The sequence below is a fragment of the Hemibagrus wyckioides genome, linkage group LG06, assembly GCF_019097595.1.
Source record: "Hemibagrus wyckioides isolate EC202008001 linkage group LG06, SWU_Hwy_1.0, whole genome shotgun sequence".
Taxonomy (NCBI): domain Eukaryota; kingdom Metazoa; phylum Chordata; class Actinopteri; order Siluriformes; family Bagridae; genus Hemibagrus; species Hemibagrus wyckioides.
Genome location: NC_080715.1, coordinates 9,601,741 through 9,745,052, shown reverse-complemented (window position 1 = coordinate 9,745,052; position 143,312 = coordinate 9,601,741). Strand labels below are relative to the sequence as shown.

At 37.8% G+C, this 143,312-nt stretch overlaps 10 protein-coding genes and 1 long non-coding RNA gene across 16 annotated transcripts in view; 6 read left to right on the top strand and 5 right to left on the bottom strand.

Annotated features, from left to right (window-relative positions):
- The window catches only part of wdr4 (WD repeat domain 4), a 5,554-nt gene extending 4,335 nt beyond the window's left edge, over positions 1-1,219 (bottom strand). Inside the window, exons 1-4 of the mRNA XM_058391142.1 lie at positions 1,091-1,219; positions 610-675; positions 92-238; positions 1-12 (exon numbers count right to left, since the gene is read on the bottom strand). The exon at positions 1-12 is cut by the window's left edge and continues 145 nt beyond it. Coding sequence (XP_058247125.1) covers positions 1-12; positions 92-238; positions 610-675; positions 1,091-1,173 — 308 coding nt within the window. The 5' untranslated portion in view covers positions 1,174-1,219. The remainder of the gene's footprint in view (positions 13-91; positions 239-609; positions 676-1,090) is intronic.
- Positions 1,220-3,032: 1,813 nt separating this feature from the next.
- On the top strand, positions 3,033-12,816 carry si:ch211-140m22.7 (uncharacterized protein LOC570370 homolog). 2 transcript variants are annotated; one of them, XM_058391533.1, is made up of 7 exons: positions 3,033-3,307; positions 3,491-3,557; positions 5,275-5,374; positions 7,310-8,395; positions 11,052-11,115; positions 11,288-11,412; positions 12,546-12,816. In XM_058391533.1, exons 2-7 carry the CDS (start codon positions 3,513-3,515, stop codon positions 12,575-12,577), a joined length of 1,452 nt encoding a protein of 483 aa, XP_058247516.1. In that variant the 5' UTR covers positions 3,033-3,307; positions 3,491-3,512; the 3' UTR covers positions 12,578-12,816. The 2 variants fall into 2 exon arrangements, with proteins under 2 accessions (XP_058247516.1, XP_058247517.1); XM_058391534.1 differs by having other exon boundaries at positions 3,033-3,337.
- A 1,478-nt stretch (positions 12,817-14,294) lies between these two features.
- On the top strand, positions 14,295-21,106 carry ndufv3 (NADH:ubiquinone oxidoreductase subunit V3). The gene is made up of 4 exons (XM_058391532.1): positions 14,295-14,409; positions 15,739-15,838; positions 17,210-18,469; positions 20,788-21,106. The coding sequence occupies exons 1-4, from the start codon at positions 14,365-14,367 to the stop codon at positions 20,946-20,948; spliced, it is 1,566 nt and encodes a 521-aa protein (XP_058247515.1). The 5' UTR covers positions 14,295-14,364; the 3' UTR covers positions 20,949-21,106.
- A 1,378-nt stretch (positions 21,107-22,484) lies between these two features.
- Positions 22,485-31,858, top strand: pknox1.1 (pbx/knotted 1 homeobox 1.1). Its single transcript, XM_058391536.1, has 11 exons — positions 22,485-22,623; positions 25,472-25,569; positions 26,449-26,555; positions 26,890-27,061; positions 28,072-28,242; positions 28,722-28,800; positions 29,407-29,504; positions 29,615-29,746; positions 29,835-29,911; positions 30,133-30,296; positions 30,542-31,858. The coding sequence occupies exons 2-11, from the start codon at positions 25,519-25,521 to the stop codon at positions 30,730-30,732; spliced, it is 1,242 nt and encodes a 413-aa protein (XP_058247519.1). The 5' UTR covers positions 22,485-22,623; positions 25,472-25,518; the 3' UTR covers positions 30,733-31,858.
- Positions 31,859-35,000: 3,142 nt separating this feature from the next.
- Positions 35,001-48,677, bottom strand: tmprss3a (transmembrane serine protease 3a). The gene is made up of 13 exons (XM_058393325.1): positions 48,579-48,677; positions 48,255-48,501; positions 47,419-47,535; positions 46,842-46,955; positions 46,621-46,744; positions 45,967-46,095; positions 44,054-44,100; positions 40,784-40,949; positions 40,398-40,567; positions 40,160-40,255; positions 39,234-39,376; positions 38,222-38,374; positions 35,001-35,478 (listed from the first exon to the last, which is right to left on the bottom strand). The coding sequence occupies exons 1-13, from the start codon at positions 48,675-48,677 to the stop codon at positions 35,425-35,427; spliced, it is 1,659 nt and encodes a 552-aa protein (XP_058249308.1). The 3' UTR covers positions 35,001-35,424.
- A 3,343-nt stretch (positions 48,678-52,020) lies between these two features.
- Positions 52,021-55,045, bottom strand: fgf9 (fibroblast growth factor 9). The gene is made up of 4 exons (XM_058393317.1): positions 54,964-55,045; positions 53,246-53,368; positions 52,969-53,072; positions 52,021-52,220 (listed from the first exon to the last, which is right to left on the bottom strand). The coding sequence occupies exons 1-4, from the start codon at positions 55,043-55,045 to the stop codon at positions 52,032-52,034; spliced, it is 498 nt and encodes a 165-aa protein (XP_058249300.1). The 3' UTR covers positions 52,021-52,031.
- Positions 55,046-57,587: 2,542 nt separating this feature from the next.
- On the top strand, positions 57,588-73,028 carry LOC131354471 (pyridoxal kinase-like). 3 transcript variants are annotated; one of them, XM_058392174.1, is made up of 11 exons: positions 57,588-57,866; positions 58,076-58,130; positions 61,850-61,954; positions 62,174-62,257; positions 63,180-63,214; positions 64,561-64,646; positions 66,327-66,372; positions 67,451-67,562; positions 68,035-68,171; positions 71,545-71,611; positions 71,755-73,028. In XM_058392174.1, the coding sequence occupies exons 1-11, from the start codon at positions 57,786-57,788 to the stop codon at positions 71,865-71,867; spliced, it is 921 nt and encodes a 306-aa protein (XP_058248157.1). In that variant the 5' UTR covers positions 57,588-57,785; the 3' UTR covers positions 71,868-73,028. The 3 variants fall into 3 exon arrangements, with proteins under 3 accessions (XP_058248157.1, XP_058248158.1, XP_058248159.1); XM_058392175.1 differs by having other exon boundaries at positions 58,030-58,130; XM_058392176.1 differs by having other exon boundaries at positions 58,027-58,130.
- A 7,790-nt stretch (positions 73,029-80,818) lies between these two features.
- LOC131354470 (nectin-4-like) lies at positions 80,819-92,619 on the bottom strand. Of its 3 annotated transcripts, XM_058392170.1 has the most exons (8): positions 92,340-92,613; positions 86,971-87,312; positions 84,655-84,960; positions 84,192-84,300; positions 83,205-83,347; positions 82,657-82,768; positions 82,512-82,560; positions 80,819-82,436 (listed from the first exon to the last, which is right to left on the bottom strand). In XM_058392170.1, exons 1-7 carry the CDS (start codon positions 92,404-92,406, stop codon positions 82,518-82,520), a joined length of 1,122 nt encoding a protein of 373 aa, XP_058248153.1. In that variant the 5' UTR covers positions 92,407-92,613; the 3' UTR covers positions 80,819-82,436; positions 82,512-82,517. The 3 variants fall into 3 exon arrangements, with proteins under 3 accessions (XP_058248153.1, XP_058248154.1, XP_058248156.1); XM_058392171.1 differs by lacking the exon at positions 82,657-82,768 and having other exon boundaries at positions 92,340-92,617; XM_058392173.1 differs by lacking the exons at positions 82,657-82,768; positions 83,205-83,347 and having other exon boundaries at positions 92,340-92,619.
- Positions 84,933-96,993, top strand: LOC131354472 (uncharacterized). Its single transcript, XR_009204758.1, has 3 exons — positions 84,933-85,192; positions 92,027-92,201; positions 96,184-96,993. It is a non-coding gene; the product is annotated as an uncharacterized LOC131354472 (long non-coding RNA).
- Positions 96,994-100,081: 3,088 nt separating this feature from the next.
- On the top strand, positions 100,082-112,467 carry LOC131355088 (pyridoxal kinase-like). Its single transcript, XM_058393309.1, has 10 exons — positions 100,082-100,337; positions 101,690-101,794; positions 102,015-102,098; positions 103,064-103,101; positions 104,759-104,844; positions 107,131-107,176; positions 108,096-108,207; positions 108,628-108,773; positions 110,838-110,904; positions 111,057-112,467. Exons 1-10 carry the CDS (start codon positions 100,082-100,084, stop codon positions 111,167-111,169), a joined length of 1,053 nt encoding a protein of 350 aa, XP_058249292.1. The 3' UTR covers positions 111,170-112,467.
- A 7,228-nt stretch (positions 112,468-119,695) lies between these two features.
- Positions 119,696-130,495, bottom strand: LOC131354469 (nectin-3-like protein). Its single transcript, XM_058392169.1, has 8 exons — positions 130,364-130,495; positions 124,588-124,932; positions 123,508-123,813; positions 123,048-123,156; positions 122,050-122,192; positions 121,502-121,613; positions 121,357-121,405; positions 119,696-121,281 (listed from the first exon to the last, which is right to left on the bottom strand). The coding sequence occupies exons 1-7, from the start codon at positions 130,428-130,430 to the stop codon at positions 121,363-121,365; spliced, it is 1,125 nt and encodes a 374-aa protein (XP_058248152.1). The 5' UTR covers positions 130,431-130,495; the 3' UTR covers positions 119,696-121,281; positions 121,357-121,362.
- Positions 130,496-143,312: the final 12,817 nt, after the last annotated feature.

Below are 143,312 nucleotides of genomic sequence, written 5' to 3'. Positions count from 1 at the left end.
CGCACTACCCACCTGAAGAGCAGAAAGATCAGTATTCACTTCAATCAAATCTTCAGATCACGTGACTCTGATACAGAACAGCTGCAGATACCTTGTGCTGATGCACTGCCACGATGGTTGGGTGCGAAATAGAATCAGCCTTTTGTTGTCATCCGTCAGAGCAGCGTAACATCCTGACGCTGACAAGCCGAGAGCGAGAATCTGGTCACTTCCTTTCTCCTGAGATCCTCCACCGTCACTGTACAGAGTGAAGCACTAAACATGAGCAACGACTGTATTCAGCAAAATCACCTCAAGTTCAAGTGTGCTGGTTTATATAATTGTTTCTATAGAGAGTAAGGAAAAGATTTAATTCTACAGTAGAAAATAAACTTTCGATACTTACAGACATAATATTTATCGTGATATGTAACACTGCTGTTCATTTGCATTAACAAAAAATAAAAAGAGATGTTTTCCAGATCATGGAAAAACAAACTTTACATTATTTAAATCAGGCAAATCAGGGGAAAAAATGAATTATTTCTTCTTAGTGATTTACAGCAGAGCTCAAACGTATTGACACTTCGATATCAAGACCATATTAGAAACACAAGCATGGTTGGTTACCTTTTGTCAGTTTCAGCTTCCTTTGGTTTCTGCTCTGCTTTAGTGCAGTCAAACACAAACGGTTCCCTTTATTAAAAGGACACAATATCATCTTTATATATGAGATCCATCATATTTCATCTATAAGAACATATGTACTACTTTGACATCCTGTTTTCTACTTGGGATTTTGGTCACTGAGCTGAAACATCTGATTCAACACTGATCAGCTGATTACCCAATACTTTTCTAGAGGAGTTCAACATGTTTTATGTAGAATACCTACAAACTGTTGACCTACAACCAAGAACTGCTGTACTTTCCGCCAATTAATAAAATATCTCGTATTCATGACAAATAGGAAGATGAAATCAAATTCATTTTCACTTGCACGAACAGATTTTACTCTCATTTTAACACTGACTCCACCAACAACGAGTATCTACACTAACACACACATTACGCCGTTTTTACACGGTTACATCGAAATACAACTTCAGACCTGCTCTCTTTGATATTCACAGCTATTAAATGATGCGAGCTGCTCATCACCAGCCATTCTCCCGCACAACACACAGCAGCCATGATAGCTACTACTCACGTGTGAAAACCCGGGTCGCATTATTATTACGTCATCCATATGAATCGCCCGACTTACGCTGTGATAATAGTCACCGAAAGGTCTCAGATTTACACTGATTCATTGGAGTCTGTGAAGATTTTAACATTTTTTTAAATATAAAAATTAAACACTAATAAATACTTAAAAAAAACAATAATTTTGCGTACAGAATTTAAAATTACTGAATGGTGGAAAAGATTAAAAAACAAACAAACAAACAAACAAACATTAAAACCTTTGCAGAGAAATGCTACAGTGGGATAAACCACTTTCATTTACTTTTATATAACTTTTTTTGATCACCCAACAAATGAACGAACTAACGTCCCACCGACCAATCAGAGTGCAGCGGGATGAAGAAGTGGGCGTGGTTTTGACGAAAAAGCAGTGAAGTAAACAACGCTGCTGACTCCCATGTTGCCAGGTTTAAGAAAAAGGGGTTTCCAACGTTTTGCAGCCAGGAACCTATTTAAAATAAATTAAGTGAACCCCTCAGTACTGATTTATGAACATTATTTAACAATGTCATATAATATTTTCAATTCCTCAAAAAAGAACATGTTAGGTCTGTGCTTTTTATGCTTATCCCAATAAATAATAACTAATAATTTCACCACTATAACAGAGAACTCTATTCTTATATCTATATACTTTAAACTACTATTTACAGACCCCTGGAGGTCCCTGGATCTCAATTCAAAAATCAGTGTTAGCATTTTAGAAATTCTGTTATAGGAAAATACACTATATTGCTAAAAGTTTGGCAATATAGTGACAATTTCATGCTCCCAACTTTGTGGGAACAGTTTGGGGATGACCCCTTCCTGTTCCAACATGACTGCATGCCAGTGCACAAAGCAAGGTCCATAGACCAAGACATAGATGAGTGAGTTTGTTAGGGAGGAACTTGAGTCCTGACCTCAACCTGATAGAACACCTTTGGGATGAATTAGAGTGGAGACCCTGAGCCATTCCAAAACTGGGACATCTGCCTTTACATGCACATGAATGTAATATGGGGATTGCCTGCACTTTGCAGCTATAACAGCTTCAACTCTTCTGGGAAGGTTTTCCACAAGGTTTAGGAATGTGTTTATGGGAATTTTTGACCATTCCTCTAGAAGCGCATTTGTGAGGTCAGGCACTGATGTTGGAGGTGAAGGCCTGGCTCACAGTCTCTGCTCTAAGAGGCCATCACCAAACTGTTCCCACAAAGTTGGGAGCATGAAATTGTCCAAAATGTCTTGGTACACTGAAGCATTAAGAGTTCATTTTACTGGAACTAAGGGCCCAAGCCCAACCCTTGAAAAACAACACCTGAATGTAAGGATTTGGAGGGGTGTCCCAAAACCTTCGGGAAAATAGTGTACCTTTTCAGTAATTAGACAAATCAAATTGAGAATTTAACAGCGCTGTAGCTGGAAGACACTATATGAAACTTCTCCATGTCAATTAAAGTAAGCAAAGTAAACTTGCACTAAACTAAGTTACTTAATTGTTAAAGAAGCAATGATATTAAATGTCAATCTTGCAAATTACTTTACAACAAATATATGATTTTTTATTTAAAAAAAAAGACTTGTATAATTCTTATAGACTATACTGTAGTCTATGTTATTAGGCATGCATGAGAGATTAAATACTTGATGCCAAAAATGATTTATATTAAGTGCGTTCTAATACAGCGATGCATTTGTAATCTGTAGCGCTGCATAGTATTTTGTGAATTTTCTGTTTTCATACAGATCTGGCAACCCCTGTACGTCATCCTTTGGGTTGTACTGAACGTCATAAATAAACTATTTATCCACGCATATATTAATATGCTTTTCTTTACAATAAAACGTGGATTGTTAGTGTGCATTGTAGAGTATTGATTATGATCGTTACTGATGCATTGCATGACAGTTTTAATACTTAAAAAGAATGAAAGAACAAAGAAGTAAAATGAGAGAAGATGGGTGGAGTAATGTAGGATGGGGGCGTTTTCCCTGTTTATGAAACTCAAGGCTCAGAGACTTGGTCGAGCTTTGGTCTGAATTTACCTGCCTTTGATTGCAGCATTTCGAAGGGACTTTAAGCTGGACATTTAACCTGGTTTGATTTTTTACCTTTTCTGTTTGCAAGGTTAAAACTTTTTTCTTGACAATAAAACTTCATTAGTGCAGTTGTATAAAAAAAACATACACAGTTTAGCTGAAGAAAGTGCAGATTGTGATCATGCAGTCAACTTTATGACAGGGTTAAGTGTTTAAGGGTTATTCTTATACTTTTCTATAGGAAGAGCTTGAAAAGCGAACACATGGCAGCTTCCTTGCTCAGATTTGGGCGATTGGGATCTCTAAAGGTAACAGAAGTACTTTGTTGTTGTTTTTATTGTTGTTGCAGTTCATCCGAACGCATGCATAACAAGAAAAATAATCACTAATAAAAAATAATCATTAATAGTATGGGTTTGACCCATATGTGTGTATATATATATATATATATATTATACTTGAATTAGGTACTTAATTCTGTTATATGTGAAGTACAGTCTTATTAATAAAACAAAAATACGTCTTTGAATATTTGTGTATTTGAATATAACTGACTTCAGCTGATGTTTATCAAATTAACATCTCGAAATTATGACTTATAACTACAAGTTTTACTAAATAAAGAGATTTCTATCGTTATTGTTTATATTGATCCATAACTGCTACATAATGTCCAAACCCAGATCACGTGACCACGTGTTTCTCTGCTTTATGTCAATTTCACTCAAGGGGTGCTGTGAAATGTGTGTATGCAGTTAGCAAATAATTTTATTTCAGCTAATATATGTAGTGTGGTGGGTTGCATGTACCAGTTTACACTGACCAGCCATAACATTATGACCACCTGGCTAATATTGTCTTGGCCCCCCTTTTGCTGCCAAAGCAGCCCTGTCCCATCATGCACTGTGTATTCTGACACCTTTCTATCAGAACCAACATTAACTTCTTCAGCAATCTGAGCAACAGTAGCTCGTCTGTTGGATCGGATCACACGGTCCAGCCTTCGCGCCGCATGTGCATCAGTGAGCCTTGGCCACCCATGACCCTGTCTCCGGTTCACCACTGTTCCTTCCTTGGACCACTTTTGATAGATACTGACCACTGCAGACCGGGAACACCCCACAAGAGCTGCAGTTTTGAAGATGCTCTTATCCAGTCGTCTAGCCATCGCAATTTGGTCCTTGTCAAACTCACTCAAATCCTTACGTTTGCCCATTTTTTCTGCTTCTAACACATCAAATTTGAGGACAAAATGTTCACGTGCTGCCTAATATATCCCATCCACTAACAGGTGCCATGATGAGGAGATCATCAGTCTTATTTGCTTCTTCTGTCACTGCTCATAATGTTATGTCTGATTGGTGTATTTTCTTATCATTATAGATAATAACTGTCAAGTATTGTATGTACAGATATTAATATTGATATAATCACAGTTAAATAAAATCCAATTTTACACCAGTATTATCCCTGATAATCATCATAGAGCATGTCTCGATTTTTTTTTGTTTTTGGTTCCTTTTTAAACTGTTGTTCTGTTGAAATGTAAATAGAGATACACCAATCTGATACCAGATTGAGAGACTATATACTGACCTGAAACACTGGATCAGTATCAGAGCAGGTCTAATAAGACATTAATGTGTTATGTTGACTAACACTGTACATCTGAATGCATTGCATATCTCGTGTTCTCACACTTTACATTGTTTGGTTGCACTATTTGAAGCTTGTTGCATGTTGTTATCACTATTGTTTTAACATCGTGGAATACTTGCAAATAAATTGTGAAATAGAGGTCAATTTACCCCGTTTCCTGTCCAAAAACCAGCTGAATATGCACACATTTTCACTAAAGTGTGAAATAAATGTAATTCACAAAAAGCTGAATTTCTTCACTTTATTTGCTCAGATGTTATTTCATTTCAGATATGACAAGCTTTGATACAGATCAAAACCAACGAAAAATGTGCAGAATTATGAACTGGAACACAGTACAGAGACTAATTTCCTTTCTTTTATTAGGCCCTGCAGGCAGAGAGCTTGAGTGCATTACCAAAAGCCCCAGCAGTCGCTCTCAGTTCAAAATCTGGGGAAGGCAAGAAATCCAAAAAGTCCAACAAAGGTACGAAAGAATAGAATACAGTGAATGAATACAAAGAATGCATTGTTTTCTTCTTTATGTCTTGAGATTAATACAGGTGTATCACACATACACTAGTGATACAAAAATATGATAGTAGATTTGTACACTATAGACTGTAAGGCAAACCTTATCTGCAAAGGGCTGGGGTGGGTGCAGGTTTTTCATCCAACTGAGCAGAAGCCACACCTGAGTCTACTGAAAGCCAAAATCAGTTGATTTAACAGGTGGAATCAGGTGTGGCTCCTGCTTGATTGGAATGAAAACTTGCACCCACCCCAGCCCTTCCACACCCAGTTCTAGATTTAGTCTCCTCTGTTTTGTTGTAATAAACTCCACTGTTCTGGGAAGGCTTTCAACTAGATTTTTGAGCATGGCTGTCATGATTTGTGCTCATTCATTAGTGAGAGATCATTAGGCACCATAGCTGGGAGAGAAGTGCTGGTGGGACTGTCTGCATTCCAGTTCCCAATGTTGTTCACTGGAGTTGAGGTCAGGGCTCTGTGCAGGACAGCCAAGTTCATCTTTTCCAGCATTGTATTGCATTTTTTGAACAGGTGCCTTGTCATGCTGGAACAGGTTTGTGCCTCTTAGTTCCAGTGAAGGAAAATTGTAATCCTATAGCGTAAAAAGTCATCCCATATAATTGTGTGCTTCCACATATGGGCACATATGGGTGAGATGGTCAGATGTCCACACACCATTGGCATGTTAACAGCAAAAAGTGTGGTAGCAACATTTTTAATTAACCAGGTAAATAAAATAGCAATTGTGTCTAAACAAGTAGCTGAACAATGTGAAATGCATTATAGTGGGACATTTTTTTAAAAGATTACAAAGGGTAAATTTCTATCCATATAATTAAATGTTTAAATACATTCTGAAATATGGTCCAAGATATAATTTTTAAGATAACATATCATAGAAATAAAATAAATAAATAAATAAAGACAGAAAATCAAAGCAGTTTTATTCCCCACTATAGAAAAATAGTGCATGGAGCTTGCCGAAAATAAATGTGTGTATGCGTCTTATGTTATGAAGATGGCATACCACATCCACAAACTTGTCTTTTGTACATACCGTCCATAGGCAACTCCTGTGAATAGCTCAACAAGTGTTAGGTTGCGTTGTTTGTTTCTAAGAGTGGATAGCACGTCCATCTGACATCACCAGAATGATCTATAACCACCACCAGGACTAAGAATTGCCACAGTTTTATCTGAAAAGCTGATAAAGAATATCTGAATCAAGACAGAAATGGTAATGCAGGACAAATCTGGTTTATTCACTCAGATCTTCACTCACAGAAAAAGATCTTCAAAATAGAGTTTAGCACCATAGTGTTTATTTGTTTCAGCAATCTGTCCATAAGGTGACACTTTGAAGCCTCTGAAGCTAACACAAGACCCAAATTAAGGCAACTGGAGCTAATGTAAAGGTCAATACCACATTCCTATGGTTTGCAGTGCTTTTAAGATCGATGCAAAATCAAGCCTCTGTATAATTTTCTTGGAAGATCAAGAGCTACAGGAATTTCTATAATATCACAGGATGGGTATGAATGTATTATCCTTACTGAATAATAATAATATCAGTTAAAGATGCATGGTTATAGAGTATATTGAATAGTTCAGATGCAAATCTGATTGTTTTCTAGGTTAATGCATTTTCACTACCATTCACTTGAAGTAGGCCAGTCTACCAATCACATTATTTGCTACCCAGCCTCAAGTCTGCACAAAGTTACTGGAGTTTTTGTACCTCTACACTCGACCAAGATTACTGAACTCTTAATCAAAACAGACCCAGCTTGAAAAACATGAATATTACTTCATACTTGCACCACATTGTCAGAGCTAGGGTTGGCTGATTTAATAATCTTTATATCTTTGCCCTCCTTTCTTTTTGTCACAGAAAAGTCCAAATCGAAAACATACTTTGATATAGAAAAGCTTGTCCAACACAAATCCTACCCAGAAGTCACCAAGGAAGTTGTAACACCTGCTGCTGCTGCAGCTGCCACCACTGCTGCTGGAGCTGTTTCTGCCATAGCTACAGCCATTCCCAAGCAAGCTGCAGCACCCCAAACTGCTGAAGCCATTACTGTACCTCCAGCAAGCAAAATCACTGCAGCTCAACCTGCTATAGAAACTGCTGCACCAGTTGCAGAGGTCACAGCTGAAGCTACACCTATTGCTGAAACGACATCAGAAGTCACCTCCCCCGTTACTGAAGCTGTGTTTGAAACTGTACCTGCAGAAGAAACTTCACCAAGTGCTGAAACAACTGCTCCTGCTGCATGTATTACTGAAGCTGCACCCACTGCTGAGGCTGCTGCTGCTGTAGCCATACCCATTTCAGAAGTTACCCCAGAAGCAGTTTTCCCTGTTGCCACTGATGCAGCTCCAGCAGAAATTGTTGCAGAAGTCACAGCTCAAGCAGCTCCAGCAGAATTTTCTCCCGAACCTACAGTTGATGCTGCTACTACAGGGGTTGCTGCAGGAGTTACATCTGGAGCAACCACTGCTGTAGTTGCTTCCGAAGCAACCCCAGAAATTATGGCAGAAACAACCACCACGGCAATTACCCCAGAGTCTACAGATGAAGCAGCCCCCACAGACGTTATCCCAGAAGTTACAGCTGAAGCAGCCACCACCGAAACCGATCCTGAAGTTATGACAGAAGTGACCCCAACAGAAGCTGCAGCAGAAGCTCCCCCCACAGACGTTGCAACTGAAGCTCCATCTTCTCTTGAAGCTGATGCTTCCCCAGTAACAGAAGTTGTTGAGGCTGTACTAGAAGCTGCTGCCGAAGCAGTAACTGAAGTCATTGCAGAAACTGTCCCTGTTAAAGCTGTTGCTGAAGTAGTGGAAGCAATTGCTGAAACTGTAGCTGAAGTTGCTGATGTTAGTGAAGCTGTCCCGGCAGAAAAGCCCGATGACATTGCCACTGTGATCACAGATGCAGCAGAACCTCCTGTCGTAGTGGATGCGCCTGATGGTATACACCTCCACCACCTCCCTTACCTACTGCTCTTTATACTCTAATACTATTATACTGGATTTTATAGTAAATAAATAGGCATAGGCTTACGTCTTTATTTAAGGCATTGCTTCACAGAACTCAGACACTTAAATTTGTTAAACAAAAATTATTTTCATTATGTAAAGCTTTTAGTTGTGTATTGCCAGTGCTGCCACAGCTTAGTAGTGTTACTGCGGCCAAGTAGACTTAAATCACTCAAATTGGGCTGTGTTCACGTGGACAGCAGCAACTTCTACTCAAGGTTTAATCGAACATAAAGGGTCTGACCCTTTGTGCCAAGGGTGTTATGGTCAGAAATCGTCACAGTATGATGACCTAGTCTGAAAATATTATCATTTCATGGCTGCACAGTACTAACTAACCATTTAAAAGTACATTTATTATAAAAAATCTTTGTACAAAAGTCGTGTGGAGCACCATTTGGTCAAATTATAACTACATGCATGTATGTAGGCTTTAAATCTTTTATCATTTATATATTTTAAACTCGGCCAGTACTTCATTTTGCTTTGAATTCTATGGGAAACGAAAGAAAAGAGCACTTCCTGGAGTGTTTTTATACTAAAGAAAAGAGACAAAACCTCTTTCCCCAGAATGTAGTCTTTAGCCAAAGCTATTTTTGTGGAATGATAGTTCCACTGAATATCTTACATTGGGCCATATGCATCAATCTTTCCATAAATTGGACTAAACATTTCCTCTGGATAGACAAAAGATTCAGATTTTACTTTCACTCTAAAACGTATGTCGATGTATGCAAATCACCCGTGTGCACAGCAAGGCTGATTTTGCATTTAGTATTGCCTACAATTCTCCACAAAAGTGAAAGATATTATGACTCACATTTATACCAATAAAAAAAGAGCATATTATTTTCCAGCTTACATTTTCACACCCACTCAGGAGCATGAGTAGTATATTAATGATCTTAATTACAAGATTTTCATGAAAGTTTATTGCGTCAATCCTCCAATGAACAAAGAAAATCCAGTCTTATCCAGCTTGATAAATTTGGCTTGCTGTTTTTAGCATTTTATTATAAGATGAAATGGACTAGAGAGTGGATGTGAGGAAAAGAGGCATGCTGGCCATGAAAGAGGGAGTTGCATTTTAAATAGTGTATTGTATAGTGTATATAGCGTGAGGTAACTAACTCATCATTCACTGTGACTAACCTAGACACTGACACTGTAACAACTCTAGCTTGTACTTGCAGACATTTTTTGCATTTTGGGCTTTTGCCCATGTTCTGGCTTGGATGATGAACATATCTAGTCTATCCTAGTTATATTATCCCCATGCAATGTGTCCATCATGCATCATGTGCACTTTTACTTTATTGGCTTGTAACTCAATATTTCTCACTACAGGGTTGCAAGTGGATCATTGACTTTCAGCAAATCTTGTACATATCTGCTGTACTTGAATTTTGATTTCTCTTCTATTATGTTTAATGACATGTGGTACATGTTAACCTTCCTAACCTTTTTTTTTCTCTCTCTTTCTTTCTATGCCTTGCTTTCATTTTTGTCTTCTCCAGTGCTTGAAAATGCAGTTGTGAATTGGTCTTTCACACATTATTGCAACAGTTTTTAAAAACTGTAGTTAGTAAAGCTTTTGTTAAGATTAGGATGGCAATGATTTCATGTATTTGAAAAATATTGCATATTGCTTATATCATATTGAATTGAAACAAAAATGTTCAATATGGTGGTTTTCTTTTCATTTAGATTTGTAGAACAGACTGGACCTCTTTCATCTTTGCTTGCTCTTTGACACTCTGTGACTTACTGTTCCTTCTGGGGAGATGTGCATGGTATTAGTCATTTAATAATTTTTCCTCTTTCAGTCTGCATGGTGGTACACACACACACACACAATGGTGTGTTTATTTATTTATACAAAATTATACTTTGTATACTAGTATACAAAATTTATTTATCAGAAGAATATAATCTAGGCATATGTAACATCCTTTATGTAACACTCGCAGGCAAAAAGATTTGAACTCTTGAGCTTCCTGCCAATAGCACACAACTTATACATATCAATGTAAAGTGGGTTAATTTCAATCATTTGACTTGGAAAAACTTTAGAAATTCAGAAATTATTAAAAAAAAATATGGAGGGTCTGTGATAATAATATATACCAGGTCGCTAAGGTTCAAAGTCCATTAAGTTTTCCTTATTTTTTGCAATAAAGCAGAAATATTTATAGAAATAATATATAGAAAGCAGTCAGTGGGCTTTAAAATATAGCAAAAAGAAAGTAGGGAAAAAATATGAAGAAAAAAGCTTGAAAGATCTTGAAAATCAGTCTCTAACTATATAGTATTGGCTTTTGGGGAAATCAGTCTGGAAGTCTTCACTAATTTTGTTTTGAAATTCAGAAGCACGACCCTATATTCTATCTATCTATCTATCTATCTATCTATCTATCTATCTATCTATCTATCTATCTATCTATCTATCTATCGATCTATCGATCTATCTATCTATCGATCTATCGATCTATCGATCAGTCAGTTAATATACAGTATGTTTATGCAAGAAATATCCTGTGTATGTAAGAAGATGTGCTAAACACTTTGCTTCTTTCTTTGCCTGTTAGCTGGCTTGGACCCTATTCAGAAGCTCTTCTTGGATTCCATTCGCAGCTATTCCTCAATGAGCACGTAAGTGTTTCTCATCCTGATGTGACAGCTTCATACAGTATGTGGCATTTTGGCCATATAAACTCATTACCACATTATTTCTGAATTTAAATAAATTAACTTTTCACTGCTTTTTGGTAATAATTGTTCAGTCAGTGTGTGTTTACATAACTGCTTCCTCCTGTATTACCAGGAGAACTAGTGGTCTAGTTGACGCAGGTCCTGAATACCACAAGGCCCTGGCTGAGGAAATCGCCAAACTACAAAGACTATATGGTGGTGGAGACCTGGAATCATTCCCAGAGTTTAATTTCCCTGGTGGGTCAATGGTTTATTTTAATTACCATAACTGAGCTTTGAAGCAATGCTACAAGGCAATGCTATTAGATATGGTTTGTACATACCAAGTACAAATACACTGTGTTATTGTGTTGTTTACTTCATCAGAATTTCCCCCTTTTATTATAACGTAGGCAAATCTATTCCTGGGTAAACCTTACGTAAGACTTACCTTCGTAGCCCGAAGCTAATTGCTCATCCCATTCATGCCTCTGTTATTAAAACTATGTTCACGCTTGAATGAGCTCATACAGTCTGATCAACCATGCGAGTAAACTAGTGAGCAAAAGCTGAACGATTAAGCACAAGCAAACCTAGCAACCATATTAGAACTCTCATAATAGTATAACATAAAATTCTAACCTTTTTGTTCTGTAAATACAAACTTGTGTTGTTGCCCATTTCTATGAGGGAATTGTTTGCATATGTTGTGTCTGTATTTTTATTTGAAACAAAGCTTGGGGCCTTCACACAGAGCTGCAAAGGCAGACTTGAGTCATATCAGGGATGTGGAAACATGATTTTAAACTAGAAGCAAATGTCAGCAGTCATTTTAATGACCATGTTATGTGTTAAACCTACACTTAAGGTGATGTGGGCTTGTGTTACTGATCACCAGTGGTGAAAAAAAATACAGAAATCTTGTTCTTACAAAGGAGAGGAGACACCTTAGGTAACGTGCTTCTTGATTAGAAGTAGAACCCTTCTATTTATATTTCTGCTTCAGGTAAAGTACATGTTATTTATCGTACATAAAGGTTTTAGGTGAGGCTTAGTGGTTAGTACTTTTGCCTCCTGGGGCGTGGGGGGAGAATGTAATGAGCATAAATATAATGTAATGGGATGTCTAAAATTTATACAGAACTATGCAGGGTGCAAAGATTTCTCATGTGTATCTGTGTAGTTTCATTTATATAGGCTTTTATGTAGCCTTTAACTTAAACTTTTTTTGCATCCTTACTAAATTATACATTTATATTGGTTGTAATTAGGAGGATCAGTTAAGCATGAAATAAATATGAACACAAAGCTAGCAATCTAGTGATAATCTGTTTCTACATTTAGTAGTAAGCCTGAGGCTTTAATTAAAATGACTTTTTTATTTATTACAGAACCAAAGCTGGATGAAGTGTCCACCAAGTAAACAACCTTTTCACACCATTACACCACCTTGTGCCTCAGCCTGGGATGAGGCCTCTGTTGCTCTTTTTTGCCATATATTTTTATTAGACTGTGAAGCCTTATCAGCATTCACATGAAAACCTGTCTTTGTATATGTATCCAATTACAGTACAGGTGGCATTGTTTCTAGGCTTCTGCATTGTTTCTCAGTTTCTATGAGTGAAGAATGAACTTAATAAATATATAGATGTGTGTACTGTTTTTCTGTGTCTAACCTGGTTATGGACCTTTACAAAAAATTTGTGAAAAATCATTTTTTTTAATGTTCTTCAAAGTTTTTTTTCTTCATTGTCATTACCATTACATTCCAATCAAGCGGGAGCCACATCTGATTCCACCTGTTTATTCAGTTGTTCTTGGCTTTCTATAGACTCAGGTTTGGCTTATGCTTGGTTGGAATGAAAACCCGCACTCGCACCGGGTGAGATTGGACACCGCCATATGCATTGACAAGGTCAGATTTTCAGATTTGCTTCATATTAAAAAGCAATAATTTATCCCTTTAACATTACAACACAATGAAATCCTCTTTTTTTTGCATACCCATGCTTGTTAGGAATTTGGTTTCAAGGGCTTTCTTGCTTGTTTAGGAAGAGAGAGTTAAGGGCCTTGCTCGGGCATGAACCTTGACCTTCTGCTTAGTAACCCAGAGTCATAACCGTTTCTAGAGTAATTTATTTTGAAGCAACCAAAATGTTCTAATTTATATATTTAGTAGCTTATACAATTCTATAATAAATTAATAATCTTATCAGTGTCCATATTTTGTAGACTTTTTGGTTAGATTCAGTTACTGACTGTAGATCTTCTGTTGCAATGATGTACGCACACTTGACCCTTTCCATCAAAGAATAAGGCCCACAGCTGGCCAGATATTATTTGGTTGCTGGACTATTAAAGTGACACTGAAGTAGTGTGTGCAGCTTACTTGCCACTTTAAGGTAAAATTGACCCTGACATATTATTTGATATGAATTCTTATAATTATTATTTTCCATGTTTGGTTAACTACAAGCTAGCTATCTAACTGTGATGATTGAACGTTTCCTCAAATAACAAACTATATATTCAAGCAAATATGTCTGTATGATGATTCTTCAGTCCTTCTGAGTTCTACATATACCCATTTTACACAATGAACTGTATTTGCAGTGATGTCAGCAAGGCACACAACTGCTAAGCTGCATCAAATATACACCCACAACCAGCTTGGACTGTGTTTTGTCAACTTGGGAGCTGGTCAGACTGAGCTGGATTGTTCAGTTACAGTCAGTGTACAATTAGAGACCAGCTCATGCACAGTATGTGTAAATTGGTCTGTGTCTGACCACAGGACATGTGTTAGCTGAATAAATTAGGTGAACAACTGTTTATCTGACATTAAGGCATCTGGTACTTAATTCACCTGCAGGTATCTGGCTACAGTTAATAAATGTGTATAAAGATGTATTACATTATACTTTCATTTAATAAACGGTATCATAGTGCAGATATAATATAAAGCCTATCTTATAGGGGCTACTGAGTGTATATTTACATTACTAATATTCTGTTTCATTATAGTCATATTTGCAAGTGTATCTGGATTGTCGCAACAGTATTAACCTTTGTGATATTGTAAACCATTATATATTGATAGATAGAAAAAAAAATAATGTCTGAAATAAGGAATAAATCATCTTTTCAATTCCCGGAACGCTTCAATTAAAGTCGCTTTTCTGCACGTACAATAATATAAGGAGCACAAAGATGGCGACCTCCCTGCTAAGGCTAGGACGACTCGGAACGTTGAAGGTAAAATTAAAAACTAAAAGATTAAAGTGTGACATAAATACCGCAAGTGCAAGGACAGTTTTATCCACAACTTTGTTGGTTGTTTTGTATTTAATTTTGATATAAAACTAAATGCCAATTATAAACCGTCCTTAATAACCTCATAACGCGACTTACATAATTCGTTACACGATAAATTGTAGCATAAACAAACTACAGTTAAACTACAGTTCTGGCGTTAACCGTTATGGAAAATAATGCTGAATATCACTCTTGCTTTTGTAATCGGTATATTATATGAATTTTGTATGAGTTTTAACTGGATCTAATTAAGACCCTACAGCAAACAATGCTGACATTGTGAATCAATCAACGTGCTATATTGGGAATCTATCTGTCTATCTATCTGTCTGTCTATCTGTTTGTCTATTTCTGTCTATCTCTTTGTCTATTTCTGTCTATCTATCTATCTGTCTATTTCTGTCTGTCTATTTGTCTATTTCTGTCTGTCTGTCTCTCTATGTATCTGTATCTATCTATCTATCTATCTATCTATCTATCTATCTATCTATCTATCTATCTATCTATCTATCTATGTCGAGTTGTCTAGTTGTGCATAGGTAGTAGTTTTTTTTTTATTGTTTGAAATGCACTTTGTGTTGTTACAGAGGAAGCAAGGAATATATATGCAAGGAAAGGAGCCTTATAGCTACCAATTTAGTGCATCTAAATCATTACCCAGTTCCCAATACAGTGGCCTGTGTGAGCTTTAGTAATGAGATATTAGATCAGGGTCAAACCCATCCACAAACGGTCGGTTTGGTTGCTACTTTTCACTTTTTGCTACTTGTCTATTCAAGCAGGAGCCGCACCTGATTCCATCTGTTTAATCAGGTGAGTTTGGCTTTCAGTAGTCTCAGGTGTGGCTTCCTGACTCCACCCAAGACCTTTCTGGATAAGACTGGACAGCCCTGTTTTAGACTTTGCTCTCCAGCACTATCATCAAAACGCCAGCTGAGAGAAAATCTTTAGGAAGAATGTTCATCTCTTCAATACACTTTTAGACATTTGCAGAATCTATGCCAAGGCTGTTCTAGTGGCCCATGGTGGCTACTAAGACACGGTTGCTTTAATTATCACTTGTCATTATATAGTGAGCTAGAACAATGTCTTTTGGGGCTGGTTTATGATAATTGCGGTATAAATTGAGCTAAATTGGTGATCAGAATATAATTGTGTGTGTTTTGTTTCTGGTTCATCTTTTCTTACAAATCCTGAAAGAAAGCTTTAAATGATGCACTCCTATAATAATTTACTCTACATTAAATACTATTCCTTGTTTATATTCAGTGCCTCCGACAGGATGGCTGGGGCTCAGTGAGAACTCCACTCTCTGCAGCTTTCTGCACTAAAACTGAGGCACCCAAGAAACCAACAAAGAAAGCTTCAAGTAAGAGTAATAGCATGCCTTTTTCATTCAATGCTTTGACTTGATTAACAGTTAATCAGTTTCACATATTTTTTACAGCATTTTGTCATCTTTAATTCAGCGCTTCAGCTGCCTAACATCAACACACAGCTATGGTTTTGTTTTTTGGCTTGGCCTGCATAAGGATTTATGGCATAAGTACATGTCTTCATTATATTTACTTGTATTGAGTGTGCAGAGAAAGGTAATATGATCGAATTATATTATTTATTTTTAGGGGAATAATGTATTTAGGCTAATGGTACAAAAGGACATATAAATGTCTGATTTTCTTTATTTTTGTTCACACTGGAAATTGCTTTCATGGCACAAAAGACATTAATGTATTTTCAGTAACATTTTCTGCTTACTCACCCACACAAGTGCTATTTTACTGCAAATCACATATAACTGGGTAAATTTCAAAACTTAAAGGAGCAGTTTGTGATTTGAAAGAAAAATGTTTTTTGAACCCTTTAGCAATCACATAATTGCAAAGGTCTATTAGAAAAAGTGTGACTTGCAATTTTGCCATCTATCAGATATGCATTATTTTTTTACTCAATTTTAATTCAGATTTTATACACAGTATGATGTAGTGGAATGCATTTTAACTCTGTGTCATAAAAGTAGAATAAAAATAAAGTTATTATAGAATTAGAAACAAAAGCAGAATAAGTTTTTGGAATATTTTCTTTTAAAATGTTTTTATCAAATTAAAATTTTCTTTATCACTTAAAGAATCGATAAGAGTATAAAATAAAGAATTATATTTAAATATATGATAAAAAATATACAAAAACAAAAATATACTAAGAATAGAGTTTTAATAAAATTCCAATCAAATAGAAATAATTGCGGGTGGAAAAGTGAAGAAAGTATAAGGGAAAATATAAAAGTGTGTATGTAAAAAGAAAACAGATCAGTGGCAGTATGACTATTTGAATCAAGTGCTGATGTGTGCATTTATGGTGCAGAAAGTTTTGTTTTAAGTTTCTTTTAAAGCATTTGGACAGAAATGCTCAATTTTTTTTACTTTACAATTTACAACATTCAACCCATGAGGCAGAATTAGTTGTCAGCAGAAAGGATGGGGTCAGTCTGTGTTTTCATTTCAATTGTAATTCACCTCTCAGGCAGCAGAGGGCTCATATAGTTACAAACTGCTTCTTTAAAACAAGACCACAGTATATTTGAGAGTGCAGCATGCATGTTTTTTGTCATATGGCATAAATAGAACAGTAGATTTTTTTTTTGCTGTCAACTTTGGTCACAAGGATGTTGCTTCCTGGAGTCAGGATTGTGTGAAAGATAAACAGCTCACAATATGTATCCCATTTGCCGTTTTCTCAGCCTTAGAGGCTCCTGACGAGAGGGCTGCTCTGCTAGCCTACAAGACCACTGTTGCCTTCCCTACTAGAGTTTCCACTCCAGGATCTCTCAGTCAAGGTGTTGCAATAGGCGAATATGAACAAAGCGGGGATCCCGTGCCAGGTGAAAGCACAGTGGCTACAGTTGCCTCAACACCTCAGGTTTCATGTGAAGCTTTGAGTGAAAAAACTATCACTACTGTCGATGCCAAACAAGCTGAACCGGTAACTGATGCTTCTGTCAAAGCCGAAACGGAAAGCTGCGGCGTTGGTGCAGCAGCAGAAACTCCTCCAGTTGCAGAGACATCTAGGAACAAAGATGCAACAAGTCCAACTAGTGCTGATGAGGCACCAAAAGATGATGATGATACATCTTCTTCGTCATCTTCCAGCGATTCTGATTCTGACTCCGATTCTGATGATGAAAAACCAAAGACTGAAATGACCAAACCAGAGGTCCAGACTGAAGATAAAGCCGGACAAGAAGAAATGCCATCAGCTACGATGGAGGAGCCCACTTCAGGTGTGAAGACCGGAGATGTTCCTAAACATGTACAACCTTCTGTTCCTGAAGATTCACCTAAAGGTTCACCTGTAGGAGAAACTGAGGGTTCACCTGTAGGAGAAACTGAGGGTTCACCTGTAGGAGAAACTGAGGGTTCACCTGTAGGAGAAACTGAGGGTTCACCTGTAGGAGAAACTGAGGGTTCACCTGTAAGAGCTACTGAGGGTTCACCTGTAAGAGCTACTGAGGGTTCACCTGTAAGAGCTACTGAGGGTTCACCTGTAAGAGCTACTGAGGGTTCACCTGTAAGAGCACCAGAAGTCAGGGAAGAGGTGACTGAACCTACATCTAATAAAGTACCTGCTTCGAGCACAGCAGCAGCCTCATCAGAAGAGATAGTTGACCCTGCTCCTGTTTTATGCACAGCTGAAAGCGTTAAAACTCAAGCGGAAATTATACCGGAAAAAAAAGCAGGTGTTGAGGTGAAGTCTTCAAAAGTATCTGATGGCATCCCTGAACCTGTCACCGATTCAGCCCCTAGCGTAGCTGCTAAACCCACACCAGAAATCGTCCTTGAGTCTGCTACCAAAGTGGCATCAGAACCAAAAGTCGAAATCAAACCTGCACCAGAGACGACAGAAGCTGTAGCTGCAGCTGAAGAGTTAGTGGACACCGCTCCTGTAATTACTGACGCAGAAGAAGTCCGAGCCGAACCTGAAGCAGCGACTGCACCAGAGGGTACACACCACATCTCCCTTAAAATCCTTTTCACTCCTCCTGAGCGGCCACATAGACACATTATTGACTTTGAAAATACTAATTTGGAAAATACAAAAAGTCCTGATAACAGCCAAAATAGGTGTTTATATTCCTGGTCTAATTCAGTTGTCTTTGATTTACAACACAAATTCAGTCTATATCGAATGAGACTCCGCCTCTTTAACTCCAGCATGTCCGCCTTTTGCCTTTCAGGACACAAGCTTGTGTTCACTTTCCATGCATGAATGAGTAAATGAATAAGTGTTGGGTTGAAAGTCTTAGAAATGACCTCCTCCATTCAAATCTGAAGGTTCAGATTGGTTTTCCTCTCTTTAGTCTGTATTCTTTTACTGTAGAGTTTTGGTCTAAAATCCATACACGCTATTTTCCCTCCATACTTGCTTATTCGAGGCTATCTTGTTTACGTTTACTGGATTTTTAATACATATTATTTACGAAAGTTGCCTCAAGACTAATAGTCCTTTTACATAGCTTGGGTCCTTCTCTTTTTGGATATTTTCACTGTAAACACTGCCTTTTGAAGTAGCAGTTTGTAACTGAAGGCTTTTTTAAAATCCTTTTTTTAGTTTTATTATTATATTTTAATAGATTTATTGTTATACACTGAAATTATACACTGTTAATATACCTTTATTTATACCTTTAATATAACTTTTATCTGTGTTAGAATGACCAAAAATGTAAAAGGACTGTTCTTACACTTCTTACCCAAGCTTCCTTTAGTTTCATTTTCTTTCTTTCTTTCTTTGTTTCTTTCTTTCTTATTACTTCTTGACTGAATGCTTTATGTAGTTGAGTGCAAATGTTTGTGTACTCTTTAGACAAGTCAAGATGTGCTGATTTAGAAAAATAGTTGAACACAGGGGTGGTGGTGTTGTCGCTTGAAGTGAAGCCTCTCTTGAAGTTGATAAAGCAAGACAAAAACAGCCAAGTTCTCCATCAGGAAGACCTTCAGCTTTTGACTGTTAAAAAAAAAAAGTGATGACACTGGAGACTCCTTCCAAAAAAATGCCAAAAGCCATTCTTTTCAAGAAAAAAAACCTTCAACATATCAGAAATGACACACTTTTTAGATCGGTTTCCCTGCTAAACTCTGTGTTTAACATTTGTTTTAAGCTACCGTGAGAGCTGCTGCTGTTGTAGAACATTAATCAACATCTTTTGGCTAAACAGTGTTTCCCGGACAAACACGATTAATATTTCACATTTGCATTTCGTTTTCTCATTCTGGAGCATATAAACTTTGCCCTCAACCCCCCTTTTTTATATTGTTTCTTTTTAAAACACATCTTTTAAGCTATTTTACTGCAACTTGTGCCAGCTGATGTTAAGTGTAGATAATGTTGTTATTAAGATGTTAATTAGTGTCACAGTGTTAGACATCACAAGTGGATGGTGCTGGTTGAAGTCACCTCTTTAAATCGCCTCTTGCTGATTTGTCACCTTTTCTTTTCCTGTGTCTAATTATCATATGATGCCTTCAGATCTAAGTGTTACCTGCAGCCCCACCCTTCACCAACCACGTCGCCTTCTGTTTCCTTTTCAATCTGTTCTTTTTTTTCCCTTAATGTTTATGACCAATTATTTTATACTTGTCACTTCTTAACCCACATATAGCTATGAAATTTACATTTTAGTGATTAAAATGTAAAAAGAGAGGCTGAAATGTGTGCTATTTAAAAAGAAACCACAATTTATTTTCATATAAAACAAATTTCGTTCATACACTACAGCACGTAGATGGGAAAACTGATTTATGTAATTGAGAATTAAATGGAAAATCACCCAGTTAAGCTTAAATGAAAGAAGCTGTGAGTTGTCTGTAGATCAGACATGAGGCCTTGGGCCGTTCACACTCCTTTCAGCTTGATGTTCGTGACAAAGAGAGGCATTTGAGGTTGAGTGACATGGAAAAGAGTAAGAAGTAACTACTGTAAAACAATGCTGGCAGAAGTGTGAATATTCCCATCAAACGTTCCTTTCAAGCCAGGAAGTAAAAAGTGTTAAGACAAACGTTGGATGCATTTTGTTTCTAACAAGCTGGAGGTCTGACACTATAAGGATAGTTTGTTTGCCATCATGTAATATAGTTTTACATTTCCCAAAATCTTAAAGATGGATAAAGATAAAAACAGTTGTATAAAATTTTATGCATTAAGTTTTATCAGTGGTGATTTTTTTGAATAAGAAAGTTAATTATGTGTGGTTGTGTTTTTGTTTTGTTAGTATCAGTTTTGTATATGTAATTTTTGCTATTTTATGCCTGCCTTTTACAGAAGCGGCCCCGGCCCCCGAACCGGAGCCATTCGACAACACCACATACAAGAACCTGCAACATCACAATTACAACATTTACACATTCGTGGACATGGATGTGGAGATGGCCAAGCAACGTCTGCCCCAGCCCTCAACGGGAAGACCCTCACCTAGGCACTGATCTCTCCCTCAGGGGGCCTGTGATCTCCTTCCTGTTCTCCATAGTGATTAACATCCTACTGCTTTTCCTTTGCTCTGATTTGTCTTTCAGAAGGCTAGCCACATTGCAACTTGGTGGTGAAATGCTTGTAATTCCATTAAAGTATATAAATTAATGAATTATTTCCATATGACTCGGAGTTTGTTAGTGATGGCGATGTAAGTTGCTGATGTATCCAAAGGATTTTAGCTTTTTACTAGTTGTCTTTCCAGTCTGGATATATTCATTTCAGTTAAATTCAATTTTATTTGTATAGTGGTTTTAACAGTAGACAAAGCAGCTTTACAGAAATGCAATATATAAAAGCTATGGCATATCGAACTCTAACAAGAGTGTAAAAATGATGTTTCTTTTGTAAACTGATTTTTTTAAGAAGCAATATGAAAGGACTTTCCGTATTTCCAGGTAAAATTTTTATTTTAACCAGCAGCTTTTAGTTTTAGAATATGGTCAGAGATGGGCAAATGTCATTGTGGTTTAAAGAAAGAATTTCATATTTTAATTGATCCTGATGAGTTTGTTTTTTTTAAAAAAGCAGTGTTTTTAGCCACACTGTGTAAATATGGTCATGTACTTTAGGTTTTTGAGTTTTGAATGGGACAACCCATTTTCTTTGTAAAGATTATGCTACAAATAGCTAGGCATTAAGACTCGTCATTATATTGACAAGTGCAATTTAAATACGAAAAGCACAAAGGAGGGGGGAAAAAACAACAAAGAATGTGGTGTGACTCAGTGGGAATGCCAGGGCAGGGGTTCTCCAACATTTTGCAGCCAGGGACCCTTTAAACTGCAACGTAAATTCTACAGACCTGCTCAGTTCAGATTTATATTATAACCATAATCCTGCTATTCAAACATTGATATGCTATCCAATAACATGTTGATATAATTGATAGAACTTGTTATTTACAGACGACTTATTGAATTATTGAACTCCATGCTCCCTGGTTTAGTTGTCAGCTTAGTTTACACCTGGGTGGCATTTCTGTTTATTCTCTTCCCATGTCTATGTGGGTTCCTTCAGGTTCTCTGATTTTCTCCCACCTCGAAATAACATGCCGGTACATGGATTATGTTAAATGGCCCTTAATTTGACTGAACCTTGTCCTGATGAAACAGAAACAGCCTTTATTACAGATACAGACTACTGTCCTGCTTTGTGCTCAGTGTTCCCAGGAAGAGCTCTGGATCCACAGAAACTCTGACCAGGATAAAGTCTTTAATGAAAGAAAAAGAGGTTCAGATTACATCTGTTCAATTGAAGTGATCAGTCAAACAGACTAATAACTGTGAGTCGTCAATAACCCCTCAATGATTTCCACCACTGTCACTGTAACAAAAAAATAATAATTAAAACACCAGAAACTCCCCAGACCCCGTTTTGTGAATCACTGCTTTAGAGGTGAAGGCATGCTAGCTCATCTCCGCCTATCTTATGAATATGCATAAAAAAACATCTTGCGTGCCTTTTACGCGATGACGCACCACAACGATAATAGCCGTCGGTTGCCGCCCACCTCATGAATATTCACATCTAAGTCGTCTTGCGTGCGTCTACGCGATGACGCAAGGCGGCCACAGTGGATCCCGATTGCTGCAGCCGCTTGTCAGTGTGATGAAGATTGGCACTCAGGTAAGCTGTCACTCAAAACTCTGCTTTTTCCTCTTACCTATCAATCAAAACAATGCGTGCAACACGCTAAAAATGCCTCGGCCTCAGCACTTAAACGGACTTGTGTGTGGGTTTGTGGGAGTTCTTTTAGAGGCTAGTGCGCCGCCCGAAAACCATGTTGAGGAAAGAAAGTCATAAAATATGTGCTTTTTGATGAGAGAGGAGGATTTTATTACAAGAGCGATGACCGAGACTGAGCCAAGGCCCAGCTTTAGCAGCACACACTTCCTCCCTCTGTACAGGGGAACGGAAGTGCGTTTTTTATTTAAAAGCATTATTATTATTATTATTAATATTATTATTATTATTATTATTAGATGTATATCGATTGGTGGATTTACTTACATTTATTTAAAAAAAAAACAATAGAGTCGGAGTTTCTAGTGATGTTATATTTAAAAAACAAACACTCTATTTTGGTTTTTTAATACTTTATAACGTCTTATGTTATGGCCGTTATTACTATATTATATATGTATGATATATCTGTACGCACAGCGTTAATGCATTCATTCATATATACATATATAAGGAGCTGGTTAGCTAACTTGTTAGCATTGTTAGCAAATAGAGTAGCAGCTAGCTAGCTTAACTACATTTCCTTTATTCGGTTGATGGTTTGTTTTGTGTTACATTTTGTCCTACAAGGAACAAATAAAACATCTGGCTAGATACACAGTGTGCTGTTTATTGTGTGTGTGTGAACCTATAAGATGTGAATATTTCAAGATTTATGTGTATTTTTTTTTTAAATAAGTGAGCTAGCGGACCTGTAGGCCAGGGATGTTTATATAGTGCGGTGTAGCGGCTTTATTTACATTTTTTATTTTCTTTACTTCTTATGCATTTTGCTGTAGGAAACTTTTCACCTAACGTAGGCGTGTGCGTTAAAAAGTTAACTTTTAATGTCCCTGAGGGTTTTTTCTTTACGCAAAAAAAAAAAAATTCCTTTTGCTTTGGTTTGTTTTTGCGATACAAAGCTAGCGATGCTAATCTGTCTACCATGCGTCGTAGGAAACTCAGGTTCTCCGCTGCTTTTTAAGTCAGTTTACTAACTATTCTATTAACTATTAACTACGCATCAGCATTAAATCTTTAATGTAACGCGTGCAGACTTGCTCAAAATGGTTTTTAAAACGTTTCCAAACAATACAAGCAATATTATGTTGACACCTATACTGTGCGTGTTGTTAGTTAAACATGACCGCAGATGATGACTTTAAAAGTACTGCAAAACTACCTATCATGATAAATTAATAGTACATAAAACACCACGTGTATTAACTATTAAGGGCATGGCTGTGCCGTGGGTATAAAACTTTATTTCGCCTTCCATTTTAAGGATTTTAGCATACCTTCTTAAGTAAATACTGTGCGTGTTCCTTGGCAGTGATAATCTATCTATCATGAACACAAGCAAAATCTAGTCAACTTCACGTCCTCATTTCTTGATCATGGATTTGGTCTACCTGGACATTTCAGTGTTTTCCCTGCTCTGACACATCTACTTTGACTTGAGAAGGGTCGGTTACCAAAATATTCTCAAGCAAGGACAACTTTGTCAAAATGATGAACACTTTAAATGTGGTGCATTGGGAGAGCAATGGTTGAGATCTTGAACGTCTTGCCAGATGGTTGTGAGCTCAAACCCTTAATCATGACCCTTTTAATCCTCAACCTTAATGCTCATTTGTGTAAATGAGAGAAACTTTGTAAGACGTATGTTTTCTAAATTCTCTAAACGTAGTGTTGCCCTGTCACAGATCCAGATTTAGTCTCTGTGGAGTTTTGCATGTACTTGCCGAAGGTATATTGCCCCAGGTATGTGTGTTTGTGTGCATGGTGCCCTGAGGTGGACTGGCATCCCATCTAGATCCAGGTTGTGTTTTTGCCTCATTCCCAGTGATCCTGGATTGGGTTTAGTATCCAGACCAAGATGGAGTTTAAGATGAATTAATTATACCATAACACACTATATGGTCATGAGATTGTGGACACCTGACCATCACACATATCTGTGCTTTTTGTACATCCCATTCCACACACAGTCCACCCTTACTGTCATAATAACCTCAAATTTTCTACAAAGGCTTTCCACTAGATTGTGGAGCATGTTTGTACAGATTTGTGCTGGTTTAAATACAAGGGCTTGAGTGAGGTCAGGCACTGATTTCAGGTGAAAAGGTGTTCAGAGGAGCAGAGGTCAGGGCACTCAAGGAATTCCACTTCAGCTTTGCCAATCCTGTCATGCTGGATGTTGCAATGAAGGGAAACCTTAGTGCTACAGTATTATATACAATTCTGTGTTGCAAACTTTAAGGCAGAAACACAGAATTGTATTTTTAACCCCCCCCCCAGAAAACAATTTATTTATTTTTTTTAATTGTTATTAAGTTTTACATTATTTATAGACTTGTGTGTGTGATTGTGGTACAATTACATCAAACACAGCAAAATATCAAGCTATTTGCAGTGCTGAGGTCTGAAATAGTCAATGATGAGGACTAGAGGACAGGTAACACATCCTATGCATGGACAAAGATCATTTGAATTCCAAAAGTGGGCTTACAGGGTAGTTGGCTTGTAAGTGCACGCAACAGCAGCTGTGATAATATCATACCGGTGTTGATGCACCCAATAACATCACCATTACCATCTGATTTTCTTTACATTTATGGATGGGGTAGTAAGGGGGGTAACATATGATGTATTACAATATATACCTAACAAGTGATAAATGCTAAAATAGTCATTCAGTGTATAATTGATTTGTAATTAAGATTTACGTTTGTTTGCCATCACCTTTCAGCCTGCCCATATAATGCTTCAGTGTTGGCAGTGGCTACAGTGATCACGATGGCAGGCCAGCCTGTGACAATGCGCAAGTACGAGGAGAGAGTTCAGCAGGTGCGTCCATCACGTTTACACACACGTGCAACATTTACATGAAGACTGCTTATTGTTTGTGCCTTTTTATTTATTCTCAGAGATGTAAAGCACAAAAATTCTGCTTTCATACATAACATAAAAAAACTAGTTTTAATTTATCTTGTTGAAAGTTATATTTACGATAACGTGTAAATGTTAGAAAATATGCAGGTAATAAAACCTGAAAACTTGTACAACCAGGTAATAACTCGCTATTTATTTTGTATATACACAATCTGTATCATTTTGTTTAGACAGCACTGTTAAGTGATTGATTCTGATTTTTCAGTAGGTGGTGTTTAATTTTCTGTAACAGTAACTGACAGTAATCACAGGTACTCTATATACCATATTAGTGCACAAGTTATTGTTTCTTTATTAGCCTTATAGTAACTTACACAGGGACATATTAAAAATGTGTATAATTATTGATGTGCTCTAGGTTTCTGTAATATGTTTATGAAACATAATTGGAAGGAATGTGGAAGGAGTCTCCACTGTCAGAGTTTTTTAACTGTCAGAGGTAAAGCTGACACAGTAGGAAGGGCTTTGCTGTTTCTCTGTAACATTTAATTCATTTAAGAGAGTTAACGATGGCAAAATGACAGTTTATAGTTATAGTATGACATGACATTCCTAAAAAAAAAAATCAAATTATCAGCAAATTGCTGTGATATAAGAGGAATACGACACTTTAGAAATAGAATCAGTTCTGATGTGGATGTGTCAGTTCACATCACACCACCCTGTCATTGACCGAGTATTTTCCTGTAGCAGCACAGCTTCAAATGATGTATTCTTCACACATCAAACTATTTTTAGGTCCAGCATTAACAATAACATGTGGTTTACACGCAGGGGATCGAGCAGACAGACGGTGATCCAGACACAGGAATGGGGAGAAACCTCAACAATGCTCTTGCCGAGTCCAATCGCATGGATGCAGATAAAGCTTCCATATACAGGTAATAAGGCATAGCCAGGCATTGTTTTATAACATGCTTAATAAGTATGCCTTACACACACACACTGAACAGAAATGAAGTAAAGAAATCCAAATCCACAGCTCTTAAAGCCTGTTATGAAATCAGTGCTTTGTTTAAGATTAGAATGATATTCAATTCTTCCTATAGCACACATTCACATAACATCTTATGATTGAGTATGACTGTGTAATTGCAGCTTGACCCATATGCTAGAATATCAGCTCCAGTTCAATTTGTTTTCACTTTCATTGTGAATCTAGTCGTTTCATATTTGTTCAGCTTGTCTCATGTGGTGTTTTCTGTGGGCCTGCAGGCATCCGCTCTTTCCTCTCCTCACCCTTCTGTTTGAGAAGTGCGAGCAGTCCACTCAGAGCTCTGACTGTGTCACTTCGGCAAGCTTTGATATCGATATCCAGAATTTTGTACGCAACCAAGAGAAAGACGCCAAGGCTTTCTTCAGCGAAGACACTGAGCTAGACAACCTGGTGAGAATCCCTGTAGTAAAATACATAAATACATTCAAATGCTTACATTCCTGACATGCAACATAATATAAAAATATCTTCATAGAATTATTATAAATATTACAGAAAGTCTGCTTTGTAAAGCACAATCTGAAAGGACCGCAGCCCGGGTTTTAAGATCCCTGCAATATGATTCACCTTCTTTATCAGTAACTACACAGATTACCAGAGTCAACTTTTCTCACTTTTCTGAGATTAATGAAATAAATTGTTAGTACCTCAACAACAATGTAAACATATTCCAGAATTTTCCACTTCTTTCTTTTCCTAATTTTTTTGATTACACTTTACATTAAAGTTCCTTTAACTAACATTATTTGCTGCATTAATTAACATGAATAAACTTTAGCAATATTAATGTTAGGACATTAAAAGGTTGAAGTTTTCTTTTAACAAATGCTGTAATCCAGATGCGCTGACTATTCAATCCAGACTAAAAATAAATCCATATTTATAAAAGTGAACAAAATTACAGTTCAGCATGATCTGAAAATGTCTTCTTTAGTCAAACCTTAGCTTGAAATGTTGGACTTAAGATCAACGTCAGTTCTGAATTTTGCTGATGTTAATTAAATTGGAAGTATTGGAATGAAATTGGAAGGATGAATTTTTTCTCATTGGTGGAATGAACTGATTAGTCTGATTTAATTATTTGGATTACTTATTATTACACCGAAAATGTAAATAATAAGTCTTACTTATGTTGTTAATCTGACTTCTGGGGTATTAAATTCATAGTTTCATCATGTGATCAATATACCATCATAATATCATCAATATTGTAAGCTATGTAAGCTGTGTTCCAATACTACATGTATCATAAAAAAACATCCAGCAATGTATATCAGATTTGCACCCAGTATTACTCGTACAAAAGATATCAGAGCCTTGGCAGCCGTGATGCTGTGCAAATCCGAGAAACTGTGACGATGTTCGAACACCGCTGTAACACCTTGTGCTTGTGTGATCAGATGGTGAAGGCCATTCAGGTTCTCAGGATTCACCTGCTGGAGCTGGAGAAGGTCAGCGATCTGTGTAAAGACTTCTGTAGCAGATACATCTCCTGCCTGAGGAGCAAGATGAACAGCGAGACGCTGCTGAGTGGAGAGACAGATGGCCCCTACTCTCCCCTGCATGCTCAGGTAAGCTTGTAGTAGTTGTGTTCTCATTTATAAATGCCACTAAAAACCTTAAACCTTTTCTATCACTAACCCAGTATCGAAGGATCTGGTGTTGCCCTTTTATGTGGGGGTTGAAGGAAATGATGCTAACAGGAGCAAGTGTTTTTCGTGGCTTGGGTTTTCAGCAGTGTTTATGGGGTATAACTAATGTTTCTAACAGAAAGCTTGCAGAAATACTTTTATTTTTTGATCATGCTGAATTCTATCTATCTGTCTGTCTGTCTGTCTGTCTGTCTGTCTGTCTCTCTCTCTCTCTCTCTCTCTCTCTCTGTCTTTCTTTTTGTATCTGTCTCCTCCTGTATATGCATGCATGTGTGTGTATGTGTGTGTTTGGTCATGCACTATATTTGGCAAAATATTTGCCAGTCCTTGATCCTAGACCTTCTTTTCTTACTATTGATCTTAGTGTTGGTCTTTTGTTTATTTTTATTTTAAAACAGGATACCCAGGGCACTGTGGTTCCTGTCTCACCTATGCAACAAGGTGTATCAGCAGTCAGTCAGTCTCAAATGGCTTCAGGTGCCCTTTCTTAGAGAGTTCTTTTACCATTACACACACATATACTGTTTATATACACACACACACACACACACACACACACTGTTTACACACATCAAACACATACTTGCACCACAAATATATGAAACTGACACAAATATCATGCTTATACAAATAAAGGCCGGGTCGGTAAATGGGGAAAGAGACATATATGCTTTACATTAGTGAGTCTCACTTTGTACTGAAGTTATCTAGATGTGAAGTTTAACCTCACTATTTTGTCACTATTTTATTAATTAAATTAATTTACTTGTCCTGAATGACAAAAACTGATTAGTGTATTCATTATTTGCTGAACACTGATTCCTCCAGAAAAACATCACACAAAAGACAAAACTAGAGTGCAGAACTACTAAACTGCTACCTAACTATCTCACACACATACACACAAAAGTCATAACATGTACACGTGTACACAGATATACTCATAGATTGTATTTTACATCTCCTATGGAGTTACTGTAAAAAGTAGTTTCTATCTTAAAAATGAATTGATAAAGAACTTATTCTGTCCTTGGATTGTTTTCCTCTGTTGTTTATTTTTGGTTTGGTTTGTGGGCCCTCCAGGTGGTGCAGTGTACCAGCCGGTCACATTAGTCACACCCCAAGGCCATGTCATGGCTCAGGCCATCTCACCGAGCAAGATACACATCCAGAACTCCCAGGTGTGGACCTCACATAAGTACACAGCATACACAGATTGCTTCAAAGCAGTCACACATACACACAGCATTAATCAAATCAACACACTGACCTGCTGTGCTTTTTCTCCAAGCATTTACAGCTGCAGATGAATCAGGATTTTGGATTCTTCACTAATGAAGACAGTTCTTCTAAAAACAAGCGTGGCGTCCTCCCCAAACAGGCCACCAACGTCATGCGCTCATGGCTCTTCCAGCACATTGCGGTGAGTTCGTCAGTCAGACGCTAATGTTAATACTGTTAATATTATTCAAGCTGTTGTCTTACAGCTGTTATTTTCTTGTTATCCACAGCACCCATATCCTACTGAAGATGAGAAGAAACAGATTGCTCATCAAACCAATCTCACTCTGCTACAGGTCAACAACTGGTATGTTACACCGTCCCTCTGGACACTCACTGTTGGTTTTATTTCTCTGTATGTCACCTGTGAATAGATTTATAGCAAAAGATCAGATATAGAGACATAAAAACTCTCCAAAATAATACATTCTCAAAAATATATCCAGTACACCATGTCTGTATGGTTTTTATTTTTATGCTTTTTGCTTTGTTGTTCGATTCAAAACCACCTCTGCCTCTCTGCTAAAGGTTCATTAATGCACGGAGGCGGATCCTCCAGCCGATGTTAGACGCCAGCTCCACAGAGATGCCCAAAACCAAGAAGAAGACTCCACAGACCCGTCCTCTACAGCGCTTCTGGCCTGATTCAATCGCTTCCTCTATGTCCCAGCAACAGTTCACCATGGACGACGGTACAGGCTGTGAATAAAATCACATTTCAGCAACCATAACAGAATAGAAATCCATGTTTGGGAGCAGTCTGAATTTTTAGGATTCACAATGAAGCTTTTAATGTTCACTATAAAATTAGGAAAAAATATATTAGTGCTCTGCAGCGAGTATTTTGTAGAAATTATGTAAGCTTTATGTATCCTGTTTTAACCACACACACTTTAATGTAATGTAATGTGATGACTGTCTTCTCTGTGTTTTTTAGTTAACATAGTTACAGTTGGGATGAGCATGGATGGCTACGAAACCCTCTCCTCAGATGGAGCTACGCTCGCCATGCAGCAAGTCATGATGGGTAATCACAGCGAGGAGGAAACAGATGACAGTGAGGATGAGAATGATACACATCTGTCTTCAGCTAACATGACTGATCTGGGTCTGAATACCAGTAACTGACTGACTGACACTCTCACTCTCTCTCTCTCTCTCTCTCTCTCTCTCTCTCTCTCTCTTTCATAACTCACACACACACGCACACACACAAAAGGCTTGACATGGAGATGTCTTTGGCAAATCTGATACTCTTGCACTACTAAGAGGATCTCAGAAATACCCCTTAAAGTACTGTACACACACGCACACGGTTGACAGAGAGCATTACATACAGGTGTGCTAATTTATGAGATGTTTTTAATGCTTAGACGTTTAAGTGAGTGCACTTTTTTTATGATAAAATCCAAAACAGCAAAAAAAAAAAAAAGGAAACAGAATGTCCCCAAGTTTTTAAAACTCTTGTTATTTAGAATTTGTTACACAATTTGCATTCTATGATAACTCCTCTGGATGCCAATTTTTTTTTTTTTTTTTTTTGCAAGTGCTTGTGATGGTGTGATTGTGATTTTTTCCCCCTCTGCATGCTGGTGTTTCTCTGCTGTCCTCATTCTCTCTCACAACCACGTCACGAGAGCAAAAAATGAGAGATGCTTATTTTTATATATTAAGAGCAAAATGTTTATTTCTTTTTTTTTTCTTGGTTTGTTTTATGTTTTATAATATTTATGTACAAAAAAAAAAAAAACATGCTAGTTAGTTGCCCAGTTTTCAGGGCTTTGTAACATTTTATAAGAAAACAAAAAAAACCAAAACAAAACAGAATTTTAAACTTTTTGCATACATACGTTAGCTCCAAAACTATGCCTTACATTGTTCTTTTGTAAAATGAACTGAAGCACATGCCTTGTTGAGTAACTGATGAGTGGCTCCCTCTCTTTCCGCTGCGTTAGCTGTAAAGGTGGGAAATCATATTATACTCAGTAAAAGTAGTTAGTATCAAGCCTCAAGCTACAATTAATGTGTGGTTTTCAATTTTGCTGCACTGTACATTTTTTTTCACTCTGTGTAAACGTCATGTCTGCTAATTAATCATCAGTATGCTGAGTGAACGAGAAATATGCAGAGCACGCAATCCCCTGGAATGACGTAGAGAGCTGCTGATCTAGATCTCATGGGTTTACAGATGAATTTATAAAACTGTCTCAAAATGTTACTTATAAGCATTAAAAACATTAGTGTGTTCAACAAATCTGTGTTGCTTGCTTTTTATTATGAAACACAGTCATAACGGATCTATCTATCTATCTATCTATCTATCTATCTATCTGTCTGTCCTCCCATCTATCTATCTATCTATCTATCTATCTATCTATCTATCTATCTATCTATCTATCTTTCTTTTACTCTTACACTTAAATCTATCTATCTATCTATCTATCTATCTATCTATCTATCTATCTGTCTGTCTGTCTGTCTGTCTGTCTGTCTGTCTGTCTGTCTGTCTGTCTGTCTATCTATCTATCTATCTATCTATCTGTCTGTCTGTCTGTCTATCCAGCCATCTATCTGCTTAAGATGAGCTATTGGTCGTAAGGCTCTAGGTTCAAATCCCACCATTGCCAGGCTGCTACTCCTGGGCCCTTCAGTCAAGGCCTTTATCCCATAACTGAATGAGGCAAATGGCATAAATTTAAATGTGTGCACTGATACTGGGCTTAAAGTACGAGGAAAGAGTTGTGGAAAACTTAAAATGAGGCAGAAACCGAGAGTCTGTTAGATCTTGTGCAAGTCTCACAAGTCATTGTATAACTTGAAGAGCAGCAGTATGGAGATGGGTGTGTAACGCTAGTTTCTGAAGATATTAATAAGATTCTAATACATGCTTACTCAAGGCCTTTGCATTGCTATAGTTCTACTGTTGAACCTGGAGAGCAAATGTGAACAATGCACATTTTATTATTTTTAAGACTTCTAGCATTTCTTATAATAACAATTGGTACCATGTGTTCCTGGATTATAAATGTCTGGAGTTTTAAAAATAGAAAAAAGGCAAAGGCGAGGAGGGTTGGGGACCTTGCTCAGGGGCCCAACAGAGGCAGCAAACCAGGGCCTTAAACACTTGAGCTACCAGTTCCCCACAGCGTGCTTGTATTTTTGTAGTAAATAACAGCTTCATGGAATTAAGTAACATGACCTGGACTTTTTAATTTGATGATTTCAGACTCGACTCATCTTAGACTTTGACCACTAATATTTCAGAATTGTAACTCGAAAAGATTTACCCTCCCACACCCCCTTTCTTGGGAAGCAGGGGAAATGTGGTAATGTTTAAATAGAGGAAGACAGAACAGTTTGGAAACCTGCTCTCAAGGATTATCAGCTTTAATTACAAACTCTAAGCTGTGATCATGGAGCTGTTAGTATGACACTCATGGCTGAGGTTGAAGTTTTATTAGAAGTAGTGAAGCTATTCATTTAACAGCATTGGAGTTAAGATGAGCTGAGATAAACATATACTAAACTCATAAGTAAAATAACAGTACTTAGAACATAAATTAACATAAATAATTCAGTAGGGAGTAAACCTTGATGTTGCACGTTGTAGGAAAATAATCAAAGATCCTGTAGTTGATTCATTCACAATATCACAATGTCACATCTCATGGTTTTATTCCTCTTATACCACAGCAATTTGCTAATGCAACGATTTTAATTCCTTATTAATCAACATCATAATTTTTGGCTGTTTATATTTATTTTATTTAATGGTGTTATATAGTGCTTTTAATAATGTCACAAAGCAGCTGTACAAAAATCCTGATATGGATTAATTCCTGTTTTCACCTATGTTATAGCAGATACACTATATTGCCAAAAGTATTCGCTCACCTGCCTTGACTTGCATATGAACTTAAGTGACATCCCATTCCTAATCCATAGGGTTCAATATGACGTTGGTCCACCCTTTGCAGCTATAACAGCTTCAACTCTTCTGGGAAGGCTGTCCACAAGGTTTAGGAGTGTGTTTATGGGAATTTTTGACCATTCTTCCAGAAGCGCATTTGTGAGGTCACACACTGATGTTGGACGAGAAGGCCTGGCTCTCAGTCTCTGCTCTAATTCATCCCAAAGGTGTTCTATCGGGTTGAGGTCAGGACTCTGTGCAGGCCAGTCAAGTTCATCCACACCAGACTCTGTCATCCATGTCTTTATGGACCTTGCTTTGTGCACTGGTGCACAGTCATGTTGGAAGAGGAAGGGGCCAGCTCCAAACTGTTCCCACAAAGTTGGGAGCATGGAATTGTCCAAAATGTCTTGGTATGCTGAAGCATTCAGAGTTCCTTTCACTGGAACTAAGGGGCCGAGCCCAGCTCCTGAAAAACAACCCCACACCATAATCCCCCCTCCACCAAACTTTACACTTGGCACAATGCAGTCAGACAAGTACCGTTCTCCTGGCAACCGCCAAACCCAGACTCGTCCATCAGATTGCCAGATGGAGAAGCACGATTCGTCACTCCAGAGAACGCGTCTCCACTGCTCTAGAGTCCAGTGGCGGCGTGCTTTACACCACTGCATCCGACGCTTTGCATTGCACTTGGTGATGTATGGCTTGGATGCAGCTGCTCGGCCATGGAAACCCATTCCATGAAGCTCTCTACGCACTGTTCTTGAGCTAATCTGAAGGCCTCATGAAGTTTGGAGGTCTGTAGCGATTGACTCTGCAGAAAGTTGGCGACCTCTTCGCACTATGCGCCTCAGCATCCGCTGACCCCGCTCCGTCAGTTTACGTGGCCTACCACTTCGTGGCTGAGTTGCTGTCGTTCCCAAACACTTCCACTTTCTTATAATACAGCTGACAGTTGACTGTGGAATATTTAGGAGCGAGGAAATTTCACGACTGGATTTGTTGCACAGGTGGCATCCTATCACAGTTCCACGCTGGAATTCACTGAGCTCCTGAGAGCGACCCATTCTTTCACAAATGTTTGTAAAAACAGTCTGCATGCCTAGGTGCTTGATTTTATACACCTGTGGCCATGGAAGTGATTGGAACACCTGATTCTGATTATTTGGATGGGTGAGCGAATACTTTTGGCAATATAGTGTATAAACTGTCATATCCTCACCAGCCTCTCTTGAAGCTAGTAAGAAAAAATTGAATCTTGTCATGTTACAGAACAAGTGCAAACTTCTTTGACCTTCCTATTGGCAGATAGCCTGCTGACTGCTGCAAACTGCTGATACTTGAACTGCTTAGAAAATAATATTCTTTAAACGTTCTGACCAGAAATGAGAATTTATCATTTCCGTAGTATAAGCTACAGCTAAATGTTTTCAGTACACTGAGCGATCTATTCATCCATGAATATTCAACACGACATGTTACTACCTCTGGGGAATGTTTGTTCTCTTGACACACTACAATGTAGTGTGCCTTGGGGACACACTGAAGTGTAGAGTCATTAGTGTGTTTCTTAAAGCAAGAAGAAAGTTTATTTGCTTTGCTAGAAGAATATGAATATAAAAAATGCAAGCTTTGAAACATTGCAAAATTCACTGTAGTATTTTTGTTCATTCAGATGAACCTTTTGGAGGTTGGAAGCATTTTGGTTGTTTTGGATCTCGGGTTTCTCTGAGTAAAGTCATTCAGTCGTATGTGGTTATGAAGCCGGTAGCAGACTGGAGCACATTCCAGCATCAATAACACTGTTTATAGTAATGTACAGTATTTCACTGAGCTGTGCAGGATGAAAAATCCAATACACTGTGGACATGTTTAAAAAAAAAATAATAGTAATAAAATAAGCCTTGTTAGATTTGTCGGTTGTCTGAGCTGATTGGAGAGGGGTTCAGTGTTTCTTCTCTCTGCAAGAAAAAAAAGATGGTATTTATTATTATTTTGTTAAATACAGTAGTGTTATTTTGCCTGTGAGGTGAACTTAAGTTGAATGAACTACAGTGAAACTCTTTCCTCTGTGCCTGACTCCCTTCTGTTTGAACTGGAGATGCTTTGTGTATTGTAAGCAGCTAAGTTCTGGCCGATGTTTATGCTGCTCGTCATTTGAGGGCCAAAAAAATGTAAACAAAAGCCTTAAATGAACAATCTGCCCAAATCCTTTGCATAATTTATTGTTAAATTGTTAACAGTTTTCAAGGTATTATTGAAATTATGTCGTGATTACAGTACCTGAAGCACTTCAAAACTCTTTTTTTATTCATTTTTACACTTCTCAGAGATGAACCCTACATGATGTAATTTTTATATATTTCAGATAATCTTCTTCTTCTTCTTTCGGCTTTTCCCTTCAGGGGTCGCCACAGCGAATCATCTCTCTCCACCTATCCCTATCTTCTGCATCCTCAACACTTACACTCACTAGCTTCATATCCTCATGTATTACATCCATATACCTCCTCTTTGGCCTTCCTCTTTGCCTCCTGCCTGGCAGCTCCATGTCCAACATTCTCTTACCAATATGTTTCAGATAATACAGAAAAATATTCAAATAGAAAAAAAAATCATTCCTTAAACAGACTTAACAACTCAAGCCGCACATTACACTCCTCCTCGCCAGAATAATAACTACTTCCTGTTCAATCTCTCAGTTTACACGGACATTCAAACCGCTAGCATCTCGATACAAAGTATTGTCAGTCTCCTGCATTACCGAGCCTTTTGTATTCCATTGTGTTTACTTTCCATTGTTTGGACCATGTTTTCTGTCTTCCAGTTGATTTTTTGCTTCTTTGGATTCCGTATTTTGGATTATCTGCCACGCTGTCTGCTTTTTTAGTTTATACACTCTATCTGTTTACCTACTTTGCCTTTGCCTGACGTTTTGGAGTACATATATATATATATATATATATATATATATATATATATACATACACTATATTGCCAAAAGTATTCGCTCACCCATCCAAATAATCAGAATCAGGTGTTCCAATCACTTCCATGGCCACAGGTGTATAAAATCAAGCACCTAGGCATGCAGACTGTTTTTACAAACATTTGTGAAAGAACGGGTCGCTCTCAGGAGCTCAGTGAATTCCAGCGTGGAACTGTGATAGGATGCCACCTGTGCAACAAATCCAGTCGTGAAATTTCCTCGCTCCTAAATATTCCACAGTCAACTGTCAGCTGTATTATAAGAACGTGGAAGTGTTTGGGAACGACAGCAACTCAGCCACGAAGTGGTAGGCCACGTAAACTGACGGAGCAGGGTCAGCGGATGCTGAGGCACATAGTACGAAGAGGTCGCCAACTTTCTGCAGAGTCAATCGCTACAGACCTCCAAACTTCATGTGGCCTTCAGATTAGCTCAAGAACAGTGCGCAGAGAGCTTCATGGAATGGGTTTCCATGGCCAAGCAGCTGCATCCAAGCCATACATCACCAAGTGCAATGCAAAGCGTCGGGTGCAGTGGTGTAAAGCACGCCGCCACTGGACTCTAGAGCAGTGGAGACGCGTTCTCTGGAGTGACGAATCGCGCTTCTCCATCTGGCAATCTGATGGACGAGTCTGGGTTTGGCGGTTGCCAGGAGAACGGTACTTGTCTGACTGTATTGTGCCAAGTGTAAAGTTTGGTGGAGGGGGGATTATGGTGTGGGGTTGTTTTTCAGGAGCTGGGCTTGGCCCCTTAGTTCCAGTGAAAGGAAATCTGAATGCTTCAGCATACCAAGACATTTTGGACAATTCCATGCTCCCAACTTTGTGGGAACAGTTTGGAGCTGGCCCCTTCCTCTTCCAACATGACTGTGCACCAGTGCACAAAGCAAGGTCCATAAAGACATGGATGACAGAGTCTGGTGTGGATGAACTTGACTGGCCTGCACAGAGTCCTGACCTCAACCCGATAGAACACCTTTGGGATGAATTAGAGTGGAGACTGAGAGCCAGGCCTTCTCGTCCAATATCAGTGTGTGACCTCACAAATGCGCTTCTGGAAGAATGGTCAAAAATTCCCATAAACACACTCCTAAACCTTGTGGACAGCCTTCCCAGAAGAGTTGAAGCTGTTATAGCTGCAAAGGGTGGATCGACGTCATATTGAACCCTATGGATTAGGAATGGGATGTCACTTAAGTTCATATGCGAGTCAAGGCAGGTGAGCGAATACTTTTGGCAATATAGTGTATATATATATATATATATATATATATATATATATATATATATATACGATTGTAAATAAAGCTCCTCATATGAATTTCACCTCTCCCTTTTCCTTCACCTCATTACTCAGAACATCTGGCCATACTGTGTCTGAAATGAAATAATAATAAAAAAAACCTCCCACCCTGAATCCTGGCCCATTTACTTTGACCAAATGCACATGTATGTAAGGTTGAACAACAAAGCACCTAGTCCGACGAAATCTAAAGGCTTGTAAAATGTGAAGGAAAAGGATGCCATTTATGGAAAAACAGTGTTACCTCTTATTGTGGATTTCATTTTAGTTTAAGAAAAAATGCTGTATCTTTTAACCAGTGTGAGTGAGAAGATGGTTATATACTAATTTCTTTGTTTCTTAAACTGTTGTATATCTGAATATCAGTACATTTTCTTCAGTCACTCTTGCTTGTGCAGTGTGGCTTAACTGACCTCCATTTGTTGATGAATCCAGGTGAGAGCTTGTGTGATGCGTGTATAAACCCCAGGTTTGTTTCTCTCAGCACAGCCCTGACCCCAACTCGTCGCTCCCACCAGCTTCCACAAAGACGAGACCTCACAGGCCAGAGGACCACCACTGTCCCCCTACAAGATATTTAATGCAATAATATGAATTCCACATAGTGTAGAATATCTCTTCCTATATATTCTATATAGAAAGGGAAAAAGATCAAGCATTTTTGTAGATACAAAAGTGTCCTCTTTGCACATAAAGTGTGTTTTGTCCCAGAAAGACAAACTGAAATCTTTAGTACTTAGAGAATGATACACACCTTACCTCCTTGCATTAGGTTTGTGTTTAAATCACATGTGATTCTATTTAAATGTAAGTACTGAATCTACACTGTATTGCCAAAAGTTTTGGGACACGCCTCCAAATCATTGAATTCAGGTGTTGTTTTTAAGGGGTTGGGATTGGCCTCTTAGTTCCAGTAAAAGGAACTCTTAATGCTTCAGCATACCAGGATATTTTGGACAATTTTATGCTCCCAACTCGCGGTCTCCACTTTAATTCATCCCAAAGGTGTTCTATCGGGTTGAGATCAGGACCACCAAACGCGCTCATCCATGTCTTTATGGACCTTGCCTTGTGCGCTGGTGTGCAGTAATGTTAGAACAGGAAGGGGTCATCCCCAAACTGTTCCCACAAAGTTGGGAGCATGAAATTGTCCAAGATGTCTTGATGACTGGAACTAAGGGACCAAGCCCAACACCTGAATTCAATGTTTTAGAGGATTGTCCCAAAACTTTTAACAATATAGTGTGTGCTACATTAAGAAGTGTCACATTCAGAAATACACAAGATGTCACGTGACTTTACTCCAGTTTGGTCTCAGTTTACAAATCAGAAGTAAATAAAGAAGCAGTTTATAACATGAGTATAAAGAACCTCTCTTGTTTTCTAGCTAAATGTCTTAAGGAAACTCTAAAATCCTAAAATTGCCTGGCAGGAGTCGGTTCCTCCTTCTAGGTATCCTGCACAGATCATGCCAGGCGAGATGTAGCCCTGATAGACTTCGGGCTGACTGCAGGCTTTGGTGGAGATCAGCGGCACCCTTGCAGAATGCAGAGAAACACTCGCTTCACCTGGGCACAGCATACAATGCATTGCATTCTGGGTCAGATTCTGTAATACTTTGCTACATTATAGTAGGAGCAGGAAAGCCAAGGAACGCTCAAAGCTCATTTCAGCACAATGCAAATCAGCTGAATTCAACCTCGTTGGCTCAAAAGACTGAATGAAGACGAGAAAATTTACATTAAGCTGGAAAAACAATCCCTGACAAGATGCAGAGCTTGATGAAATGAATCATCATTAAAAACACCTATAAACTTCATATTATTTAGATTATAAACCTTTTCAACTTTTGTCAAGTTAACTCAGATCAGTAATCTTGTTCAGCATTTTACATTGAGCTCACTTATGATTTACATCGCTTTATTTTACAGTCATATTAACAACTTAATCCAAGAGCATTAAATCATGTGACCATAACGTTACTTAACGTTTTGACCATATTTTTTAATACCAAGTTATAAATTGCTTAACATGGCAGTTTTATTTGTTGTTAGACAACTGAAAATGCAGATTTTCAATGTACATTGGCACAAATAATTAATTTCTGTGAAAATAGCAAAAGAAAGGTGTGTGGTAGCTCAATGGTTCGGATGTTGGCTGACTGACCAGACCTGTTCAAATCCAACCACTGCCAAGCCGTTACCCCTTGAGCAAGGCCCTTAAGACTCTGCTCAGTTGTATAAATGAGATGTATGTAAGTCAATCTGATTAAAGGTGTCTGCCAAATACCATAAATGTGACTTCCAGGAAGGTTCTCAGGATAAAGACTAATTATTATCCTGCAGACTCACCTCCATCCTCTGTAGCTCCCCATCCTGAGATCCAGCATATCTTCCCATCCTCAAACTCCTCTCCAAAGTTTGGCAGGCAGATGGGCTCAATGTAGCCTGAGGAGAAGAAGAAGAAGAAGACTTCAACAAGCATCAAATGACAGCAAATCCATCTCCATTTAAGCCATGAGAACAATTCTGTACAAATCACTAAGTTTCTTGACATTTCTCCAGAGAGATCAGATTTGATAAAGATTACCATTGAAGGCAAGCGGCTGTGACAGTTTAAGCAGGGCGATGTCGTAGTCCAGCCCTTTAGGTCTGTAGCGACCATGATAAATAATTTTCTCCACAGTGAGATACTTGGCTCCGGTGGCTGGCTGCTCTGTGAGTCCAGCGAGAACTGACCACAGAGGAGGATACGCAAAGCTAAGAAAGAAAAAGCAAGAAGTTTTTATTTAAAATGCTATAGTAAAAGAATTTCTTTTCAATTACCGGAGTGAAGATTATAGTTAGATGTAGGTGCAGGGATCGCAATTTAATTGTAAAGTAATTATTATTTAAATAAAGGGTCCTTACAAGGATAGTAAGATATGTGTATGTGTGTGTGTGTGTGTGTGTGTGTGTACGTGCATGCACACTTACCCATACACACAGTGTGCAGCTGTTAATATCCACCGTGATTCTACAATAGATCCTCCACACAGGTGCTCATTCTGGAATTGAAGACTCACCTGCCAAGGAAACTGGCCTTCCTGAGACAGGTTACCCCCCACGATACGTGCACTGTACTGGGGCCGGGAGCCACACTCTACACACACACACACACACACACAAGACAATGTTCTGGTAAAGTATGTAATAAAATGTTTAATAAAATGATTAGCTGGTAAATATTTACCCAGAATTCCAATACTCTAACTTCTACACAGCAAAAATGATGTTTTATATATTGCTAAATTCTGCAAATTTGAATCCAATTGGACTTTTGAGTCTACATTAGATTTCTCATTAATACGTCATAAAAATTCACTGGAAAATAGTGAATGAGTGAACTGTGAAATACACCTGCCTGTTATGCCTTAACTTTCAGATTGTTGAACTTTTATCTCTTAATAAATGCTCATCATGTCATCTCAGGGAGATTTTCCTTGCCACTGTTGCCTCAGGCTGGCTCATTAGGGATAAATATAAATTTAATTTCAATCTTTGTCATTTTTATTCTGAATATTTATATTTGTATCAAGCTGCTTTGAAACAATTGCTCCTCAGCATCAGTTGTTTAAAAGTGATATACAAATTGTATTAAATGCAAGTGGAAATGCAGCTTGTAATGACAGCAGACAACTGCTAATGTCTTGCATTTTTCCCCGTCTGACCACAAACACCCCTCACCCTAATCAGAGTGCTGACCGGTCTGCACCTCTGTTCATCACAACTCATTTCTACAGCTAACTGCTGCTTGTCTAGTCCTGCTGAAAATTCTTCATAATGAATTATTCACAATAAACCTAATTCTGTTATACGCAAAAATTCCACATTCACAAATCTAACTCTAGACTCTAACTCTTTTTGCTGTGTTTAAAAAAAAGAATTTAAGCAATACCTTTCACTAGTTCAGTTGTCACAGATCAAAAAAAGGCGTAAAAACTTTATATGCTTGTGATCTTTTCCCTGTTTTGACACTATGACACTATCTTCTGTTCTGAATTGTTTCTGACATTCCCCCTTGTATCCTTGTTTGGTTGCTATTTTCTTATTACTATGCTTCCTTTTCTTTTTTTTATTTAAAAAGAATTCATTTTTTTCTCAGTTGCTGTGTTCTGATATTATGTTTGCTTGTTCAGTTGCTGTGCATTATTTTCTGTATTTTGTTTCCAAGCAATAGATTCTGTAATGCTTCCAGCTGCAGTTCCCCCTTTGCCCCGCCAGAGGGAGCCCTCTCCGAGTATAGAACGCTTCTGGGTCAAGGACATTTCTGGTTTTATTACAGTGACCGAGAAATGCAAAACAAAATAAGAAAACACAATAACAAATTCCAAAATGGAATAGTTTTATCTGCGTTCTTTAAGTTTTTAGACACCACAAAGTAATCTTTATGCCATGATACGCTATCATTATATCCAAACTCACGGCATAGATAGATAGATAGATAGATAGATAGATAGATAGATAGATAGATAGATAGATAGATAGATAGATAGATAGATAGACACTTTATTCATCCACAGTGGGAAATTTACAACTTCCAGTAGTATCCACAAGCATGGGTAATAAGGTAAGAAATAAAAAATAATAAAATAAAATAAAAATATAACAAAAAAACAAACAAACAACTAAATACTAGAATTTAAGTGCATAAAATATAACAATAATATAAAAAATAACATATAACAAAAAAATATTAAATACTAGAAATTTAAAGGTACAAGAGATAAAGTGCAAAACGGGTATATGCAAAAACTGTGAGTTTACAAATATAATATATTTCTTTATAAATATAAATATATATGTTTGTTATTTTCTTTAAAAGACTTAAAGTTGCACTATCTGGAAAAAAATGTTTTAAAGTGACCGCAGAACTCCACACATGCACAAAAAATAAACTTAGATACAGTACTCAATTTCCTACTGCTTGTCTATCTTGAGTGACAGATGTCTCGTCCAATCAGCGTTAAGAATTTCCATTCACAAATTATACCATTTTCCAGAGTTTGTCTGAATTGCCCTTGTGTTTTCGGATTTGTTATTTTGTTTTGCATTTCTCGGCTACTGTAAAACACCCTAATCAAAGAGCTGAACTGCTTGCATAGCTATTCATCACAACTAATTTCTCTTTTTCACTGTCAATAGTCTATGATTCTGTAATGCTCCCAGCTGCTGTTCCCTTTTCGCGCCGCCAGAGGGAGCCCTCTCTGAGTACAGAGCGCTTCCTGGTTTTAGGACTTTTAAACCGTGCTCACTCTGACTTCGGTGCAAAGTATTGTTTCCTTTTCTTGTTTCCTTTTCTTTTTTATTCTTTTCCTTTTTTCTCAGTTGCTGTGTTCTGATATTATGTTTGCTTGTTCAGTTGCTGTGCATTATTTTCTGTATTTTGTTTCCAAGCAATAGATTCTGTAATGCTGCCAGCTGCTGTTCCATCTCTGCCCCACCAGAGGGAGCCCTCTCCGAGTATAGAGCGCTTCTGGGTCAAGGAGATTCCTGGTTTTATTAAGGTGATCGAGAAATGCAAAACAAAATAACCCGAAAACACAATAACAAACCAGAAAACACAACGACAATTTAGACAAAACCGAAAAGGTAGGAATAGCTTACACAGCTTTCATCACAACTCATTTCTCTTTTTCACTGCCGCTTGTCTATGATTCTGTAATGCTCCTAGCTGCTGTTCCCTTTTCGCGCCGCCAGAGGGAGCCCTCTCTGAATACAGAGCGCTTCCTGGTTTTAGGACTTTTAAACCGTGCTCACTGACTTCGGTGCGAAGTATTGTTCTATCTATCTATCTATCTATCTATCTATCTATCTATCTATCTATCTATCTATCTATCTATCTATCTATCTATCTATCTATCTATCTATCACTATTTTCTTTCTTTCTTTCTTTCTTTCTTTCTTTCTTTCTTTCTTTCACTATTCTATCTATCTATCTATCTATCTATCTATCTATCTATCTATCTATCTATCTATCTATCTATCTATCTATCTATCACTATTTTCTTTCTTTCTTTCTTTCTTTCTTTCTTTCTTTCTTTCTTTCTTTCTTTCTTTCTTTCTTTCTTTCTTTCTTTCTTTCTCTGAATATTTTACTGTAAATCTGCCTCAGCAGTAAACAGATTTTGGAAACTTTTACTCAGATTATTTGCTGTTGTTGTATTGAACTCTACAGTAACAGCCACTCTTACTGTATATACTTACCCAAGCACCTTAAAGTGATGATCTTCCCTGATCTGCATTCAGTTTTACTAAAAACAAGAAAAAAAAAGAAAAAAGTACATTCTTATTCTGTAAACATCATTATTCAATTATTCACATATTTTTCTTAGTTAAATAACACATTTTGTGGCCTCTTCATTAAACAAGTGGAATCGGAATGAACACGTTCATATAAACTTGTGATTTTGTCTTGCTCTTAGAGAAAACGAATCACCACTTCTTAAACTGATCAGAATCAAGAATTCATCGAGAATTAATGGATCAAAAGTGGCACAAGAAATGATAGCCCAAAAACCGTTCACAAGACTCGAATGCTAGAATGCTATTGTTTGGTGTGAAAGATCAAAAATTAAGATTATAAAAAGTAATCAGTGGATTCCTAGCACACAATAAAAAATACACAATAAAAATGCAGTGTTGGGTGTAAAAGTTTGGTTTGACGTACATGTGTGTGTGTGTTTGTGTGTGTGTGTGTTTGTGTGTGTGTGTGTGTTTGTGTGTGTGTGTGTGTGTGTGTGTGTTTGTGTGTGTGTGTGTGTTTGTGTGTGTTTGTGTGTGTGTGTGTGTGTGTTTGTGTGTGGTGGTGGAATGCTGCCAAAATGAATTTTTTATATAGTGAGAAAGTGCTATGTTTTAAATTACATGTTGAAGCAATATGAGCCCACAGAAAGCACAGAGCATTTAAGTCTTTAAAGCGCAGGAGGTTGGAAGCTCTCCAAATGATGCTAAGGTACTATTTACAGTCTAATAATACTTAAATGTTAGTTATGTTCTTTTGTTCTGTTTTATTTATAATACTGAGGATTGCATAATTGTTGTGAAGTGTTTCCTTATTGAGCTTCTCCATATTTTGAGGTGTTAAAAGCTAGAAATGAAATGGACTTAATTAGAATTATACCTCATATTCCTACACAAAATATTCTATATTATTGTAGTGGGAGGAATCAAAATAATTTGTAAAAATTAAGTCTAATTGTCAGTTCCAGGTCGTAACACAGCAAAATGCAGAATTGTTCAAGGCAGGACAATACGTATGCAACACTGTAATTCCATCCATCTATCCATCAATCACTCCATCTATCAATCCATTCAACTATCAATCCATCCATCTACCAATCCATCCATCCATCCATCCATCCATCCATCCATCCATCCACCTTCTATAAAGCCATCCATCCTTATCTGACACAGAGTCACAGAGATGGGGTCTCTCCTTAGAGATAGGAAGGCACAAATCGGGGGACACCCTGGATCTGGATTAGGGTGCCAACCCATCACAGGGCACAATCACACATTTCTTTCAAATATGAGAGGAAACCAGAGTACCTAGAGGAAACCCCCAAAGGACAAGGAGAAACTCTCCACAAGACTCTTCGCTTTTTTGGCACCTTGGTGGTGGAATGAACGTCCCCTATATGTCTGAACAGCTGAGACTTCAAAAAATGTCTAAAGACCTGTTCCTGAACCACTTAAACTAGCATTAAAAAAAGCTTACACAAAACATTATCTGTGCATTTTTTGCAATATTATCTCTCAACACAATTTAGACTGAAGGTATTCTTAATCCATGACCTAGTAAACCAGCATCAATGTATTAATTGATAGAGACTTCAGATGCTCTTCTGTAAGTCACTCTGGATAAGAACATCTGCCAAATGCTGTAAATGTAAATTCCGTCCACACAGGGATGAGGCAGGAGGAGGTGTGAGACATATGTTCTAACCACTAATGCCCCTATAATCCACTATGCCACAACAATGTAATTCTCTTATTGTTTTACGAACAGGACAATCTTTTGACATGATCTCAGGTTGTTCATCACATTACACCAATAGTAATCATCATCATCATCATTATCAACACATCAGTACAAAGTAGTCAATACTGTTACACACCTCAAGTTGGTTGTGTTGTGTATCTTGATTGGATACAGGGGATTCTGCTGGCTCAGGTTGATGGACACCAGGTTATCCTTAAGGTCTTGTTCAATCGAGGTGAGAGGGAGGGAACCAGACTCCACATAACTAAAAGAGGCCAGAAAAGTAGGAAGTTAGGCTGTTACGTTTCTTAGCTAAAAATATTAAAGACAAACAATACAATGGACATCTGGGTCACATTTTTTTTTGATGGAAACTATGAAACTGTGAAAATATAATCAGAAATTCCTTGGTTGAAGTGACAGCTTCATTACATAAAATCCGTAACTTAAGCATAGGATCCTGTTTACACCTTGGGGGGGATTTGCAGTTAGGGGCCTTGCTCAAAGGCCCAACAGCGGCAGTTAGGCAGTGCTGGGGCTTGAATCCTGATCATCTGACCCACAACCCAGAGCCTTAAACACTTGAGCTGCCACCACCAATCAAAGTGACACTAATCATTTGTGGACTTTTACCCTGTAAAAATGTATTAACAGCAGTTTGAAAAGATGCAGTGACTTTCTTTCTCTTGAGGAAAGCTTAAGATAGCTAATATCTAGCTATTGTATAATAGATAATAGCTAGCTTTTGGGTGGGAAGTGGCTTCACTTAGAGCTTTTCATATAGTTTTACCTGGAATATCCCAGCTGTTTGCAGGCAGAGAAGCCCAGATCAGAGTGCCACTTTTCTGAACACACAGTGCTCCAGACTCCTCCACTTAACACCTGCAGCACTGAACTCTTCCCACTCACGCGCACTACGCAACAGAGTAGGAATGAACTGTTTTAGGTGTAGCATCCAACTTTTTGTATTAATGCATATTGATTAGTCACTGAGAGCAGCATTGCACTCACCACAGCTGAGCTCGTCCTCGCCATGTTCACAGTCCACATGCCCATCGCATTGCGCAGAGATGCTAACACAGAGTGAGGAGCTGCACCGGAACTTCCCTCTACAGCTCAGCCCCACTGCAACAGGAGAAAAATGAAAATGGAGATGAGGGAAATATTAGATCAGTTCACCTGAACACTGTAAACATATACCTCCTAAGAACTGCTGGTGTAATAATACAGACTGCCCTGTCAATATCCCAGGATTCTCATTAACAATACATGCATAATAAACACTTAAATGAACTTCATACTGATCAACAATGATATGGGCCCACTTTTACAAGACACAACGAATGCCTAATGAAATCTTGTAGGATATAGTTATTACATTATTTACTGCCATGCATACATCACTAGTTTGACGGTACAGATATCTGACACCACAGAATTGAATCTGACTGTTCAACCATAGTTCCAGGCATCTCAAAGTTTTAGATTGGTGGCCAACGGGTTGTGCAATATAATCATGGCTGTTAATTATTCACATCGGCAGTGGCCAGTAGGTGCCGCTGGACAAGCTGAAGAGTCACACACTCACCTCCCAGACCAATGCCAAGGACAAAGGTAATAGTGAGCAGCACGCAAACTCCAATTAAAAGCTCCATTCTTCGTGCAAATAAACGACCCCTGAGAGTTTTGTCTTCTACTTGGTCACCTTTCAGGGGTGCAGAATAGAGAAGGTAAAAAAGTTACATTAATATTAACATATAATTTTTTTTACAACATACTTCTCCTGCATTCTTAACATGCGTTAAGAATCAAAATCTTAAACCACTCCATGATTTTTTGGCTTGTCCTTTGGCAAACCCTACAGAAGAGTGTTTTTCTTATGAGAAAATCTTCCAAGATGAAGCAAAGAACCCTTACCTATCTACTAAAACAAATGATTAAATTAAAGAGAACTGAGGTTAGAAATACTAACAAAAACTGGTGTGTAAAAATTCTTATTCTTATTCAAAAACAAAAAACAACACTTAAAAATCATTACATTGTTAAGGTTAAGGTTAGGCCTACCAGTGTGTGTGTGTGTGTGTGTGTGTGTGTGTGTGCTCTTTTCAAAAAGAGGAAAGTATTTTTCTTCTTGTCCCATAGGGGCAACCTTTCTGGTTCTTCAAATCAGATTTCTAAAACAGATTTCCCTTTCAGAGTTTCCAGGAGACCATTTTTTTAGCAAGCTAAAGGTATCAGAAATTGTGTCTCTTTGGGTTGCATATGTTTTACATATGTCTACACCGATACGAATATGAATACTTACAAAAGGACAGGTTAAGAAACATGAACAATAAATGATTTGGGATTTTCTTTCTTTTTCATGGTATTCAACTTGTCCCACTGACTAACTCAAACCACATGATTCCTTATGCTTTTTCTTACCTGACAGGAAGGGCTGGACTTTAGTAACAGGCATTCCCGGACTTGGACATTGTGCTTGGGCATTGTTGGTAGCTTCTGTCTGACAGCCTGTCTGCTCTATGCTCTCAGAGCCTGGGTTATTGTTGCTGATTTCTGCTGAAATGCTCTCATTGTGGCTCTCAAGGGGAGGAGTGGAAGCTAGAAGATCCTGATCTCCAATAGACACCACCTCTAACTGTGCATTTTCCATTTGCTTAGTCTCTGCACCCTGTTAAAAATATGGCTGTGGATTGAAAGGACTTGGCTAGTATGGTTAGGAAAGGTCATGCTTGACCAGACTCTCACCTGTTCGTGGGTGACTCCACTCTCTACTCCACCTGTTAGTGGAGCCTCTAGAATTCCATCCTCAAGCTTGGCTCTGGCCTCCGCCTCTGGATCAGCCATGAGTGCCTTCACATAGCCTTCACATAGCCATTAGGACTACACATGATTACAGTTAGTACAGGAAACCTTTGGGTTAGCTGAAACAATTCCACACAATGATGTCCCTTGCATAATGTGGAAACCATGTAGAACCCTAGAGCAGCATATTTTTCCTATCAGAGAATGTTCTAAGATGAACCTCTTCAGGAAACAAAGATTCCTTAACTATCTATTGAAACATTTTAAAGAGTATTAAGGATAGACATACAAGAGACTGATACTAGTCCTGCTAGACAAATGAATAGACTAATATTAGTTTATTTATTACTATTCAGCTTTTAACTCTTTTACCAGAGGCCAAAAATGGTTAATGTCTCATATGAAATAAGATACTCTGGGCTTTTTGAAAACCAAAAATGCTTATTTTGTCCACACAAATATTTATATCTAAACGATGATATAAAACCTATTTCTGCTCTCTGTGATGCCCCAAGTGCTTCTTCAAAAGTATTTATCATTTGAAGGTGTCTTCAACCACTAAAATTCTATCGTAGGTTATCCCAACAGAGGGAAAATGTCTCAGTGTGTCCTGACTCATTTTATATCAGACTTGCAGCAATTTGTTTATACTGATAAGTATCCGATAAGTTGATTTCCATTTCTGGTAAAATAAACATTATTTTTTGCACAGTTTGAAAAAATAAAAGGTACAATACACTTTCAGCAGTGCAAAAATGATATCTTGAATATGGCCAGATGTATATAATATTTCCTATGATGCGATTATTCTAAAACATACATATTATTCAGCATAACAGAAGCTTTTACACATTTTATCAATTATTAGACATTTTTGCTTTTTATTTTAGGAAATAAATGCTTAATTTTTTGAAAAAATCGATTATATCATCAAATTATCTATTTCAGAAAATTTCAGTCTTTCTTTTCATATCTTCTAAGGAGATTTTCCTTGCCATCGTCACCTCTGTATAAAAGTATAAAATGTCTGCAACATATACATATTTCTCTAAAGGTTCTTTGTGACAATGTCCATTGTTAAAAACAGTATACATATAAAATCTAATTGAAATCAGTAAAATGTTTAGAAAAAGCTTTACCAATAATACATTTGGTTTAATGTATCTTAAAATAGGAAATACTTGATTTAAGATATTTTCACTTTCAAAGATGTAATTCCTTGCAGTGCATGTCTGATGTCATGAAGGGTCTGTGTACAACCTTACTATCAGGGGTTCTTCCTGTGACAGTCTCAGAAATAAATGGCATCAAGCTGCACTTTTTCTTGTTGCTGAGGTTGTAGCACCAAGAGTATATTGTTTTGTATGTTTTATATGTATCTTTCACTTTAAACCTTAAATAAAGTGTACCTTTACATATTTGAACCTTAAAGGGCACTGATATACCATCATTCTGCAACTGATAACAGAGTATTGTACCTTTATTTTTTAGTGTGCAAAAAGTAGAACCCATCTAATGAGCTAGGAAGTGTCCCAAAACTGTCATTTCTAAGACTATAGAACAGTTCTTAAATCCTCAGACAACAGGTATATCTTACTTACCTCAAAATGTTAGTATCCCCATGGTTTGTTCATCCACATGTTTGAGCTCTACACACGTCTCTGTGTCTTTACAAATAACTGCACCTTTCTCTCTCTCTCTCTCTCTCTCTCTTTCTCTGAGCCATAGTGAGATACCTGAGCAGGTGAGCACTGAGAAGTTGTGGCACTCTGAGAGGAGATCAGATGACTTCATCTCTCTGGATACATGATCAGGTTACAGATGGACCGGTGTACCTTCAAAAAGGCAGTCGGATGCTTTGTTAGAGAAAATGAGCGAGACAGGACTAGTGTACTGGAATGGTTGTGGAGATGGGAAGAATAATAAACATTATAAGAAATATGTGTACAATCTCTGAAAAAAAGGATGCTTTGCTGTACTGTACCTTGTCTCTGAGTTTGCACCCTCAAGTGCACACCCTTTGTAACTTTAGTATGTGTCATGTATTCTTTAACTAGTGCATATGTGATGTTCTTTTAAAGCTTTTTTTGTACTTTAATACGTACAACAGATATTTTAAAGGTGCACTATATCCACATTTCCAGGTTAAAGCTACATATTAAAGCTACCAAAGGTTAGGGTGTCACCCCAGCGAGCAGTTTACTACCCATTTTTTTGAGTGTATGGGGGTATTGTGCAGGAGAGATAGAAGCATATATAAAGGGTAAAGAGTAACAGATGTTATTCAAGTTGTAACCATAATCGATTTTACAGCAGGGCCCCTAGGAAAAGGGTGGATACATACAATATAACAGACTTGGAAATCTTGCTCTGTAGACAAAAGCTGAAATTTAAATAGCTTATTTAACTTTTAATCCATGCATTAATATCACTGATAAACTGCATTATTATCATCTAAAGAACCTGGTGATACTGAGGACTGGTTTGTCAACCATTATGTCATCCATTACCATTTTTCTTACACATGTGTATAAAGGTTCATTAAACTGGACTAATCCCACAGAAATGCATAGACAATTACATATAAACTTTAACATTTAAATTATCATTTATTTATATAATATAAAAGTATACATACTGTATATAAATACATTGAAAATATACATATAAAATACCATCAATGATGCAAAATATCTACAAATAAATATTGTCCTGAGTTTATATTTACATTCACAGTACTTAACTTTCATTCATCTTCAGTAAGTGTTTTATCCTCATCAGGGTCATGGTGGAACCAGAACGTATCCTGGTTGTGTGGTGGGCCTGTACCCTGGATGGGACACCAGTCCATCTGTGGTATGTGTGTGTGTGTGTGTGGTTATATAGTCATAAGACATGCATGTTCCTAATCTTAAGTGAAGGGAGCATTTGGGGTCCAGTCCATGTTTTATATTGTTTCTCCTTAAATTTCTTTAAAAACATCTGTGTCGCTTGAGACAGTGGTATACATGGGTGGTGTATACCCTTTAAGCATGTACCAGCAATCCATCAGTAAATGGAGAGAAGAAAATGTGTAAAGCGGCTTGAAACTATATCCAGCTTAAACAGTGGTTTATTCAGCCTGTTAGAAAGTGCTTTATTCAGCCTGTTCAAAATAAACCTTGTATCTGGAAGTATTTCTTATCATCAGATGGTCCATTCCTCTTCAGAACAAAAGCAATGGTATATATATATATATATATATATATATATATATATATATATATATATATATATATATATATATATATATATATATATATATATATATATGTATATATATATATATATATATATGTATATATATATATATATATATATATATATATATATATATAGTTGTTAATGTGATGTTGTTTAGCTCATTGAGACTTTGCGAGGCAGGAAGTGACTGCTGGCATGGTGTGGACGCACCAGATCGCCTCTCCTGAGATGTCCTTTTTGGGACAGGGCGAGGTATAGGCCTGGATGAGCTGCAGATGAGTATGTTGTGTAGTGGTTCTCCTGTAGGTGCTCCTTAAATAGACAGTCTGATGAAAAGTGTGTCTGTGGATGAGAACATTTTTCACTTGTTGAGTTGTTACATTTTAAGGAACAATTCACAGGCCTGTAGAATTCAATATCATGAATCAAAACTGATGACTATATGACAGTGTGATAGCAGTACTGTAATACGTTAAGACCATGATATCACTTCACTGAACTTCAACAGGATTATGCAATTACACCCATTTTCTTCCTAATTTGTTTTTAGGTCAATTATCACCCATCAGTCAGTTCACCTCTAGCAGAGACATATACCAAATAAAAGGGTCAAGTCTAACAGATGCTTCCATAATCGTTACTCATCCAGGTATCATCATACAGTATTAAGATTTGAGGGATGTAACTGGTTCCTTTGTGTAAATTCAGTTATTATTTTGTCTTATAGACTGTATTTAAACATTGTTTAAGTGAAATAGCTTATTCAAGGCAGAACTAAATAAAAAAACTGCAATTTATAAGATTCCTTAAAGAGGGATGTAAACTTTTTACCTAAACTATAAGCATACATATACCCAAGATTGGCTAGTGTGACAGAGACTGACAGGACAGAGAGAGTGTGCCACCCTTCTCACCCAGAGATTATGGACAATTTTGAGAGCATGGAATTATCCTTGCTACTGATGACTGTGGAATCATCAGGACTTGATTTTTTTGAACACGTTGATACATGTTGTGTAACGGAAAGCATTTTTATAGCCTTCAGTCAATAGTTTGTGTGGTGGTGTAAGAATGCGGAAAAACAGCTCACCATTCCTTGAGCAAATCCTTCTTTATTCATACATAAATACAGTCTGCTCTTCACACCACGAATGCCCACTACTCCAGGCTTCACTGCAAACACCTTTAACCAACCTGAGACAAAAGAACAAGGAGAAAGACAAGAAAAGTTAAGTTCAGCACCAATCTCCAAAACATAATCTCCACCATTATTTTTGGCATTTGTTCAAACAAGTCTTTGAATTATTACCAAGTATTCTAACCCCTTTAACCTACTAAATTCCACACTTAAGATGTGTAAAACGTACTGTGCTTGGTTGGTATATGCACACCCCTTACAGTCCCACTGGGTTGGATCTGTAGATGATAACCAATTCCAACACGGCAATACAGAAGCTGATACGTGTTGACCTTTCCTACTGAATAAGCATCTGTTGAAAGATGTTAAAGATTAATATCTTCATAATGTTCCAAAGAGTGTGTCTTACAATTGTAAGATGACTTATAATCTCCATATAATTATTAACCCATATACTGTATACAATTGCATCCAATTATCCACAGTTTTAGTGGTGTGTGTGTGTGTTTGTGTTTGTGTTTGTGTGTGTGTGTGTGTGCTATGATCAGTTGTAAGTTTTTCAAATATGTATTTCCATTATATTAGTCCTCCTTATTATTTATAAAGCATTGGATTAATATTAATACAAGTATTATTTTTTATGCCTGGCTATTGATTATGTTTGTTTTCATGTTTAATGATTATTTATATCTATTTAATCTTTAATTTATAGCTTCATAGCATTACAGCTACTATGTTGTCTCTGAAATTGAGTCTCATTAGGTTTCTCCACTTGACAGCTAAACCAATGGATAATATTGATGTTACTGGAAACATTGATGAAGACTGGAGTTCATACCTACTGGCTCTATCAATGATTAGCTGCATGATCATTGTTTAGTTCTTTGAAGACATTATTTGTTTATCACTGTAGGCAAATAAAAAGCTATACAGAGACACACATACACACATTTAATATCAGACACATTCCTGTTATCTGTGTATGGTTTGGGGAATACGTCATGCCCATGTCCTTGCGTCTCTGATGATTATGCTAAATAAATATCACACAGAGAAGCTTTGTTTCTGTGCTCTTTCTTTATCACATTCTTTCAGCATCTGTTCTGTGTGTTGCAAAGGAACACTAAAAAATGTCTAAAGCTGTAGACTCCTATTGTTGGTACTCTCCCAGCACACAACCAAAGCTGAAAGAGTGTCACAACCAAAGAATCACAACCAAAGCTGAGAACCTAAACTCTTCTTTTAACTTGTAAGAGATAAAACTATGTAATTCTATATGTTGTGGAGTTAATTAAAGATGTAAATTAGTTGTGTTGTTTCTCTGTAGTGCTATATATTGACACTGTTTGAAATATATATTAATATTCAACATTATATCCAACATTACTATAATAGATCACAACATATGATATAATTATATCCAGTTCTATTGGACAATATATCCTTGTTATCTTTCATTAATTCTCATTCTGCCACAATTGAGTGTGTAAATGTCCAGTGCATTACTTTAATATAGCCAATGTGAATATTATTGTTGTTTGATGTTCCTGTAGAAATAGCACACAAGGGTTGATATAGTGTTTGTTATGGTTAACTTAATACTTTTTAGTCTGCTTAATAACATTCATTAATTTCACGTGATAACTAATTCAAAGTAAAAGTAACATTTTTAAAAAAAAATCTGTGTTATTTTATCACAGTGTAAATATTTGCAACATGTGAACTATGCCTTCCAATGTGCCAAGGAAAAGATCACCAGAGTTGCATAAGCAGACATGCAATTTTGATCAAATTTTCTTAGACCACCCTCACTATAATACTGATGAGTATTGTGGACTGTGCCCTAGTTTTGACTTTGCTAATACTCATTATGTGTAAAAAAGAAAAAGAAAAAAAAGACAATAAGCATTTTGCAAAAGTTCTCATTTTAGACCAAACCAATCCTACCTTTCTGCCTCGTCTGCGATTCTTTGATTGACAGCAGCCACATGTGTCTGATTTGGCTTGCCTGATCTCGGCCTGTGTCCATCTTTGACCTCTCAGACCTCACACACACACTGAGAAGCACTGCCACACACACAAGTGTCCAGCGTAAATCCATGACAGCAGCATCAATTCCACATAAACCCACAGAACCTCCAGGTGAGCCACGGTGCCATGCTGCTTTACAAATGCACAGAACTTCTTTAAGTTGCTTGACACACTACTGAGCCTTACTGTATAATTGGTCCTCTACTTAGTATAAACAGGGTCACTATGCCATCCTCTCTCTCTCTCTCTCTCTCTCTCTCTCTCCCCCTCTCTCTCTTTATATCCTTTATCTTGCCTTATATTCTCTCACTATGATCTCTGATTCCTCCATGACACTCGTACTCGTGAGAACATTCAGAGCAGATGCACAGTACAAGTGTGCCCAGAGAGATAGACGGTTTACGTCTCTGACAGTCCTAAACCCATTGTCAATGTTATCTCTATCTCTGTATCTCTGTACCAGTAGCTTTTCTTACAAACAAACCATGATGTGATAACTGGACAGAGCTGCACTGACTCACAGGTAGGTCTGACGTAAACAACAGTAGACTTTTATATATATATTAAAATAATAATAATAATAATAATAATAATAATAATAATAATAAATAATAATATTGAGTTTGCATATGAACAGTGGCTGACTTCTAGACATGTGGAAATTGTGCTCACAAAATGTGTAAATCATATTTGCTCAAATATCATGACAGAGGCTTTTGTTTTGATTCTCAAAAAATAGATGCTGGAAACCATGTGGAAAGAAATAATGTTATGCATTGTATGTTACATGTATCTTTACTTATTTTAAAACATGAAAAATATAAAAAATATGAGAGTGGTTTTGAACAGTATTTTTAATGTATTATTTCCCTGAGAAATTGAATTTGATAATAAGAATAAAAATAAGAATGATAAGTATAGTCAGGGTCCTGGTGAATCTGGAGTCACTAGGAACATGGGAACACTACGTGTATGGCAGGAGAATTCGCCCTGAGAATTCACACAGACATGCATACTTGGGGCAATTTAGCATAGCTAATCTGGCTACCTTTAGGTTTTCTTTGACAGAGGGAGGAAACCCATTATCAGAACCTAGAGAACACTAATAAGGACACGGGAGTAACACAAGAAACGTCACACAGACAGTAACCCAAAAGTTGAATAATAATGCTACCTGATGTGCCATCATGCTCCACAAATAAATTACAAATTAATCATATACTATAGAGTTTGACAAGGACCAAATTGTGATGTCTAGACCACTGGATCAGAGCATTTCCAAAACTGCAGCTTTTGTGGGGTGTTCCCGGTCTGCAGAGGTCGGTATCTATCAAAAGCGGTCCAAGGAAGGAAGCAATATGATGGCTGTGGCATCTTTCAGCATGATAAAGCGCCGTGCCACAAAGCAGAAATGGTTCAGGAATGGTTTGATGAGCACAACAACGAGTTTGAGGTGTTGACTTGGCCTCCAAATTCCCCAGATCTCAATCCAAGCACTCATCTCAATTGAGCATCTGTGGGATGAGCTGGACAGACAAATCCGATCCACAGAGGTCCCACCTCACAACTTACAGGACTTAAAGGATCTGCTGCTAACATCTTGGTGCCATATCCCACAGCACACCTTCAGGGATCTAGTGGAGTCCATGCCTCAACAGAGGACCAACACAATATTAGACAGGTTGTCATAATGTCATGGCTGTGTGTGTGTGTGGATTTCATTTCAGAACCCGCCATATGATCACCATGATTAGGGATAAGTAGAGGATATCTTTGTTATTATGAACATGGAAATATATAAAAACAAAACTAATATTTTTGTTGCCTGTCCTCACGAAGGCACACGATGTTTGGAGTATGATGAGGGAAAGTGATAATGTCTCCTGTTACAGGGTAAGAGGCAGCAGGGGTTGAGTGGTTGCTATTACAGTGGAAAGATAATCTTAAAAGATTCAAGGAGTGGAATTGCTTCAAGGATGCTGGATCTGGTTTGAACTTTACTTAAACAGTGTTATGTATTTGACAAAACCAGTTTATAAATCACACATTTAAGGCCCATCATTTTTGTGCAAATCGTGGCCACACAGATCAATACAGACCGAGTCTTGTTTACACTTTAACAGAAAGTTTTATAGAGCAGTATTTTCTGTTATCTGATTGGTTTAGAAGTCGATTCCTTATTCGACTCCCCTATAACTCTAGCTAAAATGCTTGGACAATAGTGCTGCCAAAATTCACTCACAGGTTTACCCTCTATATTGATGTGGTTTAAAATTTACAGGGACTTTACAACTTACACCGAGAGCTGATAATTTACACCGTTTTCACCGAAACGAAAACGAATTGAATCGAATCAGTTTAGTATTCTGAATGAACTGACTCTTTTCTGGAATCGACTCACAGACAAGAGGTGAAACGGTCACACGTTGGTTGCTAAACTACGGTAAGTTCCGACTTCCTTTTTTGTTTGGACAATTATGATTGGACGATAGACTGATCGGCTGTATGGATGTCCCGCCCCTTCATGGCAATTGGCTGAAGGAGCCGGCGTAGCAGCAAATCCAGCAAGTGTGTGGAAGTGCCGAATAAAAGCGGACTAAGAGCCCACGTTAAGAGTGTTGTGTTTGGGGACTTGAATTTCGTAGAGAAAGGGTTTTCAGAGTTTTCACCACGCTTTAAAATTCCTTTCTGGCTTCTTCTTGCTCAGCGTGACTGATCAATGCTTATCCGTCTTCAACATGGACTGTCGAGTGCTGTCAATTCAGAGTCACGTGGTTAGGGGATACGTAGGAAACAAGTCAGCCACTTTTCCTTTGCAGGTGAGACTATTTCTGCGAGCCAACACCACGTATGTGCGTGTGTATATATATATATATATATATATATATTGTGTGTGTGTGTGTATGTATGTATGTATGTATGTATGTATGTATGTATGTATATGTATGTGTATGTGTGTGTGTCTTAAAATGAATGGAGCAGTGAGAATCGTGTGTGTGTGTGTGTGTGTTTTTCTTTCTCTATGCAGGTACTTGGCTTTGAAGTGGACTCTATAAACTCAGTACAGTTCTCCAATCACACAGGTAAGTCTGTAAATCAGCCTGCTCATCAGTCTAATGAGTAAATAATACACTCTTACACACACTCACAGTACTTTTACAATGTTTATGGACTGTTATGAATAAATGTATATAGACTTCAGGTTAGACCGATGATTGATTTACTGAGATTTTATGATAAGACTGCAAGATAAGTAAGGTTTTATTGCATACATTTGATTATGGTGAAGAAATATTTTTTCTTGACCTAATTTATTAAATGTGGACAGTAATAACAGAACATTATTTATTATTATTATTATTATTTATTATTTGAGGAAATTATTTGTATTTGATTGCTCATATCTATTATATACAAACAGAAAACACAGAAGAGATAGAAAATCTGTGTTTTCTGAAACACTTGCAGTTTTCACTTGGACTTTATCCAAACTACAACAGTGGCCCAGTGTTGGCTAGTGAGTTGTTACTGTTTAACAATGGAGATGAGAGCTCCTGGGGGAAAAAGCTGACTTACAAAATGTATCTGAAGTCATTTTTACATGCTTTCAGGTCAAAGATCAATCTGTTTTAAGCTGAAACCTAGTATACAAGTGGAATATTAACATGCGTGTATATTGTATGTCTTTCTTTTTTTGTCATCCACGTATAATATTGTGAGGCTCACTGTAGTCTGCAAAAAATAGCTCTACACTTGTTCATGACAATTAAAAAGGGATGTATGGGCTCCACTGTTCTGCTACACTTTTCTGCTAGTGGTCGAATGGCCTTGCCAGCTCCCTGCTCTGTGGCCCCTAGAACACAGCAGGGGTCTGTTTTTTTTTTTTTTTTTTAACATCTCTTGCGTTTCTCTCATCAATAGCATGTTCTCATTTACTCTCACTCCTCTCACTCCTCCCTGTTTTCTTTCTCTCTTATTTCTGTGTTCCTGCATTCTGGGCCTTATGCCAGGGACACTGAGTACTTGGTATGTTTCTTTTGTTTTAATGGCGGAACTTAGCACCCCACTGTTTTAACCCAATTTAAGCATCGCTTCCTGATCTTTTATGTTTTACCATGCCAAAAAGGACTACATACGTAAAGTGTCTGAAGTTTCATTTAACATTCATGCAACACTTTGAGGGTGATCAATCAGATGATCCTGGTGAGTTAGAGGGCAGGGCCAGGTAAAACTGGGGGAAAAAGGGGTGTGGCCAGAAACAGAAACTTTTTTATTGTCATTACTCTTTATAGCTTGTGTATATATCAGAATAAAATGTTTCAGAAAGAAATACAGAATAAATTTACAGAACAGTACAATACATACATTAGACAATAAATGCACTGGACAATAGCTACCCAGACTATGGGCTGTTATCTGTAAACTACTGGGTAGTGTAACAGCAGTAAGTCTGGCAGCAATGTTGGCAGCAAAAATGACTCCCATAATCAAAATTGTCTGATGTGGCTTTGTAAAGCGTGTGCAGTGGTACTGAGTGTCTGAGTGAAGAAACTTCAGATTTGTGAAAAATGCTGGTTGTGGCATGGATGCTCCTGTAGCTTCTCCCAGCTAACAAGAGGTTGAAGAGTCCAGGAGAGGGAGGAGAATGGTTGACTGAAACGCTGGTGGCTTTGTGAGCTTTGTGGTTGTTGTACAAGGTGTCTGTGATGGGGAGAGAGATCTTGATACATTTTAGCTGTTCTCATACTTTGTTGTAGGGCCTTGCAGTCAGACACCATGCAGTTCCTGTATTACATGTTGCGACGGCTGCTCAAGATGCTCTTTATTGTCCCTCTGTAAAAGGTGGTGAGGATGGGCGTGGGTGGATGGGTGGGTTTGGGGGGAGGCTCTCTGTTTAGCCTCTGAAGGTAGTGGAGGCACTGCTGGAAAGAAACAAAGAAACGTGAAGTTTCTGGTTCTGCGTAGTTCGCTTGATGTGCAATGGAAGATGGTCTACTCTGGTCCTCCTGAAGTCAACAGTCAACTCTTTAGTCTGATCGCGAGATTATTGTCAATACACCATGTGCTGTTTTTTTGTCATCACTATATGCTGACATATCCTCATTGATGCTGAAGAGACTCACAACCATAGTGTCCTCAGCAAACTTCACGAAGTGATTTAAAGTGTATTTTATGGCACAGACATGCCATTTGAACAGCAGTGGATTGAGCATGTAGCCATGGGGCGCATGGGTGTTCAGTGTAATGGTGCTGGAGGGGGTGTTGCTGATCCTGACTGACTGGGGTCTCTTGGTCAAATAGTCCAGGATCTAGTTACAGAGGGAGGTGTTCAGACACAGCAGGCTCAGCTTTGTTATTGGTTTCTGTGGGTTAATTGTGTTGAATGCTGAAATGAAGTCTATGAAAAGCATGCTTACATAATTGTCCTTTTTGTCCAGAGAAAGGTGGATGGTAGCAGATATGGTGTCCTCTGTTGAGCCTCTGTTGGGACAGGAGCCATACTGAAAGGAGTCCAGTGTGGCAGGAAAACTGCCGTTCATAGTCTTGGGGTGCAGTTGGCATTCTAGTTCATCCCAAAGCTGTTCAGTGGGGTTGAGGTCAGGGCTCTTTGCAGGACACCTGATCAGTATTACTGATAGTTGCAGAAATATTTCAGTATGCTGGCGATGAACTAGGTATTAAAAGTTGTTTTCTTCTGCAAATCACCATCCAGAACTCTAAATCACACACAAGTTATAAACTGGCCCATTAGAGTTTTTTTCTTGGAGTTATGTGTGGTCTGCACAAATCCTTCGGTACTAAGTGTTGGTTCACTCAGTTCAGCATTAGGCAGAGAATAAATGTTGGAAAATGACTTTAACTTAAGTGAAATTCGGAAGGCAACATGAGAGAAATGGTTGAGTCTTTGTCCAAAGAAACTTAGTTTCTCTTAGTTAATGAAATTATTTCTTGTATTTTCTTGTGTATCTGTGCAGAGTATGTGTTTATGTAATTGGTGGTAATTGGAAAGTCATTTTTTGTCGCAGCTGTTGCACATCTGTCAAGGTTACATTCAGACACATACTGCATCACTGTACCATCTGTGTATGATTTTCTTTGTGTCTGGTCTTGTTAAAAACACACAACTCTATTAATGTGTTCGACATTGTGTTGAAAGAAACACTAGGTGGGCCAGTGCAATGTGTTAAATTAAGGAGAGTTTAGTGTTAATCTGAGTTCTCATTCCTTTAAGAATGGACTGGGCTTTTATTGCATGCAGAGGATTAATTCCAGGGAACATTTGATGTTGAGCTCGGCTCATACTAGTTGTTCATACAATCACTGGACTCTCTTGCCTTTTTCGAGTCACACAGTAGCTTGTTCATTATCTAAGAATTAAGAGTTAAGCAAAAGGTATAAACAGCAGTTCTTTCTGCTGATTTTTTTACAAGCAAGTAAATTACGGCATAAAAAGTACATTTTTGTTTAACAAATTCACTTCTCCTTCACTCAAATGTGTGAAATGATGCATACCAAAGAACCAGAAGGATTCTGCTTTATCAGAATAGTTTAGAAAATTATTTTTATTGATTAAAAAATAGTAAAAACTGCATTTAAAAAAAATAGGCTGCCAGTCCACTTTATATTTTCTGAACCCATATTCAAATATGTTTTATTTCCCATCTATGGGGCACTAAATCTGTAGGTGGGAATAAAGTAGTTGTGAAAACAGAACATGGAGTCAGATCTAGATGCTATCTAATACAGACTGCTATTGGGTATGAGGAACTTGGTGCTGACCGTCTTTTGTTTTGTCTTCTAGGTTACAAGCACTGGAAAGGACAGGTGCTGACTGCTGATGAGCTACATGTCCTGTACGAAGGAATTAAACTCAACAAAGTCAACCATTATGACTATGTGCTTACAGGTGCATGAATTCACTGACACCTTATCATTCATCTTGTTGAAATACGGAAATAAACCTTGGTGTAGATTTAAAAAAACAACAACACAAAAACGTCCCCTTGTGGACAAAAAAGTTGAGTTTAGCATTTTTTATTAAAATCAGTAGATTATTGTTGGAAACAACACTTATCATTCAGTTATCACAGTTCATGTCTCTTTAAAAAGCTCTTCTTATGATTAGGTTACTCCAGGGATGTGTCTTTCCTGGAAATGGTGGTGGACATCGTTCAGGAGCTGAAGAATGCTAACCCCAAGCTTGTGTATGGTGAGACAATGCATATCAAGATTTTTATTTATTTCTTCTTTGGTATTTTACACCACCAGACCGTTTGTTTGTGGTTGGTCTTGTATTACATGTATTCATATATTTCATTTGTATTAAAAAAAGCCTTTTCATTACAGTGCACTCTAGCGTCATCTAGTGGTCAAATTGATGAAGTAAACAGACTAAACTGCTGTACACTCCAGTCCTTTGAAAAGCATGGATGGTGAATCTTAAATGAATGAATCATAAAGGATGATTTTTTTTAAACAATTTGTAACCAAATTTTAAGACTTATGTTTTATCAAGTAAAACATTTCTCTTTTAGCACATCTTTAAAATACCTGACTTCTGTTTATTGTAAATTGACACACACACACAAACTTAATTTACATTTAGTTTTAACCCAGCTCTGATCCATCTTTACCTTACAGGCAAGTCTCATGTGACCTGACCTGACCTGTAAAACCTTTGAGGGTTTGATTGTGCTTGTTAATTTTGGCAGATGTTTCTTGTACATTTGTCTTGTCTTGACTTACTTCCAGCCTGAAACTTTGTTTTGCCATGCATCGTATTTATATCTTGCTGTGTGTTAGAGCTTCAAGGGAATTAGTAGTGAGCTTCTGATGAAGATTTTTTTGTAGTTATAGAACCCAAAGAGGAACAATAATGTTCTGTGGTTTGGGGAAAAACTCATCAACCAATACGTTAAACCATTTAAAATCTTTATCATTAGTTAAACTAAACACACAACAAGCCATCATGTTGTGAAATAAAGTTTCAGACATCCTTGGTTAAGTTTAACAGAACAGATTTTTTCGTTGTTGTCTATATTATCGAAGATGAGCACACTAATATTTGTCCACTGCACAAGCTACAGAGAGATGAGTGAGTTAATATTAAAACATATTTCTGTTGTTTTCAGTATGTGATCCAGTCATGGGAGATAATGGATCAATGGTGAGTAGCCTAAGGAGCCATTTCAGTCATTTTGTTCCATCACTTTTTTCCAATTTGATTAATTGAATTGATTAATCTAAATTAGGGGAGGCATAGTGGCTTGGTGGTTAGCATGCCTCATACTTGCAGGGTTGGGGGTTGGAATCCATCTCTGTTGTGTGGAGTTTGCAAGTTCTCTTGGTGGTTTCCTTCAGGTACTCCAATTCCCTCCCCAAGTACACAGACATGCCTTATAGGTTGATTGCCACCTCTAAATTGTCCCTAGTGTGTGTGTGTGTGTGATTGTGTCCTGTGAGAGATCCTGTCCTGGGTGTACCCTGCCTTGTGCCCTGAGTCTCCAGTTTTTATTGTAGAGTGTAATGTAAGCTCTGGAAATGTTATATATGTAAATAAAAAATTAATTTATCTTAGGTAAACACTTTATCTTTGTCAAAATCCTGGTGGATCTGAAGCCTTTCCCGGGAATCCATGATGTAATGATCCACCCTGGAAAGGACACCACACAGAATCTAACACAAACTACATCACCACCATTAAAGCATACAGTATACACATGATGTCATGATTGTTGCCGTGTAAACGCACCATGTTGTGTATATAGTCAAATCTGTTATGTGCTGTATCAGATAATCCAACTGGGCAATAAAAAGATGATATCACTTTAAAGTAACCCTTACACTACCATTCAGGAGTTTGGGATCACTTGGAAATTTCCTTGTTTTTCAGAGAAAACCCACTTTTATCCATTTCAAAAGCATAAAATAAATCGGATGATTTTAAAGAAACACCCAGAGGCCCATTGTTACACAGAGGCCCATTATCAGCAACCATCAGTCCTCTGTTTCAATCTCATGTTATCTATCAGTAATCTCACCAAGTTAATCATTTTATAAGGCTTATTGATTACTTTTGCAATTGTGCTAGCACAGCTGAAAACCTTTGTACTGATCAAGTGAGCAATAAAAATGGCCTTCTTTAGGTTAGTTTAGTATCTGGAGCATCAGGAGTTGTGGGTTTGTTTACAGGCTCAAAATGACCAGAAAGAATGAACTTTCTTTTTCTTTTCATGGAAAGAACTTGCTGTGAACTACTCCCTTGATAGAACAATGCAAACTGGTTCTAACCAGAACAGAAAAAGGAGTGAGAGACCCTGGTGCACAACTAGAAAATAAGGAAATTTCCAAGTGATGCCAAACTTTTGAACGGCGTGATTGAAGACTCCTTTGGCAAATTCCTCTGCTATCCTTTTCCCGTATTCTCAGAAAGAGGTGCTGAGATATGAAGAATCAAGCACTGTTAAAATATGAGAATAAAGTTATCATCCTTGTTTCGTGTCCTGTTTGTAGTACGTTCCAGAAGCCCTGCTGCCGATCTACAGGGAAAAGGTGGTGCCTGTGTCAGACATCATAACGCCTAACCACTTTGAGGCAGAGTGAGTGATTAACTAATTTCCATCTCAGGAGCTTTTATGTCAGGCCTACAGTGTGCAATATACAGTTTGCAGAAAATCACCATTGTATATCACTTCCTCTTAAACATCAATTGAGACTTTTTATATGCTTATACTGTACATAAATAGGCCATCTGTCATTGGGAGTGTGTATACTTTACTTCACGAGTCTTCTCTTGGTCAAAAATTCCGAAAAACACATTCCTAAACCTTGTGTTAAGCCTACCCAGAAGAGTTGAAACTGTTACAGCTGCAAAGGGCAGGCAAACCCCATATTAAATTCATGTGCATGTAATGGCAGATGTCCCAGTTTTGGCCTGGCTCACATTCTCCACTCTAATTCATCCCAAAGGTTCTTTGTCGGGTTGAAGTCAGGACTCCACACCTCCACAAGTTCCTCCACACCAAACTCACTAATCCATGTCCACAAAGCTGGGAGCATAAAATTGTCCAAATGTCTTGGTATGCTGAAGCATTAAGAGTTCCTTTCACTGGAACTAAGGGGCCAAGCCAACCCCTGAAAAACAACACCTGAATTCAATGATTTGGAGGGGTGTCCCAAAACTTTTGGCAATATAGTGTATCTATGCATATATGTGTACTGCATGGTCGTGTGCTTTTCAAATGCGTCCTGTGGCCTCATTTATAAAACTCTGCATGGATTCCAGAGTGAAAGTATGTATACGCACAAAACCCAGAGGATGGCCTGAGCACAAAAACATTACTTTTTGCATACAGTTGTATGTGGGTCATGTCTGCTTTAGAAATTGCATTGCTCTTGACAGTGTGAATACATTTAATGTCATAAACAGTGATAATACTTAGAAATAATAATGTTGTGCTTTAATGCTTCTCACCTTCAAGCAGCCAGTATTATGGAGCTACATAATTTGAATTTGAATATGAAATATAAAATGTGAGAGTGGTGATTTAGCTGTAATTCGCTACATATCCTCAGGGTTTCAGAAATGCTGTGTTCAGTCAAAGCTTTAATAGTCTCACCGTTGGTTGAACGTCTGATGCGATGCATACGACACACAAAATCAGAGACGTCTGGAGTGTCAAAGTTGTCTTCTTATTATTCTGATGAATTTTACAGGATTTCCAGGAGACAGGTGTATCACGTTTTTTATGGTCCATCTGGAAACACTTGTCACGCTATACTTTCCTCACGGAAGAAGGAAACCTTATAAGGATCAGCTAAACACTGTATTTGCCAAATAATATGAAGTTCACAGTTTAGACTTAATTACTTGCCTGACTTTCTTAAATGAACAATCTATGGTTGCTCTCCAGTCTGTTATTGTTTTTGAACATAGACGTTACATTTTCACAATCTGTGATTGGTTGCTTTAGTTCTTTAGTAAACATTTGCCCAGGTTTATGCTTGGGAAGGTTTAGTGCATAAGATCCATTTATAAATGACCCCCCTGGACTCCCCAGTCAATACAGATGATTTTTGCACACTTGATAACGATAAGAAGATGAACCTCTGGTGTAATAATCCAGTACTTCTAGTAACTTTACATTTTTTTATATTTTTGTAGTACAATTATTCCAGTGTGAATTGGGCACAGCCAGGAAAACATGACACAGTTACAGATGCATCTTCTTATGACCATAAATAGTTTATTTACTAGATTTTTCTTTTGTTTCTAAAAGGCTCCTTACTGGAAGAAAAATCAGTACAGAAAAAGATGCAGTGGAGGTGAGTCTTCATAATGTTCTATGCTGTATGATATTTCAGAGCAACTCTGCTTTTAAAGGCTGGGCTCCATTCTGAGATGGTGTCAAGGTTTCTTCTTCATGTTGGTTCAGGGAGTTTACTGAAAGTGCTAAACAGATTAAATGATTTTTTTTAACCATTTGAAACATATACTTTGGCCATAAAACCAGTAGTTAATAGGGAACAGCAGAGACCTCCCTAATTTCGTTTTAATTATAGTTATAGACTATATATATATATTATAGATAATATTAAATATAGTTATATATATATATATATATATATATATATATATATATATATATATATATATATATATATATATATATATATATATATATATATATATATATATATATATATAATTACAATTATAGACTCAGTTCTTATTTTAGGTGTTTAGTCATTTGCTTTTTTTTTTAATATATAAAAGTGCTTCATACAGCACTTTGCTTTATGGACAATGTTTGTCAAATAGCATGTGTAGCAACAGAGAAGCTTTACAGAACAGTTTCTACATACAGAAAACTGGATGTAGATTTAGATTCCTAACAATCAAGCCAGAGGAAACAATGCAGGTGGGGGTGGGATCTCTTTAATGGCAAAATGAACAAAACTTTGAGAGGAACTGGACTGGAAAGGGAATCCAACCTCAACTGGGTGGATTCTGGTATTATAAATTACTATAAATTATTACTCGTCCATAACTGTAACCTATATCGGACCACCAGTATTAAATGTGTTGAAAGGCTATTCAGTATAATCATATTGTGAAAAAGAGGCTTCTCAAAAGCATAATGAAGTGTTTTTGATTATATCATCAATTTCCCCTTTAAAATCCCCAGTGACACTTGCAGTCTTACAGAGATGCAAGGTTTATTAGTTTCTGGCACTCATCAGGTCTTAATTAAGCCTTTGGGTTGGATCAGGTGTACTGGGAGTAGCACTAACAGGAGGGTGGATCCTGAACCTGGAATTAAGAAATGTCAGGCTATAATCTTCTTAAGGCAATAATGACCACAACAGGTTTGTTGTATAACTGTATGTCATTCTCTTGCAGGCAATGGATCTGCTGCATGCTATGGGTCCTGACACTGTGGTCATTACCAGCTCAGACCTGCTCTCTCCTCTGGGGGATCAGTATTTAGTGGCCCTAGGGAGCCAGAACACAGGTGAACCCCACAATTCCTGCATCTGCTATAACTTGCATTCAAGATAATCAATGACTACATCCTATGCTAATTAATCTGTCTCAGTTTAAAACAATTTTAATGGAGAGTGGAAAACATTTTGAAGTAAGAACACAAATAAAATAAATTCAAACCCACAAGATGTTGCTTTTGTGAAAGAACATTTAAGGCTTCAACCGTATTTCTAATAAATCCAGTGGGCGTGGTGGTGTAACGTGCACAAAACTAAAGTACTAGTTAAATTATGTTCTGATAATGCTAGTGCTCATGTTTTATCATTGTTATTTTCTCCCTATCTTTAATAATGCTCTAAGAATATTTATAATGACTGTTTGTCTGGAAAACATGGATCACAGATGGAGCGTGTACTGACGTAAATGTATTTATGGTCTCCACTAAGGTTTTGTTTGTATTTCCACGTTGCCAATGGCTTTGATGTGTTTGCACATTGCAGTGACAGCAGATGGCAGTAAAGAGAAGCAAAGGATCCGAATGGACATTCCCAAAGTAGATGCTGTGTTTGTGGGCACTGGGGATCTGTTTGCTGCTTTGCTGCTGGCGTGGACACACCACCACCCTAATGACCTCAAAGTATAATGCATGTTCTTATTATTATTTTATCTGATGAATTATAGTCAAGTGAGATGATGCTTCTCAGTTCTTTAATTATGCTTCATTAGTAATTCTGTCTTGCAATCTGAGTAGAGTTTACCCAAACCAAAATCCCCCAAGATGTCTTTGATGATGCCATGCTTTTTATAATGCCTGGTAATGGTAATAGAATTAATATCACAGGGTATAAGAATAATGTGGGTAAAACCAATGACACAGAAACTAACACACTCGAACCCAGAGTTTGCATGTGAAAAATAAGTGTGTAATGCTCTTCTGTGCTCATTTCCCATAATCTCCGATGATGTTAGTCCCTGCAGCAGTTTTGTCAGTAAATAAGGCTTTAGTCTAATAACTTGTAGTTTCTTCTGTAAATACATTATGAAAAATGGATGACTTGTGTTTCATATACAGTATCTCACAAAAGTGAGTACACCCCTCCTAATTTCAGCAAACATTTTAGTACATCTCAAAGGACAATACTATAGAAACAGTATAGATTTACTGTCCTCTGAAAATAACTCAACATACAGCCATTATTGTCAAAATAGGTGGCAACAAAAGTGATAGCAGCTGTACATCGTTTAACCACGCAAAGTCACATGTCCTATTCATAGGACCATACAAATTTGTGTATCTTATATTAGAGCATTTAAAATTTGGTGCTTTGAGTACAATTCACTCATGCTGACCACTGGATAATCAATATGGCACCTTATGGCAAGGAACTCTCAGAGGACTTGAGAATTAGAATTGTTACTCTCCACAAAGATGGGTTAGGCTACAAGAAGATGAGCTACAGTACAGTGGCCAGGGTCATACAGAGATTTTCCAAGACTCGACTCGGAACAGGCCTTGCAAGGGTCGATCAAAGAAGTTGAATCCTCGTGCTGTGCATCAGGTGCAGAAGCTGGCTTTAAAAAAACAGACACGTGTGCTGCCAGCATTGCTTTAGAGGTTGCAGAAGCACGAGGTCAGCTTCTCAGTGCTCAGACCATACGCTGCACACTGCAACAAGTTGGTTTGCATGGCCGTCATCCCAGAAGGAAGCCTCTTCTTGCTGAAGACAACCTGTCCAAGAGGATGAATTACTTGAACCATGTCCTGTGGTCTGATGAGACTAAGATAAACTTGTTTGGGTCCAGCATGTGTGGTGACATGCCCTGGTGAGGAGTACCAAGAAAATTTCTTTTGCATACAAAAAGTCTTTTGCATACAGTTAAGCATGGTGGTGGTAGCAGCATGGTCTGGGGCTGCATGAGTGCTGCTGGTACTGGGGCCTGTGGTTCACTTAGGGAAACATGGATTCCAGCATGTACTGTGACATTCTGAAGCAGAACATGATGCCCATCCTTCAAAAACTGGGCCAAACGGCAGTTTTCCAACATGATAACGACCTCAAACACACCACCAAGATGACAACTGCCTTGCTGAGGAAGCTGAAGGTGAAGGTGATGAAGTGGCCAAGTATTATCTCCATACCTGAACCCTATTGAGCACCTGTGGGGCATCCTCAAGCAGAAGGAGGAGAAGCGTCATGTGTCAAACATCCAGCAGGTCTGTGATATGATTATGGAGGAGTGGAAGAGGATCCCAGCAACATGTGCAGCTCTGGTGAATTCCATGCCCAGGAGGATTAAGGCCGTGCTAGATATCAATGGTGCTCACACAAAATGACACTTTGGACACAGTTTTGACATGTTCATGTAAATCTGTACTGCTATACAAGCTGCACATTGACTACTCTAAAATATATCCAAGTTTCATTTCTATAGTATTGTCCTTTGAGAAGATGTACTAAAATGTTTGCTGAAATTAGAGGGGTGTACTCACTTTTGTGAGATACTGTATATAGGTTTCTCTACAGAAGCATTCAGGTTTATCTATAGGCAACAGTGATAATGGAAAGGGCATCAGCAGAAACAGACGTGGTACTTAAGCATTTACTGATGTTTGACGAGTTTATGGAGTGTCTAGGCTCAGCGCAAAATTATGAGAACAGAACAAAGCATTTCCAGGTCATAAACGAAGACATCATGAGGTCAGCACAGAACATGTCAAGATCTATTCACAATTTATCAAATTCAAAGAATTCAGACAAATCGAGATGAAATCTAGGCACTTGACACAACTGACTTGTATGGAAAGTAACAGTTTTATTACAGCTTATTTGATACTTATTTGATACAGATACTTGCTTATTTGGTAGCAATTCTTTGTAGACAGGGAGAGCTCAGCCCTGTTAGTCTTTTTATACCAGTTGGCAATTTTAAAAAGACAAATAAAAAAAGTACTTAATTGTATAGTTTATTTGCCTCAGAATGTTTCAGCTCAGTTCGTGTAAAGATGTGCAACTGAGAGTAGTATTTTAAGTACAAGGTACAGGAAATGAAATGAAGAAACTATACCAGAGGAAATGGTATAGTGATGTGCCTACCACATAGGGGCAGGGGATGGGGTGGTGTTTCCTGTTTGCAGCTGCCTCACTGTGGATTTAATCTACACCCAGATGTCTGTTATCTTTACAAATAGAATAAAATTAAATGGAGTGAATTTGAGCTCAGCTCATTGACTCTCATTGTGCTGATATACTTTTTAAGTTATCATTTGCTAGAAAAGAAACTATGTAGATATTTCAAACTTCCTAAACTGTCATGTAAAAGTTTGAACATCCTGTATTACCATTTTCTTTGTTAAATGTAAAGTAATTGGTTCAAGTTAAAATACTCTATTACAGAATTACAGAAACCTACACTCCACATCCACTTTATTAGGAAAACCTTCACGTTCATGCAGTTCTCCAAGCCGTCGAGCAGCAGAATACATAAAAACAAGCAGATACCGGTTAGGGGCCTTAGATTTGCATAAACGTTGGAAAACCTTATAATGTGAAATTCCCAGGAAATCAGCAGTTTCTGAAATACTCAAATAAGCCCATCTGGCACCAAACACCATGATACAGTTAAAGGCACAGAGAGCACAACTTTCTTCTGTTCTGATGTTTAATAGGAACAGTAACTGAGCTCCTGACCTGTACCTCCATGATTTTTTGCATTGTGCCACTGCCACATGATTGGCTGATTAGATAACCGCATGAATAAGCAGGTTTACAGATGATCCTATTAAAATATGTATGAATGTATTTGTTACAGTTAGCACTATGTCTAGTGTCTGTTGCAAGATCAGTCTAGACTTTCAATAACATCTCCAGGGTGCAGTACTTCACTTAGGAATCTGTAAAGGATTTAAACAAGCAACATAGTAGACAGCAAAGAAACAAATAAATAAAGTGTTCAGAAACACTTTATTTGGGTCTCTATAGTAGTTATTACCTTTTGTGGTGTTTTAACAGACAGCCTGTGAGAAGACTGTTTCTGTGATGCAGCATGTCATTAAGAGGACTATCGCCTACGCCAAGGGTAAGACCAAAAAATCCCAGAATAACATACTCCCATAATACTGTAATCAAACTGCAGTGTGGTGTGACAGAAACATTATGTGTATTATGGGAGTGTACTGCTGCGAAGTCCTTGAATAAAACACTTTCATTTTCTCTTATCAGAGGCTGCAGGTCCTAACCGGAGGCCGAGCCCTGCACAGTTGGAGTTGAGGATGGTGCAGAGTAAAGCAGACATTGAGGATCCTACAATAACCGTTAATGCTATTGTGCTCTAGGGTTTCACTTCCAGCCTCCTCTGGGCTGTGGCTGACTCCTGACACACAACAGATAATTCACATTTCAGAAAACACAAACACATTATTGTGTAGAGTATGAAAGACACACATGTAAAATCACGGGTCATCCAAATACTAACTAAAGCCATGTTGGTGTTTGTGTTCGACTTCAGTACTGTATGAGAACGACACTGTGTTGTTTTTAATGTTCTAATAGAATAATGTGAGTGAAAGGAAGTGCTGATCAGGGATTGCTGTAACCAGTTGGTCAGTTGTATGCTGCTACAATGGAGGACTTTAATTTAAAGGCCACATTATTAGGATGCCACTACAATATATTCACAACAGTTTGTCAGTTACAACAGACTGTTAAGACCGTTAGACACCACATCCTTATCAGGAACATGGCATGACACCAATCCTTATTTACTTATATAATCCTTAAATACTTCTGTATTTCACCTTTACATTCATCATGAATAGTCTAATGTTTCACTTATAATGTTAGTCTAGTTTCTAGGGAAATATTACTTCAAGAGTTAATTTATCAAAATATTCAGTAGCAAAAGTGGCTTATGGAAATTATGTTTTGGGGGAAAAATTAACTGATTTTTAATGAGGACCAGCAGTCAGATGGCCAGTACTGTCTTACATGTAACATGTTAAGTATTGCACTTCTCTTGAGAAAGACTGGTCTTATGAAATTTGTTTCATGATTTACAAAATAGTTTTATACACAATCTGGTTTCTTGCCTTATTGTGGCAAATGTGTTAGTATGTTCACAAGTTAGTAATGTTCCATAATCAACTTTAGCATTTATTTTAACTTTTTAATGCTATTAACGAGGCTATTCATTTGATGATCACATACAGAGATTTGTAATGTACTCAATGTTGATGTACATCGGGACCTGAAAATGCTGCAATTTTTAAAAAGAAGGATTAAATGATCATTGGTCTTTGTACAAGTAACTGCTGAATTTATAATATAAATCAATCAATTAACTGTTAATTGTAATTAATTAAGAAAAAAATATTAATGATTATTTTTTCTTAGCAAAGACATTAACTGTCTGCCTTTCATTTGTGCTTATTTGCTGATCCACCAGATGACTGTAAAGAAAATAAAGATTTTAAATAAAGCTAATAAGGCACACAGAATTTGTGTTATTCCTGTGAGCTGCCACTGTATCACCTGATTCACATGAACAGTTTACTTATAAGGGTGAAGAAACAGTGTTGTACAAATGTAAAATAGAAAAATTGATAAACTGTAAAATGCAGCATTGAAATATGCATAAAATAATTTTGGTAGAATAAAGCTTGTAGTAATTCAGTGTCAAGTATCTATACGAAACAACATGAACCAACTCTTTTTTTTTTTCCCCTTTCCCCCCAGGACATCTGTCTGTGGTCTATCTAACAGGCTATATCTATACAAGCAACAAGCCCCTCTCTTAACCGTCACTTTCCATCATGCTACAGTTTGTCTTAGTTAAAAAAAAATTGCGTGCAGAAAATCCCTGCATATTCTTTTTGGGTATATTTTCCCCTATTTTCATGAACGGGGTCAATAATTCTTATTTTGAAAATAAATGATAGAAAATCATTTTCCTTTTCAATACATTAATCACATCAGCATATTTTGTCATCTAGTATTGGCCATAACATTTTATTTCCTTCATTTTATCAGCCTCCATATGGACATGCGAAGGTTAGTTCACATCGTAGCCAGCCAGGGGCCTCATGTACAATGACTTGCGTTGAATTAATACTACTTTACTAAAACGTTGCGTACGGACAAAGCTGAAAATGTGCGTACGCACAAAAAAAATCAGATGTATCAAACTCTGTGTACGGAGAATCCCACGCATTTTCTATTTGTACGTCCCAATTAACTTGAAAATGAGCGCACATGCACGAGTGCCAAACCCCACCCTGTCTCTGCCCTCAAATAAATTAATTAAAATATATAATGAGTCCACTTTGGCAAAATCAAACAGCAAGAAAATGGCAAAGGCAAGCAAGAAACGAAACTTTACGGAAAATGAATTGGAGGTGCTACTATCAGAGGTAGAAACGAGGAAAAAAATCTTATTTGGAACGTTGTACTCTGGAATTAACAACAAAAGAAAAAAAAATTGAGTGGGAGAGTTTGGCTGACGTGGTCAACACAGTGTCTGAAAATTGCACTGTACCCGAGCTTAAAAAGAAATGGTCTGACAAAGGTGGAAGTTAAGCGGAGAACTGCTGCGCACAGACAAAGTGTGGACAGAACAGGTGGTGAACTGGGGTCCCGTACTGGGGTCGATGAACTTACACCTTTTGAGCAAAGAGTTGCCTCTATTGTGGGCGACAGTTTACTCTCTGGAATAGTATCCGCTGCTGTGGGAGACTCGGATTTACTACATCAATGCCCCGAAGGTAACTAATTTCTCATTTATTTGCTTAACTTTGGTAAACATAGCTTACCAGTCTGCATTTAATTTTCAAATGCATGCAATGTAGCTGACCAATAGTAGACCAGAGATTATAAGCTACGTATCTATTGCATTTATGGAAATGCGTGAACCCATTAATAAGAAACAGACTGAAATCAGTTAGCATGTGCTTGTGTTTATTTATACTTAGATGGTGCAATAGCAGGAACGTCCACTGGCACGCATGCAGAGTCCGCGCCTCCTGAGCAGCCAGTGCCTATTGTGTCCGGTGTCTCCGGCATTTCCGCTGCGCGCCCCAGTGCTGAGGCCCGTTGGTCCGGCCGCGTCTTGACCCAAGCTGTTCTGGAGTCACAACAGCAAATCGTTATGGCCATCGGGGAAATTAATAGTCACCTGAAAAATATCACTGATGCACTCAGACATAAGCCACTCATCAAGGAATTGGTCAAAAAATGAACTTTGTCTCTGCTTACCAATTATATTACCGCAACCACACGTTGACGGGCCTGAATGGCTTGTTGGTTGGGCTGCACATACACTGGTTCTGGGTCGGGGTCATCTGGCGGTGCCACAGCCTCACCAAGTGGTATGCAGTGTCTGTGCGCGACATTGTGCAGCACACCACAGGCCAGCACGACACGGCACACCTTGTTAGGGCAGTATAGCAGCACCCCCCCGGTCCTATCAAGGCAGCGCCACCGACATTTCAGCTGCCCAATCGCCCGCTCTACAACTGACAACAACTGCGAGAATGGGCATCATTGTATCTGCGCTCTCGGTCAGTTTGTGGGTTGGTGAGGGGGGTTAACAGCCACGTCTTTAATGGATAACCGCGGTCTCCTAATAGGCAGTTGAATAATTAAACGCACAAAAAAAATAAACACAACACTTAAATAGCAACATCAACGCATCACTCACCAAGAAGCCATCCATCGCGCACCCTGCCAGCTTGGAGCCTCATCCCAACTATGCTGTTTGTAAGGATGTATGAATCATGCGTTGACCCAGGCCACCTTGCCACAATATTTGTTAGGCGCATTTGTGCATCACATATTATTTGCACATTTATTGAATGGAAATGTTTCCGATTCACGTATGCATATTCAGATGGCGCCTTTATAGCAGTGTGTGTGCAGTCGATTGCTCCGATTACATTAGGAAAACCGGCTATCGCTGCAAATTGCACTTTAATGTTTGGCTGGTCAACTGCATCATATGGGTACCTTATATACCTGGTAGACATGCGGAAGATCCCGTCCCATACAGCTGGCATTGCGCGGCTCAAAGACGACTGGCTTATTCCTGAGCGGTCTGCCAGTTCCCTTTGGAAAGAACCAGTTGCCAGGAAACCAAGTGTTGTCAGCACCTGTAAGGTAATGGGTAATGCGTGGCTCCTTGCTGACTGTCTCTACAAATTCGGACCCAACTCAGCACAGAGCTCCAAGACAATAGCCCTTGGAAATCTGAATCGGCTGATAAGCCTGTCATCATCGTGGTCCAGAAAAATTCGTTGTCTTCGGATTCGGCCATTGGCAATGTCCTCTAATAAGGCCAACGCTGCCATTGTCATAGACTAAGGGTTCTTTAAATTTGCACATGCTTTTATATGTTCTTACTTAATTGCATAATTGATTGAAACATATGATGTCAATTAGCCTATTTTATCAATTAAAAATTAATAGCAATGTTTGTCACAGGTGTTGGTGGACTTGTAGAATAATTTGTAGTCTAATGTTTGCAACTTCACTTTATTGCCTCTAAGAGGTGCCAACGGACAAAAAGCACGAAAAAGTTGGCGTGAAGGAACGCACATTTATTATACACACATTAATTTCTCTGTTAGTAAATCCGACCATGAGTGCGAAAGCTGGCGTACGCAAGGTTTTTGTGCGTACGCAGCGTTGATACATGAGGCCCCAGGTCCTAGAAAATCTCCTGCACCATTTAATTGTTACATCTGTTCTAACACACAGGAGGTTTAAACTGTGGGTAAAAACAGATACATGGCTGTAGCTAAATTTGACACCTGACCATCACATCTGTTTGTGATACTTCCTCAAACTTTTACAAGAAAATTAGAAGTACAGTTATATAGGAAGTATTTGTGTGCTGTTTTGTTGCAGTTTTGCTTCAATTTTGCTCCACTTGACCTACAAGGCCCAAACTTGTTCCAGCTTGAAATTGCCCCTGTGCAAAATTTGAGCTCCATGAAAAGATGGTTTGCAAAATTTGGTATGGAAGACCTCGAGTGTTCTGCTAAGAGCCCTGACCTCAACACCATTGGGATGAACTGAAATATCGACTGAACCCCAGACCTTGCTAATGTGTCTAAATGATCACAAATCCCCAAAGTGATCCTCCAAATGTGGAGATGTGGAGCTCATTATAACAGCAAGTGGGAACTAAATCTGGAATTTTCAACAAGCACATATGAGTGTGATGGTCTAGTGTATTTAAACATAGCATATCTAATCATTCCCCTCAACATATGTCTAGAACTCCACACCCTTTGGACTTGCCTTAACACAACTGCCAAAATCTATCTGTCTTATACACTACACACCAAATACCAGAGAATCTAATGGCCAATACAACACCCAGAGAATACCATATGAACACATGGCTGATACAGTAGGACTATATTTATAGTAGAAAAATTCACAGACTACTCACAAAAGAACACCTAATAAAATAGGCAGAATGAGAAACAGAGCAGGGGTTTTCAACTAGTCTTACTGACTCGATACCCACAGGTTTGCTCATTCCCAAAACACCTGATTCTGCTCAAGTAGGAGTTAATAACTGTAAGAATTTATAGTGATAAGATTTTAGTGATGAATAAGATTATTTTATCACTAGTCTTTGCAGAACCTGCAGACCCCTAGCCATTACTTCAACATCTATGTGTACTAGGTGATTAAAAATAATATTCTGCACAATATTTGCATAATTATCTGGCAATATCTCCTTAAACCCAGAGGTATATTTCAGTTACATGTAAATCTGAAATCTAACCACATTTTACTTGTGTGGTATCAGTTCAATTGAGGATCAGTATTAAGTCCTGGGCTAGTGTCTGACTGTTTGATGTAACAAAGAAATTCATGTCTCTGGCTGTAAATACATACAATATTAACAGCCCAGGTGAAAGCTCCGATATGTGGAAATCGGCCTTTCAGCCACTTGTTTCAGGGAGCACCATCATGGAGACAGGTTAATCTATGTGATGGAAAACTTTAAAGGAAGAAGTTCTGAACTTCTACGTAAATGACGAAGTTATTTGTGACCAGAGATTTGTGTGTTTGTGCAAATTTTTAGCAAGTCAGAATGCGCTGGAGACAAGATAGCGAGACTCAAGGCTAAGAATTAGCTAAGGCAGACTGAAAGTTGTCCTGATCAGGTGTTGTAGTGTAGCAAATGAGTCACAATGTTTTTCTTCCCTTGTATCTGTGTTCAATCATTTTGATAAAAACTCTGATCAGGGCCCTCTTTGAAATTTTCTCGGAGATAGTTGGGTCCTTTTGCACAGCAGTAAAATAAATTGTGAACCTTTTTTTTGCACCAGTGTGCTATTTTTTCCAAACGTCCACAACATCCATTAGGTAAGAAAAGTGTGCAAATTGACTTGAATCCATGTGGTTAGAAAAGTAAAAGGTTTGAAAGGTTCTCATCTTCTATATCAACACTTGAGAACCACTCGATCATAGAATCACAGTTAAATGTAAAGGATAGTTTATTCTATTCTCTAATAATGTTATATTATAGGGAAAAGTGAGATTTTCCTGACTAATTAAGTGATAGATAGGTAACCTGTCATAATTGTGCAAACTTTTTTTTATACCAGTGACTAGACTGGAAGCCAAAATAGCTTGCTCTTTGGTCAGTTGAAACAAATATCTGACTGATCAAAAGAACTGAGACTGAAACTATATTGCATGTAAGCTAGTTTTTGATAAGTCACATTTGTGTGTGATATCTTGCCTAATAATCAATCACACATGCTATTTGTAATATGGTGTCTGTCTTCAAATCGGTTGTTGTCCTTCGGCTAACAAGCTTTGACAAATATTATGATTGTTGCTGATTGAATCTTATACAATGGGAAGCACATCTGCTTTATCAATTACAGTTGAACAAAGGCACATCTATGCAACTGTGTCAAGGAAAAGGATCTGTATCTGTATCTAGTTTTAATTTTGATGTCCCAAGCCTGCATCTCATCTCCTCATTCCAACCCAATTCATCGAAGTGTTACACCCCTCTGAAAGTAGGAGTTTTTATTCTGCACTAAACACATAGCTTTTGTTTGAAACCACTCCATTCTCAAATGATCAATGAAAGTGTTCATTGTGTGGCTGTTTGTTACCCAAGTATGCCCTGATAGAAACTTCATCATTCAGCTAGGCAATGACCCAAAACACTGCCAACTAATAAGAGGATAAATGCCTTCATCAGCGACCAAATTCCTGCAGCAACAGTAAAAGTAAGCTTCATACTGCAGGAAACCTATTTTGAGGTCACTCTGATCAGAAACTGTGAACTAACTGATTTAAATAATTTTAAATAAATTATACAGTATGTAAGTATATAATTTAGACCAGTCAACATAAAAATGTGTTCATTTGTTAAATTTGTGTTACTGTCTATACAGTTTACTGTTCTGAGGAGTTAAATTTACATCACTTATCAGTTAGCTGTTGTAGCTGACCAGCCTGCTGCTAACAAAAGACAATCAAGGAGGCATTCATAGTTATTTCCCTTCTGTTTTCTGCAGAAGAAGCAGCGCGAACATGCTGAAAAAATGTGCAGATCTGTGGCCTTTTTTTGCTGAAATACTCCTACTGCTTACGAGACAAAGAAACTGCTTAGACAGTAAACACAGACAAGCAGAAACACAGTAATTGTAAGAAAAAGCCTATACTGGGTGTAACAAAGTATGAGAAACAGAAATGAAAATAGTTTTCAGTTAAGCCCATATTCAAGTTCTTTAAGTAATGTTGTAGATATTTTGATTGAGCCTTTTCTAATGGGTCATTTTACAAACACTTTTGTCCCACACAAAGCACACCGTATCCCAACTGACACCCAACAACTTGTCCAGACAAGGCCTCACTGTCTTATTCTTCTTTCGGCTTTTCCCTTCAGGGGTCGCCACAGCGAATCATCTCTCTCTACCTATCCCTATCTTCTGCATCCTCAACACTTGCACCCACTAGCTTCATATCCTCATTTATTACATCCATATACCTCCTCTTTGGCCTTCCTCTTTGCCTACTGCCTGGCAGCTCCATGTCCAACATTCTCCTACCAATATACTCACTCTCCCTCCTCTGAACATGTCCAAACCATCTTAATCTGGCCTCCCTAACTTTGTCCCCCAAACGTCCAACATGAGCTGTCCCTCTGATGTACTCCTTCCTAATCCTGTCCAACCATGTCACTCCCAAAGAGAACTTCAACATCTTCATCTCTGCTGCCTCCAGCTCTGACTCCTGTCTCTTCCTCAATGGCACTGTCTCTAAACCACACAGCATGGCCGGTCTCACCACTGTCTTGTACACCTTCCCCTTGATTCTCACTAATATTTTTCTACCGACACTTTTCTCCACCCATTCCAACCTGCCTTCACTTCTTTACCTCTTTCCCACACTCTCCATTACTCTAGACTGTTAACCCCAAGTACTTAAACTCCTGTACCTTCATTTACCTCTTCACCCTGTAATCTTACTGTTCCACTTCCCTCCCTTTCATTCACACACATGTACTCAGTCTTACTACGACTGACTTTCATTCCTCTTCTCTCCAGCACAAACCTCCACCTCTCCAGGTTTTCCTCCACCTGCTCCCACTACAGATCACAACGTCATCTGCCAACATCATCGTCCAAGACAATGATTCACTGCATCACTCATTATTCAATTATAGTAGGACTTGTTTACAAAAAGAAGGAACAGGAATCTATCCAACCCAACACGTGACAATATTCTCTTGTATTTATAAATATTTTTTGACTCATGAGACAAGGCATCAGCTTACTCTAGATCATATGACATTTCCTCATACATGCTCAGTGTCCTGTTTTTTGTTGCATTTTAGGTTTTCCGTACAGGACATCAAACGTTATAAATCATGACACTGTAACTTACCACCCTTAGTTCTTACTTGGCTACAGTGGTGCAGATTCAAATAGGTTTGAACAAATATGTTTCTCAGTATAATCTAATATATAATACTCCTAATGTTGTGTATTCCTAGGTAAACAAGCACAAGCAGAACTATTTAGTGTTTTATTTTTACAGATTATGTTTATTTGAAACAGAACTGGAATACAACTGTCCAGAATCTATATCACAAACCTTGACAATGAAAAGTATTCAAATACAACTATAACCACAAAGAAGACTTTGTACACGTGTTTGCTGAGAATGAAGCAAGAGTTGCAAGACTGCATTATTCTGGAAGTTGTCTTTGATAATGTGCCACGTGAAATGAATACAAACTAAAACAGTACATGGACCAAAAGAGGGAATTTATTTCTGATTTAAACCTCGCAAACAAACAAACAAACAAAAAACCTCCTAAACTCCCATTATGTTCTCATTTACTTTACAAATACAACTTTTTAGAAAACAAAATTCCTTCAACACAACTTTAAACAGCAGATCAACAAAGAGATGAATATAAGGGAAAAACTGGATAATCACAAGGCCAAAAACTGACTCAGAAAACAAACAAAATTAAAACTCCAAACAAACAAAACTTAATATGGTGCTTTTACAATGTAACATCAAGCTAGTCATATGCAATATGCATAATGCAACACTGGAAAACTGCTATGTAACACGTCATCTACAACTCTGAAACACTGCTAAGGTCTGTATGCAACTGTGTGTGTAGCAAATAACAAATATATATAATATGTAATAATAAATATATAATAATTATTATGGACAAAGCTAGCAACAGAGCCAAATGCCAGTATAATTTTACCACAGATCCCTAGCAGGTGTAGGCTGACCTAGGTTTAAACAGGATGCAAGTCGACTGTGGGGCACCCGGGACCCATGAATACAAACCAAATGCTGACTAGCCAATCCACTTACACCTAAAGGTGTATTATGGTCTTAATCCACCTTATGGCTAAAATCGAATGAGGCAAACATTCCTGACTCTCAGGATAAAGCAGAGTGGGATAAAGTCATGTGAACTCCTCTAACTCAGCTTACTCACAAATCACGTTTCTGGGTCAGTCCACAATACACTGGTTTCATTGTTAGTGCATTTAAATAATAAAATCTGTGTAATCTTACTGTGGGTAGAGCTACAAATTTAATTTTACAAACTTTATTTAACATAATAATTACTATCAGCAATTCACAATGTAATGCAAAAATGTCTTGAACCATCCAATCATTCTATCATTCAGTTTTCTTTCATTAAACAGGTTTAAATGAAAAATGCACTGAACAGTGAGTTTCTGTGTGATGACAGACATCCTGTTAAATGTTAAACAGAGGCCTGTGTATAGACTATTATTTATTTAATTTACCCAGTAGTGTATCTGTTGCACAACTTTACTAAACTATAAACAGTTTCACCTAAATGAGGATGGGTTGTCTGTAAAAAGAGACTAGCTGGTGTCATCAACACAAATCAGTGTAAACGTAAAAGAACTGTATGTACTTATCTACTTCAGATGATGCAGATAATTCAGATGTGAAGAGTCATTCATCTGCTATAATTGGTTTCACCCAGTTCTTCAGTAGGATGTGATGAAATGAGGTTAATAAGCATCTGTAATAAGCATCCAGGTGTAATCTCTTGAGGAAATGTTAAAAAACATTTGTGATCTCCTCTGGGTTCTGATGCCTGGGTGTCATCCTCTCATACATGTTGCTTATAGTCTTGTTGAAAAATCATGCTCATGACAGCAGATGAGTCAGCAAACCTTATGATGTTAGGACCACCTTTTATATTGACACGTGGAAAGATGGATCCCAAACTGGATCGTTAGGTTACAAAACCTGTGGGACCATTTGGTTTCTCCTCATCTTGAAGGAGAATAAGCCCCTCCACCACGGCAAGGTATGGTCCCAATAGAGAGGTTTGAATCATTCATACAATGCCCCTAGGCAAAAGAAACATCTTTTAAGTAATTACTAATATAAGGGAGCAAAAAAAGAAAATAAAGGATTTCACAGACCTCTTTCTAGTCTAGAGATTCAGTGGACACAGGATCACCACTATTACACCTGAGTAAAACAGAAAATAAGAAACTCTTTATATTTAACCCTTTATATATTCATAATCTGCTCTCACTACTAGACTGGTAAAATGTTCTAACTTACTGCAGTCTTTTTATAAACTGCTGAAACAAATTAAACTTCCAAATGAGAAAACAGCAAACTCCAGCAATGACGGTTATGATGTACAGAGTCCAGCAGGTTTTAGATTCTGAAGCTGCAATGCCATTGAGAAAGTATTATAGTTAGTTCACAGTTCACACAACACACATCAAGATTTATATCTTGATATTTATATCTCAAACTGAAGCATTGGTGGTAATGTATGTCTCAGAGGCCAATATCCTTATCTACCTCTTTCCAGAATGTTGCATGTTATGTAAATCACACAGTGGAGAGCATATAAGTGAAAGGGACCTTTATGTTTTTTTTTGTTTGTTTGTTTTTCCACCATGCACTCCAGTACATTTGACTATAACTGGAATGTTAAGACTAAGAAGTTGAATAAATGTAGGATGATTTGTAACTTTGTTTATTTATTAAACTCTGTATTTATAAAAAAGAAAACACATTTAATGTAAACCGTCAACTGTCTCACAAGTAAGAGCATTTATTCACTGTTCTAGTGAAAGTCAGATTATATACATACTCACATTGTTTAACATGCATGTAGAGAGAACCTACAGATTTCCCATACTGGTTAGATGCCACACAATAGTAAAGTCCGTTACTGTCAGGGTTCAGCTGAATAATCAGTCTGCTATTAACACCGCGGGAAAGAGTGTCTGGAAAATATCTAATATGAAATTTTTTTTTGTTAAATATTGGTATGTGTGATCTATACAGATAAACATCATACTGTGGAAAAACTGCTGTCAAAATGCTTATTTTGCACTTTATATTTTTAATAACATTTGCAGTGACTTGAAGCATGTATTAGCATTTAAACCATTGGATGCCCCAATGATGTTGAAATTTACATTATTAGAACAAAGTTAAAGCTACTAGGCTTTGTACTGATGATACACACTTTCTAAATACATCACGCAAAATATCTTGTCTGAATTTAAGACTAGATTCAGATCAAATATTTAAACATACAGATTACATTATTAGATTAACAGATTGTTACAAATCAAGATTAGGATAAACTCAAAACCTAACAGTGTAATAATATAGATTAGGTTATTTTTATTTGCTATAACTGTTAAAGCCATATAGAATTAGAAAAATTGATGGCTGTCTGGGAAACATGAACATCAAACCAAAAACAGAAACCAGCAACCAGACACCAGGCCTGTGCTCTCAGGTTCATCATTTATCGTGTAACAGGTATAACTTTGCTGTTAAATATGATAAGCCATATAAAATGGCTCATGTACAATAAATATCTAAATGCTCAATTTTTCTTCCTTGCAACATTTTATTTAAAGTTCGTTTTTTTTTTAGTTTATTTAAAGCTGCTTTGTACCAGTGGTTATTTTTAAAAGAACTATAAAACTGAAGTGATAAAGCCTTCACATTTATTATTTGACAGATGAACAGGTGCAGCTTCACTATTAAATTTTAGAAACCATATAATATGGCTTATGTACATTACATTTCGTGATTATTATACAAAGACGACTCGGCTCCATTACCTGCTCCAGGTGAAGTTTGTAGGTTTTGGATTAGCATCTGCTTCACACTGAAATTCACGAGTTTCCCCTTGATCACCTGCTGAATTAATATAAACCACCTGAGGAGGATCTGAGAGAAAAATGAAAAGAAACATTAATACTTTACACAATGTTCTGTTTCACAATTCAGTGAAAAAGAATTAGGTGTAATGTTGACATTTACAAGTAGTGCAAAAAGGACAAATCCACTTGCATAATAATATTTATAACTGACATGCAGTCTTCAGTAGCATCCAAGATTAATTTTGCTTTGTGTTACTGGTTATTTAATTTGAAATGAATAAGAATAGCAGTACACCCTTTAGTGTTACGTTTAATACTGTAGTTCTAGAAACATGTTTAAATTAAGTTTAACAAAAATATACTTTTGTTTCAGTATATGGTTTTAAGCTTCTGCATAAAAATGAAGAACTTGGCATCTTACAGTGAACATTCAATGTGTAACTCAGTTCCAGTTTCTCCTTCAGACCAGGGTGTGTAACCTCACACTGAACCTTCTTCTGGTTTAGATCTACAGATGCATTTACAATCAGGCTGCTTTTAACAGTGTATCTTCCTTCAGAGTCCACAGTGACAGTGTTTTGTACTTTCACTGAGTTATTTAAAACATCCAGACTCCACGACACTTCTGCTGCAGGCTTTGCATCGGCTGCAGTGCAGGTTGCTAAAACCACATCACTATCACCAGCAACAGCAGGAGGATCAGCGCTCACACTGACAACCGGAGGAACTAAAAACAAACAAAAACATGAACAAGCATTAAAAAAAACATCAACAATTTTGTAATGCGTTTCATTAATATGCATGTCTGACCCTGATTACTCAAGATTAGTAGAAGATTTTTTTATTGAACAGTGAAGGTGAAAGTAGAGTTTAAGTCGGACTTTAGAGCCGTGTACTTCACACTGCACCACTCTGCACAAATTTGTGGTGACAAGAAGGCAAAACCACTGGATGCCCAGGTAAGCTCAAATTCAATTAATGAAATGCGGTTTTATACTACAGTTGTATGCACTTCAACAGCCGGAGGGTTGCTTTTTTGTATTTATCTAGGCTCAGCCATTTTAGATATTTACACAACAGCATCATGTGAACAGATAATGAATTTGAGTCAACAGAACACAATAGACATGTAACCCCAACTAATGTGATTAGTGGGCATTTTTCCACCCTGGCTCTCCTCTGTTACTATTTGTTAACTGTACGTTATTTACTCACCAAATAGAACTTTTATGAATTGTTGGAAATAAAAAATGCTCAAAAAAACGCACAAATTACAATCATGACTAAATAAAATATTTTGGTGTTAAAAGCTTGACTTGAATTTACCATGTCAGCTGCAGGCAGGTGTAAAGGAAATATTGTCACGTCACATTTACATTGATCTTGTTTACATGTACATGTCACTTTAATTACATGTATTTGTTATAACTAAATTACTTCTGCTGCTATATTCACTGTCCTAAACCTGTTTCTATCCTTCTTTGCACCCACTGTCAAGCACTGTTTTTTGCACAAGAGTCTGTGTTATGTGTCCTGTTTGTCTCCATTGTCATCCTGTGCACTTATGATGTATGTTCAGTTTTTAAAGAAGGCACCTCATAGTAATACTTAAGCTCTATGTTTGTCCACGTCACCTGTACTTTGTTTTGTTCTGTGTAGCACCTCTGGTCCAGGCGGAATGTTGTTTCACTTCACTGTGTACTGCATCAGCTATATATGGTTGAAGTGACAATAAAGCTTCTTTGACTTTGATATACGAATATAACTTTAGTAACTTTGCACCTCACATGATACATTTAAGACATCAGTGCTTAAGAACAAAGTACAATGAATAATTAAATGTATTTAACCTACTTCATTGTACTGTTTCATAATTCATATTCGATAGGATTTCAGCATGGTGGAGTCTCGACATGATGCATTTTCGATACTGTAAATAAATATGAGCAGTGCTGGAAGACGTGCCATCAGGTTCCATTTTCAACTGAATAAAACATTCAACAATATAAAAGTACCATAAATAATACTTTATAATGATGGTATTTGCCAAAAACATGGCTAAGCTTAATTGTGTGACTCTGTATAGGAAAGTAGTTAGTATAGGAAAAGCCTAGTGCAATCACATAGCTGTCTGTAGGTCTACATGTGATTTTGATTTGGTTGTATATTTCCTGTATTACTGCTGACGTATCGCACACATTTTGACAGATTCAGCACCTTAAAAATTTGTAGTGAAAATTCCAGCTAAGGATGCCACATTTAAATGTGAAAAAATAATAAAATCAGCCCATTCCCCAAGAAATATTTTAAATTTGTAGATACTTTTAAACCAACCAGCTTCGATGGCTGCAATTGTAATAATCTTACGCTTTCTCCAAAATTCACTCCAAAATTTCTGAGTATGAATGAGATCATTATCAGACAAATTTGCACTGAACTGATTAACCTGTAACACTGATACGAATTGAGGTTGAACACTGAGGTACCACTGTATACCTTTTTATACCCCTTGGCCTTTCTGAAACATAATAAACAACCCACCCCACCCCAAATTTCCCTGGTTTCTTATCCTAGGTTGTTGTATGTAAAATTGACTCCCAAAACAAAAAGAACAAAAAGTCTTGTGTGTTCATGGGGTGGTACTATGTGTGAATGTAGGCAAGTGCAAGTGGGAAAAACAAACACACTAAACATCTATGATTGAGATTATAAAAAAAAAATCTACAAAGAATTTTACCTTGTACTGTGAGACGAACTTCTGTTTCATAAGGTCCACTTGGAAACACACTGAAAATGCAGGTGTAGATTCCTTCATCTAAAACAGTAACACTACTTAATAGAATAGAGCCATTCAGTCCTGCAAAGTTCGCTGCGAATTTTACTCGATCTCTCAATCCGTTTATATATTCCTGTTTGCCACCTGAAGTGATAATCAGAATATCTGTATTTGTTGGCTTTTCCTTTGTTCGTCTTTGCCACCTAATACTTGTTAGAGTCTCTGCTGTCTCCACCACTTGACAGAACAATTCTGCATCATCTCCTGCTGTCGCAGTCACATCCTGACCAATGATCCTTATTGCTGTATTTAAAAAAAGAGAGAGAGAGAGAGAGAGAGAGAGAGAGTGAGAGACAGAGAAAGAAAGAGAGAATATTTTAATAATATGAGAAATATGAATACATTCACACCATAAGAATGAGCAAACTGTTGCTTTCCCCCCAGAGAGCTTACTGTGTGTTGTGCACCTCTAATGTGCCATAAACCAATCAGAGTTCAGGTGAATGCTGATTGTTTATTGGAGAAGAGTCTGATTTTGTACCCTGTAAGGTTTACCTTTCTTCTAGGAGTTTTAAGAAAGGTGTCAGAGCAATATTTCTTATCTCAAGTGTAATGTGATGTCTGGGCTTTCAATCAAGGACATCCAGAAACTTGTACCAAAGCCATACCACTGTTGTCTTTGCTGTGTGAAGTGGCTGATTGTCATACTGAAAAGGGCGTAACTTCATATTGATGCCCATGGTTTTGCTTCTGCTGCATTCTGGACTAACTGGAGCTTGTTAATGCTCCTACTAGATCACCCAGACAGTAAGGCATTACAATAATCCAACCTAGAGGTAACAAAAGCATTAACTAGTTTTTCTGCATCATGAAGTGGCATCATATTTCTTATCTTGGCAATATTTCTGAGATGAAAGAAGGCTACCCTAGTGATATTATCTACATGAGCTTCAAAAGAAAGACCAGAGTCAATAATCACACCAAGATCTTTTACTGCTAGACAAAATGAAACCCAAAAGACCATCCACGGTTACTTTGTAATCAGAAAGTTTACTTCTAGCTGCATGTGGTCCTAGTACAAGCACCTCTGTCTTCTCAGAGTTAAGCAGGAGAAAGTTAGTGACCATCCGATGTCTAATGTCCTTTACACATTCTTCTATATTAATAAGCTGGTGTCTCTCATCTGACTTCGCTGAAACATATAGCTGTGTGTCTTTGGCATAACAGTGGAAGCTAATACCATGTTTATGAATAATAGCACCAAGGGGTAACATGTATAGGGAGAAAAGCAGTGGACCTAAAACAGAACCTTGTGGAACACCAAACATAACCTTGGTATGCACAGAGAAGTCACCATCTAGATCTACAAATTGATAACGGTCAGTCAAATAAGACCTGAGCCAGGAGAGGGCTGTTCCTTTAACACCAACAACATGTTCTAGCCTGTCAAGTAGAATAGTGTGGTCAATGGTGTCAAAAGCTGCACTAAGATCCAGTAGCACCAGTAAGGAGACACAACCCTGATCACAAGCCAGTAACAGGTCATTTACCACTTTAACCAGTGCTGTCTCTGTGGTGTGATGAGGCCTAAATCCTGACTGATACATTTCATAAATGTTATTTCTATGCAGGTATAAACATAACTGCTGTGCTACAGCCTTTTCTAGGATCTTGGAGATAAAGGGCAGGTTTGATATTGGTCTATAGGTAGACAGCTGACAGAGGTCAAGGTCCGGGTTTTTAATCAAGGGCTTGATAACTGCTAGCTTAAAAGATTTAGGCACATAGCCAGTGCTAAGGGAAGAATTAATGATTTTTAGAAGTGGTTCGGTAGCTACTGGTAATATCTGTTTAAGGAAAGACATGGGTAGAGGATCTAGAATGCAGGTTGAAAGTTTTGAAGAGAAAGTTAGTAAAATTAGATCAGGCTCTTAAAGTGGAGTAAAGCATTCTAAGCTCTGATCAGAAATAGTTATATTATCTAAAGAATTATCTATCAAATAATTTGGTTTTAAATTAATAGTCTGAATTTTTTGCCTGATATTGTCAATTTTTTCATTGAAAAAATACATGAAGTCATTGCTGCTGCATATACATGGAGTGCACTTTTCTACAGTGGTTTTACTCCTAGTAAGTTTTGCTACAGTAGTAAATAAAAATTTAGGATTGTTTTTGTTATCTTCAATTAGGGCAAAGAGATACGCTGATCTAGCAGCACTAAGAGAATTTTTGTATCTCAGAAGGCTTTCCTTCCTTGCTAACTGAAATACTGCTAATTTAGTTTGACGCCATTTACGTTCTAGTTTCCTAGCTGATTGTTTTAAAGCTTGTGTGTGGTCATTGTACCAGGGTGCTAGTTTCTTCTCTTTAATTATTTTCCTTTTAAGTGGAGCTACAGTGTCTAGGGTGATGTGAAACATTGACTCCAGGTAATCAGTCGCCCGATCAAGTTCTGTGGGGTCAGATGGCGAACCAATTATGCGTGATAATTCTGGGAGACTATTGGTAAATATCTCTGAACAGAACTATCGCCAAGAACAGAAAGCTCAGGCTACAGTTGCTACAAGCTCACCAAAACTGGACAGCTGAAGACTGCAAAACATACATTTGGAACTATACTGAAGTTTATTTCACTTATCTGGAAAAGAAACAGCTAGTCAGTCAGGGTCTGTAACAGGAGTAGATACTACACATACTGCTAGCTTTCTGAATTTGTCAAACACAAACAACACTGGCATAAAATCCTCTCGTATCAGGTATTAAACACTGTTCGGGGAAAAAAAGGAAAACAAAAAGCTACGCTTCTTGTATACATTATGAGTTTTCATTTTCATTTTCATTGCTTTTTGTTTTTGGCCCCAAATTGAAATAAGAACCTGCATCTCTTCTCTACCCTGACTCCATGTGGTAAACAAAGCATGGTGACATGACCTGTATAAAATCATGATAAGATGAATCAGCACAATAACATCATAGGATTCAAAATATAAAATGTCATGTTTATAATGGCTCAGTACCAAGAAAAGGGCAGTTCATAGTGACCTCTCATTTATTGAATAAACCACTGGACCAAGAAAATGGAAGTACTGGCTGAAGACATTTACACACATTAACTAGACTAAGATAAAGACTATGCTTTATGGAAGATAAACCTCCTTGTCACACAAGTGGGGCAGACCTTTATAAATCCATAACAAGGCAGTTAAGTGAGAGAAGTGTAAAGTACATATCTGAAATGAGAAGATTGAGCTTAACAAAACCCTTTGCTTTACAGGAAGATCACTGTGACACTAACTTTTTGTAAAAATTATTGTAAACGCTACTTTACAATATTAGATAGAAAATCAACATTAACATGTATATTTTTTTTTAAAATAGCAGTGAACCTACTGCATAATGCACCTCTCGTGAAATCATGTAATATTGTGGTCTCATTATTTTTATTGAATAAAAAAGTGCAACTAGGTTTAACACATTAACTTAATGCTAGCAAAACTAAATAATCTAAACTCGTCTCCCACCATCTCTGGTATCAAAGTGTACATAGTAGCCATCAAACAATTGTATGCTGCCATGCCTTCTCTCCAATCTTTCGCATTGCTTTTGGGTGACTTTATGCCATTTCTAGGACAAAAATTCAAGCAGCTCATGTTTGTTTGATGGATTGTAACCATCCATTTTCCTCTTGATCACCTTCCAGAGGTTTTCAAATGGGGTTCAAGTCTGGAGATTGGGTTGGCCATGAGAGAGTCTTTATGTGGTGGTCCTCCATCCACACCTTGATTGACCTGGCTATGTGGCACGGAGCAGTGTCCTGGATCATCACCAATCCTCCACCAAATTTCACAGTGTTTGCTTGACACAGTGTCTTTTAGGCCTCTCCAGGTCTCCTTCTAACCATTAGATGACCAAGTGTTGGGAAAAGCTGATAATTGGACTCATCAGTGAAAATGCCCTACCCCAGTCCTTTATGGTCCAATATTTATAGGTTTTTTGAAAACCTCAACCTGGCTCTTCTTTGCTTCTCATTAATAAAGGGATTTTTCAAGCTTTGCATGACTTGCCTCTAGGGGCCTATTACAAACCGTCCTCAATGTGCACTTCACTCCAGCTGTTGTTTACCATTCTTTTTGTAGGTCACTTGATGTCATCCTGCGGTTGTAAGTGACACTTGAATGAGTTGGCCATCATCCTGGTATTAAAAAAGCTTTTTAATAGTGATTTCTGCTTCAACAGGTCTCCTCAAGCTCTAATGTTCGAGAAGCCTTACTGAAAAGGCACACAATATTTCATAATACTGCCAAAACGGTAGTCTCGTACATGAAAGTAACTCTATTGATTAGCTTAAAAAAGTCTCCTTGTTCGAACAGAATTGCCAATATTCAGTAGAATGTGTTGAAACCTTTCTTACAAATTTGCCTTATCTTGCTATTAAGACATAATTCCTGTTTCTTTCCTTCTGCAGTTACAATTATCTGCTTGGTCATGGATACAGTTCTTTTTCTCTAAAATAACACACACACACACACACATACACACACACACACACACACACTCAGGAATTACAAAGTACCCTCTCAGCTCCTAGTAAATTTCTACAGGAGTACCGGAGAGACCTGGCTCAAATAGTCAAGACTGCACCCCCCCACCCCACCCCACCAAGTTGCTGCTAATGCACTAAACACTAAACAACCAGAACTGCACTGCTGTTATTATAATCTGTGCAATATTTCCCCAATCTCATTAATACCTGTTTGCACTGTTACTGTTTTTGCACTGATATTCATGTCCCACTGTATTTATTCACTTATTCACTCATTCATCCACTCTGTATTTATTCAGCTTTGGTATTTCTCTGAGTATTGTTATATTGTATATTTAAAAAATATATATTATTTATATTGTTATAATGTAATGTAACTTTATACTCCTTTTTTTACTCATTCACACACACACAAAATCATGAGGTTAAAAATGTAACACAATAACTTCTGTGACTGTTGTATGGCTTTTACAGACGATTTGTGGTTATCGGACTGACAGATAGATGTCGTTTATTTCCCTGACCTGGTCGTGGACTAAAAGGACGAAGACAAAAGACAAAGAGGCGACTTCAAATACAAATATACAGGACACCGGGAATACCTGCTTTAGGAAATTCCCCACCAGATACTGAACCTGAGGATTAAGAGGTGTAGTACAACCAAGAGAAAACTAAAAATGTTCTACAACGAAACAATTGAGTCTATTCAGTAAAAACACAGCTGTTTTGTTTCGTACCAATCCACACAGTTACACTTTGGTATAACCGATACAGAAAGAGCTCCTACCGTTAATGTTGGGGAAAAACAAAAGCACCAGATAAATCCATGTTGACCCCGTCCTGAAATACAACATTATACACCATTTTCAAGTTGATCCACCTGACCGAGCCGCGCGTCCATGAAATGGAGGAACTGAAAAAAAAAAAAACCACCGGGTGGACCGGGTGTGTCACAAAAGTTAGAAAAAATATATAATTAAAATAAAAATAAAAATCACCATCCAAAGTGGAGGAACAAATAAAAATATCACAATCCAGAGTGGGAGAACACCAGTGTTGTACAGTTTCATTTTACAATTTGTGTAAACAAAACTACTTTTCACAACTACTATTGTTTTTACGGAAGTGACGTCTTTGGTCCTTTTTTTCTATTATTGAAATAACTTGAAACACAAAATAGAATACAAAGCACATTAAATACAATTAAACAAAACAAAAAACAAACAAACAAACAAAACAGTAATTACAACAAATCAAACACAAAGGTCAGAGAATTATAAATAATATGGCAGTCCAAAGTAAAGGTAAAAGACACGAGAGGATAGTTATGATATATAAACAGTGGAAAAGATTTAGCAAGAGATTTACTTCACTTAAAGACAATGTCATAGAAATGTAGAAGTCTATTATTCTTCTTATTAAATTGTTTAATTAGTTTAAGAGAATTAAAAAGTGAGGTCATTTCTATTATGAAATGGGGGAAAGACAATTGTTCCTTTCGAATTCTTTGTTTATTTATAAAGAATTTTGCATCTAAGACAAAATAATTAACTACAAATTCAAGAGGTTTATTTTCCGAATTCCCATAATAAAAAATTACGTCATCAATACTATAGGAGTGAGATACACTGAGGTGGTCCAAGAGATGGCATTTTAGGAGAGTTAAGAATCTTTTTGTTTTCTCACACTCAAAGAACAAATGTATCACAGAAAGAACATTTATTATCTACCTCCAAATATCTAGATAAAACAGAGTTTACAGGGTAAATCTTGTGGAGAATCTTAAAGTGAACATCTTTTATTTTGTTAGAGATGCAGTATTTATTAGGCATAAGCCAGGCTTTATGCCAGTTAATATACTGAATATAAGATCTCCAATAAAATTTCCCTCTCGGAGTAATTCTTCTTTGAGTTTGAAAAATCCGGCGAATGTGTTTATTATTGCATTTCCTATCTGTTATATCAATACCATCTAAAAGTAATTTAGATTGTCTGATCTCATATGAACCAAAGGTTAGGTGGCTCTTAATGAGAGCAATTAAATCGGGGCTGGTCCTTGTGCTAGTTGAGCACATTCAAAACATCGACGACTAGGAAACAGCCCAAAGCCCTATGGAAGCCCCTTTAATAAAAAATAAAAAAGGTTCTTGCGACTTTTTATCTCACGATTCTGACTTTTTTCTCAGAATTGTGAGATATAAACTCGCAATTCTGACTTTTTTTTCTCAGAATTGCGAGTTGCACAGTTCACATCTCAGTTTGAAATATGAATTTTGTGTTAGCCACCTTTTTGAAATGCCAGAATTTGATATAACCCCGTTCATGATATATCAATTTTCCTCTGCATACCCCTTAACATGCAAATCAAGGGAGCGTTCTGTTGATGTACTGCCAAGCCACAGTGAAGTACTGCCGTGGTCCAGTAAAAAAATAATGATAAATCATTGTCTGATGATACTCAGTATGATGATAGTCAGTATACTGACTTGAGAATAATTTTCCCTGATAATATTTCATCAGTCATGTCATATTTCCTTCCTTTTTTTTTTTTACTGCTACCTTTCGGAATAATAATGTGATGCCAGATTTGTGAATAAAATATTGATCTAATCAGTTAATATACAATTCTACTTTGTAGGGAGGAACACTTTCAAATGTCTGCTATTATTTGTCTGCAATGAAGCAGCTCTTTTTATGTATGCAACTGTTAATGACTCTGTACTCCAGGTAAAACATTTAATCAGTATAAAAACAAAGCGGACACTTTTTTTTTTTGATTGGGGGCCATAATGTAAAGATATAAAATGCATTTAATGACCCCTTTAATATGCAGTGTACTATGAAGTTATTCAGAAATCTGTAAGACAACATAGAAAGCATATTTGGGCTTAATAGGGTCACTTCCAACCTGTCAATAAAATCAAAAGTAGAAATTGAGGAATCTTAACCCTTTCAGACCTGAATTATGTTCCAATGATGAAAAAAATAAAAGAATGTTATTTTCCTACCCGGAATACACCCAAAAACAAGAGTCAGGAAAAAAAATTAAATATCAAATATTTATAATTGCTTTTTAAAATGTCCACTGCAATGGCCAGTGGGTCATAACAGATGTAAAATAATGCCATTTGAACAGAATTTGTTTTTTGTTTTTTTTTTATTTCTGGAGCATAAAAATGCTATTGCAAGATGTCCAGCTTTTTATGTGATTACTTACCAACAATCATATTTAACAATCAAACAATAATATTCAACAGTTATCCAAGGAGAACAAGTGGTCGCCAGCTGATTACTCATTTAGTTGTTGTATTTAAAAATAAAATTTTTTTAGAACCCTTTTAAAAGTTTTAAAACTAAACCTTATGTTGCACTACTACATTTTTAACTGCAGTTAAGGAATTCTGGTCTATTTTTGATCATCTTTTTTTATTTTCATGCCTCAACAACAACTTCTCGCCCTATTAGTGGCACTGCTTCATCCCTGACGTCCCCTGAATTGGATAATAAAAATTGCTTAAATATCTATACCATGCTGAATAAACATTTTTCATCTCACTATACAATATATTCAATGCAACATTTGTCTGAACATGTTGTGATTGCTAAGCAAAATTGTATCTCACCTATCTTTCTCTTTTGTTTCATCATCTCCTGAATCCAAGCAGTTATAATCAGATGGTTTATCAGAGGTTCAAGAAAGTATTTCACTGTATACTCTAATTAATTTACTTTATAGTAAATTAATATTAGCTATTTAAGAATGACAAACATATTTTCAGATCAAATTTTAGCTATAAATATGTCCACAAATGTCCCAACCATGCCATACTAATACAAAACAATGATATTCCTTGTGATTACTCTTAAGACCTCATGTCCATTGAGATGGACATTAAACTTTAAAAAAATCCTGTGCTCTACAACTTTGAATTGTTTTGAAATTGACTTTAAATATTATCACTTGGTACTGTTAAAATTATACACAGTGCAAATTGATAAAGCTACCATGGACATAAAATAGCATTTTAAAGGTGAAAAGTGTGCTAACTCCTCCTCTTGTTCAGTAGGTGAGCCATGGCTGTGTTGTGTGACTCATAAAGCTTGCTCATATTAAGTTAGGGGTCATAAGTTGATTGCAATTGGTCGATTAGGGGCCAATCAGTGACCTGGCGTTTTTCAAATTCTGAAAAGATACATTTTTATTGGTTTACAGAGAAAAACATGTGATGTCCATTCCAATGGACGCAGGGTCTGAAAGCGTTAATGTTATTTATATTTCTCACAATTACAGTAAGCATATTGACACTTTTTAGCAAAAGTAGAGCCAGGTAGCATGCAAGCACAGAAAAAAAAGTCAGAATTGCGAGTTTATATCACGCAATTCTGAGAAAAAAAGTCAGAATCGTGAGATAAAAGGCAAGAACCTTTTTTTTTATTAAGTGGCGGAAACAGGCTTCCATACAAAGCAGTCAATATAAATAATTTATTACTTCATAATAAATTATTTAAAAGAAATAAGATTGAATATTGGATTTAGGATACAGTACTACTAATTAATCTTTTTTTTTTAACGCCTCCTATGTTGTTTCTCTACATAAAACCCTATGGTTTTATGCTCCACACTCCACTAGGTGATGGAAATGGACCCCAAGCTCCAATAAACACAAGAAGAAGAAGAAGAAGAAGAAGAAGAAGAAGACGTCTACTGGAGGCTGTTTGTACTCATGGATATTACGGTCATTGATTTAATCCTGCGATTAAAAATGTCAACATTTATATTATGACCGTGTTGTTCAGAGGTTGGATAATTTTATAAGACCCGGAACTAACGGAGATTAAACTGTTCAGATTTCCAAAATAAACAGAACATAACATGACGCCTGCATTGCAGCAGTGAAGGGAGAAGTCTGAACACCAAGTAGTGATGTGTTTCCATTGCAGCACTGCTGTGGAAATTTTAATAAAAACACACTGGTAGGTGTAACCGGTGTTGTCTGCGTTGTGCTTTAACATGTTTCTTAATAACATGTTATCAAGAAACAATATTTAAAAAAAAAAAAAACAACAACAACAGAAAAACAAATTACAACAAAACAAAAACAGTTGCCAGGGGGAGGGAAGTATAAAACTCCAAAACATAAATACAAGATATACATATATACACATGTATGCATATATACAATCAAATAAATATATTGTAAAATTCACAAACTTTCAAAGTTTTTACAGCTCTCATTAACAGAGTCTCGAACACTGTCAATATAAATACATATTTCAGTCAACAAAACCATAAAATTGGGTATTTTATTAGTAAATTTACACTTTTACTAAGATTTGGTCAATAGAATAGTAAATGAATTAAGTAAAAGTACTGTTCCTGTTGGTCAGGATAGTCAGTAAAGCCAAAGAGGACATTTTCCCATAAGAGTGAACGAGGTCTTAAACACTGAATATTTTCATTAATAAATTGTTGGACCTGAGTAACTGAGTATGTACGATGCCAAAATAAGTTCAAGGCAGTTTCCTCATAATCATTACAAAAAATACAATTTACATTTATTCCTCTTTTTTTTTTTTTTAATTTATGTAAATAATGAATTGCTGGATAAAATCTGTGAATAAGCTTATAAGAAACTTCTTTAATCTTATTCCTAAGATGATATTTCTGTGGTAACAACCACACTTTTCTCCAGCAAATAAATTTTCCGTTCAATAAAGAGACTCAATGAGACAAAACATAAGGTACAGTAACAATTTCTCTTTATGTTAGTCGGGCTATACCTTCAGCCTTCATAAGGATAAATCTCCCCTTTAGGGAAAGATCTCTTTGAAGCCAAAAGCTGAATTCTTTTTTAGTTTTATCAATTATGGGGTTAAAATTCAGAGAACGTCTTTTTAGCTGGTCTTTAACAATAACGATACCTAAGTATGTAACACTATCTTTAACAGGAATGTTACAAATACTTGTTAAATCACAGTCTTTAACAGTCATTAGTTCACACTTACTAATATTAGAGACCAGAGGCACTAGAAAACTTATTAATAACATTAATTGCAACTGGAATTTGGTTACTATTTTTCAAAAAAAAAAGGGTTGTATCATCGGCTAACTGATTTATAATAACTTCTCTGTTTGCAATTGAGATACCCTTAAAAGTACTTTTTTAACATGCACAGATAATAATTGGGTTACAAGCAGGAAAATATACGGAGAAATAGGACAACCCTGTCTAATACCTCTTTTTAAAACAAATCTAGAGGTAGTTCCATATTTGAGTTTGATTGAGTATTATTATACAGGGTTTTAACTGCTGCACAAAGGAACTCAAAAACTATGTTCCATGGTATCAAAAGCTTTGCAAAAATCTAACAATAAAATAAAACTATTTTCATCAATTAAATATGACTAATCTAATATATCTAAAACCAACCTCATATTATTCGAAATGTGCTTGTTTTTCATAAAACCTGATTGAGTTTCATCTATAATAAGTTTTTAACAAATATAGAAGCAATTTATAATCGTTATTCAAAAGACTAATTGGCCGCCAATTATCAATAATGGTCAAATATTTTTTAGGCTTAGGAATAAGGGTAATTAACCCCTGGGTCATGGTAGATGGGAGGCTGGACTTAGACAAACTTTCACAAAAAACTAAAAGAAGAAACGGGGAAGCAAGTAACATAAAATTCTGAGGTTAGTCCGTCAGTTCCAGGAGACTTGTTATTTTTTAAGTTATGAATTGAATTGGTTAATAGATTGGTCACACATAGCTTTTGTAAATTATCTTTTTTTTTAATCTCTCCCACTGAATTTAGGAAATCATCTGAGGCTTTAGCATCATATTGTGATGCATATAGTTTACTGTAAAAGGTGGAGCAATACTCTGAAACCTCTTTAGGGTCCTTTAATATTTTATCATTAATTTTTAACTGATGAATAGTATTTAATGTAGCCTGATTTTTTTCTAGGAGGTATTCTTTATCTATATCGGTATATAGGTATAGGTATATAATATAGGTATATTTTATTCTATATCTGAGAAGTTATTAGACCCTATATTTAGGAGTGAGGTAATTCCAAATATAATTTTATCTTCCTGTTCTTTATGAACTTTAGCAAAATGACTGCCAACATGCCTTAAATATTTAGAAGCCTCAAATTTAAAAGGTGCCCAATTAGCGCAATATGGTTTTTCTGAATAAGCCTTTTCAAAAAAATACTTAATGAGGCGTGTAATCTCTATTTTTTTACTGATTTGATTTTCAATAAAGAATTATTAAGTTTCCAATAAGATGACTTTGCTGGACTATAATAATTGGATATCTGCATATTGAAAAAAATCAATCTTTGTTGAGCTTCAATCTTGGTATGGCCGGGGTTGGAGCTGTGCCCGAGGTTCTGAGCAGAAGTGCATCGCGTCGTAGGAAGCTAAGGGTGGCAAGGAGATAGAGTTAGGGATAATTGGGAGAAAACTGTGACTAACACTATAGCAGGTTTAGAAGTGAAAGAAAGCATTGTTTGCAATGAATTAAAATTAAGCAATCAGCGGCCCTGAAGCGTGCCCATGCTGTCCTGGTCAAAATGAACTGTTTGATGAAAATAAGCTGGAAAAAGTCCTATTGATAAGGGCACAGATGCCCACTATTTTCATAACTGACCTCGAAAGTCCAATTATAATGGACTGTGAGAGAGTTAAAAATTAAAGATATAATGGTGTCCAAAAGAACCCGATATTCCAAATAAGAAAATAGGTGGGACTTTCTCAGTGAAGAGGGTTTGGTTTGAATATTATGAAAAGATAAGGGAAAAGAATAAAAAGGCTATGTTTTGTGATGATTATTTCGGAGGTTGTTGGGATGTTCATTCGTGAGCAGCTCAATTCTTGTAACCAGCACTGATTGCAAATAAAACCTTGTCATCCAGTCTGCATGATTCATCTTCTTTAGTTAGAGTCTTGCTTGACTGAGCTGTCGGGTCAATGTGGAGTTTGCAGTCAGATTATAGCGAAGTATTAATTTAGAAGTAGTGTTAAGTAAAGCATTATAGTATTGGACAAAAATATTTTCCACAAAAGAAACAGAAATCATATTGTATTTCTTCCCAAAAAGAAAAAGAGCTTTACGCTTCACAGAATCTCTAGAGATAACAGAGAGGGGGGGTTGGGGGTGTATCTCTGTTTAGCCTCTGAAGGTAGTAGAGGCACTGCTGGGCCTTCTTTGTTAGACAGGTGGTGTTGAGAGTCCAGGTGAGGTCCTCCATCATGTGCACACAAAGAAACGTGAAGTTTCTGGCTCTGTGTAGTTCGCTTGATGTGCAATGGAAAATGGTCTACTCTGGTCCTCCTGAAGGCAACAGTCAACTCTTTAGTCTGATTGCGAGATTATTGTCAATACACCATTCTGTGTGCTGTTTTTTTTATCCTCACTATATGCTGACATATCCTCATTGATGCTGAAAAGACTCACAACCATAGTGTCCTCAGCAAACTTCACGAAGTGATTTAAAGTGTATTTTACAGCACAGACATGACTCAGCCATGTGAACAGCAGTGGATTGAGCATGCAGCTATGGGGCGCATGGGTTTTCAGTGTAATGGTGCTGGAGGTGGTGTTGCCGATCCTGACCGACTGGGGTCTCTCGGTCAAATAGTCCAGGATCTAGTTACAGAGGGAGGTGTTCAGACACAGCAGGCTCAGCTTTGTTCTCAGTTTCTGTGGGTTAATGAAGTCTATGAAAAGCATGCTTACATAATTGTCCTTTTTGTGCAGAGAAAGGTGGATGGTAGCAGATATGGTGTCCTCTGTTGGGACAGGAGCCATACTGAAAGGAGTCCAGTGTTGCAGGAAGACTGCCCTTCATAGTCTTGGGGTGCAGTTGGCATTCTGGTTCATCCCAAAGCTGTTCAGTGGGGTTGAGGTCAGGGCTCTTTGCAGGACACCTGATCAGTATCACTGATAGCTGCAGAAATATTTCAGTATGTTGGCGATGAACTATCAAATGTTGTTTTCTTCTGCAAATCACCATCCAGAACTCTAAATCACACACAAGTTATAAACTGGCCCATTAGAGTTTTTTTCCTGGAGTTATGTGTGGTCTGCATAAATCCTTTGGTACTGGTGTTGGGTCACTCAGTTCAGCATTAGCCAGAGAATAAATGTTGGAAAATGACTTGAGTGAAATTGGGAAGGCAACATGAGAGAAATGGTCTTTGGAGTCTTTGTCCAAAGAAACTTTCTATTAGTTACTGAATTACTGTATTTACTATATAACTATATACTGTATTTTCTTGTGTATCTGTGCAGAGTATATGTTTATGTAATTGGTGGTAACTGGAAAGTCATTTTTTGTCGCAGCTGTTGCACATCTGTCAAGTTACATTCAGACACATACTGCATCACTGTACCACCTGTGTATGATTTTCTTTGTGTCTGGTCTTGTTAAAAACACACAACTCTATTAATGTGTTCGACATTGTGTTGAAAGAAACACTAGGTGGGCCAGTGCAATGTGTTAAATTAAGGAATCTGAGTTCTCATTCCTTTAAGAATGGACTGGGCTTTTATTGCATGCAGAGGATTAATTCCAGGGAACGTTTGATGTTGAGCTCGGCTCATACTATTGTTCATACAATCACTTGACTCTCTTGCCTTTTTCGAGTCACACAGTAGCTTGTTCATTATCTAAGTGAGTTGAGCAAAAGGTATAAACAGCAGTTCTTTCTGCTCATGTTTTACAAGCAAGTAAATTAGATAAAAAGTAAAAAGTACATTTTTGTTTAACAAATTCACTTCTCCTTCCTTAAATGTGTGCAAATGATGCATACCAAAGAACCAGAAGGATTCTGCTTTATCAAAATAGTGTAGAAAATTATTTTTATTGATTAAAAAATAGTACAAACTGCATTAAAAAATATGCTGCCAGTCCACTTTATATTTTCTGAACCCATATTCAAATATGTTTTATTTCCCATCTATGGGGCACTAAATCTGTAGGTGGGAATAAAGTAAGACCATTTGTTTTGATTTAATTAGTTGTGAAAACAGAACATGGAGTCAGATCTAGATGCTATCTAATACAGACTGCTATTGGGTATGAGGAACTTGGTGCTGACCGTCTTTTGTTTTGTCTTCTAGGTTACAAGCACTGGAAAGGACAGGTGCTGACTGCTGATGAGCTACATGTCCTGTACGAAGGAATTAAACTCAACAAAGTCAACCATTATGACTATGTGCTTACAGGTGCATGAATTCACTGACACATCATCATTCATCTTGTTGGAATACGGAAATAAACCTTGGTGTAGATTTAAAAAAAAACAACAACACAAAAACGCCCCCTTGTGGACAAAAAGTTGAGTTTAGCATTTTTTATTAAAATCAGTAGATTATTGTTGGAAACAACACTTATCATTCAGTTATCACAGTTCATGTCTCTTTAAAAAGCTCTTCTTATGATTAGGTTACTCCAGGGATGTGTCTTTCCTGGAAATGGTGGTGGACATCGTTCAGGAGCTGAAGAATGCTAACCCCAAGCTTGTGTATGGTGAGACAATGCATATCAAGATTTTTATTTATTTCTTCCTTTGGTATTTTACACCACCAGACTGTTTGTTTGTGGTTGGTCTTGTATCACATGTATTCATATATTTCATTTGTATTAAAAAAAGCCTTTTCATTACAGTGCACTCTAGCGTCATCTAGTGGTCAAATTGATGAAGTAAACAGACTAAACTGCTGTAAACTCCAGTCCTTTGAAAAGCATGGATGGTGAATCTTGAATGAATCATAAAGGATGATTTTTTTTTAAACAATTTGTAACCAAATTTTAAGACTAATGTTTTATCAAGTAAAATATTTCTCTTTTAGCACATCTGACTTCTGATTATTGTAAATTGACACACACACACACAAACTTAATTTACATTTAGTTTTAACCCAGCTCTGATCCATCTTTACCTTACAGGCAAGTCTCATGTGACCTGACCTGACCTGTAAAACCTTTGAGGGTTTGATTGTGCTTGTTAATTTTGGCAGATGTTTCTTGTACATTTGTCTTGTCTTGACTTACTTCCAGCCTGAAACTTTGTTTTGCCATGCATCATCTTTATATCCTGCTGTGTTTTAGAGATTCAAAGGAATTAGTAGTGAGCTTCTGATGAAGATTTTTTTGTAGTTATAGAACCCAAAGAGAAACAATAATGTTCTGTGGTTTGGGGAAAAACTCATCAACCAATAAGTTAAACCAATTAAAATCTTTATCATTAGTTAAACTAAACACACAACAAGCCATCATGTTGTGAAATAAAGTTTCAGACATCCTTGGTTAAGTTTAACAGAACAGATCATGCACTGATTCACTGAAACAAGCAGCATTTGAGTAAAGAGTATATTTTTTCGTTGTTGTCTATATTATCGAAGATGAGCACACTAATATTTGTCCACTGCACCTGACCAAGCTACAGAGAGATGAGTGAGTTAATATTAAAATATGTTTCTGTTGTTTTTCAGTATGTGATCCAGTCATGGGAGATAATAGTGAGTCAATGGTGAGTAGCCTAAGGAGCCATTTCAATCATTTTGTTCCATCACTTTTTTTCTTCTTAGGTATAATTTGATTAATTGAATTGATTAATGTAAATTAGGGGAGGCATAGTGGCTTGGTGGTTAGCATGCCTCATACTTGCAGGGTTGGGGGTTGGAATCCATCTCTGTTGTGCGGAGTTTGCAAGTTCTCTTGGTGGTTTCCTTCGGGTACTCCAATTCCCTCCCCAAGCACAAAGACATGCCTTATAGGTTGATTGCCACCTCTAAATTGTCCATAGTGTGTGTGTGTGTGTGATTGTGTCCTGTGAGAGATCCTGTCCTGGGTGTACCCTGCCTTGTGCCTTGAGTCTCCAGTGATAGACTCCAGGTTTCCCCAGGCCCAGCAGGATAAGTGGTGTAGAGAATGGATGGATGGATGGATGGATGAATTATTGTAAGTTGCTCATAAGAATTTTGATATCCAGTCAGTTTTTTACTTGCACTTACTTTAATATATTAATTAATTTTATCAAAACAATCTTTCTATACGTTTATAGACATGCTGTTGGTTTTAGCCCAAGTCCACATTTCCACTCTAGGAAGTCTACAGCTTTGCACAGATCAGCATTTATTTAGCCTGACATTCCTGATGAATGAAATAGTTTGAGGGGGAAAAATCTATTTATATCATTTTTCATTTGCTCTAAATGTGAGAAGAGAGTATGCTTCTAGATGAAGTATGTACTGGTGCTTCCTAACAGCATGTTTTTATTGTAGAGTGTAATGTAAGCTCTGCAAACGTTATATATGGATCTGAAGCCTTTCCCAGGAATCCATGATGTAATGATTCACCCTGGAAAGGACGCACAGAATCTAACACAAACTACATCACCACCATTAAAGCATACAGTATACACATGATGTCATGATTGGTGCTGTGTAAACACACCATGTTGTGTATATAGTCAAATCTGTTATGCCCTGTATCAGACAATCCAACTGGGCAATAAAAAGATGATATCACTTTAAAGTAACCCTTACACTACCATTCAGGAGTTTGGGATCACTTGGAAATGTCCTTGTTTTTCAATGAAAACCCACTTTTATCCATTTCAAAAGCATAAAATAAATCAGATGATTTTAAAGAAACACCCAGAGGCCCATTATCAGCAACCATCAGTCCTCTGTTTCAATCTCATGTTATCTATCAGTAATCTCACCAAGTTAATCGTTTTATAAGGCTTATTGATTACTTTTGCAATTGTGCTAGCACAGCTGAAAACTTTTGTACTGATCAAGTGAGCAATAAAAATGGCCTTCTTTAGGTTAGTTTAGTATCTGGAGCATCAGGAGTTGTGGGTTTGTTTACAGGCTCAAAATGACCAGAAAGAATGAACTTTCTTTTTCTTTTCATGGAAAGAACTTCTCTTACCAACAATGCAAACTGGTTCTAACCAGAACAGAAAAAGGAGTGAGAGACCCTGGTGCACAACTAGAAAATAAGGAAATTTCCAAGTGATGCCAAACTTTTGAACGGTGTGATTGAAGACAACTCCTTTGGCAAATTCCTCTGCTATCCTTTTCCCGTATTCTCAGAAAGAGGTGGTGAGATATGAAGAATCAAGCACTGTTAAAATATGAGAATAAAGTTATCATCCTTGTTTCGTGTCCTGTTTGTAGTACGTTCCAGAAGCCCTGCTGCCGATCTACAGGGAAAAGGTGGTGCCCGTGTCAGACATCATAACGCCTAACCACTTTGAGGCAGAGTGAGTGATTAACTGATTTTCCATCTCAGGAGCTTTTATGTCAGGCCTACAGTGTGCAATATACAGTTTGCAGAAAATCACCATTGTATATCACTTCCTTATCAAAAGTCACCATTGAGACTTTTTATATGCTTATACTGTACATAAATATCTGTCATTGGGAGTGCCTATACTTTACTTCACGAGTCTTCTCTTCTCTGGAAAGAGGTGATTTGGCAACAGATTTTCATCCGGTCATTTTGTAAGACAAGAATTCAACTGGATTCACTAAGTAGACTTGAGTGTGATTGCTGTGAAGGCCAAATGAAAGCTACACTGATTTTTTTGTGAATAGGATTGAAGAAATCAAGTGCTTGATGTGAGTTAAGACCACTGCTGGCAATCCTGTCTTTTCATCATTTTTAATAATGCCTTCCAAAATGACCCAGCAAATGTCTAACGACCTAGCAAAAATGATGATAAAGAAATGTGAATCTTTTCTAGCATGTGTCATAATTGTGCTCTAAATCTGAAAGAAGAAAAAAATTAATACTTGCATGAAGATGCCTGGTAAGGTTTGTACAGTAGCCTAGAGTTTGTATAATTAAAAAATTAACTCAACTATGAAAGTGTGTATATATACACTATATTGCCAAAAGTCTGGTGTGGAGGAACTTGACTGGCCTGCACAGAGTCCTGACCTCAGCCCGATAGAACACCTTTGGGATGAATTAGAGTGGAGACTTGGAGCCAGACCTTCTCGTCCAACATCAGTGCCTGACCTCACAAATGTGTGTCTACAGGGATGGTCAAAAATTCCGATAAACACATTCCTAAACCTTGTGTTAAGCCTACCCAGAAGAGTTGAAATTGTTACAGCTGCAAAGGGCAGGCAAACCCCATATTAAATTCATGTGCATGTAAAGGCAGATGTCCCAGTTTTGGCCTGGCTCACATTCTCCACTCTAATTCATCCCAAAGGTTCTTTGTCGGGTTGAAGTCAGGACTCCACACCTCCACAAGTTCCTCCACACCAAACTCACTAATCCATGTCCACAAAGTCGGGAGCATGAAATTGTCCAAATGTTTTGGTATGCTGAAGCATTAAGAGTTCCTTTCACTGGAACTAAGGGGCCAAGCCAACCCCTGAAAAACAACACCTGAATTCAATGATTTGGAGGGGTGTCCCAAAACTTTTGGCAATATAGTGTATCTATGCATATATGTGTACTGCATGGTCGTGTGCTTTTCAAATGCGTCCTGTGGCCTCATTTATAAAACTCTGCATGGATTCCAGAGTGAAAGTATGTATACGCACAAAACCCAGAGGATGGCCTGAGCACAAAAACATTATACTTTTTGCATACAGTTGTATGTGGGTCATGTCTGCTTTAGAAATTGCATTGCTCTTGACAGTGTGAATACATTTAATGTCATAAACAGTGATAATACTTAGAAATAATAATGTTGTGCTTTAATGCTTCTCACCTTCAAGCAGCCAGTATTATGGAGCTACATAATTTGAATTTGAATATGAAATATAAAATGTGAGAGTGGTGATTTAGCTGTAATTCGCTACATATCCTCAGGGTTTCAGAAATTCTGTGTTCAGTCAAAGCTTTAATAGTCTCACCGTTGGTTGAACGTCTGATGCGATGCATACGACACACAAAATCAGAGACGTCTGGAGTGTCAAAGTTGTCTTCTGATTATTCTGATAATGAATTTTACAGAATTTCTGGGAGACAGGTGTATCATGTTTTTTATGGTCCATCTGGAAACACTTGTCACGCTATACTTTCCTCACGGAAGAAGGAAACCTTATAAGGATCAGCTAAACACTGTATTTGCCAAATAATATGAAGTTCACAGTTTGAACTTAATTACTTGCCTGACTTTCTTAAATGAACAATCTATGGTTACAGTCTGTTATTGTTTTTGAACATAGACGTTACATTTTCACAATCTGTGATTGGTTGCTTTAGTTCTTTAGTAAACATTTGCCCAGGTTCATGCTTGAGAAGGTTTAGTGCATAAGATCCATTTATAAATGACCCCCTGGACTCCCCAGTCAATACAGATGATTTTTGCACAATTGATAACGTTAAGAAGATGAACCTCTGGTGTAATAATAATCTCTGGTGTAATAATCCGGTACTTCTAGTAACTTTACATTATTTATATTTTTGTAGTACAATTATTCCAGTGTGAATTGGACACAGCCATGAAAACATGACACAGTTACAGATGCATCTTCTTATGACCATAAATAGTTTATTTACTAGATTTTTCTTTTGTTTCTAAAAGGCTCCTTACAGGAAGAAAAATCAGTACAGAAAAAGATGCAGTGGAGGTGAGTCTTCATAATGTTCTATGCTGTATGATATTTCAGAGCAACTCTGCTTTTAAAGGCTGGGCTCCATTCTGAGATGGTGTCAAGGTTTCTTCTTCATGTTGGTTCAGGGAGTTTACTGAAAGTGCTAAACAGATTAAATGATTTTTTTAACCATTTGAAACATATACTTTGGCAATAAAAACCAGTAGTTAATAGGGAACAGCAGAGACCTCCCTATGACAGCAGTAATTTTGTTTTAATTATAGTTGACTCAATTCTAATTTTATGTGTTTAGTCATTTGCTTTTACAGCACTTCATGCAGCACTTTGCTTAATGGGCAATGTTTGTCAAATAGCATGTGTAGCAACAGAGAAGCTTTACAGAACAGCTTTCTACATACAGAAAACTGGATGTAGATTTAGATTCCTAACAATCAAGCCAGTTGATACAGTGGAGGTGGGGGTGGGATCTCTTTAATGGCAAAATGAACAAAACTTTGAGAGGAACAGGACTCAAATGGGAATCCAACCTCAACTGGGTGGATTTTGGTATTATAAATTATATATATATTATTACTCATCCATAACTATAATCTATATCGGACCACCAGTATTAAATGTGTTGAAAGGCTGAGTATGAGCATATTATGAAGAAGAAGCTTCTCAAAAGCATAATGAAGTGTTTTCGATTATATCAGCAATTTCCCCTTTAAAATCCCCAGTGACACTTGCAGTCTTACAGAGATGCAAGGTTTATTAGTTTCTGGCACTCATCAGGTCTTAATTAAGCCTTTGGGTTGGATTAGGTGTACTGGGAGTAGCACTAACAGGAGGGTGGATCCTGAACCTGGAATTAAGAAAAGTCAGGCTATAATCTTCTTAAGGCAATAATGACCACAACAGGTTTGTTGTATAACTGTATGTCATTCTCTTGCAGGCAATGGATCTGCTGCATGCTATGGGTTCTGACACTGTGGTCATTACCAGCTCAGACCTGCTCTCTCCTCTGGGGGATCAGTATTTAGTGGCCCTGGGGAGCCAGAACACAGGTGAACCCCACAATTTCTGCATCTGCTATAACTTGCATTCAAGATAATCAATGACTACATCCTATGCTAATTAACCTGTCTCAGTTTAAAACCTTTACAATTTTATTGGAGAGTAGAAAACATTTTGAAGGAAGAATAACACAAATAAAATAAATTCAAACCCACAAGATGTTGCTTTTGTGCAAGAACATTTAAGGCTTCAACTGTGTTACTAAATCCAGTGGGCTGGTGGTGTAACATCCACAAAACTAAAGTACTAGTTAAATTATGTTCTGTTAATGCTAGTGCTGTTTACTTCTGGTAATAATATGTAATCCAATGTTTTATCATTGTTATTTGCTTCCTATCTTTAATAATGCTTTAAGAATATTTATAATGACTGTTTGTTTACTGTCTGGAAAACATGGATCACAGATGGAGCATTTGCTGATGTAAATACTGTATATTCACTAAGGTTTTGTTTGTATTTCCACGTTACCAGTGGCTCTGATGTGTTTGTGGTCACTGGGGATCTGTTTGCTGCTTTGCTGCTGGCGTGGACACACCACCACCCTAATGACCTCAAAGTGTGATGCATGTTCTTATTATTATTTTATCTGATGAATTATAGGCATGGTGTACGCTTTCACTTCCTTTAAAAGTAATAATAGTCAGTGATGAGTCAATGAGTGAGATGCTGCTTCTCAGTTCTTTAATTATGCTTCATTAGTAATTCTGTCTTGCAATCCGAGGGGAAAAATCATTAACAGTAGAGTTTACCCAAAACAAAATCCCCAAAAGTCTTAAGCTTCATTTTTAGCAGACGTGCTATTTAGAATGCTTGATAATGGTAATGGTAATAGGATATCACAGGGTTTAAGAATAATGTGGGTAAAACCAATGACACACATACTCACACAGAAACAGAGAAATGACACACATACACAGAAACTAACACACTCACACAGAAACTAAAACACTCACACAGACACTCACACCAAGAGTTTGCATGTGAAGATTAAGTGTGTAATGCTCTTCTGTGCTCAATTCCGATAATCTCCGATGATGATGTTAGTCCCTGCAACAGCTATGTTGGTAAATAAGGCTTTAGTCTAATAACTTGTAGTTTCTTCTGTAAATACATTATGAAAAATGGATGACTTGTGTTTCATATACATCTCCTCAGTCAGTTTTGATAGTGTTTTAGAAATGTTCAGCTTTAAATTATGCAGAAGAGACCAACCAGGAGGTTTTTCTACAGAAGTTGTGGTATTTGGTGTTATCTACATTGATAACAGAAATGGCATCAGCAGAAACAGGCTTGAGCATTTACTGATGTTTGACGAGTTTGTTATGGAGTGTCTAAGCTCAGCGCAAATTTATCAGAACAGAACAGAAAGAATTTCCAGGTCATAAACAAAGATATCATGAGGTCAGCACAGAACATGCCAAGATCTATTCACAATTAATCAAATTCAAAGAATCCAGACAAATCTAGATCAAATCTAAGCACTTGACACAATTGACTTATATGGAAAGTCAGTTTTATTACAGCTTATCATTCTTTTTCCCCCCATGATGTTTGGTTTTATTCAGCTTGGAGGTATTTAATGATATCAAAGATGATGTTATAACCCAAAAATAAAGTCTTATTTGGAGGTCATTTTTTGTAGACAAGGAGAGCTCAGCCCCGTTAGTCTTTTTATACCAGTTGGCAATTTTAATAAGACAAATAAAAAAAAAGGTACTTAATTGTATAGTTTATTTGCCTCATAATGTTTCAGCTCAGTCAGGGGCATATCTAGGATTTAAAAACATCAGGGGCTGAGCCCGAAACATCAGGGGATAATTAGGGAGAAGGGGTAAGCAAGAATAACATGTTTTGTAAGAGCTTTTTTAATGTAATATTGTTTAATAATAAACACAAATTAACAATTTGTGAAAATTTCATTCAATTTGACTCCTCTCATCATTTTGGAGACACACCACCACCCCCATATTTTAACATATTTTAAGTACAAGTGGTTTGTTTAACAGGATTGTTTACCAGGTTTGTTTCTCTTTATACTGAGATACTTTTTAAGTTATCATTTGCAAGAAAAGAAACTATGTAGATATTTCAAACTAAACTGTCATGCAAAAGTTTGAACATCCTGTATTACCATTATCTTTGTTAAATGTAAAGTAATTGGTTCAAGTTAAAATACTGTAGAATTACAGAAACCTACACTCCCCATCCACTTTATTAGGAAAACCTTCACGTTCATGCAGTTCTCCAAGCCGTCGAGCAGCAGAATACATAAAAACAAGCAGATACAGGTTAGGGGCCTTAGATTTGCATAAACGTTGGAAAACCTTATAATGTGAAATTCCCAGGAAATCAGCAGTTTCTGAAATACTCACATAAGCCCATCTGGCACCAAACACCATGATACAGTTAAAGGCAGAGAGCACATCTTTTTTCTGTTCTGATGTTTAATAGGAACAGTAACTGAGCTCCTGACCTGTACCTCCATGATTTTTTGCATTGTGCCACTGCCACATGATTGGCTGATTAGATAACAGAAGCAACATAGTAGACAGCAAAGAGCTTCAGAAACACTTTATTTGGGTCTCTATAGTAGTTATTACCTTTTGTGGTGTTTTAACAGACAGCCTGTAAGAAGACTGTTTCTGTGATACAGCATGTCATTAAGAGGACTATCGCCTACGCCAAGGGTAAGACCAAAAAATCCCAGAATAACATACTCCCATAATACTGTAATCAAGCTGCAGTTAGAGGCAGTGGGTGTGACAGAAACATTATGTATATTATGGGAGTGTACTGCTGCAAAGCCCTTGAATAAAACACTTTAATTTTCTCTTATCAGAGGCTGCAGGTCCTAACCGGAGGCCGAGCCCTGCACAGTTGGAGTTGAGGATAGTGCAGAGTAAAGCAGACATTGAGGATCCTACAATAACCGTTAATGCTATTGTGCTCTAGGGTTTCACTTCCAGCCTCCTCTGGGCTGTGGCTGACTCCTGACACACAACAGATAATTCACATTTCAGAAAAAAACAAACACATTATTGTGTAGAGTATGAAAGACACACATGTAAAATCATGGGTCATCCAAATACTAACTAAAGCCATGTTGGTGTTTGTGTTTGACTTCAGTACTGTATGAGAACGACACTGTTGTTTTTAATGTTCTAATAGAATAATGTGAGTGAAAGGAAGTGCTGATCAGGGATTGCTGTAACCAGTTGGTCAGTTGTATGCTGCTACAATGGAGGACTTTAATTTAAAGGCCACATTATTAGGATGCCACTACAATATATTCATAACAGTTTCTCAGTTACAGCAACAGACTGTTAAGACCGTTAGACACCACATCCTTATCAGGAACATGGCATGACACCAAATCCTAACCTCTGTATTTCACTTTTACATTCATCATGAATAGTCTAATGTTTCACTTATAATGTTAGTCTAGTTTCTAGGGAAATATTACTTCAAGAGTTAATTTATCAAAATATTCAGTAGCAAAAGTGGCTTATGGAAATTATGTTTTGGGGAAAAAAATTAACTGATTTTTAATGAGGACCAGCAGTCAGATGGCCAGTACTGTCTTACATGTGACATGTTAAGTGTTGCACTTCTCTTGAGAAAGACTGGTCTTATGAAATTTGCTTCATGAGTTACAAAATAGTTTTATACACAATCTGGTTTCTTGCCTTATTGTGGCAAATGTGTTAGTATGTTCACAAGTTAGTAATGTTCCATAATCAACTTTAGCATTTATTTTAACTTTTTAATGCTATTAACGAGGCTATTCATTTGATGATCACATACAGAGATTTGTAATGTACTCAATGTAAATGTTGATGTACATCGGGACCTGAAAATGCTGCAATTTTTAAAAAAGAAGGATTAAATGATCATTGGTCTTTGTACAAGTAACTGCTGAATTTATAATATAAATCAATCAATTAACTGTTAATTGTAATTAATTAAGAAAAAAATATTAATGATTATTTTTTCTTAGCAAAGACATTAACTGTCTGCCTTTCATTTGTGCTGATTTGCTGATCCACCAGATGACTGTAAAGAAAATAAAGATTTCAAATAAAGGTAATAAGGCACACAGAATTTGTGTTATTCCTGTGAGCTGCCACTGTATCACCTGATTCACATGAACAGTTTACTTATAAGGGTGAAGAAACAAAGTGTTATACAAATGTAAAATAGATACACTGTAAAATGCAGCATTGAAATATGAATAAAATATTTTTTGTTAGAATAAAGCTTGTAGTAATTCAGTGTCAAGTATCTATACGAAACAACATGAACCAACTCTTTTTTTTTTTTTTTCCCTTTCCCCCCAGGACATCTGTCTGTGGTCTATCTAACAGGCTATATCTATACAAGCAACAAGCCCCTCTCTTAACCGTCACTTTCCATCATGCTACAGTTTGTCTTAGTTAAAAATAATTGTGTGCAGAAAATCCCTGCATATTTTTTTGGGTATATTTTCCCCTATTTTCATGAAGCGTGGCAATAATTCTTATTTTGAAAATAAATTATAGAAAAACATTATAAATAGCTGTTTATATCATTTTCCTTTTAAATACATTGATCACATCAGCTTATTTTGTCATCTAGTATTGACCATAACATTTTATTTCCTTCATTTTATCAGCCTCCATATGGACATGCGAAGGTTAGTTCACATCGTAGCCAGCCAGGTGAGAAGATTAATGAGTAACCTAAGCCTTGAGTTCTTCCAAGTTATAATGTTACAAACATTGGGATGGAAAAGCAGTGTATGTTTGATGTGGCAGATGGAGGTTATTATTCAAAAACAAGGTGAATGGGAGTGCCATCTCAGGGCTCCAGGGGCTCCACTTTGATCATGAGCTTAGGTTACTGACTGTGTGGAGCTTCACATAAGATTTTTTGGGGTAATGTGATGTGTTTTGCATGTGTAAGGTGTGAAAGTTGGTGTTGAATTATTGAAATGTATTTTACATTTGATATTTACACTGTTTTATTTGTTTTCCTCTGGCCTTTTGATATTCACCACTCCAACGCTCTGACTCAACAGTTTGGGTGCATGTTTAAGTACACTTACATTACAATATTTCCTTTATGGAAATAGAATTGTTTTTCCATTCACCCATTGTATTGTGTATCTTTATTCAGTTCTTGCTTGTTCACCACACCATTTAGCTTCCATATACAGTAGCTATTTGACTAGGGTCAAAAATGGGAACTGCAAGTGTATGATTTTTCCTGACCCTTCTCCTCTCTATAAACACTGTGTTCCACTTCCCCAAGATTTGGAAAATTGCAGATCAGAATGATAATTTCCAAGCTACATAGTAGGGAAAACAACCATGAAAATGCCTTTGAATTGAGATAATGATATGGTTTGGAAACTTAACACGATCACTCTATGGTAACTAATAACGGTAATGAATATCAAAGCAGACTACATCACCATTTATTTTCAGCAGGTCTAAACAGGTGACTATGTTCTAGAGAAAACCACACGCTTTGGTTTGAATGTTTAAGCACACACATACCAGTTTCACACACACCAGTTCATCACATTATATTGCACAGTGCCAGATCGGAGGTGCTAGGATGTTTTAATTAAGATTAATTAAATAATAAGACTAATTAAGATAATTAATTTGTGCTAATTATAAAAAGCAGATTTAGTGGTACTTGTGTAAGGATGCTTTCTAGACCCCTTACATTTGAGTACCATTTAAACATGAGCAGGATGATCAAGCAACTGATGTTTAAAAAGTCAATGTTTTAAATCATCAACTTGTGTAGTGGATGTTAATATTCTTAATGTATAATTAATATAAATTAATGTAGTCCCCTAAAATCCCTCCTATCTGTATGTTTATTTTACATTATTTTGTGTCCGTTAATTTTTAAATTTGGTTTGAACTATATTAGTTGTGGTATAGCAGCAGTTTCATGTTTAATATGCGGTGACATCATTTCCGGTCAGCCCGCACTGCTTCCTCAGACCGCGTTTGAGTGTGCTGAGAGGAGCTACGACAATAAACTCTCCAGATCAGCAACAAACCCTGTTTCCAGTTCATTGAGGATAACACAACGCAGATTGTAACGGTGGTCTGGGTTAAACCAGTTACACTTGCACCGGGTTTAGCTCACGATGTACGCAATAATCAAAATAATTAATCTATGATTATTTAATTGTTTAGTTTTTGTAGAACTTACTTCAGCCCTTGTGTTTAGTTCCACAACACACATGCCATTATTTTGTTTTATCGTGCCATTTATTTTACTTGAAATTGTATGCCAATTTGGATAAAAGCCTAAGTAGTCTAATAAAAATTATACTTTAATGTAGTTTAATTATTACCCACACCTGGTCCTGGAAAATCTCCTGCACCATTTAATTGTTCCATCTGTTCTAACACACAGGAGGTTTAAACTGTGGGTAAAAAACAGACTGAGATGGTGGTTCACACAAAGTCACATGGCTGTAGCTAAATTTGACACCTGACCATCACATCTGTTTGTGATACTTCCTCAAACTTTTAAAAAGAAAATTAGAAGTACAGTTGTATAGGAAGTATTTGTGTGCTGTTTTTTTGCAGTTTTGCTTCAATTTTGCTCCATTTGACCTACAAGGCCCAAACTTGTTCCAGCTTGAAATTGCCCCTGTGCAAAATGTGAGCTCCATGAAAACATGGTTTGCAAAATTTGGTATGGAAGACCTCGAGTGTTCTGCTAAGAGCCCTGACTTCAACACCATTGGGATGAACTGAAATATCAACTGAACCCCAGACCTTGCTAATGTGTCTAAATGATCACAAATCCCCAAAGCTATGCTCCAAATGTAATAAAAAAAGGCCTCCATAGACATGTGGAGCTCATTATAGCAGCAAGTGGGAACTAAATCTGGACTGGAATTTTCAACAAGCACATACGAGTGTGATGGTCTAGTGTATTTAAACATAGCATATCTAATCATTCCCCTCAACATATGTCTAGAATTCCACACCCTTTGGACTTGCCTTAACACAACTGTCAAAATCTATCTGTCTTATACACTACACACCAAATACCAGAGAATCTAATGGCCGATACAACACCCAGAGAATACCATATGAACACATGGCTGATACAGTAGGACTATATTTATAGTAGAAAAATTCACAGACTACTCACAAAAGAACACCTAATAAAATAGGCAGAATGAGAAACAGAGCAGGGGTTTTCAACTAGTCTTACTGACTCGATACCCACAGGTTTGCTCATTCCCAAAACACCTGATTCTGCTCAAGTAGGAGTTAATAACTGTGAGAATTTATAGTGATGAGATTTTAGTGATTAACAAGATTATTTTATCACTAGTCTTTGCAGAACCTGCAGACTCCTAGCCATTACTTCAACATCTATGTGTACTAGGTGATTAAAAATAATATTCTGCACAATATTTGCATAATTATCTGGCAATATCTCCTTAAACCCAGAGGTATATTTCAGTTACATGTAAATCTGAAATCTAACCATATTTTACTTGTGTGGTATCAGTTCAATTGAGGATCAGTATTAAGTCCTGGGCTAGTGTCTGACTGTTTGATGTAACAAAGAAATTCATGTCTCTGGCTGTAAATACATACAATATTAACAGCCCAGGTGAAAGCTCCGATATGTGGAAATCGGCCTTTCAGCCTGCCATTCACTTGTTTCAGGGAGCACCATCATGGAGACAGGTTAATCTATGTGATGGAAAACTTTAAAGGAAGAAGTTCTGAACTTCTACGTAAATGACTAGAAGTTATTTGTGACCAGAGATTGTGCAAATTTTTAGCAAGTCAGAATGTGCTGGAGACAAGATAGCGAGACTCGAGGCTAAGAATTAGCTAAGGCAGACTGAAAGTTTGATCGGGTGTTGTAATGTAGCAAATGAGTGACAATGTTTTTCTTTCCTTGTATCTGTGTTCAATCATTTTGATAAAAACTCAGTGTAACAAATGATCAGGGCCCTCTTTGAAATTTTCTCAGAGATAGTTGGGTCCTTTTGGCAGCAGTAAAATAAATTGTGAACCTTTTTTTTGCACCAGTGTGCTATTTTCTCCAAACGTCCACAACATCCATTAGGTAAAAAAAAAAAAGTGTGCAAACTGACTTGAATCCATGTGGTTAGAAAGGTTCTCATCATCTATATCAACACGTGAGAACCACTCGATCATATAAACAATGTTATATTAAAGGGAAAAGTGAGATTTTCCTGACTAATTAAGTGATAGATAGGTAACCTGTCATAATTGTGCAAACTTTTTTATACCAGTGACTAGACTGGAAGCCAAAATAGCTTGCTCTTTGGTCAGTTGAAACAAATATCTGTCTGATCAAAAGAACTGAGATTGAAACTATATTGCATGTAAGCTAGTTTTTGTTAAGTCACATTTGTGTGTGATATCTTGTCTAATAATCAATCACACATGCTATTTGTAATATGGTGTCTGTCTTCAAATTGGTTGTTGTCCTTCGGCTGATCCCTGTTCAAGGTCGCCACAGCGGATCATCTGATTAGCAAATTTTTTGATTTGGCACAGATTTTACACCAGATGCCCTTCCTGATGCAACCCTCCAATTTTATCCAGGCTTATATCCAGCCAGACATATTTCATAACCTCATCTAGCTGCCAGGTGATAAACGATATAATTGACTATTCAAAGCATGCTTGCATAATTTGCATTAGGTTTTGCAGACATGGCAGATCATTCAATGCAAGCGAACAAGCTTTGACAGAAATATTATGATTGTTGCTGAGATACTACATATAAGAGAGTTAAGCTCTAATGTAGAAGTTCTAAGATTCTCACAATATATCAATAACACATTAATAGTATATAGTGGAAATATGGTAAGTTAAACACTGCAACATTTTAATGCCAAGATCTTGTTTCATAGCAAATGGTCTGAATTAAATAAAACAACTGTCCATAAACAAAGGTGCAGAGAGTATTCTAATGATATACAGAGGTATTTACTACAATTTTACTACAATACTACAAGATATAATCGGGAAATTGGGAGAAGGAAAGGGAGATCTATGGAGAGAAGATAATGTCTGTTTACCAGAAATATGTATACACCATGGCAATCTTATATCCCACACAAAGGCTAGGCAGGAAAAAAGTTTTTTGTGTGGTTTTTGGTTGGAAATCTTCCTGAAACCTGGTAACTGATATGCGGGTATGTGCACCTTACGTGGCTAAGACAAACTTCTGTCCTAGCTCTGTGTTTTTTTTTTTGTGTTGAACTCTTTGTTGTTGTATGTTTATGTAGCACCAGGTCCTGGAGAAACGTTGTTTCATTTCACTATGTACTGCGTCAGCTATATGTGGTTGAAATGACAATAAAAGCTTCTTGAATCTACAGTTGAACAAAGGCACATCTATGCAACTGTGTCAAGGAAAAGGATCTGCATCTTTATCTAGTTTTTATTTTGATGTACCAAGCCTGCATCTCATCTCCTCATTCCAACCCAATTCATGGAAGTGTTACACCCCTCTGAAAGTAGGAGTTTTTATTCTGCACTAAACACATAGCTTTTGTTTGAAACCACTCCATTCTCAAATGATTCTCAATGAAAGTGTTCATTGTGTGGCTGTTTGTTACCCAAGTATGCCCTGATAGAAACTTCACCATTCAGCTAGGCAATGACCCAAAAACACTGCCAACTAATAAGAGGATAAATGCCTTCATCAGCGACCAAATTCCTGCAGCAACAGTAAAAGTAAGCTTCATACTGCAGGAAACCTATTTTGAGGTCACTCTGATCAGAAACTGTGAACTAACTGATTTAAATAATTTTAAATAAATTATACAGTATGTAAGTATATAATTTAGACCAGTCGACATATAGACCTATACTGGGTGTAACAAAGTATGAGAAACAGAAATGAAAATAGTTTTCAGTTAAGCCCATATTCAAGTTCTTTAAGTAATGTTGTAGATATTTTGATTGAGCCTTTTCTAATGGGTCATTTTACAAACACTTTTGTCCCACACAAAGCACACCGTATCCCAACTGACACCCAACAACTTGTCCAGACAAGGCCTCACTGTCTTATTCTTCTTTCGGCTTTTCCCTTCAGGGGTCGCCACAGCGAATCATCTCTCTCTACCTATCCCTATCTTCTGCATCCTCAACACTTGCACCCACTAGCTTCATATCCTCATTTATTACATCCATATACCTCCTCTTTGGCCTTCCTCTTTGCCTACTGCCTGGCAGCTCCATGTCCAACATTCTCCTACCAATATACTCACTCTCCCTCCTCTGAACATGTCCAAACCATCTTAATCTGGCCTCCCTAACTTTGTCCCCCAAACGTCCAACATGAGCTGTCCCTCTGATGTACTCCTTCCTAATCCTGTCCAACCATGTCACTCCCAAAGAGAACTTCAACATCTTCATCTCTGCTGCCTCCAGCTCTGACTCCTGTCTCTTCCTCAATGGCACTGTCTCTAAACCACACAGCATGGCCGGTCTCACCACTGTCTTGTACACCTTCCCCTTGATTCTCACTAATATTTTTCTACCGACACTTTTCTCCACCCATTCCAACCTGCCTTCACTTCTTTACCTCTTTCCCACACTCTCCATTACTCTAGACTGTTAACCCCAAGTACTTAAACTCCTGTACCTTCATTTACCTCTTCACCCTGTAATCTTACTGTTCCACTTCCCTCCCTTTCATTCACACACATGTACTCAGTCTTACTACGACTGACTTTCATTCCTCTTCTCTCCAGCACAAACCTCCACCTCTCCAGGTTTTCCTCCACCTGCTCCCACTACAGATCACAACGTCATCTGCCAACATCATCGTCCAAGACAATGATTCACTGCATCACTCATTATTCAATTATAGTAGGACTTGTTTACAAAAAGAAGGAACAGGAATCTATCCAACCCAACACGTGACAATATTCTCTTGTATTTATAAATATTTTTTGACTCATGAGACAAGGCATCAGCTTACTCTAGATCATATGACATTTCCTCATACATGCTCAGTGTCCTGTTTTTTGTTGCATTTTAGGTTTTCCGTACAGGACATCAAACGTTATAAATCATGACACTGTAACTTACCACCCTTAGTTCTTACTTGGCTACAGTGGTGCAGATTCAAATAGGTTTGAACAAATATGTTTCTCAGTATAATCTAATATATAATACTCCTAATGTTGTGTATTCCTAGGTAAACAAGCACAAGCAGAACTATTTAGTGTTTTATTTTTACAGATTATGTTTATTTGAAACAGAACTGGAATACAACTGTCCAGAATCTATATCACAAACCTTGACAATGAAAAGTATTCAAATACAACTATAACCACAAAGAAGACTTTGTACACGTGTTTGCTGAGAATGAAGCAAGAGTTGCAAGACTGCATTATTCTGGAAGTTGTCTTTGATAATGTGCCACGTGAAATGAATACAAATTAAAACAGTACATGGACCAAAAGAGGGAATTTATTTCTGATTTAAACCTCGCAAACAAACAAACAAACAAAAAACCTCCTAAACTCCCATTATGTTCTCATTTACTTTACAAATACAACTTTTTAGAAAACAAAATTCCTTCAACACAACTTTAAACAGCAGATCAACAAAGAGATGAATATAAGGGAAAAACTGGATAATCACAAGGCCAAAAACTGACTCAGAAAACAAACAAAATTAAAACTCCAAACAAACAAAACTTAATATGGTGCTTTTACAATGTAACATCAAGCTAGTCATATGCAATATGCATAATGCAACACTGGAAACCTGCTATGTAACACATCATCTACAACTCTGAAACAATGCTAAGGTCTGTATGCAACTGTGTGTGTAGCAAATAACAAATTATATATAAATATGTAATAATAAATATATAATAATTATTATGGACAAAGCTAGCAACAGAGCCAAATGCCAGTATAATTTTACCACAGATCCCTAGCAGGTGTAGGCTGACCTAGGTTTAAACAGGATGCAAGTCGACTGTGGGGCACCCGGGACCCATGAATACAAACCAAATGCTGAATAGCCAATCCACTTACACCTAAAGGTGTATTATGGTCTTAATCCACCTTATGGCTAAAATCGAATGAGGCAAACATTCCTGACTCTCAGGATAAAGCAGAGTGGGATAAAGTCATGTGAACTCCTCTAACTCAGCTTACTCACAAATCACGTTCCTGGGTCAGTCCACAATACACTGGTTTCATTGTTAGTGCATTTAAATAATAAAATCTGTGTAATCTTACTGTGGGTAGAGCTACAAATTTAATTTTACAAACTTTATTTAACATAATAATTACTATCAGCAATTCACAATGTAATGCAAAAATGTCTTGAACCATCCAATCATTCTATCATTCAGTTTTCTTTCATTAAACAGGTTTAAATGAAAAATGCACTGAACAGTGAGTTTCTGTGTGATGATAGACATCCTGTTAAATGTTAAACAGAGGCCTGTGTATAGACTATTATTTATTTAATTTACCCAGTAGTGTATCTGTTGCACAACTTTACTAAACTATAAACAGTTTCACCTAAATGAGGATGGGTTGTCTGTAAAAAGAGACTAGCTGGTGTCATCAACACAAATCAGTGTAAACGTAAAAGAACTGTATGTACTTATCTACTTCAGATGATGCAGATAATTCAGATGTGAAGAGTCATTCATCTGCTATAATTGGTTTCACAAAGTTCTTCTGTAATAAGCATCCAGGTGTAATCTCTTGAGGAAATGTTAAAAAACGTTTGTGATCTCCTCTGGGTTCTGATGCCTGGGTGTCATCCTCTCATACATGTTGCTTATAGTCCTGTTGAAAAATCATGCTCATGACAGCAGATGAGTCAGCAAACCTTATGATGTTAGGACCACCTTTTATATTGACACGTGGAAAGATGGATCCCAAACTGGATCGTTAGGTTACAAAACCTGTGGGACCATTTGGTTTCTCCTCATCTTGAAGGAGAATAAGCCCCTCCACCACGGCAAGGTATGGTCCCAATAGAGAGGTTTGAATCATTCATACAATGCCCCTAGGCAAAAGAAACATCTTTTAAGTAATTACTAATATAAGTGAGCAAAAAAAGAAAATAAAGGATTTCACAGACCTCTTTCTAGTCTAGAGATTGAGTGGACACAGGATCACCACTATTACACCTGAGTAAAACAGAAAATAAGAAACTCTTTATATTTAACCCTTTATATATTCATAATCTGCTCTCACTACTAGACTGGTAAAATGTTCAAACTTACTGCAGTCTTTTTATAAACTGCTGAAACAAATTAAACTTCCAAATGAGAAAACAGCAAACTCCAGCAATGAGGGTTATGATGTACAGAGTCCAGCAGGTTTTGGATTCTGAAGCTGCAATGCCATTGAGAAAGTATTATAGTTAGTTCACAGTTCACACAGCACACATCAAGATTTATATCTTGATATTTATATCTCAAACTGAAGCATTGGTGGTAATGTATGTCTCAGAGGCCAATATCCTTATCTACCTCTTTCCAGAATGTTGCATGTTATGTAAATCACACAGTGGAGAGCATATAAGTGAAAGGGACCTTTATGTTTTTTTTTGTTTGTTTGTTTTTCCACCATGCACTCCAGTACATTTGACTATAACTGGAATGTTAAGACTAAGAAGTTGAATAAATGTAGGTTGATTTGTAACTTTGTTTATTTATTAAACTCTGTATTTATAAAAAAGAAAACACATTTAATGTAAACCGTCAACTGTCTCACAAGTAAGAGCATTTATTCACTGTTCTAGTGAAAGTCAGATTATATACATACTCACATTGTTTAACATGCATGTAGAGAGAACCTACAGATTTCCCATACTGGTTAGATGCCACACAATAGTAAAGTCCGTTACTGTCAGGGTTCAGCTGAATAATCAGTCTGCTATTAACACCGCTGGAAAGAGTGTCTGGAAAATATCTAAAATGAAATTTTTTTGTTAAATACTGGTATGTGTGATTACATAAACAGCATCTATACAGATAAACATCATACTGTGGAAAAACTGCTGTCAAAATGCTTATTTTGCACTTTATATTTTTAATAACATTTGCAGTGACTTGAAGCATGTATTAGCATTTAAACCATTGGATGCCCCAATGATGTTGAAATTTACATTATTAGAACAAAGTTAAAGCTACTAGGCTTTGTACTGATGATACACACTTTCTAAATACATCACGCAAAATATCTTGTCTGAATTTAAGACTAGATTCAGATCAAATATTTAAACATACAGATTACATTATTAGATTAACAGATTGTTACAAATCAAGATTAGGATAAACTCAAAACCTAACAGTGTAATAATATAGATTAGGTTATTTTTATTTGCTATAACTGTTAAAGCCATATAGAATTAGAAAAATTGATGGCTGTCTGGGAAACATGAACATCAAACCAAAAACAGAAACCAGCAACCAGACACCAGGCCTGTGCTCTCAGGTTCATCATTTATCGTGTAACAGGTATAACTTTGCTGTTAAATATGATAAGCCATATAAAATGGCTCATGTACAATAAATATCTAAATGCTCAATTTTTCTTCCTTGCAACATTTTATTTAAAGTTCATTTTTTTTTAGTTTATTTAAAGCTGCTTTGTGCCAGTGCTTATTTTTAAAAGAACTATAAAACTGAAGTGATAAAGCCTCCACATTTATTATTTGACAGATGAACAGGTGCAGCTTCACTGTTAAATTTTAGAAACCATATAATATGGCTTATGTACATTACATTTCATGATTATTATACAAAGACGACTCGGCTCCATTACCTGCTCCAGGTGAAGTTTGTAGGTTTTGGATTAGCATCTGCTTCACACTGAAATTCACGAGTTTCCCCTTGATCACCTGCTGAATTAATATAAACCACCTGAGGAGGATCTGAGAGAAAAATTAAAAGAAGCATCAATACTTTACACAATGTTCTGTTTCACAATTCAGTGAAAAAGAATTAGGTGTAATGTTGACATTTACAAGTAATGCAAAAAGGACAAATCCACCATCATAATATTTATAACTGACATGCAGTCTTTAGTAGAATCCAAGATTAATTTTGCTTTGTGTTACTGGTTATTTAATTTGAAATGAATAAGAATAGCAGTACACCATTTAGTGTTACATTTAATACTATAGTTCTAGAAACATGTTTAAATTAAGTTTAACAAAAATATACTTTTGTTTCAGTATATGATTTTAAGCTTCTGCATAAAAATGAAGAACTTGGCATCTTACAGTGAACATTCAATGTGTAACTCAGTTCCAGTTTCTCCTTCAGACCAGGGTGTGTAACTACACACTGAACCTTCTTCTGGTTTAGATCTACAGATGCATTTACAATCAGGCTGCTTTTAACAGTGTATCTTCCTTCAGAGTCCACAGTGACAGTGTTTTGTACTTTCACTGAGTTATTTAAAACACCCAGACTCCACGACACTTCTGCTGCAGGCTTTGCATCGGCTGCAGTGCAGGTTGCTAAAACCACATCACTATCACCAGCAACAGCAGGAGGATCAGCGCTCACACTGACAACCGGAGGAACTAAAAACAAACAAAACAAACAAGCATTAAAAAAACATCAAAAATGTTGTTCAACAAATCCACATTCTGGATGTTTCATTAATATGCATGTCTGACCCTGATCACTCATGCGATTTAGTACAAGTTTTTTTTTATTGAACAGTAGAGTTCAAGTCGGACTTTAGAGCAGTGCATTTCACACTTTTATGATGACAAGAAGGCACTGCCCAGGTAAGCTCAAGTTCAAGTAATCAAATGCGTTTTGGTCTACAACTGTATGCACTGTCAACAGCCTGAGTGTTTACTTTTAGTATTTATTCTAGGTTCAGCCATTTTAAATATTTTAAACAGCATTTTCAAATCATGTGATCATCATGAACTTGAGTCGACAAAACACAATAGACATTTAACCCCAACTAATGTGATTAGTGAGCATTTTTCCACCCTTCCTTCTCTGGTACTATTTGATAACTGTACATTCTCACAGTTTCACAAAGAGCTTGTTCTTCTTTGCTGTTTTATTTAACTGGTTTGAAGTTTGAGATAATATACCTATTTATACCCTAGGTTGTTGTATGTAAAATTGACTCCCATGAATGAGTCTGTAGAACAAAAAGTCTTGTTTGTTCATCGGGTGGTAGGTACTATGTGTGGATGTAGGTAAGTGCAAGTGGGAAAAACAAACACATTGCAAAATACAATACTGTATACTGTAAATGTTATTTCCTAAGCATCTATGATTGAGATTATAAAAAAAAAAAAAAAAAAAAAAAAAAAAATTACAAAGAATTTTACCTTGTACTGTGAGACGAACTTCTGTTTCATAAGGTCCACTTGGAAACACACTGAAGATGCAGGTGTAGACTCCTTCATCTAAAACAGTAACACTACTTAATAGAATTGAGCCATTCAGTCCTGCGAAGTTCGATTTGAATTTTAGTCGATCCCTCAATCCGTTTATATATTCCTGTTTGCCACCTGAAGTGATAATCAGAATATCTGTATTTGACTTTGGCTTTTCTTTTGTTCGTCTTTGCCACCTAATACTTGTTAGAGTCTCTGCTGTCTCCACCACTTGACAGAACAATTCTGCATCATCTCCTGTTGTCACAGTCACATCCCGACCAATGACCCTTATGGCTGTATTTATAAAAAGAGGGAGAAAGAGAGAGAGAGAGAGAGAGAGAGAGAGAGAAAAAGAAAATATTTTAAAAATACATGAAATATGAATACATTCACACCATAAGAATGAGCAAACTATAGCTTTCCTCCAGAGAGCTTACTGTGTGTTGTGCACCTCTACTGTTTCAGAAATCAGAGTTCAGGTGAATGCTGACTGGTTATTGGAGAAGAGTCTGATTATTGTACCCTGTAAGGTTTACCTTTCTTCTAGAAGTTTTAGGAAAGGTGTCAGAACAATATTTAAGTGTAATATGATTCAAGTCTGGGATTTCAATCAAGAACATCCAGAAACTTGTACCAAAGCCATACCAGTGTTGTCTTTGCTGTGTGAATTGGCTGACTGTCATGCTGAAAAGGGCACAACTTCATATTGATGCCCATGGTTTTGGAGCAAAATGTCCACCAAGTTCATATACACTCACCAATCACTTTATTCGATACACCTCTACGCTCATTTATGCACTCATCTAATCAGCCATCTAATCATGTGGCAGCAGTGCAATACATACAATCAAAAAAAGCATCTCAGAATGTAAAACACATTGAACCATGAGACAGATGAAACACAACAGCAGAAGACCAGGAGAGGTTCCACTTCTGTCAGCCAAGAACAGAAAGCTTAGGCTACAGTTGGTACAAGCTCACCAAAACTGGACAGCTGAAGACTGCAAAACATACATTTGGCACTATACTGAAGTTTATTTCACTTATGTGCAAAAGAAACAGCTAGTCAGTCAGATTCTGTAACAGGAGCAGATCCTACGCATACTGCTATCTTTCTGACTTACATACATACAACATTGGCATAAAATCCTCTCGTATCAGGTATTAAACACTGAGTACTGCTTTTCTTTTTCATTCCTTTTTGCCCCAAACTGAAATAAGAGCCCGTGTCTCTTCTCCACTCTGACTCCATGTGGTAAACAAAGCATGGTGACATGACCTGTATCAAGCCATGATAAGATGAATCAGCATGATAACATCATAGGATTCAAAATATAAAATGTCATAGTAGCTCAGTACCAAGAAAAGGACAGTTCATAGTGAAAACCTCTCATTTACTGAAGAATTGTTTGAACAATATCCCTGAACTGCCACCTTATTGTGGTGGAGGGGTTTGAGTACCCGAATGAACCTAGGAGCCATGTTGTCGGGGGCCAAGTGCTCCTGGTAGGGTCTCCCAAAGCAAACGGGTCCTAGATGACGGGTCAGACTAATAGGCGGTTCAAATCCCCTCATGAAAAACAAAAAAACAGGGACCGTTACCCTGGAGCCAGGCCAGACCTTCTTGGAGACCCTACGAGGGATGCTGGAAGGTGCCCCGACTGGGGACTCCAAAGTTGTACTGGGGGACTTCAACGCCCATGTGGGCAACGACAGTGTTACCTGGAGGGGCGTGATTGGGAGGAACGGCGATTTGCAGCCGAGTGTGAAGCGGCTGGGATGAGGATCAGCACCTCCAAATCCGTGGCCATGGTTCTCGACCGGAAAAAGGTGGTTTATCCCCTCCAGTTTGGAGGGGGTGTTCCATCGTGAGATTGACAGACAGATTGGTGCAGCAGCAACAGCAATGCGGTCTATGTACTGGTCTGTTGTGGTGAAGAAGGAGCTGAGCCGAATGGTAAATCGAGAGCTTTGCCTGTCAATCTGCTTTCCTACTCTCACTTATGGTCACATGAGCTTTGAGTCATGACCTAAAGGACAAGATCCTGGATCCTGGGCGTTCCCTTAGAGATAGGGTAAGGAGCTCTGTCACCCAGGAGGAGCTTGGAGTAGAGCTGCTGCTTTTCCACATCGAAAGGGGCCAGTTGAGCTGGCTTGGGCATCTGTTTCGAATGCCTCCTGGAGGTGTTCCAGGCATGCCCCACTGGGAAGAGACCCCAGGGAAGACCCAGGACACGCTGGAGAGACTATGTCTCTCAGCTGACCTGTGAACGCCTTGGAATCCCTCTGGAAGGGTTGGAGGAAGTGGTTAGAGAGAGGGAAGTTTGGGAATCCCTGCTTAGACTGCTGCCCCCGTGACCCGGCTATGGATAAGTGGGAGACAATGATGAAGATGATGATGTTTGAACAATATACGCTCATTTTCCCTGAGAGAAGAAAGAGCACATTGTGCTTTATTTGAAATGAACTATGCAAATTTAATACAAAATACCAAACAGTGATGTAAGAATCACAAATACAAACCAGCTAAAATCATCATATCAAGCTATAAACAGATCAATAGTTAAAACAAGGATTAAAGGGATGAATATACTTACCAATCATTACATACAAATCATTTAAAACAATGAAATAAGTCAGTTTCCACTAGACCTAGAAAACAGAAGTACTGGCTGAAGACATTTACACACATTAACTAGACTAACTACGATAAAGACTATGCTTTATGGAAGATAAACCTCCTTGTCACACAAGTGGCACAGACCTTTATAAATCCATAACAAGGCAGTTAAGTGAGAGAAGTGTAAAGTACATATCTGAAATGAGAAGACTGAGGTTAATGAAAACCTTTGCTTGATAGGAAAATCACTGTGACCCTGGAACTTTTTGTAAAAATTATTGTAAACGCTACTTTACAATATTAGATGGAAAAATCAACATTAACATATATATTTTTTAAAAATAGCAGTGAACCTACTGCATAATGCACCTCTCGTGAAATCATGAAATATTGTGGTCTTATTATTTTATTGAATAAAAAAGTGCCGCTAGGTTTAACACATTAACTTAATGCTAGCAAAACTAAATAATCTAAAGTCTTAAATAAATAATAAAGTCTCCCACCATCTCTGGTATCAAAGCGTACATTCTTTTTGTAGGTCACTTGATGTCATCCTATGGTTGTAAGTGAAATTTGAATGAGTTGGCTGTCACCCTGGTATTAAAAAAGCTTTTTAATAGTCATTTCTGCTTCAAGCTCTAAAGTTCGAGAAGCCTTACTGAAAAATCACACAATATTTCATAATACTGCCAAAACGGTAGTCTCGTACATAAAAGTAACTATCTCTACTGATTAGCTCACAAAAGTCTCCTTGTTCGAACACAACTGCCAATATTCAGTAGAATGTGCTGAAACCTTTTTTTTTTTTTTTTTTACAAATTTGCCTTATCTTGCAATTAGGACATTACTCCTGTTTCTTTCCTTCTGTAGTTACAATCATCTGCTTGGTCATGGACAGAGTTCTCTTTTATCTAAAATAACACACACACACAGGAAAGCTCAGGAAAACCAAAGTCCCTCTCAGCTCCTAGTAAATTTCTACAGGAGTACAATAGAGAGCATTCTCTGCCACTGCATCACAGTGTGGTACACCAGCTGCACCACAAAGAACCGGAAAGACCTGGCTCGGATAGTCCGATTAATCGATTATCAAAATAATCGTTAGTTGCATCCCTAGTTCTATGGCTTTTTACAGATGATTTGTGGTTATTGGACACCGCGGTGAAGTTAGCTTGATATTCAGACATTAGACAGACATTCGGAAGCGGTAGTTTAGGGACCGTCGACAAATTTCTGTACGACTGAAAAAAAAATAACTATTCCTTCAATAGCTTCTAGGTCATGTGACCCTGTGACCCCAAGCTAGTACGAAAATAATCTACTTGGACACCGCCACAGGGTATACCTCTTTGTATCCCAAAAAATGTCTTCATTGATTTTTATTAATTTGTTTATTTTCTTCATTTGTTTAACTCCTCTCTTCTTTAAATAAACAAGTCATTTTTTATCACGATTACACACCATTTTTTATTGTTATTACCAGAGGTGGACAGTAAAGAAGTACATTTACTTGAGTACTGTACTTAAGTACACTTTTTGAGTATCTGTACTTGACTGGTCACTGGAAGTTCAACATGGCAACTCATGGCAAAGAACTCTCTGAGGATCTGAAAAAAAGAATTGTTGCTCTACATAAAGATGGCCTAGGCTATAAGAAGATTGCCAAGACCCTGAAACTGAGCTGCAGCACGGTGGGCAAGACCATACAGCGGTTTTACAGGTTCAACTCAGAACAGGCCTCGCCATTGTCCACCAAAGAAGTTGAGTGCACGTGCTCAGAGTCATATCCGGAGGTCGTCTTTGGGAAATAGACGTATGAGTGCTGCCAGCATTGCTGCCTAGGTTGAAGATGTGGAGGTCTCAGCCCGTCAGTGCTCAGACCATACGCTGCACACTGCATCAAACTGGTCTGCATGGCTGTCGTCCCAGAAGGAAGCCTCTACTGAAGATGATGCACAAGAAAACCTGCATACAGTTTGCTGAAGACAAGCAGACTAAGGACATAACGACCCCAAACACACCTCCAAGACGACCACTGCCTTGCTAAAGAAGCTGAGGGTAAAGGTGATGGACTGTCCAAGTATGTCTCCAGACCTATTGAGCATCTGTGGGGCATCCTCAAATGGAAGGTGCGGGAGCACAAGGTCTCTAACATCCACCAGCTCTGTGATGTCATCATGGAGGAGTGGAAGAGGACTCCAGTGGCAACCTGTGAAGCTCTGGTGAACTCCATGGGTTAAGGCAGTGCTGGAAAATAATGGTGGCCACACAAAATATTGACACTTTGGGCTCAATTGGGACATTTCCACTTAGGGGTGTAGTCACTTTTGTTTAGACATTAATGGCTGTGTGTTGAGTTCTTTTGAGGGGATAGCAAATGTACACTGTTATACAGGCTGTACACTCACTACTTACCATTGTAGCAGTGTCATTTCTTTCTGGATGCATGCACAGTGTGTGGGAATGGACACTTTGCAGCTTCAGACAGCCAGAAAAAAAAAAATTGGAAATACTGCTTGTGTGTTTAAGAAGACTATTGTGTAATAACACTTAAAAAATGGTGTGTAATCGTGATAAAAAATGACTTGTTTATTTAAAGAAGAGAAGAGAGGAGTTAAACAAATGAATAAAAATCAATGAAGACATTTTTTGGGATAAGAAGAGGTGTACGGGGGGGGGGTATCCAATTAGATTATTTTGGTACTAGTTTGGGGTCACAGGGTCACATGACCTAGAAGCTATTGAAGGAATAGTTTTTTTTTTTCAGTCCTACAGAAATTTGTCGATGGTCCTTAAACTACCGCTTGTCTGTCTAATGTCCGAATATCAAGCTAACTTCACCGCGGTTTATCGGACGGACAGATAGATGTCGTTTATTTCGCTGACCTGGTCATGGACTAAAAGGACGAAGACAAAGAGGCGACTTCAAATACAAATATACAGGACCCCGTGCGGGGAATACCTGCTTTAGGAAATCCCCCACCAGATACTGAACCTGAGGATTAACGAAACAATTGAGTCTATTCAGTAAAAACACAGCTGTTTTGTTTCGTACCAATCCGCACAGTTACACTTTGGTATAACCGATACAGAAAGAGCTCCTACCGTTAATGTTGGTGAAAAACAAAAGCACCAGATAAATCAATGTTGACCCCGTCCTGAAATACAACATTATACACCATTTTCAAGTTGATCCACCTGACCGAGCCGCGCGTCCATGAAATGGAGGAACTGAAAAAAAACAAAAACAAAGGGGGTTTTATTCCCGCCTACTGGACTGGGTGTGTCACAAAAGAAAAAAATATATAATTCAAATAAAAATCACCATCCAAATTGGGGGAACAAATAAAAATATCACCATCCAGAGTGGGGGAACACCACTGTTGTACAGTTTTATTTTCAATTTGTGTAAATAAAACAACTATTCACCTTTTGCTCTTCGGTTTTATACGCCACACTCCACTAGGTGGCGGAAATGCACCCCAAGCTCCAATGAACACAAGAAGAAGAAGACATCTACCGGAGGCTGTTTGTACTCATGGATATTACGGTCATTGATTTAATCCTGCGATTAAAAATGTCAACATTTAAATTATGACCTTGTTGTTCAGAGGTTGGATAATTTCATAAGACCCGGAACTAACGGAGATTAAACTGTTCAGATTTCCAAAATAAACAGAACGTAACATGACGCCTGCTTTGCAGCAGTGAAGCGAGAAAGCTGGACACCAAGTAGTGATGTGTTTCCATTGCAGCACTGCTGTGGAAATTTTAATAAAAACACACTGGTAGGTGTAACCGGTGTTGTCTGCGTTGTGCTTTAACATGTTTCTTAATAACATGTTATCAAGAAACAATATTTAAAAAAAAAGTGAAGGAAAAGAGAAAAACAAATTACAACAAGACAAAAACAGTTGCCAGGGGGAGGGAAGTATAAAACTCCAAAACATAAATACAAGATATACATATATACACATGTATGCATATATACAATCAAATAAATATATTGTAAAATTCACAGACTTTCAAAGTTTTTACAGCTTTCTCATTAACAGAGTCTTGAACACTGTCAATATAAATACATATTTCAGTCAACAAAACCATAAAATTGGGTATTTTATTAGTAAATTTACACTTATGAATGTAAAATTTGGTCAATAGAATAGTAAATGAATTAAGTAAAAGTACTGTTCCTGTTGGTCAGGATAGTCAGTAAAGCCAAAGAGGACATTTTCCCATAAGAGTGAACGAGGTCTTAAACACTGAATATTTTCATTAATAAATTGTTGGACCTTACACCATAGTGTAACTGAGTATGTACAATGCCAAAATAAGTTCAAGGCAGTTTCCTCATATTCATTACAAAAAATACAATTAACATTTATTCTTTTTTTTAAATGTTTGTAAATAATGAATTGCTGGATAAAATCTGTGAATAAGCTTATAAGAAACTTCTTTAATCCTATTCCTAAGATTTATTTGTTATTCAAAAGACTAATTGGCCTTCAATTATCAATATTAGTGAAATCTTTTTAGGCTTAGGAATAAGGGTAATTAACCCCGGAGTCATGGTAGATGGGAGGTTGGACTTAGACAAACTTTCACAAAAAAATACAAGAAGAAAAGGGGCTAGTTGCTCAGCAAATAACTTATAAAATTCTGAGCTTAGACCGTCAGTTCCGGGAGACTTGTTATTTTTTAAGTTATGAATTGAATTGGTTATTTCTTCTAAACAAATAGATTGGTCACACATAGCTTTTTGTAAACTATCAATTTTTTTTAATCTCTCCCACTGAATTTAGGAAATCATCTGAGGCTTTAGCATCATATTGTGATGCATATAGTTTACTGTAAAAGGTGGAGCAATACTCTGAAATCTCTTTAGAGTCCTTTATCATTAATTTTTAACTGATGAATAGTATTTTATGTAGCCTGATTTTTTTATAGTCTAAAGAAGTAGGAGGTATTCTTTATCTATATCGGTATATAGGTATAGGTATATAATATAGGTATATTTTATCTGTATCTGAGAAGTTATTATACCCTATATTAAGGAGTGAGGTAATTCCAAATATAATTTTATCTTCCTTTTCTTTATGAACTTTAGCAAAATGACTGCCAACATGCCTTAAATATTTAGAAGCCTCAAATTTAAAATGTGCCCAATTAGTGCAATATGGTTTTTCTGTATAAGCCTTAAAAAAAAAATAATAATGAGGCGCGTAATCTCTATTTTTACTGATTTGATTTTCAATAAAGATGATTTTGCTGGACTATAATAATTGGATATGAAACGAAAATGAAACAGGATATCTGCATATTGAGAAAAATTGCTTTGTGGTCAGTATGAGGGGTCGGAAATACATCAACAAAAATATTGTGTAAATCAACATTCCTAGAAATAAGCCAAAAATCTATTCTTGATTGCCTGGAAAAATCAGTATTACACCAAGTATATGTTTTTTATTTGGATATTTTTGCCTTCAAATGTCTGTTAAGTCAGATTTTGCTTTCAATCACCTCAAATAGAGCCCAATTTTCATTTAAAGAATTGTAACTATACATGCCCGCTAAAATGCCTGCTAGTCACAGTAATAATGTAACACAACACCAGCAAACTTATTGTTTAGTGTTAAAACACCTTCCAAACGTTCAGATCCATGAGAAAACCATGCATCACCTCCCCACTGTGATTTCCAGAAGTTAGTCATTAACAGTTGAGTGAGAAAGAAAGAAACAGAAATCATATTGTATTTCTTCCCAAAAAGAAAAAGAATTACGCTTCACAGAATTTCTCAAACCCCTGGCGTTTAGAGAGATAACAGAGATAGAAATAGTGAACAAGTTCATGAACAAAAAAAATTACAGTAAGTGCAACAAGAGCAGAAGTAGTGAATATAAACCTGAGAAACGTAGCTCAGCTGAACATATTGAGAGAAAATCCTACCGTCAAGGCATGACAACTGGCTGCCGAAAGAATCAGTATTCGAAAACTTCAATAAAGTTTGTAAAGTTCGACAACAATAACCTGGTCTGTAAAAGGGAGATATGTCCATAAAGAAAGTCTGAGTCTTCGGTTTTTATTTATTTTCCAGTATACGCAGGCAAACGGATCTCAATACTATTAATGAAGGCGCGTGCACCCACGTAGTAGGCAGCTTATTTCGTCTTTCTCTGTCCAAAGGAGTAAGGTCTTCCATAAACCGCATCCCGTTGTCCTTCAAATAAGCCGAAGACTTCGCTGCCTTCCACACAGCATCCCTGACAATGTGCGATGTAAACTGTACTATGACCGTGTGAGGGACAGACTTGCTGCCAATTTGAATCTGCTTTTTCCCCAATCTGTGAACTGAGTCTATAAGGAGAATTTGCCTAGGAAGAGATTTTATGGCAGTTTACACCAACGTTTATGGAGCATTACTCTTACTGCTTCAGAGTGTGGACCAAGTTTTAGATTCTATCCATTAACCCTATATTTCCCAAAAAATCAAAAAATATTTTATTTATTTTCTCTGTATTTCCTAGAATTGTCTTCACTCCAAACTCTTTTATTCCAGCCCTAATTAGCCCCTCCCTCATTTGCTGTCTCTCCTGTATATATCTTGGGCATTCTATAATTAAATGAATCACAGTTTCAACAACCTGACAGTGTTCACAGAGTCCAGTGTGATGCTGATCTAACGTGTTTGAGTTTAACTTTGAATGTAGGATTTCGTAGCCTTAGGAAATTAAAATGAATGTTGCCGTAGAAATTTAAAGGGGAAGAGGCACACACACAGATAGGCATATCAGGTATACTTCACTAACATATTTTTGTGTAATTCTACATGTGAAATAAATATATACCTTTTCATACCCATTACATAGGCACGGGCAAGAGTAAAAAGGTACACAATTTATTTGTGCTGTTGTGCAACAAGACTCTCCCCGCAAACATGAAAAGGAAGGGCTCCGATCATTTTCTACATTGATTATTTATAATCAGGATTAAAATACAAAACAGGATTAAGGAAAGGAAAACATTGTCCAACAGCCTTGAGTCTTTAGCCTTGAGTCTAGTAGCAGTTCTGTCTGTATAATATTTTGCCCAAACCGTCTCTGGTCATAACAATTTCTAGTCACAACCAACTTCTAGTCAAGCATACAGAAGGTCAGAACCACACACACCTTCTCCATGTAAAATTTTCCATCACACTGCAATAATGAAATGTTAAAAAAATGTTGTGATGCTTTTGACATTAATATGAATGCAATATTAGAACATCCCCAGTCACCTTAGTGACCATGCAGAGTAGAATTTGACACTGTTTGACTTGCTCCAACTTCACCACAGACAAATGCTCACACTTTAGTAGCAGCTAAACTTCTCTATAATAGTTATAAGCATCCAGACTGCGATAAGCTTTTACAGCTTCCCTCTATTCTCTGCACATTATTTGAGGTGAACGTAAAAGGTTTCAGCTGAAAAACCTTACCTTAAATCCTTAGAGGGTCCAGAAATTCCAAATGATAGTTTAATTTGAGTTAACCTTTTAATTCGAGCCAGAAAAAAAGTACCTAGACATTTTGTTTTCACAGATCTGATTTAAAAATTGTGCCGGAAATACACTACCCACAAAAAGTTAAGGATATTCGGCTTTCGGGTGAAATTTCAGGATGCACCTAAAATGCACTATAAATTTTACAGGTGAACTTAATTTGACCGTCTATACACTTTTGAATGCACATGTCCAACTGTTCAGTGTTTCAGTACTTTTTGCATTACTTGCTGTTCTCTAACAAGGTGCTTAACAGCAAAATTCACAACTGGTGGTTGATCCATAAATCAACCAATAAATTTTCTGGTTCAATTACAATTGGTATTTAAACAGTCCTCTTCATCATGCTGTTCACATTTTGACATCATGAGACCAAGACCACACCTAACAATTGATCAACAGTACCTCGCAATTGCGAGGCTTCAAACAGGATGTTTTCAGAGGGAAGTGGCCACTGAGCTTAGAGTGTCACAGAGTGCCATCAGCAGGTTGCGACAGAGATACAGAGGGACTGGAAGAGTTACAGAAAGGCATAGAAGTGGACGTCCTTTGGCCACATCCCACGTTGATGACCGCTTCATTGTGAACAGTGCCCTGCGGAACCGGATGATGAATGCCACTCAACTCCAGGCACATTTAAGGGAGGTGAGAGGCACCCAAGTGTCACGTCAGACCATTCGAAACCATTTACATCAGCGTGGTCTGCATGCTAGACGACCTGCAAGGGTACCTGACCACACCACCAGGCACAGGCGTCATCGTCTTGCATGGGCCAGGGAGCATTTCGCTGGACGAGGGACCAGTGGGCCTCAGTGCTGTTCTCTGATGAAAGTTGATTCACGTTGAGCAGAAATGATGGCCACCAACGATGTTGGAGACGCCAAGGAGAGCGCTATGCATCTGGCACTGTTGTGGTGGTGTTACAGTCTGGGCAGGCGTGTCTACTCAGTACAGAACTGGCCTACATCTTGTGAATGGTACAGTGACAAGCTAATACTACCTGAATAACATCATTAATCTAGTCATTGTGCCCCTGCATGAACAACACAGGCCTAATTTCATCTTCATGGACGATGATGCTCCAGCTCATCGAGGTCGCATCATTAGGGAATGGCTGCTGGAGGCTGGGGTACCTCAAATGGAGTGGCCTGCATTTTCTCCAGACATGAATCCCATAGAAAACCTATGGGTTCAGCTGAGTCGCCATGTAGAGGCTCGTAACCCTGCACCCCAGAACCTCAATGACCTGAGGGCCGCCCTTCAAGAAGAGTGGAATGCCATGTGACGTGAACAGCATGAGATGTTGTTGTCAAGCTGTAATTGATGGTCAAGGGCACATGACAAATTATTGAGACACTGACATTTTTTGTTGTGGTATGCCCACCACTGTTGTTGGCTTTTGTTTCAATAAATTGTATGAGATGAGGAAATCACCATTGCATGCTTCTACTTAAATGCCCTACTTTCATGATATAATATCACTGTAGCGTGAACTTTTTACATTTTCAAAAAATTTCACCCAAAAGCCAAATATCCTTAACTTTTTGTGAGTAGTGTATTTCAGGACCAGACATGCACAGTAACACTTAAACAAATTCTTATCATTTACATTCTTGAAATGGTCTGTAGTGTGATTACACAATTTACCTTTACGAATCTATTTTTCAATCTATCTACCCATCCATCTATCTGTCTTTGGGACATAATAATAGTCCAAAGAAATGCACACTGTAACTGAAAAACTTATGCACATCAATTATTGTGAGATTTTAACATCTGCACAACCTCTGAAATTTTTTTTTGGCACTGAAACATAGTCAGCTCTTTTCTGCACAACTTTAAACTTGAGATCAATAATTGGAAAAAGGTGAAAATAGAAAAAATTAAGGAAAACTTGTAGCACTTCAAGTTTAATAACTATTATTAACTATTAAAAACTAAAAGATATTGTATATATTAGGCCATTAAGACATATCTTTTTTATGAACAGCCATGTACAAAACAATAAAATGTGCAGAAAAGGTGCTTGTTTCAAATGACTGGTTCTAAGCAAACCTCTCCTTCACAAGAAAGTCAATGAAATTATATCTGAATGAGGTAATTTACATCCACATCCATTGCTTTCCGATATGGTGTTTGACTCCATGCTGCAAGACATATCATTCTCTGTTGCGGTTGTCCGCAGAAGTGGCCGGATCCATGAGCAGAGAAGAGGGGGGCAAGCTAAAGGCATAGTAGAAGACAGGCAGAAAAGTCGAAACCGGGAAATCAGACAAACGGGCAGATAATCCAAAGGGGTAAAAGCAAAGGCAGTAACGAGGAAACAGTCCAGGGTCAGAATAACAATAACAGGCAATATCAGAGGCTAGGCAGAAAATCGTAATGAGAAACAGTCCGAGTAATCCACAAAAGGTAATCCACAATGTACGAACACAACGCTTAGTAAGTCCACCAGAGACAATACCTTGCATCATACCTGGTGTGTGTTGCTGTTTTATGTCTGAGCGGAAACGGAAGTGGATTAAAATTCAGGTGAGGGCTCCCTCTCGTGACCAGCCCTAAGAGATGATGTGACAGAGGCCCCCCCCAGGAACCCCTCCCAGGGTTCTACGATGTGGATGCTCCCTAGTGCGCAGAGCGGGTCTATCTGGGTGAGAGCGGTGGAAGTCCTCCATAAGTGGTGGGTCCAGTATGTCAGCCGCGTCCACCCAGGAGCGTTCCTCGGGTCCGTATCCCTCCCAGTCCACCAGGTACTGAAGACGAGATCTGACACGTCTGGAGTTCAAGAAAGCACTAACTCTTGCCAAAGTCCAAGATGGCGGCGCGGCAGTAGCACGCAGCGGCCACTCCAAAAATGGTGCTTTATTTTTGTTTTAGCCCGAATTTCGAGGTGCATGGACACCAAAGACAGTGGTGTTCATGTATACGACCGCCAGACGATATTACATCTCAGAAATCATGCAGTCACTAACCTGCATGATGATGTACTCTGCAAACTTCGCAACCTCAGCTTGCTGCGAAGACCAGGCCTTCAGTCCTCTGCGTCGCCTGATGCCAGTGGCCAGGAGAGAGGACGTCGCAAGTGGTGTTCAAGGAAGCAGAAGCGCAGAAAACGGGCGGGTGTCCGTGCTAGGCTAACAACAAACCCTAGCTGGCCGGCACTCCCCTCCATCATCTTGTCCAACATCTGCTCACTGGACAATAAATTGGACTACATCTGACTCCAGCAAACTACACGGTGTGAGTTCAGAGACTGCTTCGTCTTTGTTTTTACAGAGACATGGCTCAGCAACAGAGCCACTCAGCTAGCCGGGCTAACCGTGTTTTGTGCCAACAGGAATGCAGCTCTGTGCGGTAAGACTCATGGTGGCGGTGTGTGTGTTTACATCAACACTGAATGGTGTAAGGATGGTGCTTGTGTCTAACTTCTGCTCATCGCTAGTAGAGTTTGTGACTGTTAGATGCAGACCTTTTTATTTGCCCCAGGAATTCACTACTGCTTTCATTATCGGAGTGTACATTCCACCCAGCGCTAATGTTAAAGAGTCGCTGTGTGAGCTGTAAAGAGCTATTAGCAAGCTGCAGAATGCTGAGCCCGATGGACTATTTATCATCACCGGAGATTTCAATCATGCAAATCTCAGAACAGTGCTCCCTAAATTCCATCAGCATGTGGACTTTGCTACGAGAGGGGTGAACAAGCTGGATGTTGTTTACACAAACATTCCCGGTGTATATCGTGCGGAGCTCCACCCCCACCTCAGCTACTCAGACCACAGCTCTGTGATGTTGATTCCAGCATACAGACCACTCGTCAGACGCACTAAACCAGTTCTGAAACAGGTTGAAACCTGGCCAGCAGGAGTCATCTCAGCCCTTCAGGACTGTTTTGAGTGCACTGACAGGGAGGCTGCAACCAACGGCGACTCTATTGACTTGGAGGAGTACACGGCATCAGTGACCGGCTACATCGGGAAGTGCATCGATGACGTGACCGTCTCCAAGACCATCACCACACACTCCAACCAGAAGCCGTGGATGACTGCAAAAGTGCATGCTCTCCTGAAGTCAAGAGACTCCGCCTTCAGAGAAGGGGACAGGGCGGCCTTAAAAACAGCAAGGGCCAAACTGTCCCGAGCCATCAGAGAGGCGAAGCGCGCACACGCCCAGAGAATCCATGGCCACTTCCAGAACAGCAGAGACTCCCGGCGCATGTGGCAGGGCATCCAGGCGATCACCAACTACAGGACAACATCACCTGCCTGTGACAGTGACGCCTCCCTTCCAGATGCGCTGAATGACTTCTACGCTCGGTTTGAGGCACAGAACAACACAACAGCGAGGAAGACCATCCCTCCTCCTAAAGACCAGGTGCTCTGTCTATCCATGGCTGACGTGAAGAGAACTCTATGCAGAGTTAACCCACGGAAGTCTGCTGGACCAGACAACATTTCTGGCAGAGTGCTCAGAGAGTGTGCAGAGCAGCTGGCAGATGTCTTCACTGACATCTTCAACATCTCGCTGAGCAGCTCCATCATCCCAACGTGCCTCAAGACAACTACCATCGTCCCCGTGCCAAAGAAGTCTACAGTTTCCTGCCTCAATGACTATCGTCCCGTCGCACTCACACCAATCGTGATGAAATGCTTCGAGAGGCTCGTCATGAGGCACATCAAAACACAGCTACCACCCTCACTGAACCCTTTGCAGTTTGCGTATCGTCCTAACCATTCCACAGACAATGCCATCACCACAACCCATCATCTTGCCCTCACACACCTGGACTGTAAGGAGACATATGTACGAATGCTGTTCATAGACTTCAGTTCAGTATTCAACACAATCATCCCTCAGCAGCTGATTGAGAAGTTGAGCCTGCTGGGCCTGAACACCTCTCTCTGCAACTGGTTCCTGCATTTCCTGACTGGGAGACCCCAGTCAGTCCGGATCGGGAACAGCATTTCCAGCACCACCACATTGAGCACTGGAGCTCCTCAGGGCTGTGTGCTCAGTCCACTGCTGTTCACTCTGCTGACTCATGACTGTGCAGCAATGCACAGCTCCAACCACATCATCAAGTTCACCGATGACATGACCGTGGTGGGTCTCATCAGCAAGAGCGATGAGTCAGCTTACAGAGAGGACAACAACCTGTCTCTGAACTTCGACAAGACTAAAGAGATGGTTGTTGACTTCAGGAGAGCACGGAGTGACCATTCTCTGCTGTCCATCGATGTATCCTCTGTGGAGATCATCAAGAGCACCAAATTCCTTGGTGTTCATCTGGCAGAGAACTTCACCTGGTCACTCAACACCAGCTTCATCACCAAGAAAGCCCAGCAGCGCCTCTACTTCCTGAGGGGGCTGAGGAAAGCCCATCTCCCTCCCCCCATCCTGACTGTGTTCTACAGAGGGACCATCGAGAGTGTCCTGAGCAACTGCATCACTGCCTGCTTTTGGAATTGCACTGTCTCGGATCGCAAGACCCTTCAGCGGATAGTGAGGACAGCTGAGAAAATCATCGGAGTCTCTCTCCCCTCTATCAAGGACATTTACACCGCACACTGCATCCCCAAAGCTAACAGCATTGTGGAAGACCCCACACACCCCTCACACACACTCTTCACCCTCCCGCCATCTGGAAAGAGGTACCGGAGCATTCGGGCCCTCACAACCAGACAAGAAGGCTCCTCAACACCCGGGACTGAACTGTACAAAACTCTCTCTCTCTCTCACACACACACACACACTCAGGATGGACTGTACATAACTCTCTGTCTCTCACACTCACATACACAAACCCACTCTCTCTCTCTCTCTCTCTCTCTCTCTCACCTGTGTGGACACACACACACACACACACAACTTATTTGTTCGATACTTATTGCACTGCCTCAATCCCTGTGTTTTTCATCTGCTGCTATATTTATATTTATGTTTATTTCTATTTTTCACTACCTCAACTGCTGCTATATTGTATTTTTGCACAGTACATCTTGTCAGGCCCCAAAGTTCATCATCTCATTTTATTACATTTCATTTACATTTCATTGCACATTCTTTTTCTTTTTTTCGGTGCTAAGTGTCCTGTGTTTTTGTGTTGTCTTTTTTGTGTTTATTATTTTTGCACTGTCTTGTCATTACACTTTACACTTTATGTGGCTTGGACGAACTTTCGGTCCTAGCTTAGTGTTGTTCTTGTGTTTGATCTTTATGTTGTATGTTTATGTAGCACCAGGTCCTGGAGAAATGTTGTTTCATTTCACTATGTACTGTGTCAGCTATATGTGGTTGAAATGACAATAAAGCTTCTTGAATCTTGAATCTTGAATCTATGGGCAGGAGACCCATCAACGTCCAGAGGAGGAGGAGGTTTGCAAGGAGGCGGGACCCCATGCCAAAAGCAGACAGGGTTGATCTGACAGATGATTTTAAAAGGTCCAATGAACTTGGAACAGAGCTTACGGTATGGCAGTTTAAGCTTTAGGTTGTGGGTGGAGAGCCACACACTTTGCCCCACTGTATATGAAGGATGAGGGTGTCGGCGCAGATCAATCTGACATCTCTGTCTCCTGATAGCCCTCTGCAGAAGCACATGCGCACATTCCCAAACCTCCTGACTAAGCCGAGACCACTCTGACACTGCTGGTACGTCAGCGGGTTCGCCGGACCATGGGAACAGTGGGGACTGGTACCCCAACACACCCTGGAACGGGGTCAGGCCCGTGGAGGAGTGGATCAATGAGTTCTGGGTATACTTGGCCCATGGTAGAAATTCAAATTGATGGACATTGTTGTTCCCTGCTGCAATAGGACCTGAGGAACCGGCCGATCTCCTGATTCAAGCATTCGGCCTGACCGTTGGACTGGGGGTGATCGGCCAATCTCCTGATTCAAGCATTCGGCCTGGCCGTTGGACTGGGGGTGATAGCCCGAACTCAAGTTCACCTTGATGCCTAAATGTTTGCAGAAAGCCCGCCATACCCTGGGAGTAAACTGAGGGCCTCTGTCGGACACAATCTCCTCCGGTAACCCAAAATTACGAAACACATGCTGAATAGTGATGTGTCGTTCACGAACGATTCGTTCATTTTGAATGAATCTTTCCCATGACTCGAGAACATCGAGTCATCTCGGGGAGTGAATCATTCATTTTGTGTAGACTGCGCATCCGCAACATCGCATAAGATCAGTAAACAGAAAAATTCGTTCACCTTTCAAGTCTTCGGGTTCGGGTCTTTTGTTCATTGAGCCGGAAACAGAAAAGATTAGTTCATCTTTCGAGTCTTCGGATTTGAGTCATTGAGCCGGAAACAGAAAAGATTAGTTCATCTATCAAGTCTTCGGGTTTGAGTCATTGAGCCGGAAACAGAAAACATCGTCATGACTTTCAGCAGTCACGGTCATACATGGGTGTGGAGGAAGGCCGTGGAAACACTTATTAACACACTGCGGGGACCAACATGCTAGCTCTCCCTGATCCCATGAAATTTGAGGGTCATGCTGCTGGAGCCAAGGGAATCCCAGTATAATATATATATATATATATATATATATATATATATATATATATATATATATATATATATAGTTACGAACAGTGGAACCACTGTTTCGTTTTGTCTTCTCTTTCTATTCCCTTTGATTTTAGGTACCCACACCAATGACTCTTACTGGATACGCGGCTGTCACTCATCATTTGTCTAATGATGACATCCCCATTCTCCTCCAATCATGTCTCCGCGGGAAGCTTTAAAAAATGGAAGCGGCATTGGGAACAGATCAGCTGAGCTGGGGAGGGACTGAGCTGTGATCAGCTGTGAATCAGCTGTGGTGTTGGGCTGTCACGTCGGGTTGTCACCGTGTTAGTATTTTGATTGTGCTACTTATGACCCTTACATGTTGACTTTGAAGTCATGTTCCGATTTGGTGTAGATTGAATGGCGCCAATGTATGTATGGAAGAGCACGGTAACAAGCAGAGGGAGACAATGCAAAGCGTCGGATGCAGTGGTGTAAAGCACGCCGCCACTGGACTCTAGAGCAGTGGAGATGCGTTCTCTGGAGTGACGAATCGCGCTTCTCTATCTGGCAATCTGATGGACGAGTCTGGGTTTGGCGGTTGCCAGGAGAACGGTACTTGTCTGACTGCATTGTGCCAAGTGTAAAGTTTGGTGGAGGGGGGATTATGGTGTGGGGTTGTTTTTCAGGAGCTGGGCTTGGCCCCTTAGTTCCAGTGAAAGGAACTCTGAATGCTTCAGCATACCAAGACATTTTGGACAATTCCATGCTCCCAACTTTGTGGGAACAGTTTGGAGCTGGCCCCTTCCTCTTCCAACATGACTGTGCACCAGTGCACAAAGCAAGGTCCATAAAGACATGGATGACAGAGTCTGGTGTGGATGAACTTGACTGGCCTGCACAGAGTCCTGACCTCAACCCGATAGAACACCTTTGGGATGAATTAGAGCGGAGACTGAGAGCCAGGCCTCCTCGTCCAACATCATTGTGTGACAT

What these genes read in the sequence shown, in the direction of transcription:
- si:ch211-140m22.7 (XM_058391533.1), top strand. Translation starts at nt 3,513, where the DNA reads ATGGCAGCTTCCTTGCTCAGATTTGGGCGATTGGGATCTCTAAAG. An exon ending in GGCGATTGGGATCTCTAAAG is followed by an intron (nt 3,558 to 5,274) that starts GTAACAGAAGTA and finishes TTCTTTTATTAG; the next exon opens with GCCCTGCAGGCAGAGAGCTT. An exon ending in ATCCAAAAAGTCCAACAAAG is followed by an intron (nt 5,375 to 7,309) that starts GTACGAAAGAAT and finishes TTTTTGTCACAG; the next exon opens with AAAAGTCCAAATCGAAAACA.
- ndufv3 (XM_058391532.1), top strand. Translation starts at nt 14,365, where the DNA reads ATGGCGACCTCCCTGCTAAGGCTAGGACGACTCGGAACGTTGAAG. An exon ending in GACGACTCGGAACGTTGAAG is followed by an intron (nt 14,410 to 15,738) that starts GTAAAATTAAAA and finishes GTTTATATTCAG; the next exon opens with TGCCTCCGACAGGATGGCTG. An exon ending in AGCAGCGACTGCACCAGAGG is followed by an intron (nt 18,470 to 20,787) that starts GTACACACCACA and finishes TGCCTTTTACAG; the next exon opens with AAGCGGCCCCGGCCCCCGAA.
- pknox1.1 (XM_058391536.1), top strand. Translation starts at nt 25,519, where the DNA reads ATGGCAGGCCAGCCTGTGACAATGCGCAAGTACGAGGAGAGAGTTCAG. An exon ending in GATAAAGCTTCCATATACAG is followed by an intron (nt 26,556 to 26,889) that starts GTAATAAGGCAT and finishes GTGGGCCTGCAG; the next exon opens with GCATCCGCTCTTTCCTCTCC. An exon ending in ACACTGAGCTAGACAACCTG is followed by an intron (nt 27,062 to 28,071) that starts GTGAGAATCCCT and finishes TTGTGTGATCAG; the next exon opens with ATGGTGAAGGCCATTCAGGT.
- tmprss3a (XM_058393325.1), bottom strand. Translation starts at nt 48,677, where the DNA reads ATGGCTGATCCAGAGGCGGAGGCCAGAGCCAAGCTTGAGGATGGAATT. An exon ending in GGGAGCTACAGAGGATGGAG is followed by an intron (nt 39,377 to 40,159) that starts GTGAGTCTGCAG and finishes TGCTGTGCCCAG; the next exon opens with GTGAAGCGAGTGTTTCTCTG. An exon ending in GGATTCATCAACAAATGGAG is followed by an intron (nt 35,479 to 38,221) that starts GTCAGTTAAGCC and finishes TTTTTCTTGCAG; the next exon opens with AGAGAAGAAACACTGAACCC.
- fgf9 (XM_058393317.1), bottom strand. Translation starts at nt 55,045, where the DNA reads ATGGACACAGGCCGAGATCAGGCAAGCCAAATCAGACACATGTGGCTG. An exon ending in ATCGCAGACGAGGCAGAAAG is followed by an intron (nt 53,369 to 54,963) that starts GTAGGATTGGTT and finishes ATCTTTCAACAG; the next exon opens with ATGCTTATTCAGTAGGAAAG. An exon ending in GCATATACCAACCAAGCACA is followed by an intron (nt 53,073 to 53,245) that starts GTACGTTTTACA and finishes CTTTTGTCTCAG; the next exon opens with GTTGGTTAAAGGTGTTTGCA.
- LOC131354471 (XM_058392174.1), top strand. Translation starts at nt 57,786, where the DNA reads ATGGACTGTCGAGTGCTGTCAATTCAGAGTCACGTGGTTAGGGGATAC. An exon ending in CAGCCACTTTTCCTTTGCAG is followed by an intron (nt 57,867 to 58,075) that starts GTGAGACTATTT and finishes TTCTCTATGCAG; the next exon opens with GTACTTGGCTTTGAAGTGGA. An exon ending in TGGGAGATAATGGATCAATG is followed by an intron (nt 63,215 to 64,560) that starts GTGAGTAGCCTA and finishes TCCTGTTTGTAG; the next exon opens with TACGTTCCAGAAGCCCTGCT.
- LOC131354470 (XM_058392170.1), bottom strand. Translation starts at nt 92,406, where the DNA reads ATGTTGTATTTCAGGACGGGGTCAACATGGATTTATCTGGTGCTTTTG. An exon ending in GTTTTTCCCCAACATTAACG is followed by an intron (nt 87,313 to 92,339) that starts GTAGGAGCTCTT and finishes TTTTAAATACAG; the next exon opens with CAATAAGGATCATTGGTCAG. An exon ending in CAGTTTATAAAAAGACTGCA is followed by an intron (nt 82,561 to 82,656) that starts GTAAGTTAGAAC and finishes TGTTTTACTCAG; the next exon opens with GTGTAATAGTGGTGATCCTG.
- LOC131355088 (XM_058393309.1), top strand. Translation starts at nt 100,082, where the DNA reads ATGACTCAGCCATGTGAACAGCAGTGGATTGAGCATGCAGCTATGGGG. An exon ending in TTATGACTATGTGCTTACAG is followed by an intron (nt 101,795 to 102,014) that starts GTGCATGAATTC and finishes TCTTATGATTAG; the next exon opens with GTTACTCCAGGGATGTGTCT. An exon ending in GACTATCGCCTACGCCAAGG is followed by an intron (nt 110,905 to 111,056) that starts GTAAGACCAAAA and finishes TTCTCTTATCAG; the next exon opens with AGGCTGCAGGTCCTAACCGG.
- LOC131354469 (XM_058392169.1), bottom strand. Translation starts at nt 130,430, where the DNA reads ATGTTGTATTTCAGGACGGGGTCAACATTGATTTATCTGGTGCTTTTG. An exon ending in TTACACATTGAATGTTCACT is followed by an intron (nt 123,157 to 123,507) that starts GTAAGATGCCAA and finishes TTTTTCTCTCAG; the next exon opens with ATCCTCCTCAGGTGGTTTAT. An exon ending in CTACATGCATGTTAAACAAT is followed by an intron (nt 121,614 to 122,049) that starts GTGAGTATGTAT and finishes ATGGCATTGCAG; the next exon opens with CTTCAGAATCCAAAACCTGC.